The sequence below is a fragment of the Arachis hypogaea genome, chromosome 7, assembly GCF_003086295.3.
Source record: "Arachis hypogaea cultivar Tifrunner chromosome 7, arahy.Tifrunner.gnm2.J5K5, whole genome shotgun sequence".
NCBI lineage: Eukaryota > Viridiplantae > Streptophyta > Magnoliopsida > Fabales > Fabaceae > Arachis > Arachis hypogaea.
In genome coordinates this window covers 27,049,012-27,183,380 of record NC_092042.1, presented here as the reverse complement: position 1 = coordinate 27,183,380, position 134,369 = coordinate 27,049,012, and the positions used below count along the sequence as shown (strand labels likewise).

The following is a 134,369-nucleotide window of genomic DNA, read 5'->3' as shown; positions in this document are numbered from 1 at the left end:
TGTGCCTGGGCTGTTTTTGGATTTAAACGTCAGGTTGTAACCTGTTTCTGGTGTTCAACTCCAACTTGTAACATGTTTCTGCCGTTCAACGCCAGAATGCAACATGGAACTGGCGTTAAACGCCATTTTACGTCATTTATCTTCGCGCAAAGTATGAACTATTATATATCGCTGGAAAGCCCTGTATGTCTACTTTCCAACCCAATTGAGAGCGTGCCAATTGAACTCATGTAGCTCCAAAAAAATCCATTCCAAGTGCAAGGAGGTCAGAATCCAACAACATCAGCAGTCTTTTTTCAGCCTTAATCAGATTTTTGCTCAGCTCCCTCAATTTCAGCCAGAAAATACCTGAAATCACAGAAAAATACACAAACTCATAGTAAAGTCCAAAAATATGAATTTTGCCTAAAAATTAATAAAAATATACTAAAAACTAACTAAAACATACTAAAAACTATATGAAATTACCCCCAAAAAACATATAAAACATCCGCTCATCACAACACCAAACTTAAACTGTTGCTTGTCCTCAAGCAACTAGATAAATAAAATAGGATAAAAAGAAATCAAAAAGAAATAGTATCTCAGAGTTTTAAGTGAAGCTCAGATTCTAATTAGATGAGCGGGACTAGTAGCTTTTTGCTTCCGAACAGTTTTGGCATCTCACTTTATCCTTTGAAATTCAGAATGATTGGCATCCATAGGAACTCAGAATTCAGATAGTATTATTGATTCTCCTAGTTTAGTATGTTGATTCTTGAACACAGCTACTTTATGAGTCTTGGCCGTGGCCCTAAGCACTTTGTTTTCCAGTATTACCACCGGATACATAAATGCCACAGACACATAACTGAGTGAACCTTTTTAGATTGTGACTTAGCTTTGCTCAAGTCCCCAATTAGAGGTGTCAAGAGTTCTTAAGCACACTCTTTTGCTTTGGATCATGACTTTAACCACTCAGTCTCAAACTTTTCACTTGGACCTGCATGCCACAAGCACATGGTTAGGGACAGCTTGATCTAGCCGCTTAGGCCTGGATTTACTTCCTTGGGCCCTCCTATCCATTGATTCTCAAAGCCTTGGATCCTTTTCACCCTTGCCTTTTGGTTTAAAGGGCTATTGGCTTTTTCTACCTCTTTTGCTTTTTTTTTTCACTACTTTTTCTTGCTTCAAGAATCAATTTCATGATTTTTCAGATCAGCAATAATATTTCTCTTGTTCATTATTCTTTTAGGAGCCAAAAATTTTAACATTCATAAAATTCAATATAAAAAATATGCACTATTCAGGCATTCATTCAGAAGATAAAAAATATTGCCACCACATATAAATAATTAGAATTTTCCTTATTAAGAACTCGAAAAAAATATTGCCTCTTTATTCTAAAAATCTACTATTTTATTCATGTTTGATGATGATGAGAAAAATAAATTATAGCTTAATTGGAGATAAAATCAAAATAGATATACTAATTACTACTACTCATATATAATTTCTAAGGTAAATTCCTATAAGAACAACTATCACAAAGTTAAAGCTAAGATTAGGACTCAACAACCTTTATTTTGGGAGGTGGATGCTCCTTTAATCTGTGGGGTGCTTGACCCTTCAAGAGATAGCTTCTGACGCTTCAGTTGCCTCAGTTCGCGCCCTTGCTCCTCTTGTTCCTTAAGCAGTTTGCAAAGCATGCTATTTTGATTTTGCTGTTCTTCCTTTAATTGCTCCATAGCTTCTTGCAACTTGGTGACAGATGCTTCAAGACGCTCCGAGTATTCAATTTGAGGGATTTCCGAGAGAAACTCCTGTGCTCTCCTCTTGATGGGGTCGTCCTGCACCTATTGTCCTTCCATTGATTTTTTGGTGATTGATCGCTCAACTGAGATATACTCGGTTACTCCCATCGTCACCCCAGCATCTTTACATAGCATAGAGATTAAGCTTGGATAAGCCAATTTGGCATCTTTGGAGTTCTTGTTTGTAATTGTGTAAAGTTCACAAGAAATCAGCTCATGAACTTCCACTTCTTTTCCCAACATAATGCAATGGATCATTACTGCTCTTTTGATGGTGACTTCAGAGCGGTTGCTAGTGGACAGTATAGAACGCCCAATGAAGTCCAGCCAGGCTCTGGCGACTGGTTTGAGATCTTCTCTCTTGAGTTGATTTGGAACACCTTTTGTGCTGTTTGTCCACTTGGTTTCAGGGAGGCATATGTCCTCTAGAATTTCGTCCAAGCCCTTATGTGTTCTCATCATTCTCCTATTAAAGGAGTCTGGGTCATCTTTCAGCTGAGGTAGCTTGAAGATCTCCCTGATTTTGTCAGGATGAAGGTGAACAATCTTTCCTCTGACCAGAGTTCGATAGTCATAGAAGGCGGCTCCAGCTAATCTCTGCCTGTCTGTTTGCCACAGATTAGTGTAGAATTTTTGAACCATGTTCCTTCCCACCTTTGTCTCAGGATTAGCTAGGATTTACCAGCTCCTGTTTCGGATTTGCTCTTGGATCTCCGGATATTCGTCTTCTTTCAGATCGAATTTAACTTCCAGGATCACTGACCTTAGACCCATTATTTTGTAGTAATGATCTGAATGTTCTTTGGTTAAGAACTTCCCTTGATTCTAAAGTGGTTTTGGAATATTCTCTTTCTTGCCTCTTGGAGTGGTTTGTTTTCCTTTAGGAGCCATGATCTTAGTGGGTATGGCTTAGTGATCACGGATAAACACACCAAACTTAGAGGTTTGCTTGTCCTCAAGCATAAGAAAGGAAAAGAGATGGATAGAAGGAGAGCCAATTTTGAATGGTGGAAGAGAGAAGGGAGGCCGAATGTGGATTTAAAGGGAGGGAGGGTGGGTTTTCAAAATTTTTGAAAAAGATAAGATAGAAGATATGATTTGTGAAAGATAAGTATGATAGGAAAAAGATGTAATTTAAAATTGGAAAGTTATGAAAGATATTTGAAAAAGATAAATCTAAATTTTTTTTTAAAAAAAAAAGAGATTTGAGATGAATTTGAAAAGATAATTGAGTTTTGAAAAAAATTTGAAAAGAAGTTGGATGGGATTTGAAAAAGATTTGTGTTTATGAATTAAGATACATTTGATATTTTCGAAAAAGGGTTTGAAAAATTAGGATTAAAATTTTTGGAATTGAAAGATGAGAATTTACAACATGTTTATGCAAGAAATCATGAATTGAAACATGAAAAATGGAAAAAATTTGAGTTGAAAATGAATTCACCTCCTCCACACAATCCTGGCATTAAACGCCCAAACACCGCATGTTTTGGGCGTTTAACACCCATTTGTAGCTTCTCCTGGGCATTTAACACCCAGTTGTTGCTTCTGGCTGGCGTTAAACGCCAGGAACTCCTTTGTCACTAGGCGTTTTTTTGAACGCCCAGGACGCTGTAAATCTGGCGTTAAACGCCCATCAGATGCTTCTTTCTGGCATTTAATGCCCAAAAGATGCTTCTTTCTAGAGTTTAACTCCCAGATGGCTATCTTTACTGGCGTTGAACGCCCAGTAGATGCTTATTTTGGGCGTTCAACGCCCAAAACAGCTCTTACTGGCTTTTTCACACCAGTGAGCTTCTTTTTGCTGTTTTATCCTCTGAATCCTTCTGTAACTCTGTATCATTCACTAAAATGTATTATCTAATTTAAAATTAAAATTACAAATAAAATAAACTCATGACTGGGTTGCCTCCTAGAAAGTGCTTCTTTATTGTCTTTAGCTGGACTATTACTGAGCTTTAATCAAATCTCAATTTTGAGCATTCTTGCTCAAAATTGCTTTCAAGATAATGTTTGACTCTCTGTCCATTAACAATGAACTTTTTGTTAGAATCATTATCCTGAAGCTCTACGTAAGCATATGGTGATACACCTGTAATCACATATAGTCCTCTCCACCGGGATTTCAATTTTCCGGGAAATAATCTGAGCCTAGAATTAAACAGCAGAACTTTCTGCCCTGGCTCAAAGACTTTGGATGACAGCTTCTTGTCATGCCATATTTTTGCTTTCTCTTTGTAAATTTTTGCATTTTCGAAAGCATTGAGTCTGAATTCCTCTAGCTCATTTAACTGGAGCAATCGTTTTTCTCTAGTTAACTTGGCAACAAGATTTAGGAATCTGGTTGCCCAGTAGGCCTTATGTTCTAGTTCCACTGGCAAGTGACAGGCTTTTTCATACACAAGCTGGTATGGAGAGGTCCCTATAGGAGTCTTGAATGCTGTTCTGTATGCCCACAGAGCATCATCCAAGCTTCTTGCCCAATCCCTTCTACGGTTAATCACAGTCCATTCCAGGATTCTTTTAAGTTCTCTATTAGAGACTTCAGCTTGCCCATTTGTCTGTGGATGATATGGAGTGGCCACCCTGTGGCTAACTCCATTACGAACCAAAGCAGAGTAAAGCTGTTTATTGCAGAAATGAGTGCCCCCATCACTGATTAGTACTCTAAAGATACCAAATCTGCTGAAGATGTATTTCTGGAGGAATTTCAGCACTGTCTTAGTATCATTAGTGGGTGTTGCAATAGCTTCCACCCATTTGGATACATAATCCAATGCCACCAGAATATAAGTGTTTGAGTATGATGGTGGGAAAGGCCCCATGAAGTCAATACCCCATACATCAAATAACTCAATCTCCAAGATCTCTTGTTGAGGCATGGCATAACTGTAAGGCAAATTGCCAGATCTTTGGCAACTGTCACAATTAAGAACAAACACTCGGGAGTCTTTATAGAGAGTAGGCCAGTAGAAGCCACATTGGAGGACTCTTGTGGCTGTTTGCTCACTTCCAAAATGTCCTCCATACTGTGATCCATGGTAGTGCCAGAGGATCTTCTGTGCTTCTTCTTTAGGCACACATCTACGGATTACTCCGTCTGCACATCTCTTGAAGAGATATGGTTCATCCCAAAGATAGTACTTTGCATCTGTGATCAATTTCTTTGATTGCTGCCTACTGTACTCTTTGGGTATGAATCTCACTGTCTTGTAGTTTGCAATGTCTGCAAACCATGGCACTTCTTGGATGGTAAAGAGTTGCTCATCCAGAAAGTTTTTAGAGATCTCAGTAAGAGGGAGGGACGCCCCTTCTACTAGTTCTATTCGGGACAGGTGATCTGCTACTTGGTTCTCTGTCCCTTTTCTATCTCTTATTTCTATATCAAACTCTTACAGAAGCAACACCCATCTGATAAGTCTGGGTTTTGAATCCTGCTTTGTGAGTAGATATTTAAGAGCAGCATGGTCAGTATACACAATCACTTTTGATCCTACTAAATAAGATCTGAACTTGTCAATGGCGTAAATCACTGCAAGTAACTCTTTTTCTATGGTTGTATAGTTCTTCTGTGCATCATTTAGAACACGACTGGCATAGTAAATGACGTGCAGAAGCTTGTCATGCCTTTGTCCCAACACTGCACCAATGGCATGGTCACTGGCATCACACATCAGTTCAAATGGTAATGTCCAGTCTAGTGTAGAGATGACTGGTGCTGTGACTAGTTTAGCTTTTAGAGTCTCAAACGCCTGTAGACATTCCTTATCAAAGATAAATGGCGTGTCAGCAGCTAGCAAATTACTCAGAGGTTTGGTGATTTTTTGAAAAATCTTTTATAAACCTCCTATAGAATCCTGCATGCCCCAGAAAGCTTCTGATTGCCTTAACATTAGCAGGTGGTGGTAATTTTTCAATTACCTCTACCTTAGCTTGATCCACCTCTATTTTATTGTTCGAAATTTTGTGGCCAAGGACAATTCCTTCAGTCACCATAAAGTGATATTTCTCCCAGTTTAAAACCAGGTTGGTCTCTTGGCACCTCTTTAGAACAAGTGCTAGATGGTCAAGGCAGGAGCTGAATGAGTCTCCAAATACTGAAAAGTCATCCATAAAGACTTCCAAAAATTTTCCACCATATCAGAGAAAATAGAGAGCATGCACCTTTGAAAGGTTGCAGGTGCATTGCACAAACCAAATGGCATCCTTCTGTATGCAAATACTCCGGATGGACATGTGAATGCTGTTTTCTCTTGATCCTGGGGATCTACTACAATTTGATTATAACCTGAATATCTGATGGACGAAATTGTGATCTATTATTTTTCCCATGATGTTGGCAGCTATAATTAAATACCCCAAAGAGATCATGGTATGATGAATTAGGATCTTAATAATCCCTGGTAATGGCACCAACAGCTTAGTGTTATTGTTGGACCAAAAGAGTTACAGGCACTGTTAGAGAATCTCACAACTCCGTTCAACTAACCAGCAAGTGAACTGGGTCGTCCAAGTAATACCTTATGTGAGTAAGGGTCGATCCCACGGAGATTGTTGGTATGAAGCAAGCTATGGTCACCTTGTAAATCTCAGTTAGGCAGATTAAATGGTTTATGATAAGTTCGAAAATAAATAATAAACAGAAAATAAAATAGTAAATAGTTACTCATATAATTCCATGGTGGGAATTTCAGATAGGCATATGGAGATGCTGTGCTCCTCTCGAATCTCTACTTTCTTATTACATTCATCCAATCCTTCTTACTCCTTTCCATGGCAAGCTGTATGTAGGGCATCACCGTTGTCAATGGCTACATCCCATCCTCTCAGTGAAAATGGTCCTATGCTCTATCACAGCACGGCTAATCATCTGTCGGTTCTCAATCAGGTTGGAATAGAATCCCTTGATTCTTTTACGTCTGTCACTAACGCCCAGCCTTCAGGAGTTTGAAGCTCGTCACAGTCATTCAATCCCAGAATCCTACTTGGAATACCACAGACAAGGTTAGACTTTCCGGATTCCCGGAATCCTACTCGGAATACCACAGACAAGGTTAGACTTTCCGAATTCCCATGAATGCCGCCATCTATCTAGCTTATACCACGAAGATTCTGTTGGGGAATCTAAGAGATATGCGTCCGGCCTAAGGTAGAACGGAAATGGTTGTCAGTCACGTGCGTTCATAGGTGAGAATGATGATGAGTGTCACGGATCATCACATTCATCAAGTTGAAGTGCAACGTATATCTTGGAATAAGAATAAGGAGAATTGAATAGAAAGTAGTAGTAATTGCATTGAAACTTGAGGTACAGCAGAGCTCCACACCCTTAATTTATGGTGTGTAGAAACTCCACCGTTGAAAATACATAAGTGAAAGGTTCAGGCATGGCCGAATGGCCAGCTCCCATGATCTGAGAACTAATCGTCCAAAGATGTCTAATACACTAGTAAAAGGTTCTATTTATGATAAACTAGCTACTAGGGTTTACAGAAGTAAGTAATTAATGCATAAATCCACTTCCAGGGCCCACTTGGTGTATGTTTGGGCTGAGCTTGATCTATCCACGAGCTGAGACTTTTATTGGAGTTGAACGCCAAGTTGTAACGTGTTTTAGGCGTTCAACTCCGGGTTGTGACGTGTTTCTGGCGTTTGACTCAAGACAGCAGCATGTACTTGGCGTTGAGCGCCACTTTACGTCGTCAATTCCCAAATAAAGTATGGACTATTATATATTGCGGGAAAGCTCTGGATGTCTACTTCCAACGCCGTTGAGTGCGCGCCATTTGGAGTTCTGTAGCTCCAGAAAATCCATTTCGAGTGCAGGGAGGTCAGAATCCAACAGCATCAGCAATCCTTTTGTCAGCCTCCTATCAGAGTTTTGCTCAAGTCCCTCAATTTCAGCCAGAATTTACCTGAAATCACAGAAAAACACACAAAAACATAGTAAAGTCCAGAAATGTGAATTTAACATAAAAACTAATGAAAACATCCCTAAAAGTAGCTTGAACTTACTAAAAACTACCTAAAAACAATGCCAAAAAGCGTATAAATTATCCGCTCATCACAACACCAAACTTAAATTGTTGCTTGTCCCCAAGCAACTGAAAATCAATTAGGATAAAAAGAAGAGAATATACTATAAATTCCAAAATATCAATGAATATTAATTCTAATTAGATGAGCGGGACTTGTAGCTTTTTGCTTCTGAACAGTTTTGGCATCTCACTTTTTCCTTTGAAGTTCAGAATGATTGGCTTCTCTAGGAACTTAGAATTTCGGATAGTGTTATTGACTTTCCTAGTTAAGTATGTTGATTCTTGAACACAGCTACTTATGAGTCTTGGCCGTGGCCCTAAGCACTTTGTTTTCCAGTATTACCACCGGATACATAAATGCCATAGACACATGACTGGGTGAACCTTTTCAGACTGTGACTTAGCTTTGCTAGAGTCCCCAGTTAGAGGTGTCCAGAGCTCTTAAGCACACTCTTTTTGCTTTGGATCACGACTTTAACCACTCAGTCTCAAGCTTTTCACTTGGACCTGCATGACACAAGCACATGGTTAGGGACAACTTGGTTTAGCCGCTCAGGCCTGGATTTTATTTCCTTGGGCCCTCCTATCCATTGATGCTCAAAGCCTTGGATCCTTTTTACCCTTGCCTTTTGGTTTTAAGGGCTATTGGCTTTTTCTACTTGCTTTTTCTTTTTCTTTCTTTTTTTTTCGCAAGCCTTTGCTTTTTCACTGCTTTTTCTTGCTTCAAGAATCAATTTCATGACTTTTCAAGTTGTCAATAACATTTCTCTTTGTTCATCATTCTTTCAAGATCCAACAATTTTAACATTCATAAACAACAAGATCAAAAATATGCACTGTTTAAGCATTCATTCAGAAAACAAAAAGTATTGTCACCACATCAATATAATTAAATTAAATTCAAGGATAAATTCGAAATTCATGTACTTCTTGTTCCTTTGAATTAAAACATTTTTCTTTTAAGAGAGGTGAAGGATTGATGGATTTTACTCATAGCTTTAAGACATAGTTACTACGTACTAATGATCATGAAGTAGAGACACAAAACATAGATAAACATAACATAAAAACCGAAAAAAAAAGTAGGAAGAAATAAGAACAAGGAATGAATCCACCTTAGTGGCGTCTTCTTCTTGAAGGACCAACAATGTCCTTAAGCTCTTCTATGTCCCTACCTTGCCTTTGTTGCTCCTCCCTCATTGCTCTTTGATCTTCTCTTATTTCATGGAGAATGGTGGAGTGCTCATGATGTTCCACCCTTAATTGTTCCATATTGTAGCTCAAATCTTCTAAGGAAGTGTTGAGTTATTCCCAATAATCGTTGGGAGGAAAGTGCATCCCTTGAGGCATCTCAAGGATTTCTTGATGATGAGCTTCCTCATGCATCTCTTGAGATCCGTGGAGGGTCTCTCTTGCTTGCTCCATCCTCTTCTTGGTGATAGGCTTATCCTCTTCAATGGGGATGTCTCCTTCTATGATAACTCCAGCTGAGTAACATAGATGGCAAATAAGGTGAGAAAAAGCTAGCCTTGCCATGGTGGAGGGCTTTTCGGCTATTTTGTAGATTTCATTGGAGATGACTTCATGAACTTCTACTTCCTCTCCAATCATGATGCTATGAATCATGATGGCCCGATCCACAGTAACTTCAGATCAGTTGCTAGTGGGAATGATGGAGCGTTGAATGAACTCCAACCATCCTCTAGCAACAGGCTTTGAGGTCCAGTCTTCTTAGTTGAACTGGCTTGCCTTTGGAGTCTCTTTTCCATTGAGCTCCTTCCACACATATGTCCATTAGGACTTGGTCCAACCTTTGATTAAAGTTGACCCTTCTAGTGTAGGGGCGTATATTTCCTTGCATCATGGGCAAGTGGAACGCCAACCTCATATTTTCCGGACTAAAATCTAAGTATTTCCCCCGTACCATTGTGAGATAATTCTTTGGACTCGGGTTCATACTTTGATCATGGTTCCTAGTGATCCATGCATTGGCATAGAACTCTTGAACCATTAAGATTCCGACTTGTTGCATGGGGTTGGTTAGGACTTCCCAACCTCTTCTTCGGATTTCATGTCGGATCTCCGGATACTCATTTTTCTTGAGCTTGAAAGGGACCTCAGGGATCACCTTCTTCTTTGCCACAACATCATAGAAGTGGTCTTGATGGCTTTTGGAGGTGAATCTTTCCATCTCCCATGACTCGGAGGTGGAAGCTTTTGTCTTCCCTTTTCCTTTTCTAGAGGATTCTCCGGCCTTAGGTGCCATTGATGATAATGGAAAAACAAAAATCTTATGCTTTTACCACACCAAACTTAAAATATTGCTCACCCTCTAGCAATAGAAGAAAGAAGAGAAGAAAAAGAAGAAGAAAATATGGAGGAGAAGGGGGAGTGTAGGTTTCGGCCAAGGTATAGAAGAGGGGGTTGTGTTGTGTGAAAATGAAGTAGAATGGAAGGGTATATATAGGGAGGGGAGAGGGTGTAGTTTCGGTCATTTAGGGTGGGTTTGGGTGGGAAAGTGTTTTTGAATTTTGAAGGTAGGTGGGGTTTATGGGGAAGAGTGGATGGATGTGAGTGGTGAAGGGGGTAATTGGGAAGAGAGATTGAAGTTGTTGGGAAGTGTGATATGGGGAAGAGTGTTATAAGATTAGGAGGTAAGGTGAGAATATGTTAGGTGGGGATCCTGTGGGGTCCACAGATCCTGAGATGATCCTGTGGGGTCCACAGATCTTGAGGTGTCAAGGATTTACATCCCTGCACCAATTAGGCATGTAGAATGCCTTTGCACACCATTCTGGCGTTTAAACGCCGAGATGATGCACACTCTGGGCGTTCAACGCCCATGTGTAGCATGTTTCTAGCGTTGAACGCCAGTTCCATGCTTGTTACTGGCGTTCAGCACCAGCTTTCCTCAAGGCACATTCCTGGCGTTCAAACGCCAGAATGTTGCTTGTTTCTGGCGTTCAGCGCCAGATTCATGCTCTGTTCTGGCGTTGAATGCCAGCCAGATGCTCCTTACTGGCGTTGAACGCCAGTCTGTTCTGACTCCAGGGTGTGATTTTTCTTCTGCTGTTTTTGATTCTGTTTTTAATTTTTATATTTTTTTTGTGACTTAACATGATCATGTACCTAATAAAACACAAAATAACAATAAAATAAAATTAAAATTAGATAAATAAAAATTGGGTTGCCTCCCATCAAGCGCTCTTTTAATGTCATTAGCTTGACAGTGGGCTCTCATGGAGCCTCAAGGTGATCAGGTCAATGTTGTATAGTCCCAACACCAAACTTAGAGTTTGGATATGGGGTCTTAACACCAAACTTGGTGTTTGGTTGTGGCCTCCCAAAACCAAACTTAGAGTTTGACTGTGGGGGCTCTTCTTGACTCTGAACTGAGAGAAGCTCTTTGTGCTCACTCTCTTTTGTCACAGAGGGATGGCCATGTGCCTTAAACACAAGGTAGTCCCCATTCAATTGAAGGACTAATTCACTTCTGTTGACATCTATCACAGCTTCTGCTGTGGCTAGGAAAGGTCTTCCAAGGATGATACACTCATCCTCTTCCTTCCCAGTGTCTAAGATTATGAAGTCAGCAGGGATGTAAAGGCTTTCAACCTTTACTAACACGTCCTCTACTACTCCATAAGCTTGTCTTAATGACTTGTCTGCCAATTGTAATGAGAACAAGGCAGGTTGTACCTCAATGATCCCCAGCTTCTCCATTACAGATAGTGGCATAAGATTTATCCCTGACCCCAGATCACATAGAGCTTTTTCAAAGGTCATGGTGCCTATGGTACAAGGTATTAAGAACTTGCCAGGATCTTGTCTCTTTTGAGGTAAAATCTGCTGAATCCAGGTATCTAGTTCATTAATGAGCAAGGGAGGTGATGTTTGGATTTTTGACGATTTAGAATTTCACTAATGAAATCTCGTTGTAAAGTATAGTTTCTAAACCAAACAATAATCCTTTCATACAAAAAGTTGTTTGTCACTAGTACAAACCCCTAAAATTTATAAACCGAAGTATTGGACCTCGGGTCGTTCTCCCTAGGAATTGTAATGAAGTGTCTTGTTATTGGTTGTGAGTTATATTTGGGGTTTTTAAGATTTAAGACAAGAAATATAAATGGCAAAAAAAATAAACTAACAACTAGAAAAGCTCTTGGCAAGATATGAGAACTAGAAGTCCTATCCTAGTTATCCTCCTCAATTGTGATGACAAATTGTCCATTGCTCCCACTTAGTTAACCTCTAACCATGGAGGAAAGTCAAGTGGATGAATCAATTTGATTCCTCAAGTCCTAATCAACTCCTAAAGGAAAGACTAGCTTTAGAGGCATTCAAATCAATTAGCAACTTCTAATTATCAATCAACAAAGGAATTAGAAAACTCAAGAGTCACTAGGCACTCTACCAAAGCCAAGAGGAACAAAATCTATGCTAAAATCCAACCAAGCATTTAATCAAACACTTGGAAGGCACAAAAGAAAGCATAGTAAATCAATAACAAGAATGAAATCTAACAACAATTATTGCAAAGAATTAACAACAACAATCAAGGAAATCACAATTGTCATGAATTACCTCAAATTGCATTATTGAAAGAAAATAAAAGGACAACAATCTATCCAAAACAAAATGAAGAATTACAATTATTAAAGCACATAACTAGAAAGAGGAGGAGGAGAAGATTAAGAATTGGTGAATGAAAAGTGAATCAAAACATGAATTAAACCTAGATCTAAGAAGAGAGATTAACCTAAACATAATCCTAATTCTAGAGAGAAGTGAGAGCTTTTCTCTCTAAAACTAACTCTAAACTAATCCTAATTATGCTATATGCTAGATTCATTCCCTCCTATCAGCATTTGGCGCCAAAATGGGTTCAGAAACCCTCTCAAATCGCCATGCATGTGTTGCTTTAATGAGGTCATGTGCGGTCATCGACGCATGCGCGCACGGTACGCGTGCGCGTCCCTGGTCGATTCTGCAACGTGCGTGCGGGCGCCTTGTGCGCGTGCGCGTGTATGGCTGACTTTGCTTCTTTGACTTTTTATGCTTCTCTCCACTTGTATGCTTCCTTCCTTGCTACCTTTGATCCATGCCTAGCCTATTTCAATCCTGGAATTACTAGCAAACACATCAAGGCATCTTATGGAATCAAGGAGAAATTAGAATTCATCAAAATAAGGCTCAAAAAGCATGTTTTTACACTTAAGCATAAATATGGGAGAGATAACAAAACCATGCTAATTCATAGGCTAAATGTGACAAAAGGTTATCAAAATACTCTAAATTCAATACAAGATAAACTGTCAAATTGGGGTTTATCAACCTCCCCACACTTAGACCTTAGCATGTCCTCATGCTAAAATAAGAAGGAACTAAGGGGTGTGACATTTATTGAATGCAACTAAACTACATGAGTCCTATCTAAATGCAATTATCTAAAGCAAGTGGGAATGCTTAGTTCAAACAAATCAATTCCCAAGAGAACATGTGTAAGCACAATAGTTAGGGCAATAGGAGTTAAGTCCAAACCACAATTGTATTGAATTGTCAAAAGAAATTCATGCTTGCAAGAATATAGATAATATGAATGAACACATGTGATTGAACTTTTGAACCCTCACCGGATGTGTATCGGCTCTATTTACTCAAGTGTTTAAGGGTTAATTCACTCAATTCTCTTCTAATCAAGCTTACCGAAATTTGATTTTCTTCTAACAATCAACACTTATTCAATGCATGCATACATTCATCATGAGGTCTTTCATTTAGGTTGTAATGGGGTTAGGGTCAAGGTATGATGCATATATGGTTAAGTGAGCTCGAGATTTGAATCCTTGATAAGCTTAAACTTCCCACCTAACCTATGACATCCTATACAATTAAGTTCTAACCTAACTACCCATTCCTCACTTTTCCACATACTCGTGCATTTCCTTTTCATTTCACAACACTTATGCATTGATCTTTATTGAGCTTCACTTTGCTTTGGGGCATTTTGTCCCCTTGTTATTGCTTTTTCTTTTTTTTCTCTTTTTTTTTATTTTCTATATTTTTTTTGTTTTCCTCATTTTTTCCCTATATACAAGAGCATCAATGCATAAGGTCTTATACATTCAATCAATACATGAATATATTCCCAATTCTAAAATATGAAAGTGTACTACCCCTTTTTATTCCATCTAATGTTCCCAAGCCTCACCAATTTTGAATAATAAAACTCTCACTAGCCTAGGCTAATCAAAGATCCAAACAAGGACTTTCATTGGTTTTCCGCCTTGGGCTTGTAATGTGCTAGAATGAGAATAAGTTGGTTAAGCATAGGCTCAAAATTGGCTAACAATGGAGAGTAAAAGGTGGGCTATTTGGGTAAGTGGGCTAATGAAATAGTGGCCTCAATCATACAAATGCATGAATACACGAAATAGATGGACATATAGAATCAAATAAATCAAGGATCACAATCATAGATAGAGAACAATTTCACACAAGAATGGAAAATAAGTGGTTATAAAATGTAACCACATCAATAGGCTCAAGTCTCACAAGCTTGTGTTCTTAGTTCAATACATGCTTCACAAAGTATGAATTCAAGCAAGTTTCACCAAGAATTTTCTTCAATCAATTGGGTTGGTGCCCTATAATTAAATTTCTTGAAAAATCTCAATATTTGACTAAGCATTATTGTGATTGAGAAATTTCAAAAATTTCCTTAGTTTACCCTTTTCCTTTTCCGCTTAAAACCAATTTCTTATGCAAAAAGGGTGACTAAGTTTTTTGCAATTCAAAGTATGATTTCTAATCACAACCCAAACTAAAAAGAAAAATATGCAAAAAATGTATAAAGACAAATCCAACTAAAAGTATGGAATCTATCATCCAAAACATCTAAAAATATCCAAAAGCATCAAAATATCTAAAATCCAAAATAAGCAGTAAAGGTATCCAAAACGAACCAAAATAGCAAGAGTATCTAAAATGAGCTCAAAATGCATCAAATATATACAAAAAGGTATGCAAAATAAGATAACTAGGAGAGTGGCCAAAATTTTCACCGGTCCTCTAATGATGGTGCTACCGGTGACCTCCCCACACTTAAGATCAAGCATCGTCCTCGATGCTAAACCGAAGGGTCAGTGGAAGGTACAACGGTAGGCTCTGGCTCTGGCTGTGGGACCGGCTCCTCATGGGTCTGTGGTGTCTCTGTGGTGTCTGGGGCAGCTGGAGGGGCATCCTGCTGAGTCGGCGCCTCCGCATCCTCCTCCTGATGATCCTGCTCATCGGAGGCCAGAGAGTCTGGAAGCGGAGGTAACTCAGCACCAAGAGAGATGAGCGCCTGGTCCATCCAATCCAATCGGCGTCTGACATGGAGCCTCTCGCGCTCTAAAAACCAAAATAGACGCTGGACCAGTAAGTAAGTAGGCTCAGGTACTGAAGGTGGAGCTGTCGATGAAGATGGAGCTCCTGCTGTAGAAGAGGATGTGGCTGCTGTCGAGGCTGAAGGTCCGGCTGCCCCTACCACCGCTCTAGCTCTAGATCGGCGTCTAGCCGGGGGTCTCTCAGTCACCCAAGTGCCCCAAGGAATAGTGACCTCCTTAGCACCGTCCTCTGGCGGCGGTGGTATCACATCATCATCATGGCTAGGAACATCCGCCAGTGATGCCATGCTGGTAATCAGGACAGGAAAAGGCAGGAGGCCACGAATATGGGCTCGCCACATGCTCTGTCAGATCAATCGGGGAAAATAAACTTCCTTTCCCTCCATAACACAACCAATCAAGAGTAGCATCTCCATAGGGATCTCAAAAAAGTGAGTGGTGGGCAAGACGTAGTGAGCGAAGATCATCTGCCAAGTCTTGGCCTCCTTGTTCAAGTGTGCAAAGAGCATCCCTTTGGGCTTTGTGTTTCCTGAGTCCATGACCCAAGTGGCATCTGGTAACCCAATCACGCGCCTCAGCGCCTCATAGTCAAAGGTCATGGTATGGATAGCCATCTTTGCCTGCTGATGGGCACACATGTCATCAGTAATGTGCCAACACTGTAATGCCTCCTCTATAGTAGTCTCAGTGATCATAACCTCTCTACCCCTCACCTGAACTGAATCCAAAGTAGGACGGAAGAAGTTGCAATAGAATTCCTTAACCCAAGAAATGTTGATATCTCCCAAATCTCTATCAACAAAGTCCATACCCAACTCTAGGATGCGACTAGTAAAGGCTCGCCTCACATCATTAGGTAGTTGTAATTTCTTCTCAGTATTCAGCTTCGTTGTTCGATATTTTTGGAAGCGAAGCTCACAGTAAAGATTGGGAAACTTGGTTGGATTGGTAGAAGGTAACAACTGATTTTCCTTTTCTTCATCATTTAACGGATTCTTAGCATAATTCTTGTAAATGGAGGGAATAGAGGGTGTAGAATGTTTTCTTTTCTTGGAGGTAGTGGCTATAGCTTTTCCTTTATCCGACATCCTGAAAAAGACAATTATGATAGCAATTAAACATGTAGCATATAGCAATTAAAAGCAACTTCAAGATGCAAGAGGAATGACAAGCAAACATAATGTGTATTGAAAACTTGGTGTGCAAAGAAGCATAAGTGGAAGCATAAACCAAAAAAAATCAATACATCCAACAATGTACACAATTCTTAAAGAATAGGCATATTCATCATCACAACTCAAAAGAATGGTTAATGAGCTAAGTAAAGAAAACTGAAGTCAGTAGGTTAAACAAGTTAGCAAGTAAGAGATGAGATTGATACTTAGTGTTATGATGAAAGAAAGCTTGCCTAACAAAAGGATTCACAAAATGCATACAATGAGGTGTAATTATTGATGATGAAAATGAAATTGCAACGGGGTGCAATGAATTGAAAGGAAATCATCAATGTTATGGTCACTAAAGTCAACAACTCTTACTCATTAAGCAATAAAATCATCATACCTTTGAAAGAATGGTTAAAGAGGGTTAAATGTGAGTAAATGTCAAATGGTTAAAGAAATTAGTAAGTTAGAAAAGTGGATTAGTGGCATGATGATATTTAGGCTCAAAGAAAAGACAAGTTGCGGTTCATGTTCACAATGATTGATGCAAATCCGGGAAGTTGAAAGGAAACGGAAATTAGCCCAAATTACAATAGAGACTCAAATGAAAATAGATTTCTTGAAAATTGGGCAGCATTCCGGCTTAAAATTGGACGTTCCTGGATAGCAAAGTAGCGAAAACAGTAGGATTACAACATCAATTAAGCACAGCAGTAGTGGTGTAGCATGCAGGCAACACAATTTGCACAAAATATCAACCCAAAATCAACATACAGTACCCAAGGAAACAAACAGCAAATATGCACATACGGAGCACTTATCAGGCCTAAAATCCTCTATCCAATCCTAGCTACCTAACCGTAAATATTTCTAACTAACCTAACATGCAACATTTGAATTCAAACTAACTAACAGAAAGTTACAGAAGCTAACAAAATTGAACAATTAAAAACAAATAGAGTATGAACAGGAACCTGGGAGCGGGGGAACAACGGAGAATGGGAAGGGAATTATGAGAGGGGCAGCAGAATCAGAAGTTGCGCCGCCATGGACGGTGGCGTGTAGGATGACGGTGACTGCAGCGGCGTGTGGGTTGTGCGAGAGAGTAGAGAGCAGAGTGAGTGGACAAGAGAGAGAGAGGGGGCGAGAGGGGTTGATGGTGAGAGAAGGAGGTTGGCCGTGCGGTGGCAGCGATGGCGCCGCTGTGACGGCAGTTGAGGTGAGAAGAAGAAGATGGAAATGGTGAGGGAAAAAGGAGTGCACGACTGTGCAACACTCTCTGCGTCTTAGGGTTATCCCTTTTTTTTGAATCGACGCGAGCGCGCACCTTGCGCGTCCGCGTACATTGAGAAAACTTGGGACCCACGCGTGAGCGTGCAGTGCGCTCAAGCGTGGATTGGCAGATTATGCAACGGCGCGTGCGCGTACAGCGCGCGTACGCGTACATGTGGTTGGGCCTGAGGCTTAGAGTGGGCTTGACGCATGCCCAACTCTCTGGGCAAAGGCCTGGAGCGGTATCATATAAGGGACGCGCGCGCGGCAAGCGCGCGTCCGCGTATATTGAGAATTTGTCGAAAGGCGTGCTAGCGCGATGTGTTCGCTCGCGTCTATTCCTCCTTTAGGCATATGGGCGCGCACGCGGCGTGTGCGCGTCCGCGCAGATTGAGTTGGGCTAGGGGCTTAAAGTTGGCCCAGATCCAGCATAACTCTCTGGGGATTGGCTCAAAATTTTGCAGCAGCAGATCGACGCGGACGCGGCAGGTGCGCGTCCGCGTACATGTCCTTTTTCGCATGATCGGCGCGCACGCACGTAGTGCGCGTCAGCGTGGATTGTGTTGGGCTCAGGGCATAGTGTTTTCCCAAGAGAGGCCCAACTCTCTGGAATGTGGGTGATGATGCATCCGCTTAGGGACGCTTGCGCATACATCGTGCGCGCGCGTCCACCCCCTCTCTGCTTTTTTTTTATATCAGAAAAATTATGCTGGGTGCTCCCCATACTGCTCACAACATCTTTATTCAATTAACCATCATACAATTCACAAAAATGCAATTTGATATTATTCATCTACTACTAAACACAACATACACGCGACTAAGCTAACAATTAAGTTGTACAAACAAATTTATATGAAACATCTACCTACAATGGTAACTCAAATCACTTATTAAGCAAATTTAAAAGAGAGTGGAAAGAGTTTACCATGGTGGGGTGTCTCCCACCTAGCACTTTTAGTTTAAGTCCTTAAGTTGGACATTTTGAGGCGCTTATTGTCATGGTGGCTTATGTTTGTACTCATCCTTAAATCTCCAAGGATCCTTGCCTCTCAATTGGTTGACAGAATTTCCAACCATTTCCATCAAGCTTGGGCAAAGTTCTCCCCAAGATATGAATCCCCATAGTTGGTCTTCACATAGCGAACCGGGATCCCGTATCTTATCTTCACACCCATCCGTTAGTTGAGTTTCATGATTTTTCTGTACGGGTGGTTGGCATGCTTGTAGTTGGCATATAGAATTCTCTTTATTCCACCAATGCTTCCTTCTAAACCCATATACGGTGATTCTTGTCCCATCATAATCCCTATACCTTGAAGCTTTAACCTTAGTGAGTTTTATACCCAATTTCCAACCACTACACAATTCTCTTTTTCCTTTAAGTCCACAAAGAGCTCTAAGTTGTCCATCATTTTCAATCAAACCATGTTCAAGTGAAAAATTAAAGCTTATAGATAAGAATTCTACCCACTTGAATGTTGTGTTGGATGGTGACTCGGGAAGGGAGACCTCCCCACACTTAGACAATGCAAGGTCCACTTCTTTAGGCTCTTCTTTAGTTGTTTCCACCTCTTCGCAAGCTTCTTCAATTTCAACCTTTCCCCTTTCATCATTTGGCTTGGTGTTGTCTTCAAGAACTTCATCTTGTCTAATGGGAGGTGATTCAATTTTGGATAGGAATTCATTGATGAATGAATTCATCTCTTGATCAACCTCTTCATTTTCTTCAATTTCAATATACACCATGCCATTTTCGTTTTCCTTGGGAGGTTGTGCATACTCTTTTATAATTTCAACTTCATGTCCAATGGGAGAGGATTCCATTGTAGAGAGAAATTCATCCATGATTGAATCTATCTCTTGATAAACCTCTTCTAAGTCTTCAACTATGACATGCCTTGGAGGTTGCGCACCCTCTTCAACATCAATTTCAAGCTTCTTGGAAGAGTTCTCCATGATGCTACATTCCCATGGACTTCCAATATCTCCTAAATCTTCAACCGCTTCTTCCTTTTCTTCAATAATCATGGCTTCTTCTAGTTGCTCCAATACAAAATGGCATCCCTCATCCCCCACCGAATTTTTTAATTTCTCCTTCATGCTTTGCTCTTTTTTTGACCTTTCACATGTGGTCACGGAATTACCTTGAGTCTTCAAACATTGGTGGGCTAAAGTATGCACCACCTTGGTCAAATTGGTCACAAACTCAAGTGTATCCCGCTTCATGGCTTCTTATCCTTGAAGTAACAAAGTGAGAGGATCGTCTATTGGGGTTTGGGGTGAGTAAGAAGGTTCATTATTTTGGAGAGAGGGTTCATGGTAGGAAGGTGGTTCTTCTTGGTAAGGGTATAGAGATTGTGTGTATTGAGGTGGTTCTTGGGAGTAATCTTGATAGGGTTGTGGTGGTTCTATAGGTTCTTGCTCATAATGATCACAAGGATGTGGTATGGGTGATTGGTTATATGATGGATAAGGGTCATAGGAAGGTGCTTGATGTGGAAAGGCTTGTGAGTATGGTTGAGGTCCATGTTGAGGATAAGATTCATAGGCATATGATGGTGGTTGTTGAGTGTCACAAAAAGAGTCATCATAGCCGTTAAATTGACATGCATTAGGATGGAAATTATACCTATAAGTATCCGGAGGTTGTTGCCAATAGGAGTGATCAATTCCTTGAGGCTCCTCCCATCTTTGATGGTTCCATCCATGGTACATGTTGCCATTTAAGTCCACATTTCCTACAACACAATTAGAACCAAACTCAAAGCCAAAGTGAGAATTCATAGCGAGAGAACAAAATAAAACTAACAAAAATTATGAAACAAACAAAAGATAAACCTATTCACAATATTCACATATGTACAATAACCAATAACATAACACCATTGCAAATCCCCGGCAACGGCGCCATTTTGATGATTGGATTTTTGACGGTTTAGAATTTCACTAATGAAATCTCGTTGTAAAGTATAGTTTCTAAACCAAACAATAATCCTTTCATACAAAAAGTTGTTTGTCACTAGTACAAACCCCTAAAATTTATAAACCGAAGTATTGGACCTCGGGTCGTTCTCCCTAGGAATTGTAATGAAGTGTCTTGTTATTGGTTGTGAGTTATATTTGGGGTTTTTAAGATTTTAGACAAGAAATATAAATGGCAAAGAAAATAAACTAACAACTAGAAAAGCTCTTGGCAAGATATGAGAACTAGAAGTCCTATCCTAGTTATCCTCCTCAATTGTGATGACAAATTGTCCATTGCTCCCACTTAGTTAACCTCTAACCATGGAGGAAAGTCAAGTGGATGAATCAATTTGATTTCTCAAGTCCTAATCAACTCCTAAAGGAAAGACTAGCTTTAGAGGCATTCAAATCAATTAGCAACTTCTAATTATCAATCAACAAAGGAATTAGAAAACTTAAGAGTCACTAGTCACTCTACCAAAGCCAAGAGGAACAAAATCTATACTAAAATCCAACCAAGCATTTCATCAAACACTTGGAAGGCACAAAAGAAAGCATAGTAAATCAATAACAAGAATGAAATCTAACAACAATTATTGCAAAGAATTAACAACAATAATCAAGGAAATCATAAATATCATGAATTACCTCAAATTGCATTATTGAAAGAAAATAAAAGGACAACAATCTATCCAAAACAAAATGAAGAATTACAATTATTAAAGCACATAACTAGAAAGAGGAGGAGGAGAAGATTAAGAATTGGTGAATGAAAAGTGAATCAAAGCATGAATTAAACCTAGATCTAAGAAGAGAGATTAACCTAAACCTAATCCTAATTCTAGAGAGAGGTGAGAGCTTCTTTCTCTAAAACTAACTCTAAACTAATCCTAATTATGCTATATGCTAGATTCATTCCCTCGTATCAGCATTTGGCGCCAAAATAGGTTCAGAAACCCTCTCAAATCGCCATGCACGTGTTGCTTTAATGAGGTCATGTGCGGTCATCGACGCGTGCGCGCATGGTACGCATGCGCGTCCCTGGTCGATTCTGCAATGTGCGCGCGGGCGCGTGTATGGCTGACCTTGCTTCTTTGACTTTTTATGCTTCTCTCCACTTGTATGCTTCCTTCCTTGCTACCTTTGATCCATGCCTAGCCTATTTCAATCCTGGAATTATTAGCAAATACATCAAGGCATCTTATGGAATCAAGGAGAAATTAGAATTCATCAAAATAAGGCTCAAAAAATATGTTTTTACACTTAAGCATAAATATGGGAGAGAGAACAAAACCATGCTAATTCATAGGCTAAATGTGACAAAAGGTTATCAAAATCCTCTAAATTCAATACAAGATAAACCGTCAAATTGGGGTTTATCAAGAGGTTCACTTTCCCAAGTCTCATTACCAAACAACTTGGCATTCAGCTTCATGATAGCTCCTAAATATTGAGCAACTTGCTTTCTAGTCACATCTTCATCCTCTTCAGAGGAAGAATAGTATTCAGAGCTCATGAATGGCAGAAGGAGATTTAATGGAATCTCTATGGTCTCTATATGAGCCTCAGATTCCTTTGGATCCTTAATAGGAAACTCCTTCTTGCTTGAGAGACGTCCCAGGAGGTCTTCCTCACTAGGATTTTCGTCCTTCTCCTCCCTTGTGCATTCGGCCATATTGATCACATCAATGGCCTTGCACTCTCCTTTTGGATTCTCTTTAGTATTTCTTGGGAGAATACTGGGAGGAGTTTTAATGACTTTCTTACTCAGCTAGCCCACTTGTGCCTCCAGATTTCTGATGGAGGATCTTGTTTAACTCATGAAACTGAAAGTGGCTTTTGACAGATCAGAGACTAGATTGGCTAAATTTGAAGTGCTTTGTTCAGAATTCTCTATCTGTTGCTGAGAAGATGATGGAAAAGGCTTGTTATTGCTCAGCCTATTGCGTCCACTATTGTTAAAGCCTTGTTGAGGCTTTTGTTGATCCTTCCATGAGAAATTTGGATGATTTCTCCATGATGAATTATAGGTGTTTCCATAAGGTTCACCCATGTAATTAACCTCTGCCATTGCAAGGTTCTCAAGATCATAAGCTTCTTTAAAAGCTGCCTCTTTAGTACTGTTGGATGCATTTTGCCATCCATTCAGACTTTGAGAGATCATGTTGACTTGCTGAGTCAACACTTTGTTCTGAGCCAATATGGCATTCAAAGCATCAATTTCAAGAACTCCCTTCCTCTGAGGCATCCCATTATTCACGGAATTCCTCTCAGAAGTGTACATGAATTGATTATTTGCAACCATGTCAATAAGTTCTTGAGTCTCTTCAGGCGTTTTCTTTAGGTGAATAGATCCATCTGCAGAATGGTCCAATGACATTTTCGAAAACTCAGATAGACCATAATAGAATATATCTAATATGGTCCATTCTGAAAACATGTCAGATGGACATCTTTTGGTCAACTGCTTGTATCTTTCCCAAGCTTCATAGAGGGATTCACCATCTTTTTGTTTGAAGGTCTGAACATCCACTCTAAGCTTGCTCAGCTTTTGAGGAGGAAAAAATTTATCCAAGAAAGCCATGACCAGCTTATCCCAGGAGTCCAGGCTATCTTTAGGTTGTGAGTCCAACCATATTCTAGCCATGTCTCTTACAACAAAAGGGAAAAGCATGAGCCTGTAGACTTCAGGATCTACTCCATTTGTCTTAACAGTCTCACAAATCTGCAAGAACTCAGTTAAAAACTAGTAAGGATCTTTAGATGGAAGTCCATAAAACTTGCAGTTCTGTTGCATTAAAGTAACTAGTTGAGGCTTAAACTCAAAATTGTTGGCTCCAATGGCAGGAATGGAGATGCTTCTTCCATCAAATTTGGACGTTGGTTTTGTGAAGTCACCAAGCATTCTCCTTGCATTATTGTTGTTGGGTTCGGCTGGCATCTCCTTCTCTTGTTCGAAAATTTCTAAAAGGTTGTTTCTGGATTGTTGTAATTTAGCTTCTCTTAATTTCCTCTTCAGAGTCCTTTCAGGTTCTGGATCAATTTCAACAAGAGTGCCTTTTTCCTTGTTCCTACTCATATGAAAGAGAAGAAAACAAGAAAAAAAGAGGAATCCTCTATGTCACAGTATAGAGATTCCTTTATGTTAGTTGAAGAAGAAAGGGGAGAAGAGTGAAGAAGAATGGGTTCGGATTTTTAGATGAAGAGAGGTGAAGAGAAGTGTTAGTAAATAAATAATTAAATAGAAGAAGAGGAGAGATAGAGGATTTCGAAAATAATTTTGAAAAAGTAGTTAGTGATTTTCGAAAATTAAAGATAAGATATAATTAAAATTAAAATTTAAAAAATTAATTAATTAAAAAGAATTTTTGAAAAAGGGATGAGATATTTTCGAAAATTAGAGAGGGAAAAGTAGTTAGGTGGTTTTGAAAAAGATAAGAAACAAACAAAAAGTTAATTAGTTGGTTGAAAAAGATATTAAAGTCAAATTGAAAAGATAAGAAGATAGGAAGTTAGATAAGATATTTTGAAATCAAATTTTTGAAAAAGATAATATTTTGAAAGAGATATGATAAAAAGATAAGATAAAAAGATGTGATAAAAAGATATGTTTGAAAAAGATTTAATTTTTAAAATTAAAATTAATTACTTAACTAACAAGTAACTACAAGATATGATTCTAGAATTTAAAGATTGAACCTTTCTTAACAAGAAAGTAACAAACTTCAAATTTTTGAATCAATCACATTAATTGTTAGCTAATTTTTGAAAATTTGATATAAAGATAAGAAAAAGATTTTGAAAATATTTTGAAAAAGATTTTTGAAATTTTCGAAAAAGAGGAAAAATTGGAAAAGATATGATTTTTGAAAAAGATTTTTAAAAAGATAAGATTTTTAAATTTTTGAAAATTTGACTTGACTTGTAAGAAATAACTAATTTTAAAAAATTTTGACTAAGTCAACTCAAATTTTCGAAAATTATGAGAAAAATAAGGAAAAGATATTTTTTTATTTTTGAATATTTTAATTATGATAAAGAAAAACACAAAAATGACCCAAAACATAAAAATTTTGGATCAAACACATAATGCATGCAAGAACACTATGAATGTCAAGATGAACACCAAGAACACTTTGAAGATCATGATGAACATCAAGAACATATTTTTGAAAAAAATTTTATGCAAAGAAAACATGCAAGACACCAAACTTAGAAATCTTTAATGCATGGATTCTAACAAACGAAAAATGCATATGAAAAACAACAACCAACACAAAACAAGAAAATATTAAGATCAAACAAGAAGACTTGTCAAGAACAACTTGAAGATCATGAAGAACACTGTGAATGCATGAATTTTTGAAAAATGCAAGAAAAAATTTTTAAAGCATGCAATTGACACCAAACTTAAAAATTGACTCAAGATTCAAACAAGAAACACAAAATATTTTTTATTTTTATGGTTTTATGATTTTTTTGGATTTTTATTAATTTTTTCGAAAATATTTTTGGAAAAACGAAAAAGAAAAGAAAATTTTGAAAAAGATTTTTGAAAAATTTTTGAAAAGAAAATTACCTAATCTGAGTAACAAGATGAACCGTCAGTTGTCCATACTCGAACAATCCCTGCCAACGGCGCCAAAAACTTGGTGGACGAAATTGTGATCTATTATTTTTCCCATGATGTTGGCAGCTATAATTAAATACCCCAAAGAGATCATGGTATGATGAATTGGGATCTTAATAATCCCTGGTAATGGCACCAACAACTTAGTGTTATTGTTGGACCAAAAGAGTTACAGGCACTGTTAGAGAATCTCACAACTCCGTTCAACTAACCAGCAAGTGCACTGGGTCGTCCAAGTAATACCTTACGTGAGTAAGGGTCGATCCCACGGAGATTGTTGGTATGAAGCAAGCTATGGTCACCTTGTAAATCTCAGTTAGGCAGATTAAATGGTTTATGATAAGTTCGAAAATAAATAATAAACAGAAAATAAAATAGCAAATAGTTACTTATATAATTCCATGGTGGGAATTTCAGATAGGCATATGGAGATGCTGTGCTCCTCTCGAATCTCTACTTTCTTATTACATTCATCCAATCCTTCTTACTCCTTTCCATGGCAAGCTGTATGTAGGGCATCACCGTTGTCAATGGCTACATCCCATCCTCTCAGTGAAAATGGTCCTATGCTCTGTCACAGCACGGCTAATCATCTGTCGGTTCTCAATCAGGTTGGAATAGAATCCCTTGATTCTTTTGCGTCTGTCACTAACGCCCAGCCTTCAGGAGTTTGAAGCTTGTCACAGTCATTCAATCCCAGAATCCTACTCGGAATACCACAGACAAGGTTACACTTTCCGGATTCTCGGAATCCTACTCGGAATACCACAGACAAGGTTAGACTTTCGGATTCCCATGAATGCCGCCATCTATCTAGCTTATACCACGAAGATTCTGTTGGGGAATCTAAGAGATATGCGCCCGGCCTAAGGTAGAACGGAAGTGGTTGTCAGTCACTCGCGTTCATAGGTGAGAATGATGATGAGTATCATGGATCATCACATTCATCAAGTTGAAGTGCAACGTATATCTTGGAATAAGAATAAGGAGAATTGAATAGAAAGTAGTAGTAATTGCATTGAAACTTGAGGTACAGCAAAGCTCCACACCCTTAATCTATAGTGTGTAGAAACTCCACCGTTGAAAATACATAAGTGAAAGGTTCAGGCATGGCCAAATGGCCAGCCCCCATGATCTGAGAACTAATCGTCCAAAGATGTCTAATACACTGGTAAAAGGTTCTATTTATGATAAACTAGCTACTAGGGTTTACAGAAGTAAGTAATTGATGCATAAATCCACTTCCAGGGCCCACTTGGTGTATGTTTGGGCTGAGCTTGATCTATCCACGAGCTGAGGCTTTTATTGGAGTTGAACGCCAAGTTGTAACGTGTTTTGGGCGTTCAACTCCGGGTTGTGACGTGTTTCTGGCGTTTGACTCCAGACAGCAGCATGTACTTGGCGTTGAGCGCCACTTTACGTCGTCAATTCCCAAATAAAGTATGAACTATTATATATTTCTGGAAAGATCTGGATGTCTACTTTCTAACGCCATTGAGAGCGCGCCATTTGGAGTTCTGTAGCTCCAGAAAATCCATTTCGAGTGCAGGGAGGTCAGAATCCAACAGCATCAGCAGTCCTTTTGTCAGCCTCCTATCAGAGTTTTGCTCAAGTCCCTCAATTTCAGCCAGAATTTACCTGAAATCACAGAAAAACACACAAACACATATTAAAGTCCAGAAATGTGAATTTAACATAAAAACTAATGAAAACATCCCTAAAAGTAGCTTGAACTTACTAAAAACTACCTAAAAATAATGCCAAAAAGCGTATAAATTATCCGCTCATCAATATCCATCCAGGAAGCAGTAGTATTCATGACCTGCCAGTCTTTCTAGCATCTGGTCTATGAATGGTAAAGGAAAATGATCCTTTCTGGTAGTTGTATTGAGCCTTCTATAATCAATACACATACGCCATCCTGTAACTTTTCTTGTAGGAACCAGTTCATTTTTTTCATTATGAACCACTGTCATGCCACCCTTCTTAGGGACGACTTGGACAGGACTTACCCAGGGGCTATCAGAAATAGGATAAATAATCCCAGCTTCTAGTAATTTAGTGACCTCCTTCTGCACCACCTCCTTCATGACTGGATTCAGCCGCCTCTATGGTTAAACCACTGGATTAGCGTCACCCTCCAACAGGATCTTGTGCATATATCTGGCTGGGCTAATGCCCTTAAGATCACTGATGGACCACCCCCAAGAGCTATCTTGTGTGTCCTTAGCACTTGAATTAGTGCTTCCTCTTCCTGTGGCTCTAAGCTAGAGCTTATGATTACAGGAAAGGTATCACCTTCTCCCAGAAATGCATATTTCAGGGATGGTGGTAATGGTTTGAGCTCGGGTTTGGGAGGTTTCTCCTTTTCTGAGGGATTCTCAGAGGTTCTATTATTCTCTCTGGTTCCTCCAGATCAGGCTGAGCATCTTTAAAGATATTTTCTAGCTCTGATTCGAGACTCTCAGTCATATTGACTTCTTTTACCAGGGAGTCAATAATATCAATACTCATGCAGTCGTTTGGGGTGTCTGGATGCTGCATAGCTTTGACAACATTCAACTTAAACTCGTCCTCATTGACTCTTAGGGTTACTTCCCCTTTTTGGACGTCGATGAGGGTTCGTCCAGTTGCTAGAAAAGTCTTCTTAGAATGAGAGTTACACTCTTGTGCTCCTCCATTTCCAGCACCACAAAGTCAGTGGGAAAGGCAAAGGCCCAACCTTGACAATCATGTCTTCAATCATGCCTGATGGGTATTTAATGGAGCCATCAGCAAGTTGGAGACATATCCAGGTTGGTTTGACTTCTTCAGTCAAACCAAGCTTTCTGATAGTAGATATAGGTATTAGGTTGATACTTGTCCCAAGATCACATAGAGCTTGCTTGGTACTAGTACCCTCTAATATGCATGGTATCATAAAGCTTCCGGGATTTTTAAGCTTTTCTGGTAAGCTTTTCAGAATGACTGCATTGCATTCTTCAGTGAGGTAAATTTTTTCAGTTTCTCTCCAATCCTTCTTATGACTTAAGATTTCTTTCATGAACTTAGCATAAGAGGGAATTTGCTCAAGTGCCTCTGCAAATGGAATCTTTATTTCAAAAGTCCTGAGATAGTGTGCAAAGCGGGCAAATTGCTTATCCTGTTCTGCTTGGCGAAGTTTCTGAGGATAAGGCATTTTGGCTTTGTATTCCTCAACCTTAGTTGCTGCAGGTTTATTGCCTACAGATGTGGGTTGAGAAGCCTTCTTAGAGGGGTTGCTATCAGCACTTGTATGTGTCTGATCCCCCACTGGCGTTTGAATGCCAGGGGTGAAAGCTGGAGTGGCGTTAGACACCAACTCCTTACCTGTTTCTGGCGTCTGAATGCCAGAACTAAGCTTCTTTTGGGCATTCAACGCCAACTTCTTGCCTGTTTCTGGCGTTTGAACGCCAGAATTGATCATGGGTTGGGCGTTTAACGCCAGCCCTTCACCCCTTTTTGGCGTTTGAATGCCAGAACTGTTCCTCTCTGGGCTCTTACTGTCCTCAAAGGGATTTTGGGTAGCAGTTTGTTCATTTCTTGGCTTCCTGCTGCCTTGAAGTGAGGTATTTAATGTTCTCCCACTTCTTAATTGAACTGCTTGGCACTCTTCTGTTATTTGTTTTGATAACTGCTATTCTGTTTGCTTCAACTGCACTTCCGTATTCATATTAGTCATTCTTGTTTCTTGCAATATCTCCTTGAATTCGGCTAGCTGTTTTGTTAGAAAATCTAATTGCTTATTGAATTCAGTAACGTGTTCTGCAGGACTGAGTTCATCAGTTACTATTTTAGCCTCTTCTTTCATGGAAGATTCACTGCTTAGGTACAGATGCTTATTTCTGGCAACTGTATCAATGAGCTCTTGAGCTTCTTCAATTGTCTTTCTCATATGTATAGATCCACCAGCTGAGTGGTCTAGAGAAATCTGAGCTTTCTCTGTAAGCCCATAATAGAAGATGTCTAACTGCACCCATTCTGAAAACATTTCAGAAGGGCATTTTCTTAGCATCTCTATGTATCTCTCCTAGGCATCATAAAGAGATTTATTATCTCCTTGTTTAAAGTCTTGGATGTTTAGCCTTAGCTGTGTCATCCGTTTTGGAGGGAAGTATTGATTTAGGAATTTTTCTGACAACTGTTTTCATGTCCTTATGCTAGCCTTAGGTTGGTTATTTAACCACCTCTTAGCTTGGTCTTTTATAGCAAATGAAAACAGTAATAATCTGTAGACATTCTAATCTACTTCTTTATCATGTACTGTGTCAACAATTTGTAAAAATTGTGCCAGAAACTCTGTAGGTTCTTCCTGTGGAAGACCGAAATACTGGCAACTTTGTTGCACCATGATAATGAGCTGAAGATTCAACTCAAAGCTACTAACTCCAATGGAGGGTATACAGATACTACTCCCATATGAAGCAGTAGTGGGGTTAGCATACGACCCCAGAGTCCTTCTGGACTGTTCACTTCCACTTAGGTCCATGATGGAGAAAGGGAGATGATATGGATTTATTTTATTTATTTTATTATATAAGAAAAATAATTTTCGAAATAATAAAATAAAATAAAATAAAAACTAAAAATACAAAAAATACAAATAAAATTTAAAAAAATATATATTTTAAAATTTTTCGAAAAAGTGAGGAGAGAGAGAGAGTGGTTAGGATATTTTTTTGAAAAAGATATAATTTTTTTAAAAAAAAAATAAAAGGATAAGATTTGAAAAAATTTGAAATTGAAATTTGAATTTTTGTGAAAAGTTTCAAAAAAATTGTTTAAAAATAGTTAGAAAAAAATATTTTTTATTTTTGAATTTTATTATGAAAGAGAAAAACACACAAAAGATACAAGACTTAAAATTTTTAAATCCAATGCTCCTTGTTTTCAAAAATTTTGGAGGGAAAACACCAAGGCACACCAAACTTAAAAATTTTAAGATCAAAACACAAAGAAGACTCAAGAACACCTTGAAGACTCACAAGAACAACAAGAACAAAAGAAAGAACACCAAACTTAAAGTTTGGCACAAGATTTAATCAAAGAAAAATTTTTTTTGAAAAAGATTTAAAAAAAAAGATACCAAATTACCAAGAACACAAACTAACGCTCTAGCCAATTGAGCTATAAATGTAATGTGTTTTAAAGATGTATTTTTAATAAATAAAAATATTTTTTGAAAACTAATATTTTGAAAAAGCACAAGAAAAATAAGAAAAGACACAAAACAAGACAAACCAAGGATCAAACAAGAAAAATTGACAAGAATAATTGAAGATCAAGGAAGAACAAAGAACATGCAATTCGAAAATTGAAGGACAAAGAAAAGCATGCAATTGACACCAAACTTAAAATATGAAACTAAACTCAAACAAAAGATTCCAAGAAAAATTAAAAACTGATAAAGAAAAATAATATTTTTGAAAGATTTTTAAAAAAGGAATAATAGAAGATGTAATCCTAGTGATTCTAAACAAAAAGACAAATTTTTCCTAATCTAAGTAACAAGATTCACCGTCAGTTGTTCAAACTCAAACAATCCCCGGCAACGGCGCCAAAAACTTGTTGCACGAAAATTATACTCACACTATGTAATTCCGCACAACTAACCAGCAAGTGCACTGGGTCGTCCAAGTAATATCTTACGTGAGTAAGGGTCGAATCCCACGGAGATTGTTGGCTTGAAGCAAGCTATGGTTATCTTATTATTCTTAGTCAGGATACCAATAGGGTTCTTTAGTTTCAATTGTAAAAAGTGAAAGGGCATAAAATAAGTAATTGTTACTCAATAATAGAGAATATGTTGGAGTTTTGGAGATGCCTTGTCTTCTGAATCCCTGCAACATAATACTTTCTTACTTTCAAACATGCAAGGCTCCTTCCATGGCAAGCTGTATGCAGGGCGTCACCGTTGTCAATGGCTACTTCCCATCCTCTCAGTGAAAATGGTCCAAATGCTTTGTCACAGCACGGCTAATCATCTGTCGGTTCTCGATCATGTCGGAATAGGATCCATTGATCCTTTTGTGTCTGTCACTACGCCCAACACTCACGAGTTTGAAGTTCGTCACAGTAATCCAATCCCTGAATCCTACTCGGAATACCACAGACAAGGTTTAGACTTTCCAGATTCTCAAGGATGCTGCCAATGGATTCTAGCTTATACCACGAAGACTTTGATTAAAGAATCCAAGAGATATTCATTCAATCGAAGGTAAAATGGAGGTGGTTGTCAAGCACGCGTTCATAGGTTGAGAATGGTGATGAGTGTCACGGATCATCACCTTCTTCATATTGAAGTGCGAATGAACATCTTAAATAGGAACAAGCGTGTTTGAATAGAAAACAGAAATAATTGCATTAATTCATCGAGACGCTGCAGAGCTCCTCACCCACAAAAATGGAGTTTAGAGACTCATGCCATCAATGAGTACAAAGTTCAGATCTAAAATGTCATGAGATGTAAAATAAATCTAAAGTTGTTTAAATACTAAGCTAGTAACCTATGTTTACAGAAAATGAGTAAACTAAGATGGATAGTGCAAAAATCCACTTCTGGGGCTCACTTGGTGTGTGCTGGGGCTGAGACTTGAGCTTCTCACATGCCTGGACTGTTTCTAGAGTTAAACATCAGGTTGTAACCAGTTTCTGGCGTTCAACTCTAACTCGTAACCTGTTTCTAGCGTTCAACGCCAGAATGCAACATGAAACTGGCGTTAAACGCCAGTTTACATCATTTATCTTCGCGCAAAGTATAGACTATTATATATTGCTGGAAAGCCCTGGATGTCTACTTTCCAACCCAATTGAGAGCGCACCAACTGGACTCTTGTAGCTCCAAAAAATCTATTACGAGTGCAAGGAGGTCAAAATCCAATAGCATCAGTAGTCCTTTTTCAGCCTGAATCGGATTTTTGCTCAACTCCCTCAATTTCAGCCAGAAAATACTTGAAATCACAGAAAAACACACAAACTCATAGTAAAGTCCAGAAATATAAATTTTACCTAAAAACTAATAAAAATATACTAAAAACTAACTAAAACATACTAAAAACTATATGAAATTACCCCCAAAAAGCGTATAAAATATCCGCTCATCACTTACCTTGCATTTATTCCTTGAAATTGCATGCTTTTGTGAATTTTTTCATAATTATGCTTAATTATTAAAAACATACTTTTATGTTTTAAATTACCAAATTTAATTCACTTTTATCACATTCGATGCCTTGATATGTTTGTTTGAGTGATTCAAAGGTTAGAAGGCAAGAATGGCTTGGAAGGATGAAGAAAAAGCATGCAAAAATGAAGAATTCATGAAGAAATGAAGATGGGACATTTTTAGGTTGTGCGTATGCATGTCTTATGCGTATGCACGACTCGCAGCACATGATTCACTTAAGTTAACGCATGACTCACGATTTCAAACCCATTTTGAATCCAATCCAACTCATTTGTGAAACATTTAAAGCAAAAATTCAAAGGAGATCAAGCAAGTAGTGTAGAAGAAGTGTAGAGTAGTTTAATCTGATGCTTTACTCCAACTTCTCTCTAGAATTTAGGTTTTCTTAGTTTAATTTCTCTTTATATTTAGGTTTTGATTTTGTTTTAGTATAGTTTTCTTTACATTTTTATGTTCTAGTATCCTAATTCATTTATTTTTTTCTTGTTAGTTTCTCTATTTTTAGAAAATTTGATATAAATACTTGTTGAATTCTAATTTTTTTAATGCAATTTGATGTTTTTATATTTAATGATGCTTGCTTAAGTTGTTATTATTGCCTTCTTGTATTGGGTAGCTGTAGATTTTATTACTTCTTGCAATTTGTCATGTTTTACTTTTATGCACACCTAGTGTTTGATAAAATATTTGGACTAGTTATAGAGTAGATTTTTCTCTTTGCTTGGAATTGAGAACTTAGGTGTGATCTTGAGTCATTGATGTCCGATATTGATAGGTGATTTAGGGTTGTTAGTTGATTTTATTTCCACTGACGTTATCCTTTCACTAAGTCTAATTAGTGAGTTAGTTAGAATTTGTGGATTAAGATCAATTATGCATATTTGACTTTTTTCTGATGTTTAGGAGATGATAAAGTGGAATTAACTCTTCACAATTGTCATGTTCGTGGTTAATGACAAGGATAGGAACCCTTGACTCTCAACCTTTTCCAAAATCTTTTTTTGCACTTGAATTTCCTTTTCTTTGCCTTAATTGTTTTAGTTTAATTTCTTGCATGCTTCTTTACTTTTTTGTCATTTAAATTCTTGTTTAATGCTATCAAAATCTAAATCTCTCATAGCCAATGACTTGTACACCCGATTGCAATTCCGTGGAAGAACAACCCGAGATTTAAAACTCCCGACTATTTAATTTGTAACTTTTGACATCTTTTAAACTTTGATATAGTTATTTGTTGGTTTATGATTATGCTTACAATGAATTCGAATTTTTACCTTGTGAAATTTTAAATCGGTATCTAGCCTTCATCAGCGACTTTGTAGAATTTTAACTTGAACTAATACACTTCTTAATGCCTAACAAACTTTTGTGCAGGAAATACTATCCCTCGTTGATAACAAAAAGGAGAATGAGTTTGAAAAATAAATTGTTAAGATGTTTAATTCATGAACAATTAGTACTGCTGTTTTTAGCATAAATTATTTGAGAATTATTTGATACTAATTGGTTGAGACTGCTGTTTTAAAAATATTAATTGATTGCACCTCTATTTTTTTAATTAATACTTGATTTATGATTGGTTGATGCTGAATGGCGATTAATAGCTTGTAAAATTTTTTGAAAAACAAGCTATCAGGCTGGTTCAAAAGATATGGCAGGTTGGATTGTTTTAATAATTAATATTACTTGTAAGTATATTTTTTGCATTGAAATTGCTTAAATAATTATCACATGTTGAAGCAAAACTCACATTTAGGGGAGCAAATAGAATGAAAGAAAGAGAGTTCAAATTGAAAATTGAATCAACAAAGGGAAGTTCATTAAACTCTTCTCATTTTTTTATTTACAATTCATTTTTTAATGTTCGTCATCGAAAGGGAGATTATTGAGTTTAAAAAATAATAACAAATTAGCTCCATCTACTCATAAACCGCAACAACCAACAGCGGATTCAAGAGACTGGATTTTGTTGAGTGTAAACCGCAAAAGGTGTAAAGATTTATGCTTTAGGAGAGTTTGAACATAAACTGTCGGCAAATATGTAGCGGTTTGCATAGATACATAATTGCACATAGATGTAATAGATTTTTAATTGTTGTATTCATGTAATTTTAAGATCTATTTGTTTTATTTATGTAAATTGCCTAAGAAAAAAAATTAACCCCAATCAACTACTCATATAAAGATATAATCATGTTACGTGTATATTAAAAATTAGATATTAAATCAGTTATTGATATAAATATATGTTACAATATAAAATATATATTAAAAATAAGCTAAACAAAATATATATTTAAAGAAATAGTATAGCGATACATATATAAATATAGAACGACTATATATTCACTTTTGACTTCAAGCTAAGCCTCAAAGTGGTCCCTAAAGTTACACTCGTGTCTCATAGTAGTCTCTGAACTTAATAGTTACTCATATTCGTCCCTGAAGTTGCACTTCGGAACTCAGACTCGTCCTTCGGGCATATTCTGCACATCTGGCGCAATCGAAAAGTTCATCTGGACTAGAGGGTGACACGCTGGCGAAACTAAAACGACATAGTATTAGTGGTGGCACGTAAATGCCATAAAACGACGTCGTTTCACTCTAAAATTTCTTTTGAAGAATCCTCCCTCAAACTTCAGGGACCATTTTGTTTGAACTTTGGAAGGCGAGTGTAATGGTGCGAGGGGGAATAAAAAATCGCAAGATGAGGAAGGAAGACACATTGAAGTTTATTAGCACTGAGGGGTTTCAAATTCGTTGTTTATAAGGAAGCTGCTATGGTTTCACAGACCATACACAACATGCTTACCTCTCCAGGTTGCTCTTATTTCCATCCTGGTTAATAATTCTTCCATTTGCGCTGTAAAATTAGGGTTCTGCTCATTTCACTCTTCTGATCGTATTGATAGGGAGTTTCGCTGAGAAGCAGCACGGCGAGGTTACCTTCCCTGAGATCAGCACCACCATTCTCGAGAAGATTTGCCAGTATTTTTACTGGCATCTCTAATTCGTGAGGTATTTACTCCTTTTTTGAGAGGCATGTGTTCAAGACTTCATGAAATCTAATGTGAATTCTATTGTATGAGAGGTTTTCGTGAATTTTGTGGTTGTGTATCCGAAGCTACCTATATTCGAAAATTTTGTATATGCTATGGATTTTTAAATCTGTGATCCTTGGTTTTATCGTTGAAAAATGTCAACGCAGGGTTTTGAGGGAGGGGGATTTATGTTATTAGGGAATTCAAATTATTAACACTCCCTTTACATGACCAGCTAAACTGTGATTTTGTTATCTTGGTTCTAGTAGGGAATTTGATTTTTTCTTGGTGCCTATCACTGTGTGATCCTTCTGTTAAGTAGGATGGATTCTTGACGAGCAAGGAGGTTTTTATTATGTTTAACTATTTGATTCTTTTAAGCGGCCATTTGAGTTTCATTTCTACTTCTTGGGTTTCAGATTGGATTCTTCATGTGTTAAAGTCTGGGGTTTCGCTGAATTCAGTGCTCCATCAAAGAGAGATTTTTTTACATGGTTTTATGTATCATGTGGTTGCACTTTTCATTGTGTGCCCTTCTTTTATCATTTTACTTTCTCTTGTCATCTGTTTCAAATGACAAGAGAAAACTACTGGACAACTTGAAAATTTGAGATACTACTGAAAAATTGCATTACTAATTGAGTTGGCCCCTTTTTTCTAACTGATATTTTGGCCTCCTGCCCCCCTTTCTCTACTCTAACGAGCATCATTGTTAGTCTTTCTTATGTGTTGCAATGTAAGCTATACTTTCCTTTAGGAAGTAATTGAAAGCTCTGTAGCTTTGATCCGAAATCTCTTACTTCATGCGATGTTATTTTCATCAAAATAGTTCTATTAACTTGAATAGTGAAAATCTTGCTGTTGTTAGTAAGAAAGAGACAGAGTTTCTTATTGAATCTGAATTAACTTTGGAGCTAATGATGGCTGCCAATTACCTCCATACATGAGCATTTTCTAAGGGCAGTTGCTCTCCATTCTCATTGTAAGCCTTCATTATTCTCTTGAATTTAACAAGTTTATTATCGATAGTGGTTATTTTTGTTGACGTAGCGCTTGTTTTTGGTGTTTTATATCCACTGTGTCATTCATGCAGATGGAGCTTTCTCGGAAGAGCTGTTTTTGCTACCATTGGAGACAGTATCTTTGCAGGAACTATAGTATGTATGTAATATGTGTAATCTAATGGTCATAAGACTCAACTTGAAAAAGTTGCATATGAGTGGCTGTTAGATGCTTAATGTCAATGATGCCATACACTGTGTACATGAACTTATTCAAAGAAAATGTTAATTCAAAGTGAGCATTACTATCTCCAAATAATAGAAAAAAGTGAGCATTACTATCAACAAGCACACCAGCTGCCACCACCCAACCAGCCAACACCCCATCTGCAAGCACATCATCTACAAGTACTCTACCAGCAAGCACTAATCCACCTAATCGAATATAAGATGCAACACAGGAACTGTAGACTTGCAAGCATAATGAGATTTGTGCCTAATCTTGGATTCAAGCCACCTAGAACCAAGAATTAATAACTTAGATTATTATGTTTAAGGACATATGGTGTCTTTGTTTATCTGTTTAGGTGAAGTAATTTACTTTGTATGCTTTCTTAATTAGGATCATAGTGTTGGAAACTTATGAGGTATATATTTTAACAACTCTAATATACTTGGTGACTATTATTCTGACTCTATAATACCTTCTTTGGATGTATTTTTTACATTATGAATATGAATTATGACTTTCTTGAATTTATCTGTGTCAGATTTTGGGTTTTATTTTACCAGATACAATTGACCAAATTGTCTATCCAATTTTAAGAGAAGAATAGCTACTGTAATTAGCAGCATAAATACAAACACCAAAATTTCACCTACTTTTAGAACCCTAGCTTCAGACTCTAATCTTTCAAGTTTTCAAACAATCTTCATCTTCCATTTTTCATTGTCAACTGAAGGGTTTGTTCTACTATCACATGTTATCACATCTTCTTTCAAAATTTTATCTACCCACAGAAACAACCATACCACCTTTTACCTACAGTCTGCACCCAAGAAAGTGAATCAGCCAAGTTTATATCCAGAAATACAGCAAACAACAACCACTTACATTGTAGTTTGGGCAACCGAAGAACGGTCTCTCTGGATTAGAATCCGTCCCTGACCATCGCAAAACTGGTCTCGTCCCGCACCCACACTATTCTGGCAAACGCGAATCTTTGTTTTTGGTCATTCTCCTCATAATGCTTCCAAAATATCGTAGGTTGTTCGAGCTCCCAGTTGCATTGCTCGTGATATCCATTACCGTCTGGCTTTGAAGATGCTGAAGCCAACATAAGAGAATCCAAGGGAAGAGACGAGAAGATAAGAGAGTGGGCACTGCAGACTAATCTTTAAATTTGGGAATTAGGGTTTTTAACTTCAATTTAGGGACCAAATTGAATCAACAAAGTTTACTCATCTACGTCAGCTAGCCTTTAGCTTCGCTAGCGTATCACCCTCTAGTCCAGATCAGCATTCCGGCGGCGTCAGATGGGCAGAATGTGTCGAAAGGATGAGTCTGAGTCCCGGAATGCAACTTCAAGGACAAATATGGGTAACTATTAAGTTCAATGAGTACTATGAAGCACGAGTGTAACTTTAGAGACCACTTTGAGACTTAGCTCTCTAACTTCTGTACTCAAACTTTATATACAATATAGTCAAAATACAACCGGATTTAATTCTCACTAAGTAAGGATTGGATATTTCTTACTATTCACAAAAAATGCCATTATTTGGAGTTAAAAACAATCTATATATCTCAAGAAGTGAATGATTTAGAATTTGTTTTGTTATTTATTTTTTGTTTGATCTACGAGATATGTTGTTAAAATGGACAAAAATAATATTTATTCGACTTTTTAAATAAGTATGAGAAGATTATATTATTTAAACTATAATTTGTTGACATATTTACCCTTAATATATATTATGAATCCTTACAGAAAAAATAACATAATATAAACACAAATTAAGATAGATATAAAATTAAGATCAATTAATTGAATTTTAAACTAACATTTAACATATTAAAATCTTAACAATATTAAAGTCCAGTTTAAATAAATAATTTAATTAAATTATTTTTAAACAATAAATATTTATATTAAAAATAATTTATATGACTATTTATTTCTCTCACGGTCACTAGTCCATTTTATAAGGCGCGTAACATGAGAATAAAGTTGTTTCAATCAATTTGATTCCACCGTTAAATCAATTTAATCAAAAGTGAATATTAAGAAAAACAAATTGTTCGGTAATATCGAAAATCCGTTACTGGGTCATGTGTCTTATTAAAACCAAAAAAAAAAAAAAACCAATTTGTTCGGTAATATCGAAAATCCGTTACTGGGTCATGTGTCTTATTAAAACCAAAAAAAAAAAAAAAAACCAGTGAACGAGTTCGTTTCAGTGGTTTCTGGAAACCTAATCCCTCTCATCCATAGACTCACACTCAACATCTCTCTCTCGAACTCACGCGTGCCGGCGTCTCGCCGTGGTTCGCGTGTCGCTGCCTTCCCTTGGCTCGTCGTCGCCGGCGGCAGAAGCACCAACCAGCAGCTAGCCCTCGCCATCTTCTTCCTTCGTTGCCCTCCCTGGGCTCGTCCTCGCTCGTCATCTTTTGGCTTCGGGGCCTCTCCGTCGCTTCCTTCTCGCCGGTCTCGTCGCCGAGTCTCCGTGGACCGTGGTGGCTGGTGAGTCCTCTTAACCCCTGTTCTCTCTTTTCCAGTTTCCCCTATTCTAATTGGATCAGTAAAATACATTTTTTCTTTTTCTAAATCCTATGTTTATGTTTTTTGCTTTGAAGGGAGTTAGATTTTGTTATCTATGAGGCTAGGAAATATGGTACAAAGCTGATACTGAATACATATAGGCTGATTTCTAAATTCAACAAATTAGTTGAGTTTATAAATTGTTGCTATTTTGATGGACTGTTCTCTTATATTAGTTGAATTTATGTAAACTCAGCGATATTAGGAGTCCTTGTTTTGAACAAAGAGATTCTAGATGTTTACTCTGCAATCTTTTATATTAATTTTTTAATGGTGAATTACTGATGGTGCTGACTTGGATGTCTAAATCTGAGTCTTGCTCTACCTTTAAAAGGAGAAGCTGTAGTCTTATTTTTGAACAATTTTTTTCCCTTTTGGTCACGTATGGGATATTGCCTCCATTTTGATCGCAAATCACATTCGAAGAAATTTATAAATTTCATGTATGTGAAACATGTCCCCAGGCATCAAAAGACAACAGAAAATATAATGGATAATGACTTGGGATTAAAAAGATCAGAACAGATAAGGTTAATATAGCATATATAACGAGATTTATAAATTAGTTGAATTTATGTTTTGCTATAGTTGATTTTAGTACTGGATTGTTTCAATTAGTTTGTTAATTTTTTCTAGAGTTGTTAATCAAGATGAAGACAATGTTGGTTAGGCTCCAAATTTGTCCGATAAAGATATAGATGTTGACTTTGAGATTGCCTCTTGGACTTGATTTATCGATTGTGCTATCTTTTGTTCTCTAGTTCATTTAAATTGGAAAAAAAAATTTACTAGTAACTAGTTTATTATCTATTTTTGTATCATTAGTTATGTCTAAAAATTGATATTTGATTGTTATTAATGTGTTTATAAAGGCATGCATTTTAACTTTTAATTTTAATTTTATTTTTTATAATTTTATATTTTTATTTAAATGTGGCTGGTTCAACTTGTGAACTATTAGTTGAACCAGTAACTGGTGACCCAGTTATATGACCAGTTCAATTCTGATAACTATGCTTAACTTTATAAAGAGTTGCAAACTCCAGTACACAACACATTTGGCAGAGACACGATTAACAGTGTTTCATTCCCGTTTGTCGAAATCTCAGCTTCTAAATGGTTCGGAAGCGATTTCAGGCACAGGAACCCAAAACAGGTAGCTTTTCTAGCAACACAAATTGTATAACTAGATCTCTCATATTCTTGAACCATTTCAATTTCGGTTGACCATTTATCATAGTATCGAACCTTGCACACAAGTTGTTCGATGAAATGTTTCACACAAGAATCTTAGAGCTTTCTGTTATTTTCTTTTAATTTACAATTACATCACCAATAACTAGAATACATTTAAGACTAGTTAATCTAGTTTGAGCAAATCAGTTTATTATTTAGTTTTTTAATTTATTATTTGTATGACTTACCCAACCACTTGAATCAGTCTAGAAAGAGCTTTCTTTCATCTTTTTATTGAAGTTTGATTGCGTTTCTTTACTGTTTTAAATGCAGGTCTATACTATGCTCAGAACTTCCTAAAGAAAATTGGGTTAGGAAAAGAGAACTATTACTTCTGGAAACAAATCGGTAAGGCTTTGCTTTGCACCTACGCAATTGCAGGCGCAGTGTGGCTATACAACGAGACATCGCCACTAGGGTGGTGGACGCTGAAGCCGCGACCAAAAGAAGAGTGGGAACTAGCTCACTTGTATGAGTACCGACAGTTCCCATACCCTGGAGATGAGGAAGCAATGCAGGAGTTCATTGCAAATGGTGGAATGATTGGAACAACCATTGGTCCTAAAGGGACTATTGAGACTGATAAGGATGCATTAAATTACCAGAAACAGTTACAGGACAAGAAGTTTGAGCAAGAAGCTCTGAAAATGTGGATGAGGATGAGGAATGAGGTCATTGGTGAGCTTCAGGAACAAGGCTTTGATTTAGAATGACTCTAGTAAAACTTGATAATTAGATAATATGAACTTTTTGTGTGGCTAAAGAACACAATGTTGGAAAAACACCTTCATGGTAGTAAATAGATTTTGCATTATTAAAGGATTGCAGTTTTATAATCTCAAAAAATAGACTTGGTATAAGTGTGAAAGGCTAATCATTCAGTTCTTTGATGATGAGTAACGTGTCTTCCCCTGCAATTTACCTTCTTGTATAGGGCATCCTTTTTGTTTATAAGTTCTTTTTTACAATGTTCATGCAGTAGAAATGCAATAGAATAATCAAATGGATAATTGCGGCTTTTGTAAAGCTTTTATCTTTCAAAATAATAATAAGCAAAAACAAAACGAACATTCTAAAATGTGATTAGGAAATACAAATGGTGGGACTCAACCTATAGTTTTTTTATGTGCTGTTGGATTCACCAGTGACTTCTATTCCTGCCCCTATACCGTAAATGTGAATGCTATGGTACCTAAAACATGATATCTAACTTATTAAAAAATGAAAAAATAATATTTAATAAACCTTAAATATTTTATTTTTATTTTATATATTTTATTTTTTACTTATAAAAGTAAGTTAGATAATTTAGGCATAACAATAAAAGGCATCATAGAATTTACCTACGGTAAATGCTGTATAATTGGTAGAGTAAAGAAGAAGCAATTGGTATGCAAATTCATAGTGAAGCAATATTACTAGCCGTGTATGGATGACTTAAACGGTTAAACCAAATAGAAAAAAGGTACACTTGGTTGTTATGAACGTTTTTCTTGAAAGATCGAGTGAATTTATAGTAAAATATTCACTTACTTTTACTCCACTTGCCTCCACTACCCATTATAAATATCAAGTGTTTGATTGAAGGTAAGCAGGATGCACAATTTCATTTATAATTTTACACATCAAAACCAAACATGTCCTAAGTGCTGGATGTTTCCATTAATCTGAATAATTGTGATAAACTTACAAGTTACAGACTTACAGCCTTTTAGCTCATACATCAGCAAGTTATAAACATTATGAAGTGAAATATCATTGCAGTATTTGAGGTATCCTATTACCAGTTCATACAATTTCATACAACAAAATATAACATTTATTTTGTTTCTGTTACCAAAATCATTAGTAAATTTGCAACTGAATCATTGTAATCATTGTAGTTCATCTCTTGACAACAATAATTACATCTATATATTTTTCTACAACCAGATACACATCCAAACAATACAACTTTAGAATACACTTCTGGATATTTGTTGCAAATCCTTGAGGCTACTACTCTTGCCAGACTTGCTTCTTCTATAGCTCTTCAAAGGTGTCAAATAGAACCTTAACAAGCCATTGTCAAGATTATTCGGTGACGGCGAGTGCCGAACACTGCGGTTCCTCTGAACCATAAAATCTTGTCTTCCATTCAACACATTTATGTTCCCTTTAGTCTCGGTACCCCACAAGCTGCTAATCACACCAGCCATGCTACATTGGCTTCTACAACTTACACTATAGCTTCGAGTAAGCTTCTGGCTAACACTCTCACTACCTTGCACATTAAGTTTCACCTTGTCTTCTTCCCTCCTCTGCACGATTGAGCCGAACTTGCTCCACACTCGACGCCACTTGTGGTCCTTCTTGGAACCCTTATGATTGCCAGTGCCAGCCCCATCGACATCATTATTAAGGTCATCATCCTTGGATGCAGAACCCATCACACATTCACCTTTAAAGTCACTCAAGGATTTCACATTTTCATTCCCCAAATCCAAATCTTTCTTCTCACTGATGAGTAACTTGGCACCATAGAACAACTCATTGGTGGCAAGGGATACCTTGGCATTAGATACCATTCTCAATTCATTAACCTCTGCCGTTGATTGTCTCCTACGAGAGCTCGACCTATCGAAACTCCTCCTACCCTTGTAGTAACCCTTGGCCTCAGATGACCCACCGGGAGTAGGAGCAGGACTGGAACCAGCAATGCCGTTCCCTTCAATTAGAACCCTGTCCACTGGGGAAAGCCTCTCACATTGTTTTCCATCCCAAGATGCATCAAACTTCGCTTGCAAATCACTATCCACTGAGATTCGGCCCGTGTCAACCAATAACCTTCTGTAGGCATCTGGAAACTGTGAATTATTATCCACTGAGATTCTACCTTCGTCAACATATAACCTCGAATCGCACGAGAGCCGAGGATAATTATCCACTGACATTCGGCCTGCATCAATAGAGAACCTTGGATCAGTGTCACAAGATCTTCTCCCCGAACAGTATTCTCCGATTTCAGATTGAGTTTCCCTATATTTCCTCCCTTTAGGCTCCTGAACAAACCGCATAACATTAAAATCAACAACACCATTTCCATTTCCATTTCTGTTTCTGTTACCGTTACCGCCAAAACTGCGTCGTCTCTTCAACTTGTGCTTCCATTTCCACTTCCTTAGTTTCTCACTGAAGGCAGAAGCAGCTTCCCAGAAACTCTTCAAGTCTCTGGCTCCGTTCTTCTTGTTCCGAATCTCGAGATCTATGAACTCCTTCATCGTCTTCGTTTCTTCGGGTTTTTCGTTGTCCCTTGGGTCGCAAACCCGAACCGCTTCTTCTCCATTGTGTTCCTCTTTTCGTATTTCAAAACCTAAATACTCCGAATCGAGGTAAGTCTTCTGAACCAGCTTCCCCTTGCCGCCATCGACGGTGAAGAGATCCGAGAGTGTGCTCCGGGCGCGGACCTCGCAGGAGCGGCGGCGGGGCTGGAGAGAGGCGGATATGGAAGTGTGGTGACGGTTGGCGGAGAAGGACTTGGTACGGCGGAGGTGGGGCGGAGGATGGGAATGTGGAGAAGGGGAGGAGGAGGGGGATTGGATTCCTTTGAGGCGTTCGCGGAGGCAGGAGGCGCAGAAGCTATTGACGGGAATGGTAGGGTGACGGTGACAAGAGGAAAGGCGGTGAGGTTTGGAAGTCATGTTTTGAGTGCCAACATGTTATGTTAGAGTTGAATCTTGAAAGGGTATGACTATGGGAGTGAGTGAGAGTGAGCACTGAGAAATGTGTGAATTGAGTGAGCTCCAAGTAGCAGTAGTAGACACTTGATAGAAGTACCAGCTAGCTACTTCAGACACACGGTAGCACCACGTGTGGGGAACAGAAATGTTGGTGCCCCTTTTTTCGCTTTTCGTTTTTTATTTTCCTTTTTCTTTTCTTGATACTATCCTTAAAACTTAAATTTAGAATATTTATTTATTTTCATCCTCAAAAAATTTTGGGTTAGGCATTTTAATTTTTAATTAAAATTAATTATTCGATTAGTCTTTAATAATTAATTCTATCAGTCACTTAAGTTTTTGACTCCGTCAACTCTAACCAAAGACAAAATAGTCCCTAACAATTCTAATAAGAAACAAAATGATCATTGACAACTCTAACAGAGAACAAAATGATCCCTAATCCCTTTGTTCGAAAATAACACTGTTCTTCTCTAATTTTTTTCATATCTCGCATAATTCTAACATTCATACTCTCCTTCATCTTCACATTCTTCTTTTTCATCTTTTCCTTCCTCCTCTTCAACTCCAAGATCAAGTCATGGTGTAACTACTACGCATTTCGCACCTATCTCAACATGTCATGGACCACACACTTCTTAAATCTCTGTGACTGATATATCTACCTCCTCTGTATTTAATGGACCCCAAGTGCTTCATTCCTTCTTTCCCGGAGTCCAAGTTGGCAGACAGTTTCGACCTCGCATCCAATCAGTACATCGAGCAATGTCGTCGCTGCCGCTCTTATGGAAATTGAAGCGAAAACTGAATATTGGTTCGGAGAAGAAGTTGAAGGAAGCGATCGAAGTGGTGGACAATGTGGTCATGGAGACGATAGGTCAGAGGAGGAAGGAGATGGCGACGACGACGACAGGTCTAACAAATCAGACTTGCTATCTAGATTCAATCGGATTCATCGAAGACGACAAGTACTTGAGAGACATAGTCATTAGTTTTCTAAGTATGTGACAAACCCCATTTTGAGGGTTTATCTTGTGCTAATTTCAAAGGGTTTATCAATGATTTAACACATTTTCTGCATGAAAATATAAGGATTTGCATTCTTTTCCTAGTTTTGCCTCATAAAGGAAAACATGCTTATTTTGCACTAAATTAGACACACTTCTAATCTCTCCTTGATGCCATTCGATGCCGTGACTCGTGTGCTAAGTGGTTTCAGGACATAGACTAGGAATGGACAGGAAAAGATAAGGAAGAAGGGTGCAAGGAAAGGAAGCATGAGAATTGAAGCTTTGGGAATCTCTGCATGGGCGCGTGCGCGCACCTGACGCGCCCGCGCGGATGAGCGCAATGTGAAGCCGAAGCTAAGAGCCAAGCCACGAGCCGACTAGCGTAGCGGCTAAGCCAGAATCTTCATGGACGCGTACGCGTACACTCCGCTTCCGCGCATACTCCAGAGCCGCATCAAGGGCGCGCACGCGTATCTTGCGCGTGCGCGCCGATGTTCGAAAATGATTTTTTTTTAAAGTCACGTGACTTAGGCGTGGAGTTGGTTGGAGATCCCAACTTTTGAGGAGTGCTTTGGCGGGAAAAGACTTAAGAGGACCAGGGGAGCAAGTGTGAAAGACACTTAGTTCATTTTTTAGTTTTTGAGATATTTTTGGGAGTTAGTTACATTGTTAGAGAGAGAAACTCCAACTTCTCTCTAGATTCATCCACTTCTCTCAAGCTTCCACTAGGGTTCTTCCTCATCACAATTTTGGATTTTCATCCATTCTTTGGTGAGATCCATTACAACTTTCATTTCACTTTGTTGATGTAATAGATTTTCTCTCCCAATTCCAAATTGTAGTTGTAATTGTTGACATTCCTTGGATCTAGGATTCAATTCTATGATTTTTGGATTCCATTGATATTTTGAGATTTTGATTCTCATTGTTGTTCCTTGATACTTGTTGTTAGTTTCTAGTGTTGCAATATTTCTAATTTTACTTTTCTCTTCATTTCACTATGACTTTCCTTTTTGCTCATCACATGTTTGATAAAATGTCAATGTTAGCCATGGAGTAGAACTTTTATACTTGGCATGGGGTTTGGTCATTGGAATGAATTGAATAGTTATATCAAGGGTTGATTTGGAGTTAGAGCTTGCCAATTGCCTTGGAGTACACTAAAACTAGATTCCCATGAGGTGAAGCTAGAACTTGTGACTCAAGTTAATTGTTTTCATTTGACTTTTCTCTATACTTAGGGGATGACTAAATGAAGTAAGTCCTAATTGTTGTCAACCTTGAGTAAACTATAATGATAAAGATTTCTAATGCCAACCCTAAGTCAAGTCCTTTTGATAATTGATTGTTTGTTTCTCATTACTTGCTAAATTCTTCCAAGAACTCAACAAGGCTTACTAAAACAATAAGATGCATACTTTGGCAATTCCAAGGGAGAACGACTCGGGAGATTTATACTCTCGGATATAAATTGTAATTTTGTTTGATGATGGATTTCGCGTTGGTTTAGACTATACTACGATTGATCACTTGATAAATTCTACACCAACAAAAATTCATTTGTCAAAATGGCGCCGTTGCCGGGGAATTTTGCTTTGTGTGCCATGTTATTGTTTGGATTAAGCATGTATAGATGTACATAGTTGCATTCCATTGTGAATAATTCAAGTGACTAACCCCTCATTCATTACAATGAATTCCATTTTCCCTTCATTGCATGACGCGTGCACAACCAAATCCGAGCTTAGTCCCTTTTGATCCGGAAATAGAACGAACTTTGCTTCATATTAGACAAGCTCGGAGGCGGCTTGAGTTTGAAAAAGGGGAAGAAGTTTTCACCACCTCAACCACCTTACTAGAAGTGAACATTGAACCGTCATTCAAGGAAGGTACTAATTCTACTCCCATCAATCTCACTAATAATTCTTCTTTTGTTTTAGGTACTAATACCATGGATGCTCCGAGGAGAGTTACCATCAAGGAAGCGGGTGCACCGGATTATGTCCTTCAACCCCTTCACGTAACTCACCCCAATTTGAATGCTAACTTTGAATTGAAGACCGCTTTGATCAACCTCCTACCTAAGTTTCATGGGCTTCCCGCACAAGACCCTATTCGACATCTCAAGGACTTCCATCGCATATGTTCAACTACTAGACGGGAAGGGTCCGATGAAGTTGCTATATGGTTGTTTGCTTTCCCTTTCTCTCTTGAGGACAAGGCTAAAGAATGGTTCTACACCCTCTCTAGTGAAGTTACCTCCGATTGGGACTTGCTTAGAAGGGGATTCTTGGATAAATTCCTACCTCCGGAAAAGATGGATAGGCTAAGGAAGGAAATGTCTTGTATTGTGCAAGGTGAGACGGAACCACTCTATGAGTATTGGGAACGGTTTCGCAAACTACTAGATGCATGCCCCAATCACATGCTTGACACTCAAGTATTGCTTGGATACATATGTCAAGGGATGCGAGAGCAAGATAGAACCCTCTTGGACACTTCTAGCAATGGTTCTTTGTCCAAGTATAAAACTGCGGAGGAGGCATGGCAACTTATTATTGACTTAGCCGAATCCAATCAACATATGAGGCGAAGAGTCAACCGTCCAAGGACCGTGAATGAGGTATCAACTAGTAGTGAAACCACCGCTCTAACTCAATCCTTGAATGAGATGACATCCATCTTGAAGCAACTCCAATTGAACCAACATCAACCACAACCTCAATCATACCAACAACAACACCCTCCACCACCCCAACAACACAACCAACAATTGGTTCCTCAAAGAGTATGTGGTATTTGCTCTTGCTACTCTCACTACACGGATGAGTGCCCAAGCCTTCAAGAAGACAATACCTTGGCGGCTACCCACAATTTCTATGATCGCCCCAATCAAGGATACTACCAAGGCGGTAATCCTAACCAAGGGTACTCTTATCAAGAGGGAGGAAGCCACAACCAAGGAAGTGGACACAATAACCAAAATTGGAGAGACAACCATCAACAAGGGAATAGGGACAACAACAACAATGGAGGAGGTCAAAGATGGGGTAACAATTCACAAAACTTTTCACAAAACCGACCATACAACTCACAAAACCAATCATACAACCAACAAAACCCACAAAGAAACTACCAAACATACCAACCACCACATCAAAGACCACCACCCAACCAATCACAAGCTCCTCAACTCACATACGCAACCACTCCCTCCAACCAAGATGAAACACTCCGAACCATTATCCAAGGCCAAAAGGAACTACAAAACACACTTGCTTCCGGCCTCACCGGTCTCACCTCTACACTACAAGCTCTTCTTGCACGCATGGATACACCATCAACTTCCACACCTCAACCCCCAATCCAAAGTGTCATTCCTTCTCAACCTCAACCAAATCCAAAGGGGGGCATCAATGCCATCACCCTTAGATCCGGTACGCAACTAAAAGGGAAGGAAGCAAAGGATTCAAGCCCTATTACAACCGCTTAAGAAGAGGAGAGAGTAAATATAGAAGAAGAAGTGGAAGAGGAAGCACCACAAGCCATAGTTGAGGATGAGGTCCAACCAACAAGAGAGACAACCAAGGCCAAAAGAACCTTGGAAGAGGAAGTTGCTCAACCACTTCCATTCCCAACACTTGCAAAAAAGGCTAAAAAGCGCATAGAACTTGACCCCAAAATGGTGGAAGTATTCAAGAAAGTTGAGGTAACCATCCCCTTCTTTGATGCTATCCATCAAGTTCCTAGATATGCTAAATTCCTCAAAGACTTATGCATACATAAGGATACAATTCTTGAATTGGAAACCATTCCATTGGGGAGCTCTATTTCCGCTTTAATGGGGACACTACCCGAGAAGTGTGATGATCCGGGTCCTTGTATGGTTACTTGCACAATCAATGGAGTTCACTTTAAAGATTGCATGTGTGACCTTGGAGCATGTGTTAGCATCATGCCACTATCCGTCTACCGGTTATTGAACTTGCCACAACTAAAAAGGTCGACGGCAAGGTTTGTCTTAACGGATAAGAGCATAATAACCGTAGCGGGCGTTGCGGAAGATGTATTGGTGAATATAAAAGGGTTGATATTCCCCATTGACTTCTATGTTCTTGAAATGCCATCAAGCGAAACCGAGAGAGCATCGTCTATCCTACTTGGAAGACCATTCTTGAGAACTTCTAGATTTAAACTTGATGCTTACTCGGGGAATTACTCATTTGAAATAGATGGGAGAATTGTAAGCTTTAGCCTAGAGGAAGCAATGAGGCATCCACCGGAGAACCATTCTTTATTCCGGTGTGACCCAATCGACAACATAGTGGCCGAAGTGCATCTAGCAAAGTTAGATGAGAAGCATATGGGTGAAGAGACAAATGAAAAGTCAAGCGAACTAAACACCACACATCATGCAACTCATCCGGAAACTCAAACTTCTAAGAAAAACAAAAAGATGGAATTGAAGCCACTACCACCTCATTTAAGGTACTCATACCTTGATGAAGCCCAAGAGCTACCCGTGATAATTGCCCAAGAGCTAACCCCTCAACAAGAAGAGAAATTGCTGAATGTATTGAGAAAAAACAAAAGGGCAATTGGGTGGAGTTTGGCGGACCTAGTGGGAATAAGCCCCAAAGTATGCGAGCACCGTATATTCCTTGAAGAAGGAGCAAGACCGGTCCGACAACCTCAAAGGAGACTCAATCCTACCATCCTTGAAGTGGTAAAGAAAGAAGTCACCAAGCTACTTGAAGCAGACATCATCTATCCTATCTCGGATAGCGAATGGGTAAGCCCGGTCCAAGTAGTGCCCAAAAAGTCCGGAGTGACAACAATCAAAAATGAAAGTGGTGAACTCATAGCAACAAGAGTGCAAAATTCTTGGAGAGTATGCATAGATTACCGGAGATTGAATGCGGCCACAAGAAAAGATCATTTTCCACTACCATTTATTGATCAAATGCTTGATCGATTAGCCGGTAAATCATATTATTGTTTTCTTGATGGCTACTCCGGATACTTCCAAATCCATATTGCTCTAGAAGACCAAGAAAAAACCACATTTACTTGCCCTTTCGGAACGTATGCCTACAAGCGTATGCCATTTGGCCTATGCAATGCACCGGCAACGTTCCAAAGATGCATGATGAGCTTATTTGCGGATTTTCTAGAGCAATCAATGGAAGTTTTCATGGATGATTTTAGTGTGTATGGTGATTCATTTGAGCATTGTCTAGGTAACCTTGAAAAAGTCTTGGAGAGATGCACCAAAACAAACCTTGTTTTAAATTTTGAAAAATGTCATTTCATGGTCAAACAAGGAATTGTTTTGGGACACATAGTATCAAAGGAAGGCATCTCCGTAGATCCGGCAAAGATAAATGTCATATCTAGTTTACCTTACCCCTCCTCCGAGAGGGAAGTCCGTTCTTTTCTTGGACATGCAGGATTTTACCGGAGATTCATCAAGGACTTTAGCAAGGTAGCCTTACCTCTCTCTCGATTACTCCAAAAAGATGTCGAATTTGAGCTAAGCAAGGAATGTATGGAAGCATATGACAAACTCAAAGTAGCATTGACACAAGCTCCTATAGTACGAGGCCCCAATTGGACTCAACCTTTTGAAATCATGTGTGATGCTTCAAACTATGCGATTGGAGCCGCGTTAGCACAACGCGAGGGTAAGATTCCCTATGTCATAGCTTATGCTTCCAAAACATTAGATGGAGCCCAATCCAACTACACTACTACCGAAAAGGAATTATTAGCTATTGTTTTTGCTTTGGACAAGTTCCGAGCTTATCTTCTTGGTTCCAAGGTTGTAGTGTACTCGGATCATGCGGCACTAAAGTACTTGTTGGCCAAAAAGGAATCAAAACCGAGATTAATTCGTTGGGTGCTTTTGTTACAAGAATTTGATTTGGAGATCAAAGATAGGAGTGGTTCCCAAAATCTAGTGGCGGACCATTTAAGCCGCCTTGAACACACAAAGGGCGACACCACTCCCATCAATGACTCCTTTCCTTTAGATACCTTGCACGCAATCTCGGAAGTGGTTCCTTGGTATGCCCCAATCGCAAACTATTTGGTTTCACGCACCTTCCCTCCTAATCTTGACAAACACAAGAAGGATAAGCTAAAAAGCGAATCCAAATACTATATTTGGGATGATCCCTATTTGTGGAGATGTGGAGCAGACCAAATAGTGCGACGGTGCATACCCCAAACCGAATTCCAAGCAATCTTGGACGCTTGCCATGCTTCCGAAGGAGGTGGTCACTATGGGCCCCAAAGAACAGCAAGAAAGGTCCTTGATTGCGGATTTTGGTGGCCAACCCTTCTCAAGGATGCTTCTCTCTATTGCAAATCTTGTCCCCAATGTATGAGGTTTGGAGATATTTCCAAGAAGGACGAAATCCCCCAACAAAATATGCTTTTTTGTGAAATTTTTGATGTATGGGGAATCGACTTCATGGGACCATTCCCAAACTCCAATGGCTTTCTCTACATCTTGTTAGCCGTCGATTATGTGTCAAAATGGGTCGAGGCAATCCCCACCCGAACGGATGACGCTAATGTGGTGTATTCTTTTGTGAGGAATAATATCATTTGCCGTTTTGGAGCCCCAAGAGCAATCATAAGTGACCAAGGATCACACTTTTGCAACAAGAAAATAGACGGCCTCATGAGGAAATATGGCATCATCCACAAAGTCGCCACGGCCTACCACCCTCAAACAAACGGCCAAGCCGAAGTCTCAAACCGGGAAATCAAGCATGTTTTGGAAAGGGTTGTGAAGCCGAATAGGAAAGATTGGAGCACTAAACTCTCCGATGCACTTTGGGCGTATCGAACGGCTTACAAGACACCGATCGGCATGAGCCCCTTCCGGCTTGTATATGGTAAAGCATGCCACTTACCGGTGGAGATTGAACACAAAGCATATTGGGCCGTAAAGGAGTGTAATATGAACTTGGGTGGAGCCGGCATAGAAAGAAAGCTTCAATTGGCGGAATTGGAATGCTTGAGACAAGAAGCCTACGACAATGCTAGACTCTACAAGGAAAAATTGAAAGCCATCCATGACAAAAACATTAGGAGGAAAGAGTTCCAACCCGGTGACTTAGTGCTTCTCTACAACTCAAGGTTGAGACTACTACCCGGAAAGCTAAGATCAAGGTGGGATGGACCTTACCAAGTGGAGAAAGTAGAACCTTATGGGGTCTACCACCTGCGCCACCCAACAAGCCCGGATATCTTCAAGGTAAACGGATACCGTCTCAAATTGTATCATGGTGAGCAAAGAAAGAACTCCAAGGAGATTGAAGTGTTCCTCTTGAGGGATGCAACTCTTGAACAAGCACAATGAGCCACTGAAAGTCCAACTTAAGGACGTTAAACAAAAGTGCTAGGTGGGAGACACCCCACCATGGTAAGATCTTCCTTTGAACTTTGTACATAGACACTTGACTTCATGTTTGTTAGATAGATTTTATTTTCAATTTTCCATCATTTGTTCAATTCACCGCTGATTTGCCAAGTCAAATGCCCTGTTATAGCGCTTAGGCAGCTGTGTGGAAAGGGGTAGTTGTAATGTCAAAAGTGGTATAGATACATGCACAATTAGGAAAAGCAACCCCCTCGACGCGTGCGCGCACCTAGCGCGTACGCGTCCTTAAAGCATTCAATGGTCACCCACGCAGACGCGCACCTTGCGCGGACGCGTGGATCGCAAAACATAGCCCTCCATACATTTACCCGAGAGTTATGCCCACACCATGCCAGGACCAAGCCTCAAGCACAAAAAAATCTCGCGCGCCCGCGCGCATGGCGCGTCCGCGCACTTGGGCAAAGTCTGTTGAAGGACGCGCAAGCGTACTGTGCGCGTCCGCGCCGATTGCCCTGCCGCAATCCTGGTACATGTTCCAGAGAGTTAGGCCGCTCTCGGGCCTCTATCAAGCCACAAGCCCAAAACCTTGACCGCGTGCGCGTACTGGACGCGCACGCGCCCATACACTGCGAGCACAATACGCGCGCGCGTGCCATAGCCGCGCACGCGCCTTTTGCTCCTGCACTCCTCTCTGGGCCATTTCACAGAGAGTTGAGCCCCCTCTAAGCCCCTCTCATGCCTGGGGCGCAACCACGTTGACGCGTGCGCGCACTGGACGCGCACGCGCCAATAGTCCTGCAGCAACTTCTGGTACATATACCAGAGAGTTGTGCCAACCCTGTGCCTCCCTTGTGCCTCCAGCCCAAACACATGGGCGCCCCCGCGCAGGGCGCGCCCGCGCAAGGCGCGCGCGCGTCCCTCTCCACCACGCCTCACTGCGCGAGCGCGCACTGTGCGCGCACGCGCGGATGCTCGGCGCCAAACAAAAAGAGGCACACTCACCCCTTCACTTTCACTTCACATTTTCCCCCCCTCCTCATACCTTCTACTGCACCTCCAACTTCAAAGAGGGGCACACTCTCTCTTCACCTCCATTCCCTCTTCTACACTACTTTCTACCACTCACTACCTTCTCTACTACTCCCCCTCAACCCACACCACAACCTCCTCTCTCATTCTCTTCATCTCACAAGGTACCATCCTAAGCTACCATCTCTTGTGTTGTTATTCCTTTAATTTCACATTCAATTAGTTATCTTCTTTCTTCTTTTCTTTTAGTTACTTCTTTAGGAGGTTATTGTTCTTGTCTTCTTCTCTCTTTTCCTCTCATTTATACTAACTCTTCATGGGCATTTAGGTCTCTACTTCACTTGCATCTGTAGATGAGTTGTGTTGTTTGCTTTTCTTGCACTCACTGTGTACTATAATCATTAATAGTGGATTGTGACTTACTACATTGCTTTCACCATTTTCAAATCACACACTACAACTGGATGCACACCAAGTGTTCGATGAAAGGCATACTTGATTTTTGCACCAAATTTGACTAAATTGCCTCTCATCTTATCACTTTAGGCGCATCCCCATTTCCCCCAATCCATCCACTCACATTTTCTTAACTTGCTTTCCATGTGTGGCCCTTAAGGGTATATGCTTCTCATGCTCCCTACCTGCATGCATAAATCACCCTTACACCATATGAAAATGATTTGCCTTGCTCTTTTCATGTTATCTTAGTCACATGTTGCAGCTGTCATGTGACAACGATACCCATATTCTATGGCTTAACTTTTCATCGCATAAACACATTTACTTTCACCTACTTGGATTTTGATGTTTTCCCTTCTTTACTCTCATAGGATGGTTATCAAGAAGAACAAAGGGAAAGCTCCCAAGAAGCCAACTCCCAACAAAGCGCACCAAGAGCAAACGGCCAAGCCACTCTTGAAGAAGACTAAGGGCCCCATTGATGTTCTCGAGAAGGATAACCCTCCTAAGGATTCAAACAAGTTCCCCAATCACTACTGCGAACTTGTTTACACAAGAATGATCGAGAGGAACTATCATCTGGAACCACTCCTAGTCCTACCGGCTCACCTTCATCCGATTGTGATGACACATGTTGAGCGACGACAATGGAGGTTCCTATTGCGGAAACCAAAGGAGGCTAACCTTTCATGGGTAGTAGAATTCTACTCCAACTTCCACTCCCCCCTTCTCACATCAATCTTTGTGCGCCGAAAGCAAGTGTCGGTCACAGTGAAAACTATCCAAGAAGTCCTTGGGATTGAACAATCAACGGATGCATATGACGCCTATGAGGAAGTCTTGGCTACATGCAATGACCGCGCATTCGATTGGAGCGCAATCCTCCGTGTCATTGCTCTACCCGACGCCTATTGGATTCGGGGGACTATCAAGCAAAGACCAAAAGGTTTAGATGTCCGCCACCTCACTCAAGAAGCCACGGCATGGGCCCAAATTCTAGCTCACTATGTGCTCCCAAGTACACATGGGTCCTCCATTACCGCCGAGTTGGCCCTATTGATTTGGTGCATCTTAACCGAGAAACCGGTCAACGTTTCGCATGTCATCCGCCAATCCATGGGGCGCATTCATGCCAAGGGAAATCTTCCATTCCCCGGTTTGGTGACGGAATTGGTTGCAAAAGCCGGCGTCAACCGGGAGGCTAAAGATAGGAGAGCATCAATTCCGGTCGATGGTGATATAATTCCGACCAAGAGATGCCTCAAGCCTCCGGAAGCTACCAAGGACAGCGGATTAACCACACCAACTCACAAAGCTACCACCTCATCTACATCACAAAAATCGGCCGCCCAACGCCTTGAGGACCTTCACAAGAAACTGGACCGTTATGAACGGCGTAACCAACGCCGATATGCTCATGTGAAGAAGCTCCTAAGCGTAGTCACACCACCTATGGAGGAACCCGATATCTCAACATCCACCGCAACTTCAAGCGGAGAGAGCGATAACATTGGAGATATGGGACAGTCGGCACTCGATCAACCACTGCGCCTTACCTACAGCACGGAGGACCGTGCTAAGTTTTAAGTGTGGGGAGGTCGACCGACCGATCTCCGTAGGTAAAAGTTGAATAAATTAGGATAGGTTGCATGAGTAGGTTTTAGTTGACACCATCTGCATGATAAATTTACTTGGTTGGAACAATGAATTCTTTCTTAAAGAAACCAACACTTTGGGGACAATCATGGGGCACTGCAAAATTTTAAATGCTTTGATGCCAAATTGCATGAAGAATTATATTTTGGAACATAGTTTTGAGCTAAGAACACAAGCAAGTGAGATTTGAGCCCAATGGTGTGGTTACATCTTATAACCACTTATTTTTCCTTCTTGTGTGCATTATTCTCCTTCTATGATTGCAATCTTTGCTTTGTTTCACTCTTTATGTCCATTATTTTGTGTAGTCATGCATTTATGTGATTGAGGCCATCGTTTCATTAGCCCACTTACCCAAATAGCCTACCTTTTGTCTTCCATTGTTAACCAATTTGAGCCTACGATTAACCTACTTGTTCTTTAATTTAGCACATTACAAGCCGTAAAGCGCAAAACAATGAAAGTCCTTAATTTGGATCTTTGATTGGCTTAGGCTAGCGTATGTGAGTATCATTCAAGTGCAGGAATTTTGGGACATTGGGTGGACAAAAGGGTAGTTTTGCTTTGTTATTGGAAATATTAAAGAATTGGGTACATACTCATGTATTGATCAAATGTAAAACCTTATGCATTGAGGTTCTTGTATATAGAAAGAAATAAAAATGAGAAAAACAAAAGAAAAAGAAAGAAAAAAAATAGTATGGAAAAGAAAAAAAATAAAATAAAATAAATATAGAAAAAGAAAAAAATATAAAAAAAAGAAAAGCAATAAAAAGGGGACAAAATGCCCCAAAGCAAAGTGTAGCTCAATAAAATCAATGCATAAGTGTTGTGAAATGAAAAGGAATACATGAGTATGTGAAAAAGTGAGGAATGGGTAGTTAGATTAGCACTTAATTGTATAGGTCATTATGTAGGTTAGGTGGGAAGGTTTAAGTTCATCAAAGATCCAAGTTTTAAGCCCACTAGCCATATATGATCCTACCTTGACCCTAACCCCATTACAACCTAAGGAGAAGACCTCATGATAGATGTATGCATACATGAAATACATGTTGATTGTTAGAAGAAGAACAAATCTTAGAAAGCATGATTAGGGGAGAATTGAGAGAGTCAACCCTAAACACTTGAGCGACTAGAGTGCAAATACTTCCGGTAAGGGTTCGACGCTCAATCCTTTGATTCCCGGCTCTCGCGAGCATTCCTCATGCAAGGTTGCATAAATTGCATTTGATGCTTAGAATTTGGCAAGATCTATGCATTAGCCACCATTGTACCCCATGAGCTTGCACATGTCATAAGGAAGTTGATTGTTCCCAACCAAGTAGATAACCGCACTAGTCGTAGCTGCATGCGTATGAGTAGGTTGCATTCCATGAGTCCCATACGTTTGTGACCCTCGGTCTTCTATGTTTCCTTGCATTTTCCTAAGCATGAGGACATGCTAGAATCTAAGTGTGGGGAGGTTGACAAACCCCATTTTGAGGGTTTATCTTGTGCTAATTTCAAAGGGTTTATCAATGATTTCACACATTTTCTGCATGAAAATATAAGGATTTGCATTCTTTTCCTAGTTTTGCCTCATAAAGGAAAACATGCTTATTTTGCACTAAATTAGACACACTTCTAATCTCTCCTTGATGCCATTCGATGCCGTGACTCGTGTGCTAAGTGGTTTCAGGACATAGACTAGGAATGGACAGGAAAAGATAAGGAAGAAGGGTGCAAGGAAAGGAAGCATGAGAATTGAAGCTTTGGGAATCTCTGCATGGGCGCGTGCGCGCACCTGACGCGCCCGCGCGGATGAGCGCAATGTGAAGCCGAAGCTAAGAGCCAAGCCACGAGCCGACTAGCGTAGCGGCTAAGCCAGAATCTTCATGGACGCGTACGCGTACACTCCGCTTCCGCGCATACTCCAGAGCCGCATCAAGGGCGCGCACGCGTATCTTGCGCGTGCGCGCCGATGTTCGAAAATGATTTTTTTTTAAAGTCACGTGACTTAGGCGTGGAGTTGGTTGGAGATCCCAACTTTTGAGGAGTGCTTTGGCGGGAAAAGACTTAAGAGGACCAGGGGAGCAAGTGTGAAAGACACTTAGTTCATTTTTTAGTTTTTGAGATATTTTTGGGAGTTAGTTACATTGTTAGAGAGAGAAACTCCAACTTCTCTCTAGATTCATCCACTTCTCTCAAGCTTCCACTAGGGTTCTTCCTCATCACAATTTTGGATTTTCATCCATTCTTTGGTGAGATCCATTACAACTTTCATTTCACTTTGTTGATGTAATAGATTTTCTCTCCCAATTCCAAATTGTAGTTGTAATTGTTGACATTCCTTGGATCTAGGATTCAATTCTATGATTTTTGGATTCCATTGATATTTTGAGATTTTGATTCTCATTGTTGTTCCTTGATACTTGTTGTTAGTTTCTAGTGTTGCAATATTTCTAATTTTACTTTTCTCTTCATTTCACTATGACTTTCCTTTTTGCTCATCACATGTTTGATAAAATGTCAATGTTAGCCATGGAGTAGAACTTTTATACTTGGCATGGGGTTTGGTCATTGGAATGAATTGAATAGTTATATCAAGGGTTGATTTGGAGTTAGAGCTTGCCAATTGCCTTGGAGTACACTAAAACTAGATTCCCATGCACTACAAGAAAATGGAACATTTGTAACAAAAAATTTGTATCAAATTTAAAATTGTTACAAATTATGGTTTTTTGGCAACAATAATTAGTTATTGTTACAAAATAAGAATATTTTGTAACAACAAAAAAATTTGTTACAAAACATTTCAATATTTTGTAACAACGTGATTTCTTTTGTTACAAATAATGTTGGTTTTCGTATCGAATTGTTGTTTTGTCGCAAAATATTATAATGTTTTGTAACAAAAGATTATATAGTTGCAAAAATTTAAAATATTTTGTAACAAAATATCTATTTGTTTCAAAAGGTCTAAATATTTTGTAACAAAAAATTAATTTGTCACAAAATACAATATTTTTGTAACAAGTTATTTATTTGTCACAAAATTCAAAGATTTTTTTGTAATTAATAAAAAATTTTATTTTAACATATTAAATGTAAGACTTTGAATTTTTGAAAATTAACATAATGAGTTATTTATGATTTATTATTTTATTTAAGATTTTATATTCAAAAATTTATTTTACTAAAAATATTTAAGTCAAATTAATGATATTTTAAATTTAAAATTCTTTTAAAAATTAAATAATAAGTCATTTAAACAGAATAATTTTTTAGTTATAATTTAAAGTTTTAGTAGTTAAAAAAATATAAAAAATTTATATGATTTAATTTAAATATTTGAGATTTTTAAATTCAATACTTTAAATTTTATTAAAAAAAATTAATTTAAGTATCTCCAATTTTATTTTAATTAGTGTTTATTTAAAAATAATTTATAAATTAATAATAAAATAATATTTGTTAAAAATAATATTCTTACATAATTATTATTATTAAAGATATTATTATAAATTATTTTTAATTTATTTATTCATTAAAAATTTTATTTTTATAAACTATTTTATTAAAAGTAACTAAACTAAAATTTGATAATTAAACTAAAAATTTTATTTAAGTTTAAAATTATTGATATTTTAAATTAGAATGCTTAATTAAGAGCCAACTAGTAAATTAATAAATAATAATATTCTTAAAAGCAATTTTTTAAAATTTATTTAGATTTCAAATAAATATTCTATCCCCAAATCAAAAATCTTAACCCTAATTCCCAATTTGATTTTACCCTAAATTCCTAAATCATTTTTAAACAAACAAATCCTAACCCCTTTAACCTAACCCTAACAGCCTTGTAACCTCTCCCCAAACCTCAACACTATCCTCACCTTTCCTCTTCAGCAGCACAGCACACACACTCTGAAACAGAAAGAAAGAAGAAATGAAAATAAGGAAATGAATGAGAGCAGAGGGGGATCCGAGAGAGAGGAAGAGAGCGTCGGGGGAGGAACTGTCCGCACCGCCATCACGCGTCGCCGCCGCCTAGCCTTGTCGCCGTCGCCACTGGGGCCGCCGAGCCTCGTCACGCCACTGGGGCCACCGAGCCGTCACCGTCACTATTAGGTCGTCATCGCGTCAGTTCCACCGAGAGGAGAGTTCGCGCGAGAGGGGGGTGACGTCGAGAGAGAGAGAGCTGCGTGAGGAAGGGGAGTTCTGTCCAACCGTCGCCGCCACTGTCGCGAGTTGGGGGTTGTGCCGCCGAAGCTCCGTCGCCATCCATGGAGCGCAGGTGTGCATCGCCATCGAGAGGAAGAGCGCCACGCCGAGGGAGAGCCAACTGGAGAGAGGAAGAGGCGTCGCATCTGCTGCGAGCCTGCCATCGTCACCCTCATCACGACTTGTCACCGCCGCTGTGAGCCTCTTCTCCTGCCATTCAAGGAGCTGTGCTCCGTCGCCGTTTTGCCACCATTGGAGCCCCTTGGTAAGCTTTAGCCCTGTTCTGGTTTTTTTCTCATCGTCGGTCAAAATCCTGGTTACTATAAGAGTTGTTGTTGAGATTGTTTGTGCCAGGGATTGTTTATCGTGAGTTGCTCCATCATACGCCACCGTCGGAGCCATCATTTCACTGCTGCCCCCTTGCTCTGAGCCGTTCCAATGTTGCAACAAGTGTTGTTATTGTGGCTGCTCGATTTAGTCTCACCTCTTTGGTATGGTAAGCTATTCCTTGATTCAGTTTCAAACTTTAGTATGGTAAGCTATTTGATGGATTGGTGTTGGTTGTTGACTTGTTTATTTCATTGTTGCTGCCTTGCTGGTTGTTCTGTTGAATTACTGAAACTGCTTCTATTTTGTTTTGTTTTGTTTTGTTTTGTTCTGTTGAATTACTGAAACTGCTTCTGCTTGTTCTGCTCCTCTGGTCCCTGGTCCTCTGCCTCTACTAGTCTAGTTCATTTTGGCTGTTCTTCCTCCCTGGTAGTTCTCGGCGTTGTGGTTCCCTAGTTGCTGTGCATCGCTTGGTTGCTGGTTTCTGGTTCATCTCGGCTGTTCTTCCTCTATAGCTGTTCTTTTTTCTTGTTTTAATTCGTCTTATGTTTTTCCTATAGCAGCTTTTTCATAGTGTTAGAAATAGTTAGAGCATAGCATCCATTGTTGGAAGCAAACAAAGAATTGGTGGAAGTGCACCCAGCTTAAGAAAAATCTGCGCCTGACTTACCATGCAAAAAGGAGCCAACGCCAAGTAAGGTTTTCCCTGTCTTTTTGTGAGCCTGTGTTTTATTTTTTCCCACTGTTGGTGAACTGATCATTGGAGAACTGATTTAATTGGCTATCTTTATATGCTTGACAGTTGAGTAGTTGCTTCCTTATATATATGAAAGATGATAGTATAGAGGGAATATATGGTACTTTGAAGGAGTGTGCTGTCATTAGCAAATCAGCAGGGGGAATTGGTGTTTCTGTTCACAATATATGTGCCACTGGCAGCTACATACGTGGAACAAATGGGACATCCAATTGTATTGATCAAAGAGGAGGCAAGAGGAAAGGTAATAGTTTATCCATGTTTTATAACTTCCATTTCTAACTGTGTTAATAATGTTACGTTTGTATGAAGAGCATCGTGCGAAAGATCTACTTTATGCACTTTGGGTGCCTGATCTCTTTATGGAAACAAATACAACTATTGTTTTTATGAATAGAATGTTTCAATGAGGTATAGGTTTGAATTTGTGTCCCCTTTGTCTGCAAAAGATAAGGACTGAATCTTATCTCTAAATTTTTAAATGTTTTCTGCTGCTTATTTTGTTTGTTTACATCAAGGTTTCTTGTGGTGGACTGGATGAGTCTATTTTACTAATTAAGAGCTGTCAACAATTCTCACATTATCCTTGTTACAACTTACACGACGAGATGTTTCAAAAGTTCAATTTTAATACGGAATGGGCTGTCAGACTTATATCAAAGATTACAAATGAGAGGATATCCCAATTAAGGGTGATGCCATTGTGAAGCAGGTTATAATCTACTTATTAACATTATCATTCATTAGGATATATTTGATTTTGGAAAGAGGGAAGATGTCTGAACCTGTGCTTTTTTACTCATCTTCTCATATAATGACAATTCTTCTTTCATGATACACAGTGGAATCATCACATATGTACAACTCTTGGGGTTGCAAATCAATGCAGAAAAATTTCTTCTTCAGCGTAAGAAAGAGCCTAGTTGAATTTGATGAAGTATTGGAGGTATGTTATGAGGAGACATTTTAAAGACATAGTTGGTTAAGTAATTACTTTGTAGCTTGTTGTCATAATATTCTTGGTTGATTCAAATTGTGTTTGTTGGAACCGTGGACGGTGGAAATATCCAAATTTTAAGGGAGGTTCTGCCGAAATTTTTCTAAACTTTTTGGATAAAACTTAGTGGAAAAATTATAATTAGTTTGGATAAAACTTAGTAGAAAAATTATAATTAGTGTTATATCTTGTTTCTAACTTCTTTTTTTCGGTTTTTCTTATTTACAGGAGTGCTGAAATGGTGACCATATGCTACTTTGAGCGCTCAACAATGTTTTGATGCATAGAGACACTAATCTATGTTAGAACTTTTATGTTTTGGTTGAACTTTGTATGTTAGAACTTTTATGTTTTGGTTGAACTAATCAATGTACTCACTAGCTAATGTTATTTTGTTTCAAGACAATTTTAGCTAAAAAGATCTTGTTTGACTTATGTATGTTTTTGCATATTATATACATGTGAACTTGCTTATTATCATTGTTAATATATTAGTTAATTTAAAAAATAATTTAGTAAATTATGCATGTAATTTGTAATAAAAAAAAGTTGTTACAAAATAATTAATTTGCTTTCGTAACTAAAGAAAAATATGTTACAAAATCATGTTACATTTTGTAACAAAATTTTTTGATAGGAAAAAAATTGACTGTCACGAAAAATACCTTCAAGATCAAAAATTGTTACCACTTTTGTAACGGCTTTTGGTTTTTTGTATCAAAAAAAATTGTTACAAAATATGGTTTTGAATTGTAACAGTTTCATTTTTCGTTACAAAAACTTTTTGTAACGGGACTTACTGCAATGGACCCTTTTTTTGTTACAAAAAACTTTTGTTTCAAAATTTCGACGTTTTGTAACAATATTTTTTGTTACAAACGCGCCTTTTTCTTGTAGTGATGAGGTGAAGCTAGAACTTGTGACTCAAGTTAATTGTTTTCATTTGACTTTTCTCTATACTTAGGGGATGACTAAATGAAGTAAGTCCTAATTATTGTCAACCTTGAGTAAACTATAATGATAAAGATTTCTAATGCCAACCCTAAGTCAAGTCCTTTTGATAATTGATTGTTTGTTTCTCATTACTTGCTAAATTCTTCCAAGAACTCAACAAGGCTTACTAAAACAATAAGATGCATACTTTGGCAATTCCAAGGGAGAACGACTCGGGAGATTTATACTCTCGGATATAAATTGTAATTTTGTTTGATGATGGATTTCGCGTTGGTTTAGACTATACTACGATTGATCACTTGATAAATTCTACACCAACAAAAATTCATTTGTCAGTATGAATTAGTTGAAAACAAGCTGAGAATTTTTCTTTTTGTAAACATTGAAATTGCAGAGTGTGTATTGTGTAGCTTGAAGTTACAGTATTAAATTGTTAGTGTTATGCGAGATATGATGGAAATTGGGAGAGAACAGTATCGTTTCCGAACAGAGGAGGTCGGGGACTATTTTGGCCCCTGTTAGAGTTGGCATGGACTATCTTGTCCTCTGTTAGAGTCAACGGAGCAAAGAACCTAAGTGACTGATAGAGTTAATTGTTAGGGACCAATCGAATAATTAATTTTAGTTGAGGACTAAAGTGTCTGGTCCGAAATTCTTTGAAAACAAAAATGGGTAAATGCTAAAGATTCTTTTTTACACGTAGTTTCAAACCATGTCAGAAAAGCCTCATATGAGGCCTTCCAACCACAAAAAATATTCTTGAATGCTTTTTACTTAGCCAATCATGCTTCACGGTAGCTCATCATGTAATTAAACTTTGTCTAAACATATGCAATAAAAAATCGCACCTTCAGAGATGTATCAACTTCCATTAATGGCTTTATCGCTTCTGCAATTGTCTAAGTCCAACTTGTAATAATCTGAGAAATGGTAGATCTAGTGCAGGTGTGGCTATCGTTATAACATCTTATTTGTCAACAATATTTCTTTCGAATCAAACTAACTCTAATAAGCCAATCATAGTTGTTTTCATATTGTACATATTTAACGTAAAATATCGTTAGTTTAGACTCGTAGACCCAGTAATGAACTTCTCTATGAATGGTATAGTGTTGATGGCCGGGATCACAATCTCTCTAGAACTGAATTCTATCCCAACAAAAAATTCATCGTATGCAATAACAGGTGGGTTTGCACAAAAGTATAGAAAATATAATCATCATCATCATTATCTTATAGTATAAAAAATATATATCTACCTTGTTAATATCATATTCACATACCAGCATTTACATACTCAGAAGAAAATTCTGGTGCATTCAAAGTCAGAAAGTCCAAAGCGTGAATAAAAGATGGCTTTCTGAACGGATGTTGTCTTGCAACTGCGTTTGCCACTTCTTCTACATTTGCCTTAATAGTGCAATCAACATCGTCTCTATCTCCGTTTGGATAATCTATTTTATTGTTTCCTTCAAAGGCATCTTCGCTTTTACTATTGTAGCCTTCCCAATTCATATTTTCATCGGCTTCTTCAACTCTATGAGGCAAGTGTTCGAACTTAACATATAATTCGATGACGAACTCTTGTAATCGACTTTCGTGATATATTAAAAATATTTCTTGCATCATTGTTTTATTCTAACATACTTCATCTTGAAATGTATGAACCCACTAAATACTAATACACGATACCTATACACAACACTAGTCACTCTTTTCAGTATTTAAGTATCTATCATTTCACAAATTATATCCTTTAGTTTCTCAAATAATATTATAAAAAAATAACAATATCACATAAATTTTTACAGACAAATCTTACGCCTTCAATTATTTGAAATAACATTTGACCATTATAATATATTCTCAAACTAACTCTATCATTCATTTTTTTTTCAAAATAAAATAGAAGAACAAAAGAATACTAACTCTATCATTCATTATTTTTTTTTCAAAATAAAATAGAAGAACAAAAGAATACAAAAAAACCCAGAATAAAAAAGAGAATAAAAGGAGAAACCACAGAATAAAAATAAATCCGCATCGCCTAACTCATTATTTATATCAGCTCAAAATCCAATTTTTTTATTTTTTCTCACAAATTACTCCCACAATATGTTCACTCCTCCTTTTTTCTATTTTTTTTGTCTTCTTATTGTAATGTTCAAATTGTTAGCGATGAATTCTTTATGCCTCTAATATTCTAGTAAAATACACGGTTATTGTAGTGACTTTCAGTTTTAAAAATAGAAATATAAATAAGTTATAATTTATTTCATAAATTAGAATTTTCTATTTTTAAAAATTATTTTATTATCAGTAATTGAACTAATTTTATATCTATTTGAATTCAATCAAATTCATATTATATATATATATATATATATATATATATATATATATATATTTTATGATAAAATATTTTACATAATTAAAATTATAATTCTAGTCATTTATAAGAAATGAAACTTATATGTATATCTTAATTTGAGTAATTGATATTTTAATTTAGAAATAGAGTTTAATTAATAATATTATTATCGAGTTCGATATCTGCCAATATAAGTAAATATCGGTATTTTTGTTGAGCTTAGTTTTGCTAATGCTTCATCAAATATCTTTCACTCTTAAGTTATTAATGTCATTTAGATTAGTAACTCATATATTATTAACTTTATATATACAAAATTATTATTATTATTATTATTATTATTATTATTATTATTATTATTATTTGATTTGCCTACTTTTGATTATCTAGTCTATGCTTTCATTTATATATATATATATATATATATATATATATATATATATATATATGATTATTACTATCCACTAAAGACTATGCATATAATGTACCTCAATGATTAATTCATTGTATATAAATATATCCAGTAAAGATTATCATTATCGTTATATATATTATATTAATGTACTTCAGATATTATAATTATAATAATAATATTATTCTTCTAGTAATGATTATACTTGTACGCTAAGGATTATATAAAGCAGCAAGGATGAGAACGGAAAAAAGAAGAAGGAAGGAGCGTAACCGAGAGAAAAAGAGAGAGAATGTAAACCTCCACCAAATTTCCGGCTTCGATTTTTTACAATTCGTAACTCCAATAAAAAATCTAATCCGGTGAAAGTATTCGTAACCTCCTCTTCTACACGTTGGTACCGTTTTTGATTAGTGAAAGTTGACAATGACGTAGCTCCTCTTTCTTTTGAATTTGGCCAACGGGAGTTTTAGGAGGCAAAGACGATTCTGGACGTTTTCTTCTTCTTCGATAGCTCGGTCAGAAAGCTTCTCTAGAGCTTTCAATATTTTGATTCCGTACAAAGGTATGATTTTGGTTTCTCGTAGTTAATGTTTAATGTCACGTGAAAACTTAGGCTAAAAGACCTTAAGATAGGAATGAAATGAATGAATAAGTGATGGATTGTGTATATGGTATAAAATGTGAGGTTTAGCTGTTGTCAATAATTTGCTGTGAAGTTGGTCGGTTTGGAAAAAGATTTAATATTGGTATTTGTTTGATTATGAAATAATTTGTTATTGGAAATTATTTGAGTGACTGAGAGGTGTTTGGTTTGATAGTTGGGACCCTTGAAGGGTGGCAGAAATTTGAGTTTTAGAAGAGATATTGCCAAAATTTCTTTAAGAATTGGAGTTTTGATTTGAGGTAATATTTTGAAAGGGAAAGAGATTATTATGTGGCTTGTATATTTGAGATTATTTGTTGACTCTCTGTCGCAAGATGTGACCAGGCACTTTAACTCCTCGGATTCCCCCATGGGCATGCATATAAATATGAATATTGAATATTATTGAGCTTGGAGTTTAACTCCATCGAATACTATATTATTGAGCTTGGAGTTTAACTCCATGGAATACTATATTATTGAGCTTGGAGTGTGACTCCATGGAATATTATATTTGAGCTTGGAGGTTGACTCCATGGAATATTATTGAGCTTGGGGATGCGCGCACAGAGGGACTGTCCAATGGTTAACTACTAGGACTTGTCGGGTTGGCTGTATAACCGACAGATGAGACTCATCAGCCATAGGACAGGCATACATCATATGCATTTGTTTGCTTTGTTTGGGTGTGCATTGCTTTAGTTTGTTTAACTGTTAAATTCTGCTTATCTGCTACTTGTTTTACTTGCTGTAAATGCTTCTCTATTTGTGTTTTCCTTGTCTGTAATGTTTGTCTATGTAATTAAGAGGCCCCTTGTCTGGCAAAGGAATGACAAGGGTTGTTCCACCAGTGATTCAGAGGATTTGAAGTGACAGAAAGTAGAATATTGGGTTAAAGTTAGATTCAGAACTAGAATACCTTAGACAATTTACCTAACTTCCGGTTTAGTTGAATTCTTAAGCTGAAATCTGAGTGTCGAAGTTCTAGGAATGTCTCTGGCTTTCCCGATACCTTTTATATTAACTATGTGGGCACCTTTACCATACTGAGAACCTCCGGTTCTCATCCCATACTATGTTGTTATTTTTCAGATGCAGATCGAGAGACACCTCGTTGAGCGTCTGGGTATTCTCCTTATAAGCGAAGAACTACCTTTTTGACTGTCATATTTTGATTTTGGGCTATGTATACATGTTTATAGAATCTCCATATGTACCTTTTGTGTTTTGTCCCTCCTAGAGGTCGACTTGGAGATACAGGGGTTTACTTTGTGGTTTGACTTTTATTTTGGGTTGTATATATATAATCATATACTCTGGCCGGCCTTAGCTTCGCAGGTCGAGTCTGGAGCTTGCTATCTAAGTTTTGGAACTCTGATATGTATATATGTTTTCAGCTTCCTTTTGAGTTTTCCTGTCTGTTTTACAAATATCCATGCGAGTGTGACACGATTTCCTGTTTATCGTTTTGATTAGCTTATCCTTCAAGGCTCCTAGATATGACTTCATCCAACTATATCTATGTACATATCCTTTTCTTTTAGAAGTCGTAATACCTTGCCACCTCTGCTTTACGACTTACGTGTAAGGCCCTGTGTGGTAGGGTGTTACATTATGGTATCAGAGCAGTTCATTCCTATAGAGCCTGAGGGATGGACTGATTATGCTTCTGGGCATACTCTGGGTGTGTGTATGTGCTATTAGGATATCTGATTGATATATGTGGCATAAACGTTCATGAGCATGCATTTGGAACTTGAAGCATTAGACTTGCGATATTGAGACTGATCAACTTAATATCACTTGTTTGGTGTGTGAAGGGACCAGATGTCGACTCACGGACGCGGTCGCAGCCGAGGTAGAGGTAGGATAGGCACTGTTACTCCTGACCCGGCAGGGAATGATCCAGTAGACTTCATGGCTGCCCTGGGAAATATGGCTGCGGCTATGCAGGCGGCAGCCAAGGCACTGGGTAATCAGATAAACCAGGGTAATCACGGAAACAATAATGATGAGGACGGTCCCATGACACTTGCTACATTTCTGAAAGTTCACCCTCCGACCTTTAGGGGAACCTCAAATCCCACAAATGCAGATAATTGGATTCAAGCTATGGAACGGGCACTGCAGGCTCAGCAGGTTCCTGAGGAGCAATGGGTTGAGTTTGGAACTTATCAGCTGCAGGGTGAGGCTCAGCATTGGTGGCAGGGGACACGACGTATCCTGCAGCTAGATGGCGCTGTGATTCCTTGGGAGGTTTTCCGAACAGAGTTCTATAAGAAATACTTTCCTAATTCAGCCAGAAATGCCAAAGAACTTGAATTGATGCAGTTAAAGCAGGGACAGATGACTGTTGCTGAGTATACTAGAAGGTGTTGAGGAGTTATGTCGCTTTTCTCGTATTTGTCAAGGTGCGCCTGATGATTTTGCTGAGTGGAAATGTATTAAGTATGAGGGAGGTCTTCGAAGTGATATTCTGAGCTTCGTTGCACCAATGGAGATCAGAGTATTTTTAGAACTGGTAAACAAAAGTAGAGTTGCTGAGGATTGTCTGAGAAAGGCGACATCAGATAAGAGTGATCAGCGAATTTTTGTTAGGAGAGATCAGAGAAGGAACTTCGCCCCTAGAGGACAATATTTTAAGCGAGGCGGTTACACCCCACAACCACATTTGGGTCAGAATAACTTCCAGAGATTCAGTAATAATAACAGCCAGGGAAGAGGCAAAGGAAAGCAAGCTCAGACCCCACCGAATGATTTAACTTGTAGGAGGTGTGGAAAGTACCACCCGATTACTCCGTGCAGGGCTGGTTTAGGTGTATGCTATTACTGTGGTGAAGCTGGGCATTTGTCTTGGAATTGTCCAGAAAAGAAGAAGAATCAAGAAGCTGGAAAGGCACAACATCAGGGACGCATGTTCACTATGACAGCGGATGGTGCTGGAACCGCAGATACTCCGATTAGAGGTAATCACGCACTGATAATCGAAATTTCTGACTGCCTTGCGTAGTAAATAGCACGTAGCATTCATTGTAGTACATTACCGAGTTGTGAGCCTTGTGATTTTCAATTGAGTGATCGACTAAAAACCTCCGAATGGTGAGATAGAACGATAGTTAGTCAGCCTAGAAAAGTGACTAAATTCTTGGAGAATAATAATAAGAGTGGCGCAGCAGTAGTGGGTTGAATTATTTTGAGTATACAACTTAAGTTATACATAAAGAACCGGAAATGTTGAGAGTTGTGCGGGACAGTTACCTGAAACCCAGAGATGGTAAGTTATGAGGAAGAGACATGACATAGGTTGAACCCGTAATTGATAATCGGTTATGTGTCAAGAGAAAGAGTAAGTTGTGATAGATTTAGTGTCAGAGGCTGAACCAGTTTCGATTGAATTACGAAAGGTGACACCATTAGAATCAGCAGAACCTGGGAGCCAGATGAAGCGAGTATTAGAAGCGATAAACCCATCGTTCCAATACCAACCTGCCTTATAACCTTTCTGCGTCGAGTTTATCTTGTATCTTCCGCTTTGCGTAGACTTTTAAGCCATTAGAATATCCTGGATTTGCAAACTAAACATGTCAAATCTTTCTGTTTTTCTTTGACATGTTTAAAAAGGGGAGTTAGTATGAATCTCTTCCATCTTATATCAATTTTCGAGGGCAAAAATTTTTGTGAGGTGGGTAGAATGTAGTGACTTTCAGTTTTAAAAATAGAAATATAAATAAGTTATAATTTATTTCATAAATTAGAATTTTCTATTTTTAGAAATTATTTTATTATCAGTAATTGAACTAATTTTATAACTATTTGAATTCAATCAAATTCATATTATTATATATATATTTTATGATAAAATATTTTACATAATTAAAATTATAATTCTAGTCATTTATAAGAAATGAAACTTATATGTATATCTTAATTTGAGTAATTGATATTTTAATTTAGAAATAGAGTTTAGTTATTAATATTATTATCGAGTTCGATATCTGCCAATATAAATAAATATCGGTATTTTTGTTGAGCTTAGTTTTGCTAATGCTTCATCAAATATCTTTCACTCTTAAGTTATTAATGTCATTTAGATTAGTAACTCATATATTATTAACTTTATATATATAAAATTATTATTATTATTATTATTATTATTATTATTATTATTATAACTATTTGATTTGCCTACTTTTGATTATATAGTCTATACTTTCATTTATTTATATATATATATATATATATATATATATATATATATATATATATATATATATATATATATATGTATGATTATTACTATCCACTAAAGACTATGCATATAATGTACTTCAATCATTAATTCATTGTATATAAATATATCCAGTAAAGGTTATCATTATCGTTATATATATTATATTAATGTACTCCAGATATTATAATTATAATAATAATATCATTCTTCTAGTAATGATTATACTTGTACGCTATGGATTATATAAAGTAGTAAGGATGAGAACGAAAAAAAAAAGAAGGAAGGAGCGTAATCGAGAGAAAAAGAGAGAGAACGTAAACCTCCATCAAACTTCCGGCTTCGATTTCTTACAATTCGTAACTTCAATAAAAAATCTAATCCGGTGAAAGTATTCGTAATCTCCTCCTCTACACGTTGGTACCATTTTTAATTAGTGGAAGTTGACAATGACGTAGCTCCTCTTTCTTTTGAATTTGGCCAACGGGAGTTTTAGGAGGCAAAGACGATTCTAGACGTTTTCTTCTTCTTTGATAGCTCGGTCAGAAAACTTCTCTAGAGCTTTCAATATTTTGATTCCGTACAAAGGTATGGTTTTGGTTTCTCGTAGTTAATGTTTAATGTCACGTGAAAACTTAGGCTAGAAGACCTTAAGATAGGAATGAAATGAATGAATAAGTGATGGATTGTGTATATGGTATAAAATGTGAGATTTAGCTATTGTCAATAATTTGCTGTGAAGTTGGTCGGTTTGGAAAAAGATTTAATATTGGTATTTGTTTGATTATGAAATAATTTGTTATTGGAAATTATTTGAGTGACTGAGAGGTGTTTGGTTTGATAGTTGGGACCCTTGAAGGGTGGCAGAAATTTGAGTCTTAGAGGAGATATTGCCAAAATTTCTTTAAGAATTGGAGTTTTGATTTGAGGTAATATTTTGAAAGGGAAAGAGATTATTATGTGGCTTGTATATTTGGGACTATTTGTTGACCCTCTGTCGCAAGATGTGACCGGGCACTTTAACTCCCCGGATTCCCCCATGGGCATGCATATAAATATGAATATTGAATATTATTGAGCTTGGAGTTTAACTCCATGGAATACTATATTATTGAGCTTGGAGTTTAACTCCATGGAATACTATATTATTGAGCTTGGAGTGTGACTCCATGGAATATTATATTTGAGCTTGGAGTTTGACTCCATGGAATATTATTGAGCTTGGGGATGCGCGCACAGAGGGACTGTCCAATGGTTAACTACTAGGACTTGTCGGGTTGGCTGTATAACCGACAGATGAGACTCATCAGCCATAGGACAGGCATACATCGTATGCATTTGTTTGCTTTGTTTGGGTGTGCATTGCTTTAGTTTGTTTAACTGTTAAATTATGCTTATCTGCTACTTGTTCTACTTACTGTAAATGCTTCTCTATTTGTGTTTTCCTTGTCTGTAATGTTTGTCTATGTAATTAAGAGGCCCCTTGTCTGGCGAAGAAATGACGAGGGTTGTTCCACCAGTGATTCAGAGGATTAGAAGTGACAGAAAGTAGAATATTGGGTTAAAGTTAGATTCAGAACTAGAATACCTTAGACAATTTACCTAACTTCTGGTTTAGTTAAATTCTTAAGCTGAAATCTGAGTGTCGAAGTTCTAGGAATGCCTCTGGCTTTCCCGAGACCTTTTATATTAACTATGTGGGCACCTTTACTATACTGAGAACCTCCGGTTCTCATCCCATACTATGTTGTTGTTTTTCAGATGCAGATCGAGAGACACCTCGTTGAGCGTCTGGGTATTCTCCTTACAAGCGAAGAACTACCTTTTTGACTATCATATTTTGATTTTGGACTATGTATACATGTTTATAGAATCTCCATATGTACCTTTTATGTTTTGTCCCTCCTAGAGGTCGACTTGGAGATACAGGGGTTTACTTTGTGGTTTGACTTTTATTTTGGGTTGTATATATATAATCATATACTCTGGCCGGCCTTAGCTTCGCAGGTCGAGTCTGGAGCTTGCTATCTAAGTTTTGGAACTCTGATATGTATATATGTTTTCAGCTTCCTTTTGATTTTTCCTGTCCGTTTTACAAATATTCATGTGAGTGTGACACGATTTCCTGTTTATCGTTTTGATTAGCTTATCCTTCAAGGCTCCTAGATATGACTTCATCCAACTATATCTATGTACATATCCTTTTCTTTTAGAAGTCGTAATACCTTGCCACCTCTGCTTTACGACTTAAGCGTAAGGCCCCGTGTGGTAGGGTGTTACAGTTATATTATAATCCCACATCACACTAAGTATCAACAAATATTTAAAAAATGTGCTGAGTTTATTTTCTATTGTACAATTATAAAAATATGAAAAAAAATATAAATATATGGAGTGAATGTGATTTGATGTATGAAATGATGTGAATCATGAAAGAAAGACAAGGATGAAAAGAAAAATTGGAACCTTCAGAAAATCTTTCTTTTTTTTTATTTCGCCTTTATTCTTTAGACTAACTTTTTTAGTTATGAAGATTTAAGATGTGTTATGCACATATGTAAAGAAGAGTAAGTATATTTTATATGGATATAGAGATGATTTTTGTAGAGTCTGCTACACATACAAGTCTTTTTGACTTACAAGTCTTACAAGTTGCTACACATACGGGCCTTTTAATGCGTTATTCAACCGTTTCCTGTTTTCAAATAAAGCGCTGCACTCACCATGTATTATGAACAACTCTTCTTCTTCTTCTTCTTCTTCTTCTTCTTCTCCCTCTCCCTCTCCCTCTCCCTCTTCCTCCTCCTCCTCCTCCTCATCATTATCATCATCATCTTCTTCTTCTTCTTCGTTTTTTTTTCGATTTTCATGGTTTCTAAAATCAAGCTTTGAAATCATTTTGAAGATAATAAAATTTCAGAAATACACCCAAACGATTACAGAAATACACCCAAATAATTACAGAAATTCACCCAAACGATTATAGAAATACATAAAAAAGATTACAGAAATACACCCAAAAGATTACAAAACTACACCCAAAGGATTTAAGAAATACACCAAAAATTCGTTGAAGTACACCTTATGCATAATTCAGAACTCTTTCTCTTTCTCCTTTTCATCTTCTGCTGCTTCTTCTTCAAAAACGATTTCAGAGTTTGATGTCAAAAAACAATGGAAATCGAGAATAACGAAGAAAGAAAACAGAGAGAAAAGCACGTAAATGAAGAAGAAGAAGAGAAAGACGAGGAAGAAGAACGTGCAGCAAGAAGAAGAAGAAGGAGAAAGAGAAGGTAAGAAACGAAAGAAAAGGAGAAGAAGAAGAATAAGAGGAAGAAAAACGTGCAGCAAGAAGAAGAAGAAGGAGGAGAAAGAGAAGGTAAGAAACGAACGAAAAGAAGAAGAAGACGAAGAGGAAGAAGAACGGTTCGAAGCGCGTTTTGAGCGTTAGTTTTAATTGGACTTGTAAGGCTTACAAGCCTTAATCGCTTGTATGCGAAGAATTTCTCTTAAAATTTATAAATCAGAGGTTTAGATTTATTTAAGATACAAAATTTAAGGTTCGAATTGTGGTAAAAAAAAAAAAGAATTGATTTGTAGGTAGAAATAATTTTTTTTTTGTTATAAAACAAATCAAAGGATCCGATTAACATATTTAAAATTTTTTTAATATTAATACACAAATCTAAAGGTTAGGTTTGTATATTTACAAATTTTTAAAATAAAAAACTAAATCTGACTTTTAAATTTGCATGTTAAAAAAAACTATAAATTTGATTTCAGATTTATAATATTCACACAAAAAAATAAACACTAAATTTTTACATTGTTAAAAAACATTACTAAAATCACAACACTAAAATTAAAATGCGTTTTCTTTATTCCAATATCTACCCTAAGACGACTATGAGATTGAGATGTGACCGAGATTAAATACATTTTTCTGTTTTAAAAGAATAAAAAAAAGAACTTTATGCGAAAAATAATACATTTACTTATTTATTTTTCTTTGTTGATATGTGAGTGATCAACATACTTGCAAAGTAAATTAATTACTAAGACATCAATTTCAAGTAAGAAGTCAAGCACTAGAGAAACTTTTTATTATTCATAAAAAATTATTGTTTTTTTACTACTTTAAAAACGTGATAAAATAACAAAAAGATAAATGATAAAACGAACTTTTTATTTAGCAAATGATTTATATATTTGATTTGAATTTTTATAAAATTATTTAGAATATATATAACAGAGCCAAAGTAAAATTTGATCTCTAATTTTTTTTATTTTAAACAATTTTTTATTATTCATAAAAAATTATTTGACGTAAAATTACTAAATTTTAAAAATAAAAAGTCTTATATTTTTAATAATATTTGCAAAAGCTTTTGATTATTCATAAAAAATTATTTGACGTAAAATTATTAAATTTTAAAAATAAAAAGTCTTATATTTTTAATAATATTTGCAAAAGTTTTGTATTAAAATTTGATCTCTAAAATATTTTTATAATGATCAAATTTCTCTAAATTTTAAAGTTTAAATTAAAAAATTGATAAAATTAAATAAAAAATAAGAACCTAATTACTTTTAAATTAATATTATGAAACTCATGTATTATAGAAATTACAAATTTAATAATAATTAAATTCTTATTTATTAATTACTTTATAAATTTTTCTTTTAAAAATATTTTTTAAAAATATATTTAATATATTATTATTTTTATTATATTTTTAAATATTTTAAAAACTTATTATTCGTAATTCAAAAGAAATGTGTGCTGGATTTCAAATACTATATTTTGGTAGTTTTCTTACACATAAGATTCCTTACTTAGGTGGACATCATTAGCTCCATGGCTGCCTCGGGTTCTTGTGTTCCTTGAAGAGATGGCCGAATAGATTCAATCAAGAAACCAACAAAATAACATTACAAAACAAAACAAAGAGGCCAACGATGCTGCTAATAATGTCCGCCATATAGAAAAAAGTCACTAAAACATCATTAAACTCTATATTCTACACAGTAGATACGAATGTTAAAAGTAAAACTGTAAAACCCTTTCTCGCGAATTAATGTAAAACGAAACAAAAAAGTATAAATAAGTTTTTGACATTTTGGTTCATGAACATTTAAATATTAGATATGAATGTTAAAAGTTAAATTGTAAAATTCTTTATCGTGAATTAATGAAAAACAAAATAGAAAAGGATATTAAATATCAGAGGATTTAAAAATATATTTAAATTTTTTAATCTTGTTAAAATTTGAACATATCAATTTTGTAGTTTAATTTGTTCTATTTTAAAAATTCTTCTACGTGCATATCTGTATATTGGTTAAGTCAATATAATCGAAATTATGTTTGATTTTTTCGTTAGGTCTAATGAACAAAAAAAAAATTAATTTGTCTAGATTTTGAGAATATTATAAATTTAAATACATTTTTTAATTTTTAAAAATTTAAATATCTGAAAAGATTAAAATTATTTATTTTTATTTTAAATCGAAAAATGAAGTTGACCCTTGAAGTCAAACGCAAGTCAATCCAACAGAAGAGGCTGGGCTGGCATGGACATGGTAAATCTACGAGGTGGTGCATTTCCCAAGTACCTCTACCACTGCCACTTTTGTAAAGAAAAGATTTTAATTGGGAAGAGAGCGCCAAAAGGGTCCAAGTTAACTGTTTGTTTTTGTAACCGCACGTGCTTCACTCCTTCGAATTCTTCCCTGTTTTAACTTTGGAGATGGCAACTCCAAATCAAGTCGACAACAAAAGAGGAAAAACAATTTAGGGTTTGTATCTAAATAAATAAATAATTGAGACTCCAAATCAAGTTGACAACTAAAGAGGAAAAACAATTTAGGGTTTGTATCTAAATAAATAAATAATTGAGACTCCAAATCAAGTTAACAACTAAATGATGGAGACATGCTCCAAAGAGTATTTTTTAATTTAATTATTTTGATTCATTCAATACAATTTATTACTATAATTTAATTATATCAATTAATTGATTTGATTAGATATTTAAATATTAATATAATTTATTATAATATATATCACTTAATTAATTTTACTACATTAATTGTAATTTGTTATATTAGTTAATTAATTTATTCATTTATAAAGTCTGAAATAAAATAAATAATTTATTGTTTATTCTAATTGAATTCATTAAATTTAATTATACATTATATACGAATTAATAATAATTTATAAATCACTCTAATTTATAATATTCAATAAAATAATTTGTAAATCACTTTATATTATATATGTATTAACAAAATATTATATATGTCTTAATGTGTTAATTAAATATTATATACGCACAGAAAAATAAATACAAAGATAATTTATATAATATTGATAATATTATATTGGCATGGTGATTTTTTTTGTTTTGATATCATATAGTATTGATAATGATAATATTATTATATAGTATTATATAAACTTTCTAATATTAGTATAGAAAATTAGAAAATTATTCCTTATGGCAATCATTCTTAGTGAAAAAGTGTATCTCTTATATAATATTGATAATTATTCCTTAATTTAAAGTAATTGTATGTTGGTATCTTAAATTTATTTTTCAATAATGACCTAAATAGATAAATCTAATTGAATTGAATGATTATATAAAATATTTTATATTATTAATATAATAAAATTAAATTCATTTTTTGGTACAGAATTTTATAGATAAATTTTATACAAGATTAAGTTATTTTTTATTTTTTATTTGTTTTGTCTGCGTTACTTTATTTAATTTTAAGTAGCGTCATATTTACAATTACCGCCAGTATGATATTTTATAAAATATGAAAATCAATTTTTTTTATAATTTAAATATCAATGTTTGAGTTAATTTTAATTTAACTTTTTTAATTTAACGTTATCTTTCATTTAGATCTTAATTAATTTAAAATACAAAAATATTAATATATTTACTGTCTCTTTAAATAATAATAACTTTAATTTATTTACTGTCTTTTTTTTTTCTTTTTATATTTTGTTTAGCAAAGATAATATATGGATTAGGATGGAGTTGAAAAATACTCTATGTGATGCATGTTTGGCACTGATAAATTCATATGAAATAGAAGAGAAGAAAATAGAAAGCTAAAGAATACTGAGTTGAATGATGTAAATAGATTCATTGAAGCCAAGTGTCTGTATATTCTTATGTCTCATATCATTTTTCAAAGTTCAAATACATTTTAAATGTATGAATTTTAATTATATTTGTTTTTTCCCTCTTGAATAAATACTACAATCTCTTCCTATTTTTATTATAGGTTTGTCTTTTATTTAAAAAAATACACAAAAATATATAAAAAGAAAAATCAAAGAAATTAAAACTGTTATTATATTTTAAAAAATTAAATGCTCTTTTAATTAAATATCTATGTAATTCTTATCTAGATATATAAATTATATTTTAATATATTGAGTGGTAAACATATATATATATATAATAGATAAGTTAAAATAACGAATAATGAGATATCTATCTATTCTATTTATTCTATTATATAAAAAAAATTAGATTTTTGCACTTAATGATAAAATTGACGTGACATGTTCTTAGAATGTTTCCTGATTTATTTCTTTTAATTCATTAAATACAATTCATTATGGTGAATTAATTATATCAACTAATTGAGATATTTAAGTATCACACTATTTAATATTATGTATATCAATTAATTGAATATAATTGTTAGAGTATAATTCGGATCAATTAGATCAATTAGCATTATTTAACATTTAACATATCTAAATATTTATTATAGGATATTACGTCTTTATTATTTCGATTCTCTTAGCACCTATAAATACCCTTCTATATTGTATCATTTTGCACAACTTGAATACACACAAACCTTTTTTCTGTTGCTCTCTCTTACCATTTCTAATAATAATAAGTATAGTTTAATTTAGTTAGAAGTTCATTATTTTATAGTCTTCTATAAAATAATCTTTTTATCACTTTGGATATTTTAACTCTTTTTTTTTCTCTTTACATGTAATTTTGTTGTGCATTAACTTTGTTTATTTAATGATGAAATATACTCATGTTAATTCTATCATATAATAGTTTATTTTTCTCCTATGTATTTTGATTTGTATAATTACTATTGATCTCACTGTTTTCGATCTTGCTGTTTTCGTTTTCTTGAATTGTTCTTTATTTTTTTATGACTTGATAATTAAAAAAAAGAAGAAGCAAAGAACAGAAAAAAAGATAGCCAAAAACAAAGGTTAAAAGCCTAAAACAGCAACATTATTCATCAGCATTATTATTATTAATATGAACTTTATTATTTCTTTTCTAACATTCTTTAATACAAGCTTCTTTCTTTTTCTTAATTATTATTAATACTTTTATTCTTTTCTTCTCTAATTATAAATCACCTTATAATAATTTTTTGATCGGATATTTTTTTGGTCTAATAAATTAATTTGTTTTCTCTATTTTTTGTCAAAAATAATTTATATTAGAAAAAAAAAGATAAAAGTAAATTTTAAGATTGAAATTTAAATAAGATGTGCAAAGGATAACTATTGAATTCATTTGGTCGATTTAAACACTTTTTATTATCGTCATTAAAAATTTCAAATACTATTATAAAATTTTAGATATTTTTATTTTATTGTTCTTAAATTATATATTATATCGTGTATTTGAAGAGCTTCATCTTTTTAAAAATAAGTGTGACATTATATACTTTTTTAGATACAATAAATGAATAATAAAGTTGAAGTGAGTAAACAAAATTAATTATATAATAAGATACAAATTTTTAGAATTTCTAGCACAATTAACAAATTTTTAGTTTCAAAATAAATGTTTACTCTATTTTTATCTTTTATTTGATTTTTTATCATTTTTATTTTTTTAATTAATTATGATTGTAATAATTCATCATAAATTTGTGTTTTGTATAAAAAAATTATCAATCATAAAATACAGAAGACTTAACCAAAAAATTTTAAAAATATTAATTAATCACAAAATAAAAAATTATAAATTGTGCTTTAATTATGTTGTAAAATATAAATTAGGATTATTTAAAATTAATTTTTTACCATTAATAATGTTAGTAAAAAATAAAAATTGTATATAATAATTTAATTTTATTATTTATACTACCAACATTATTCTTTAATGTATTATATCCTATTTATTTTTATTCATTGATAATATTTAGTTCTCTATTTTCAATAAAAATTTGAATTGATTAAATAGATTATTTTTCAATTAGTAATATAATTATTATAATATTTACTTTGTTCAGTAATATTTTTTTAATTTATTTAATATGATTAATCATCTATTTTTTATTTTATGCTAATTTAACTAATTAAAGTTAATAAATTTTATTTATTTTAATTTTTACAACTTTTTATTATAATAATGTATTTCTATTAATGTATTAATATAATTTTAATATTTATATGTCATTAATAATAATAATCTCATTTTAAAGTGATGTTTTATTCTCAATATATATATAATATGTCTAATTATAAAAAATTTACTATTTTTTATACGATTATATTAGATATATTTATATTCAATTTATTTGATTATTTAATTAAAATTAATTATATTAAAAAATTATATTAAGATTATGATAAACTAATTATATTATTATTAATTAATTATATTAAAAGATTAAGATTATGATAGATTATCATTATTTTTTATTTTTTGATATTAATTCAGATGTTTAGCTTTTTTTATTATCATTTTTTATTCTCTTATTCTATGTGTTCATTTTATAAATCTTGCTAAATTAAATAAAGTACTGTATATTTTCTTTTTATTCTTCTTTTATATACACATAAAATTTATTAAATTATTTCTCTTTCATCTAATAATTTTATTTCTCTTCTATTTATATTTCTTTCCTTCTATATTTTATTGGTTCTTATTTTTCTAAATTTTATTTTAATTTATGTATTTTTTTCTTACTATACCTAATTTTTTATTTATGTGTAATATACATTCTTATATATGTTATAGAAATATGATTTGATTCCATTAACTTGCCAAATTTTTTTGAAAAATCTAAAGCTAAAGCATAAAAATATATTTATAGATATTTTACTTTAATTTTTTAACTAAAAGATATAATTTTTTTGTCATATTTATTGGAATTCTAAGTTAAATATGAATATTAATTTTTGAAATAGAATAAATATATTTTAAATTTTTTGCATCTAAGAATAATATTCTATCAATGTTAGAATTATTTAGATGGATAAGTAATAGTGAATATAGAATTATTTAGGATGAATAGAACTAAGTACATCTTTTTATTAAAAATACGAATATAGAAATATTATATTCAATTCTCAATAGTCAACCTCTCGAACCATTGTATTTTTAAAAGATTTTTGAAAAAATCAAATAGTTTTAGGTGTATAATTTTTGTAAAATTTAATTAATTTATGATATTTATGATCGTTGATTAAAAAAGTAAATTGAAATGACAATTTAATATTTCTATACTCTTAAAATATTATTTATTTATTTTTCTAACATTCTTTATCATCCAATGATCACATTAATATAATTTAATTCAATAAAATTATTTATTATTATTTGATTGAATAAAATTTTTATTTTAGCTAAAAATTTTAAGATTTCTCAACCTCAAGACTATCCATAAAGTCATTAAAAAATATAACTAAGAGCATCTCCAACGGAAAGAAAATTGGAGCCCGATTACTGTTGTGTCAGAGAGAAAGAAGAATTGGAGCGTTGGAGTGGGTTGAAAGTGAGTTCCCTTACTAATTTCAAGAAGAGAGAGTCCCTCTAAATAGGGACGCCAATCAACACTTGCCATTTGGCAAGTTATGTAAAAAATAAATAATTATATAAAATGTTAATTAATTAAATAGTTATGTTAATTAATTAAATAGTTATATTAAATAATTAAATAAAAAATAATTCAATAATAATGATAATAATTAATTATATGAAATAATTGATATTTTTATTTAATTAATAATTTATATTAATTATTTAACAATGTTTATCGTCAATTATAGAGCTTAATTATGTTTTTCTTTGTATTAAGTAATTTTACAATTTAGTGTAATTCCGAATTATATATTTTGTATTATTGTTATATATGAAATTATTTGATATTAATATCTTTTAATAGTGAATTATTTTTAAATTTATAAATGCAATTTATATAATTGAAAAAAATTAATTACATTAATTTTAAGTATTTTAATTAATTAATTAAGTGAGACCATAATAGGGACTAAAGTTAGTTCCTCATGACAGAGAAGAGAGAGATGATTTGAGTTCTTATTTACAGTTATGACGCAAAAGCTGATGTGGAGTTACTTTTTATGACAGGTAGGCCATAAATAGGAATTGGGATGAGTTTCCTATTGGAGATGGTCTAAGAGCGCGGAAGCATCTCTTCATTCGAGAGTATGATTGAGATCAGAGAGCTTGGCTCTTGTGGTTCTTTGATCTTCGTCAACCAAAACCTTCTTTATTTTTTTATAGGGCTGAATCACAATTTTATTGTGGGAAAAGAGCTATGAAGGTGAGTTTGATGTGTTGGAGACCAAAATTCTAAAGTCATTATTTATATTTGAGTGTGACACTCATTAAACCCTAAAACTCAAATAAAATAGTATTTATGATTTTAATCTCATTTATCTAAATCAAAAGTAATAATGACTTATTTAATTCAACATTTATGACAATAAATGAGATCACCGTTATATAAGTCATTTAATGTGAAATTACTTAATTTACGATTATAATTAATATATGTATTATCCATAAATATATTAAGAAATAATAAATTCCTAACAATCTTCTTCTTGGTTATAAATATATATTTTCCTAAGATAACCTCTTATAAATTTTACGCGCAAATCTGAATGTTATTTCTCTTATTACTTTAATAATCTGGTCTATCTCATATATTAGTTATGAAATTACCGAAATTTTTATCACATTAGTGTCATAACAAAACCACGATGATCCCATACTAAAATACTCAACCATATAGATTAAATTTGGATGAGAAAATTCAGAAATTATATGCAAAAATGATCTTATGCATGTCTATTTTTAACTTGAATAAAAATTCTATTTTATTCGGTGACAGACTCAGATGAAACTGCAACAGTAACGTCCGGGCTCATAGCGAAGGCAACTAAGTGATGAGTCTGTGGAAGAAGAAGAGAAGAATTTAACAGACTCACAATGAGAGAGAGAGAGAGAGAGAGGGAAATTTACCTAGAGAAAAGGGACTCGGCAGGAGAAAGGTGACGACGGGCTTAACAACGATGGTAATGGGATGAGTAGCGATGATGACATAAGCTGTGAACAGTGACGGATCTAGAAAAATTTAGTAATGGGGACAGAAATATAATAAAATTTAGGTATAGATATTTTTTTTGCTTCCCACGATACTCAACAAGTTAAGGACTAATTCGTCAAAAATTTGAATTTCATTTAAGAATCTACAATTGGTCGGCAACGAGTTGCTATACATACGAGACAAAATTCGAACCCTCAATACTTACTTAAGCGGACGACTAAGTTGATCACTTGACCAATCTAAATTGGTTTAGATATATTCAAAATTTAAAATTAGAACTATCTAATACATATTGATAAGAACTAGAAATATACACACAATCATTATTATAATATTTAAAATAATAAAAATATAATTTCATACATATAGTATAATATTTAAAATAACAAAAAAATATTTATAAGGACTTGTTTTTATTTTTAACATGACTAAATATTATTTTTTTATATATATTTTTAAACAATTATTTTACTTTTTATTATCTCATATTTAATTGTCAAATCTACTTATTATAATTTTTATAGTATAAATAATTTTTTTAACCAAAATAATTACAGTATATTAATACATAAATAATATATTTTTTATCTTAAACAATTTTTAAAAATCACTAATAATTTAAGTTGTATTTAATTAGAAAACTAAGTTTTAATTTAATTATTAATTAATTAACTAATATAATATAATTAATTATCACTATTTTTTGAGTGTATTTATTTATTTTTCATACTAAATCAAATTTAACAATATAATTATTATTATGTGTTAAGTTTAACAAAATATTTTTTAACATAAAATACAAAATAACTATTTATATTTTATTTTGAGACAAATATAATATAATAAGTATTAATTTTTTTAAAAAAAAATTGTGGGGGCAAATGCCCCTCTATATTAAACGTGGGTCCGTCCCTGGCTATGAAGAAAGATGGAAATTGTGAATAGGTAGGCGGCGATGGACTCAGCAACTACATGACGGAAGCTATGCGGTTTTTTTTTTTGTGAAGAAGTCGAGAAGAAGAAGATTTTGGGTAAGGATGACTGAGTTTATCTTGCATGGCTACAGAGTATAGACTGAAGCTATGAATCATCTGTGATGTGAAACAAATCCTAATTCCTAAAAAATGTTTATATGTATATATTCGGGGCGGGTACATCCTAAACCTGACCATACCTTGTCTTGAGCAAAATCTATCCCAACTCGAGTCAAGTTATTACCCTTTCCATCCGGATATGGACGGGTCAGGTACCCGCGTATTCGGAAACTCCTGCCAAGTCTAACCACGTATTGATACTCCATTTATTAAGGGTTTATCGCTAGCCAATAGATTGCTATATACACAAGGCGATATTCTAACTCCTAATAGTTGTTTAAGTGGACGAGTGAGATGATCACTTAACAAACTCAAATTGATTAAGATAAATACTAATTATTTTTAATATTTTAATATTACAAATTTTGAGAGTTTGATTTTAATTATAACTTTGTAAAATATTAATAATAATAATTACTATATATATTATTTAATTTTTTAATAAAATTTTTAATATAATTTTATGTATTATTCCGTACAAGGTACAAAAACATATACTAGTTCATAAATAAATAATTGAGACTCCAAATTAAGTACAACAAACAGTCCTCATCACTTCTTTCCCGAGTAATAGATAGATATAGAATTTGTTTGGATGAATTGTTAATTAAAAAAAGTTTAAGTGATTTTTTAAAGATTTTTTAATAAATTTAATATAATTTTATATTTAAATATTTTATTTAAAAATATTTATTTATTTATTAATTATATTTAAATATAATAATATAAAATTATTTTTTATTTATTATGTTAAATTTTTTTTATGTAAAAATTTAAAAAAAAAAGTACATTGTAGTGTTTAAAAATATATATTTTTTAGTATTATTTTTACTATAAAAGTTTGCTAACACTAAATAATAAAGTATAGAGACCATGTTGAAAAAATTCATATTGTGTTGAATACTTCAATCGATTGGGTTACACGACCAACCAATTGATTGAATAAAAAAAATCACATTCTAAGCGTAAATCAATCAATTGTGTTATACTTCTAATGGATTGAATTCGGAAAAAATTCATACTGTCTTATGATATTCAGTCGGTTATATTGTATATCCAATCAATTGAATTGCCAACAAATACGATTTCACAAATGTAACGAGGATAAAATTCTAATTGATTATGATTGTCAAAATATTTATTACGATCAAGAAAAGATCTATTTTGTTGTTTTTTTATTTTTAATTGTTAATAAATATGATAGAAGAATAATAAAATAATAATTTATAAAATAGACAATAAATTTTATAATTAAATAATATATAAAGAATTATGTTGTAATTAAATTTAAATAAAAACTATTTAGTAATTATTAAAAAACTTAAAAAATATGTTTTGTTATTAGACTATTTAATGGTCAAAACGTTCTAGAACCATCGAATTTTATGTCTCGTTAAAATGATCATATATTTATACATGCAGTTTTAAAACATAGGGATGCTTTTGAAAGCACATAGAATGTAAATTTTTACAGTTAATTTATACTTATAAAAATTAAAAAATTTAATATAACTGAATACTAAATTAACTTCCAAATTTAATTTACATTTATGTCAATTAAAAATTTTCTTTTAATTTTAAAAACTCTTTTACCAATACAATTATTGTTGTTTATGCTTATTAAAACTACTTTTATTTAATTTATCAAACATAAATATTATAACTTTTATAAAATTATATTTTAAAAGCTAGTTTTTATTAAGTTACTTTTGAAAAGTAGAAATATTATCAAACTAAATCGCAAAGTAGTTTAGATCGATTTTGAAAATAATAATAATAATTTGATCCAAAAGATATAATTTGTTGGGCTAATTTGTTGTTGGGGTTAAATTAGTTTGACTTTATTTTTATATCCAGTTCAAATCAATTCAAACTATTGTGGTTTGAATTTAATTAGTTTATTCGATTTTAAAAAAATAAAATTTTATTATTTTATTATTAAAAATAGAAGTAAATTTAAGTTGGTAACATGATAAAATTTACATACACAAATTGTTTACTAAATAATAATATATAAATAAAATAAAAATATATAATAAATTAAATATATTATAAGTAAAATATTAAATTATTGTACAATTTGAATTATATTTGATCAATTTTAAAAGATAAATACTAAATATGATCTAACAGAAGTAATTTGTTAAAAATAAAATTGATCAAATGCAAATCAATGTGGTTTTAATCGGTTTTTAATTTGAATTATATTAAATAAATGATTTTATTTAAATATGAACACACCCTAATAATAAGTAATTGATCACTTTAATTGTTGAAAGGTGGTGGTTGTATTATATGTTTTTAATTGGTCTTGTCTGCTTTGTTATGCCATAATATCTTGAATTTAGTTTTCTTCAAAATTCGGATACATTGAGATTTTCTCTTCTAAAAATTATATTATAATACCTCAAATTTTTTTCCTGATGAAATGTGATAAATATAAAAATATATATTTAAAAAAATGTATTAAATATTAGGTAAAAATAACAAAACAAACTGAATTCATGCGAATTGATTCGTTGAACTTGTAAAAAAATGAGACGAACTAGAATTTAAAATTCGCTAAATAAAAAAAGCTCGCCAAGCTTACATCACTAAATTTGCGGGTTTTGACAAGGTATGACAAGTCTGTCGGGTCAAAGTTATTTTTAATAAAAAGTGATTAATGCTATAAAAACTAACTATTATATAATTTTTAGATTTAATTACTTTATCGTATAGTTTACTGAATTTTCAATTAAGTCTCTATATTTTTTTTAATTAAGCTTTTATATCATATCAAATTTTATAATTATGTCCCTATACTTTTTTTTTCTTTTTATTCTTCTTTTAGTTATTGATTTTGTTTATTTTATTTTACACTTTTATATATATTCAAATTATGTAATTTGTTTCTCAAAATAAAGACGATTCTATTGACAAATATTATTTTAAACAATTCTATTAAAATTAAAAATTTAAAAAATAATAAAAAATTATGTTATAATTTGACTTTTTTTTAATTTAATTTTTAATTGTTATTTTTTTAAGATTAACTATAACTATTTTTTTTAAAATGTTAAACGAACTAATTTGCTAACTCACCAATCAACCATAAAGTGAGATAATGGCTAGCATTTTAAATTTTAAATTACACTAAATATTTATTTTACTTGGCAATCCACTCTAGTTTTGGGACAAGTTTTGATAGGGAGAAACAAACTATCTCCTTTGTCACTTCTAGTATTAAGTAATCTATATTTTTTCTTAATCTTAAACTTGAGCCAACATCAACTAACTCTCTATTTTTATCTCTAATATTTCTATTTGTTTATAACATTATTAGATTAAATTACAATCATTCTTAAATCGTAGACGGTGATCACACAAAAAAGTTGAAAAATTTCTTTTAAGAAAAAGTTTTCAAAGGTCACCTTGTCACAATATAATCAAGAACAAGGTGGGGAGAGAAAGTATACTTACGGTGTGTGTTAATTAATTAGCTCTTCCAAAACACTATATTCATATTTCACTTTATAATAAAACCTTGGAATAACCGCAAATGCTATTTCAAAACTAAGACTAGGCTTGTGGCTATTATTTCGTATTTCTCATATTTCGAAATGTATTTTTCTTTTAGAATGAGTTCGTCGCACCCCTGTCGAATTTTTATAATTTTATAGAGTTTGCTGTATTCTCGGTTAACTTTATCTAAATTCTCCTTAGAATAAACTATCATTTCTATCCATGAAAGTTGAGAACGCTAACAAATCTACCTACGGAAAAAAAATACCTAATATACCTATCAATAATAACATCCGTGGGACAAAACTAACCAATTGTTATTCCGGCGTTGATTTCATTAGTGACGCTCCCTACGTAGCACATCACGGCGTTACGTGGCCTGGGGGGCTTCATACGTGGCATGCTGAGCTGTTTAACTGTTATAATGAACCCTAAACCCCAAAATTTTCCAAATTCAAAACTTCTCTCATCCCAAACATGAACCCTAGCCTTATATTAACAAAATTCTTCGAAAATATACCAATGTCGAGGCGAAGACTCTTTACTCCACCTTCGAATGGGAGCTATAGTGTATCTGGAAGCTCAATTTCAAAGTGGGTGCATGATAAGAAGTTTAATGGCAGGTGCTTCTGTGGTTTGGGGGTGACACTGTTGCAGTCGGGGTCGGTGATGAATTTTGGGAGGTGGTTCATCCATTTTTCCAATCGGAAGGTAAACCAGTTGTACACTCTATTCTATGCGAGGTAAATGTGTGTCTGATTTAATTTTTCTTTGCCATTAATAGACCTCGGACTGCAGCTTCTTTGTATGGGTAGACGAAATTGAAGGTCAATGGGAGGGTTTGAGGAGAGGACTGATAGAAAGAAAGATGTACGAAGATGTTCTTGAGGCTGAGACTGAAGTGAAGATGCTCATGAAGTTAGGGAGAATTGAAGCTGAAGTTAATAGACTTAGATTGTGGCTTGTGATTTTATCAATGATGGTGGTGTATAACCTTGTGTGCTTTGTGTATTTGATTTTCAGAAGGTTTTAAGTCTGAGTAATTGTTAATCTATGATCATGACAAAAATATCCATGCTCAATTCAGAGTCTGACATTTGTGCACATGACAAATCTAAGAAATGTCAAATGTAGTCTTACAAAATATATAACTTACAAAAAATATCCATTACTAATTGGTATTTTTGTTTAGTTTTTATAGTAATCCAAAATAACATGAAAGAGAGGCAAAATAACGTGCTATGTACGTAGTAACTGAGTTACTAAAACATTCAACTTATAAGTATGAGTATCAACTATGATTATTGGTGCACGAATTTGTAATTCGCACAACTAACCAGCAAGTGCACTGGGTCGTCCAAGTAATACCTTACGTGAGTAAGGGTCGATCCCACAGAGATTATTGGTTTGAAGCAATCAATGTTTATTTTATTAATCTTAGTCAGGAGGCCAATAAGATTATTTGGATTTAATTGTAAGAAGTCAAAGTATTTAAAATTATTAGAAAAATAAGAGAGAATCAAATCGTTTCTTGGTGTGCAATAATGGAGAATATGTTGGAGTTTTGGAGATGCGTTGTCCTTTGAATTTCTACTTTTCCTTGAAATCCTTTTCCCACACGCAAGGTCCCTTCCATGGCAAGCTCTATGTAGGGTGTCACCGTTGTCAATGGCTACTTCCCATCCTCTCAGTGAAAACGTTCCTATGCTCTGTCACAGCACGGCTAATCATCTGTCGGTTCTCAATCAGGTTGGAATAGAATCCATTGATTCTTTTGCGTCTGTCACTAACGCCCAGCCCTCAGGAGTTTGAAGCTCGTCACAGTCATTCAATCCCAGAATCCTACTCGAAATACCACAGACAAGGTTTAGACTTTCCGGATTCTCATGAATGCCGCCATCAATCCGGCTTATACCACGAAGATTCTGATTAAGGAATCTAAGAGATACTCATTCAATCTGATGTAGAACGGAGGTGGTTGTCAGACACACGTTCATGGATTGAGGAAGGTGATGAGTGTCACGGATCATCACCTCCTCCATAATTAAGCGCGAATGAACATCTTAGATAAGAACAAGCGTGTTTGAATGGAAAACAAAGGAATTGTATTAAATCATCGAGACGCTGCAGAGCTCCTCACCCCCAACAATGGAGTTTAGAGACTCATGCCGTCAAAAAGTATGTAATTCAGATCTGAAAATGTCATGAGGTACATGATAAATCTCTAAAAGTTGTTTAAATAGTAAACTAGTAGCCTAGGTTTACAGAATGTGAGTAAACTAAGACAATTGGTGCAGAAATTCACTTCTGGGGCCCACTTGGTGTGTGCTGGGGCTGAGACTAAAGCTATCCACGAGTTGAGGCCTTTCTTGGAGTTGAACTCCAAGTTATAACGTGTTTTGGGCGTTCAACTCCGGATCATGACGTTTTTCTGGCGTTTAACTCCAGACAGCAGCATGTACTTGGCGTTCAACGCCAAGTTACGTCATCTTTCTTCGCGCAAAGTATGGACTATTATATATTTCTGGAAAGCCCTGGATGTCTACTTTTCAACCCCGTTGAGAGCGCGCTAATTGGACTCCTATAGCTCCAAAAAATCCATTCCGAGTGCAGGGAGGTCAGGATCCAACAGCATCAGCAGTCCTTTTTCAGCCTAACTCAGATTTTTGCTCAGCTCCCTCAATTTCAGCCAGAAAATACCTGAAATCACAGAAAAACACACAAACTCATAGTAAAGTCCAGAAATATGATTTTTGCCTAAAAACTAATAATATTCTACTAAAAACTAATTAAAACATACTAAAATCTACATGAAATTACTCCCAAAAAGCGTATAAAATATCCGCTCATCACAACACCAAACTTAAACTGTTGCTTGTCCTCAAGCAACTAGATAAATAAAATAGGTTTTAACAGAAATTAAGAAGTAATAATATTTTAGAGTTTTAAATGAAGCTCAGATTCTTATTAGATGAGTGGGGCTTGTAGCTTTTTGTTTCTGAACAGTTTTGGCATCTCCCTTTATCCTTTGAATTTCAGAATGATTGGCATCCATAGGAACTCAGAATTCAGATAGTATTATTGATTCTCCTAGTATAGTATGTTGATTCTTGAACACAGTTATTTTATGAGTCTTGGCCGTGGCCCTAAGCACTTTGTTTTCCAGTATTACCACCAGATATATAAATGCCACAGACACATGACTAGGTGAACCTTTTCAGATTGTGACTCAGCTTTGCTAGAGTCCCTAGTCAGAGGTGTCCAGAGCTCTTGAGCACACTCTTTTTGCCTTGGATCACGACTTTAACCACTCAGTCTCAAGTTTGTAACTTGGACCTGCATGCCACAAGCACATGGTTAGGGACAGCTTGGTTTAGCCGCTTAGGCCTGGAACTATTTTCTTAGACCCTCCTATCCACTGATGCTCAAAGCCTTGGATCCTTTTCACCCTTGCCTTTTGGTTTTAAGGGCTGTTTGGCTTTTATTCCTTTTGATTCAAAAATTTTTTTTTGACTGCTTTCTCTTGCTTCAAGAATCAATGCTCATGATTTTTCAGATCATCAATAATATTTTTCGTGTTCCTCATTCTTTCAGGAGCCAATATTCATCAAATTCAAAGTACAAGTTATGCACTGTTCAAGCATTCATTCAGAGAACAAAAAGTATTGCCACCACACATAATTAATTATAATTTTTATTATTAAGAACTCGAGAAATATAGATTACTTCTTTATTCTAAAAAAAATTCTACTACTTTATTCATGCCTGATGATGATGAGAAAAATAAATTATAGCTTAATTGGAAATAAAATCAAAATAGATATACTAACTACTACTACTATATATCTCCTAAGGTAAATTTCTATAATAACACTATCACTAAGTTAAAGCAGAAAAATTGGAACTCAATAACTGATGAGCGGATAATTTGTACGCTTTTTGGCATTGTTTTTAGTATGTTTTTGGTATGATCTAGTTAGTTTTTAGTATATTTTTATTATTTTTTAGCTAAAATTCACTTTTCTGGACTTTACTATGAGTTTGTGTGTTTTTCTGTGATTTCAGGTATTTTCTGGCTGAAATTGAGGGACCTGAGCAAAAATCTGATCCAGAGTCTAAAAAGGACTGCAGATGCTATTGGATTCTGACCTTCCTGCACTCGAAGTGGATTTTCTGGAGCTACAGAAGCCCAATTGGCGCATTCTCAACGGCGTTGGAAAGTAGACATCCTGGGCTTTCCAGCAATATATGATAGTCCATACTTTGCCCAAGATTTGATGGCCCAAACCGGCGTTCAAAGTCACCCTCAAGATTTCCAGCGTTAAACGCCAGAACTGGCACCAAAATGGGAGTTAAACGCCCAAACTGGCATAAAAGCTGGCGTTTAACTCCAAGAAGAGTCTCTGCACGAAATTGCTTCATTGCTCAGCCCAAGTACACACCAAGTGGGCCTGGAAGTGGATTTTTATGTCATTTACTCATTTCTGTAAACCTTAGGCTACTAGTTTTCTATAAGTAGGACCCTTTACTATTGTATTTTCATCTTTTAATCATGTTTTTATGATTAAACCCTCTTTGGGAGGCTGGCCTCACGGCCATGCCTAGACCTTGTTCTTATGTATTTTCAACGGTGGAGCTTCTACACACCATAGATTAAGGTGTGGAGCTCTGCTGTACCTCGAGTATTAATGCAATTACTATTGTTCTTCCATTCAATTCCGCTTGTTCTTGTTCTAAGATATCACTTGTTCTTCAACTTGATGAATGTGATGATCCGTGACACTCATCATCATTCTCACCTATGAACGTGTGACTGACAACCACCTCCGTTCTACCTTCGATTGGGTGAATATCTCTTGGATTCCTGATTGCACGATGCATGGTTGATCGCCTGACAACCGAGTGCTCGCCTGACAACCGAGCCAACCATTCCGTGAGATCAGAGTCTTTGTGGTATAGGCTAGAACTGATGGCGGCATTCAAGAGAATCCGGAAGGTCTAACCTTGTCTATGGTATTCTGAGTAGGATTCGATGATTGAATGACTGTGACGTGCTTCAAACTCCTAGCAGGCGGGGCGTTAGTGACAGACGCAAAAGAATCGCTGGATTCTATTCCGGCCTGACCGAGAACCGACAGATGATTAGCCATGCTGTGACAGAGCATAGGAACATTTTCACTGAGAGGATGGGAGGTAGCCACTGACAACGGTGAAACCCTACATAAGCTTGCCATGGAAAGGAGTAAGAAGGATTGGATGAAGACAGTAGGAAAGCAGAGAGAGACGGGAGGGAAGGCATCTTCGTGCGCTTATCTGAAGTTCCTACCAATGAATTACATAAGTATCTCTATCTTTATCTTCATGTTTTATGCGTTCATCATCATATCCATTTGAGTTTGCCTGACTAAGATTTACAAGATGACCATAGCTTGCTTCATACTAACAATCTCTGTGGGATCGACCCTTACTCACGTAAGGTTTATTACTTGGACGACCCAGTGCACTTGCTGGTTAGTTGTGCGAAGTTGTGTTAATGCCATGGTATTGAACACCAAGTTTTTGGGGTTCATGACCGGGGATTATGAGAGTTGTGAAAAGTATTGTTCACAATTTCGCGCACCAATAACCTTGTGTTTTGAGGAGTAGCTGTTCCTCTAATCTGTGGGGTGTTGTTCAAGGATTAATTTTTGGCGTTTCAGCTCCCTTAGATCACGCCCTTGCTCTTCTTGTTCCTTGAGCAGTTTGCAAAGCATGCTGCTTTGATTGTTCTGTTCTTCCTTTATTTGGTCCATAGCTTCCTGCAATTTGGAAATAGAAGCCTCAAGATGTCCCCAATATTCGAATTGAGGCAGTTCTGGGAGGGCTTTCTGTGCTCTTCTCTTGGCTGAATCATCTTGTTGCTGTTGTCTGACCATTGATATTCCAGTAATTGGCCTCTCAACTGGGATATACTCTGTTATTCCCATCTTCACTCCAGCATTTTTGCAGAGCATAGAAATTAAGCTTGGATAGGCCAATCTGGCGTCCTTGGAATTCCTGTTTGCTATTTTGTATAGCTCACATGAGATCAGTTGATGGACTTCTACTTCTTTTCCCAACATGATGCAGTGAATCATTACTGCTCTTTTAATAGTAACTTTAGAACGGTTGCTGGTGGGCAATATGGAACGCCCTATGAAATCTAGCCAACATCTGGCTACTGGTTTTAGATATTCTCTTTTGAGTTGAACTGGGACGCCAGTCGTGCTGGTGGTCCACTTGGCTTCAGGGATGCATATATCCTCCAGAATCTTGTCCAGACCTTTATTTACCCTCATCATTCTCCTATTAAAGGAGTCTGTGTCATCTTTCAGTTGGGGAAGCTTAAATATCTCCCTGATCATGTCAGGATGGGTATGAATAATCTTTCCTCTGACTAAGGTCCGATGGTCATAGAGAGCAGCTCCAATTATTCTTTGCCTGTCTGTCTGCCATAGATTAGCATAGAACTCCTGAACCATGTTCCTTCCCACTTTCGTTTCAGGATTGGCCAGAATTTCCCAGTTCCTGTTTCGAATTTGCTCTTGGATCTCCGGATATTCATCTTCTTTCAGATCAAATTTGACTTCCGGGATCACTGATCTGTGACTCATTATTTTGTAATAATGGTCTGAGTGTTCTTTAGTTAAGAACTTCCCTTGATTCCAAAGTGGCTTTGGAGTGCTTTCTTTCTTGCCTCTTGGGGTGAGTTGCTTTCCTTTAGGAGCCATGATCTTTAATGAGTATGTTTTTGTGATCACGGATAAACACACCAAACTTAGTGCTTTGCTTGTCCTCAAGCAAAAGAGAAGAAAGAAGAGGGATAGGAGGAGAGCAAGTGTGGTATGGTGAGGATGAGAGGGGCGCCGAATTCAATATATAGAGGGAGGGTGGGTGGGAATTTTCGAAAATAAGAAAAAGATAGGATAGAAGATATGATTTGTAAAAAATAGATATGATAAGAAAAAGATATAGTTTAAAAAGAGAAAGATTTGAATAATAATTAAAAAATAGATCTAAATTTTTAATTTTGAAAAAGATTTTAAAAAGATAATTGAGTTTTTGAAAACAAACTTAAAAGAGTTGGATTGGAAAACAATTTGGCTTTATGGATTAAGATATATTTGAAATTTTTGCAACATGGATTTTTAGAAAACTAATTTGATATGAGGGATGACAATTTGAAACATGTTTATGTAAGAAATCATGAATTGAAACATAAAAATTTAGAAAAATTAAAATTAAAAACGAATTTTTACCTCCTCCCACCATCCTGGCGTTAAACGCCCAAATGATGCATGTTTTGGGCGTTTAACGCCCAAATGCTGCTTCTCCTGGGCGTTCAACGCCCAGCTGATGCTTCTTTCTGGCGTTGAACGCCAGGAAGTCCTTTGTCACTGGGCGTTTTTCTGAACGCCCAGGATGCTAACAATCTGGCGTTAAACGCCCAGAAGATGCTTCTTTCTGGCGTTCAACGCCCAGAAGATGCTCCCTTCTGGCGTTTAACGCCCAGATGGCTACCCTTACTGGTGTTGAACGCCCAGTGGGTGCTTCTTTTGGGCGTTCAACGCCCAAAATGTTTCTTACTGGCTTTTTCACGCCAGTGAGTTTCCAAATTTCCTTGTAACTTTGTGACTTCAATCAATTGCTATTTCACCTTTTGAAGATACTCTGGCATCTACCTGTAAAACTTAATTAATTTAGAAAAATTACATTTTGTGAATGGCTGGGTTGCCTCCCAGCAAGCGCTTCTTTAATGTCATTAGCTGGACTATTACTGAGCTTTTAATCAAGCCTCAGTTTTGAGCATTCTTGCTCAAAATTGCCTTCAAGATAATGTTTAACTCTCTGTCCATTAACAATGAACTTTTTGTTAGATTCATTATCCTGAAGCTCTACGTATCCATATGGTGATACACTTGTAATTACATATGGACCTCTCCACCGGAATTTTAATTTCCCAGGGAATAATTTGAGCCTAGAATTAAATAGCAAAACTTTCTGCCCCGGCTCAAAGACTCTGGATGACAATTTCTTATCATGCCATCTTTTTGCTTTCTCCTTGTAAATTTTTGCATTTTCGAAAGCATTGAGTCTAAATTCCTCTAGCTCATTTAATTGGAGCAATCGTTTTTCTCCAGCTAACTTGGCATCAAGGTTTAGGAATCTGGTTGCCCAGTAGGCTTTGTGTTCCAGTTCCACTGGCAAGTGACATGCCTTTCCATACACAAGCTGGTATGGAGAGGTCCCTATAGGGGTCTTGAATGCTGTTCTGTATGTCCACAGAGCATCATCCAAGCTTCTTGCCCAATCCCTTCTACGGTTAATTACAGTCCGTTCCAGGATTCTTTTGAGTTCTCTATTTGAGACTTCAGCTTGCCCATTAGTTTGTGGGTGATATGGAGTAGCTACCCTATGGCTAACTCCATAACGTACCAGAGCAGAGTACAGCTGTTTATTGCAGAAATGAGTGCCCCCATCACTGATTAATACTCTAGGGATACCAAATCTACTGAAGATGTGTTTCTGGAGGAATTTTAACACTGTTTTAGTGTCATTAGTGGGTGTTGCAATAGCCTCCACCCATTTGGATACATAATCCACTGCCACCAGAATATAAGTGTTTGAGTATGATGGTGGGAAAGGTCCCATGAAGTCAATGCCCCATACATCAAACAACTCAATCTCCAAGATCCCTTGTTGAGGCATGGCATAACTGTGAGGTAGGTTGCCTGATCTTTGGCAACTGTCACAATTAAGCACAAACGCTCGGGAATCTTTATAAAGGGTAGGCCAGTAGAAGCCACTTTGGAGGACTCTTGTGGCTGTTCTCTCACTTCCGAAATGTCCTTCATACTGTGATCCATGGCAGTGCCATAAAATCTTTTGTGCTTCTTCCTTAGGCACACATCTATGGATTACTCCATCTGCACATCTCTTGAAGAGATATGGTTCATCCCAAAGATAGTACTTCGCATATGTGATCAATTTCTTTGATTGCAGCCTACTGTACTCTTTGGGTATGAATCTCACTGCCTTGTAGTTTGCAATATCTGCAAACCATGGCACTTCCTGGATGGCAAACAGTTGCTCATCCGGGAAGGTTTCAGAGATCTCAGTGAGAGGGAGGGACGCCCCTTCCACTGGTTCTATTCGGGACAGGTGATCTGCTACTTGATTCTCTGTCCCTTTTCTGTCTCTTATTTCTATATCAAACTCTTGCAGAAGCAACACCCATCTTATGAGTCTGGGTTTTGAATCCTGCTTTGTGAGTAGATATTTAAGAGCAGCATGATCAGTGTACACAATCACTTTTGATCCTACTAAATAGGATCTGAATTTATCAATGGCGTAAACCACTGCAAGTAGCTCTTTTTCTGTGGTTGTGTAATTCTTCTGTGCATCATTTAGAACACGGCTGGCATAATAAATGACGTGCAGAAGCTTGTCATGCCTTTGTCCCAACACTGCACCAATGGCATGGTCACTGGCATCACACATCAATTCAAATGGTAATGTCCAGTCTGGTGCAGAGATGATTGGTGCTGTAACTAATTTAACTTTCAGAGTCTCAAATGCCTGCAGACACTCTTTATCAAAGATGAATGGCGTGTCAGCAGCTAGCAGGTTGCTCAGAGGTTTGGCGATTTTTGAAAAATCCTTTATAAACCTCCTATAGAATCCTGCATGCCCCAGAAAGCTTCTGATTGCCTTAACATTGGCATGTGGTGGTAATTTTTCAATTACCTCTACCTTAGCTTGATCCACCTCTATCCCCTTGTTCGAGATTTTGTGCCCAAGGACAATTCCTTTAGTCACCATAAAGTGACACTTCTCCCAGTTTAAAACTAGGTTAGTCTCTTAGCATCTCTTTAGAACAAGTGCTAAATGGTTAAGGCAAGAGCTGAATGAGTCTCCAAACACTGAAAAGTCATCCATGAAGACTTCCAGAAATTTTTCCACCATATCAGAGAAAATTGAGAGCATGCACCTCTGAAAGGTTGCAGGTGCATTGCACAGGCCAAATGGCATCCTTCTGTATGCAAATACTCAAGAAGGGCATGTGAATGCTGTTTTCTCCTGATCCTGGGGGTCTACTGCGATTTGATTATAACCTGAATATCCATCCAGGAAGCAGTAGTATTCATGACCTGCTAGTCTTTCTAGCATCTGGTCTATGAATGGTAAAGGAAAATGATCCTTTCTGGTGGCTGTATTGAGCCTTCTATAATCAATATACATACGCCACCCTGTAACTGTTCTTGTAGGAACCAGTTCATTTTTTCATTGTGAACCACTGTCATGCCTCCCTTTTTAGGGACGACTTGGACAGGGCTTACCCAGGGGCTATCAGAAATAGGATAAATAATCCCAGCCTCTAGTAATTTAGTGACCTCCTTTTGCACCACTTCCTTCATGGCTGGGTTCAGCCGCCTTTGTGGTTGGACCACAGGCTTGGCGTCACCTTCCAATAGGATCTTGTGCATGCATCTGGTTGGGCTAATGCCCTTAAGATCACTGATGGACCACCCAAGAGCTGTCTTGTGTGTCCTTAGCACTTGAATTAGTGCTTCCTCTTCTTGTGGCTCTAAGGTAGAGCTTATAATTACAGGAAAGGTATCACCTTCTCCCAGAAATGCATATTTCAGGGATGGTGGTAATGGTTTGAGCTCGGGTTTAGGAGGCTTCTCCTCTTCCTGAGGGATTTTCAAAGGTTCTACTATTCTCTCTGATTCCTCCAGGTCAGGCTGAACATCCTTAAATATGTCCTCTAGCTCTAATTCGAGACTCTCAGCCATATTGACCTCTCTTACCAGAGAGTCAATAATATCAACACTCATACAGTCATTTGGAGTGTCTGGATGTTGCATGGCTTTGACAACATTCAACTTGAACTCCTCCTCATTGACTCTCAAGTTTACTTCCCCTTTTTGGACATCAATGAGGGTTCGACCAGTTGCTAGGAAAGGTCTTCCTAGAATGAGAGTTGCACTCTTGTGCTCCTCCATTTCTAGCACCACAAAGTCAGTAGGAAAGGCGAATGGCCCAACCTTGACAATCATGTCTTCAATCACTCCTGATGGATATTTAATGGAGCCATCAGCAAGTTGAAGACATATCCTGGTTGGTTTGATTTCTTCAGTTAAACCAAGCTTTCTGATAGTAGATGCAGGTATTAGGTTGATACTTGCCCCAAGATCACATAAAGCTTGCTTGGTACAAGTACCCTCTAATGTGCATGGTATCATAAAGCTCCCAGGATCTTTAAGCTTCTCAGGTAAGCTTTTCAGAATGACTGCACTGCATTCTTCAGTGAGGTAAACTTTTTCAGTCTCCCTCCAATCCTTCTTATGACTTAAGATCTCTTTCATGAACTTAGCATAAGAGGGTATTTGCTCAAGTGCTTCTGCAAACGGGATCTTTATTTCAAGAGTCCTTAGATAGTTTGCAAAGCGGGCAAATTGCTTATCCTGTTCCGCTTGGCGGAGTTTTTGAGGATAAGGCATTTTGGCTTTGTATTCTGATGAGCGGATAATTTGTACGCTTTTTGGCATTGTTTTTAGTATTTTTTAGTATGATCTAGTTAGTTTTTAGTATATTTTTATTAGTTTTTAGTTAAAAATCACTTTTCTGGACTTTACTATGAGTTTGTGTGTTTTTTTGTGATTTCAGGTATTTTCTGGCTGAAATTGAGGGACCTGAGCAAAAATCTGATTCAGAGACTGAAAAGGACTGCAGATGCTGTTGGATTCTGACCTCGCTGGACTCGAAGTGGATATTCTGGAGCTACAGAAGCCCAATTGGCGCGCTCTCAACGGCGTTGGAAAGTAGACATTCTGGGCTTTCCAGCAATATATGATAGTCTATACTTTGCCCAAGATTTGATGGCCCAAACCGGCGTTCAAAGTCACCCTCAAGATTTCCAGCGTTAAACGCCGGAACTGGCACAAGAATGGGAGTTAAACGCCCAAACTGGCACCAAAGCTGGCGTTTAACTCCAAGAAGAGTCTCTACACGAAAATGTTTCATTGCTCAGCCCAAGCACACACCAAGTGGGCCCGGAAGTGGATTTTTATGTCATTTACTCATCTCTGTAAACCTTAGGCTACTAGTTCTCTATATATAGGACCTTTTACTATTGTATTTTCATCTTTGGATCTTTGGATTATTTTTAGATCCTTTGATCATCTTTGGACATCTAGTTCTTAGATCATTGGGAGGCTGGCCTCACGGCCATGCCTAGACCTTGTTCTTATGTATTTTCAACGGTGGAGTTTCTGCACACCATAGATTAAGGTGTGGAGCTCTGCTGTACCTCGAGTATTAATGCAATTACTATTGTTCTTCTATTCAATTCCGCTTGTTCTTGTTCTAAGATATCACTTGTTCTTCAACCTGATGAATGTGACGATCCGTGACACTCATCATCATTCTCACCTATGAACGTGTGACTGACAACCACCTCCGTTCTACCTTCGATTGGGTGAATATCTCTTGGATTCCTGATACACGATGCATGGTTGATCGCCTGACAAACGAGTGCTCGCCTGACAACTGAGCCACCCATTCTGTGAGATCAGAGTCTTCGTGGTATAGGCTAGAACTGATGGCGGCATTCAAGAGAATCCGGAAGGTCTAACCTTGTCTGTGGTATTCTGAGTAGGATTCAATGATTGAATGACTGTGACGTGCTTCAAACTCCTGAAGGCGGGGCGTTAGTGACAGACGCAAAAGAATCACTGGATTCTATTCCGGCCCGATCGAGAACCGACAGATGGATAGCCGTGCCGTGACAGGGTGCGTTGAACATTTCCACTGAGAGGATGGGAGGTAGCCACTGACAACGGTGAAACCCTTGCTTAAGCTTGCCATGGAAAGGAGTAAGAAGGATTGGATGAAGACAGTAGGAAAGCAGAGAGACGAAGGGACACAGCATCTTCTATACGCTTATCTGAAATTCCCACCAATGAATTACATAAGTATCTCTATCTTTACCTTTATGTTTATTTCGTTTATCACCCATATCCATTTGAGTTTGCCTGACTAAGATTTACAAGATGACCATAGCTTGCTTCATACCAACAATCTCCGTGGGATCGACCCTTACTCGCGTAAGGTTTATTACTTGGACGACCCAGTGCACTTGCTGGTTAGTTGTGCGAAGTTGTGTTTATGCCATGGTATTGAACACCACGTTTTTGGGGTTCATTACCGGGGATTATGAGAGTTGTGAAAAGTATTGTTCACAATTTCGCGCACTAAGTTTTTGGCGCTGTTGCCGGGGATTGTTCGAGTTTTCGGCAAGCTTTTGGTCCGGTAACATCAGTGCCAAATTTCTGATCCGGCAACAGCACCAAGTTTTTGGCGCCGTTGCCGGGGATTGTTGAGTTTGGACAACTGACGGTTCATCTTGTTGCTTAGATTAGGTATTTTTTTTCCTTCAAGAGTTCTTAAGAATGAATTCTAGTGTTTCAAGGTGATGTTCTTATCATCACCAAAGCTGATTGATCTTCATCAATTTAGCTCTTGAATGCAGTGTCCTGCTGAAGCTTGGCTAGCCATGTCTAATTTCTTTAGACTGAAGCTTTAGACTAACATTGCATGATTCCTGGAATTCTCATTAAGAATTTTGATATCTTTTTCCACTTAATTTTCGAAAATCCAAAAAAAAATTACAAAATCATAAAATACAAAAATATTTCTTGTTCGAGTTTAGAGTCTCATCTTAAGTTTGGTGTCAATAGCATGCATTCATTCATGTGTCCTAAGTGATTTTCAAGTTATTCTTGATGATTTACTTTCTCTGATCTTTGAAACTCTCTTGACTTGAGTGTTTTTGTGTGTCTCATATGCATTCTCATTTTGTTAGTGTCAATAGTATACAAACTGCTAAGTTTGGTGTCTTGCATGCATTGTTATTTGATTTTAGTTGCATTTTGATTATTCCTTATTATTAAAAATCCAAAAATATTTTTAAATTTGTGTCTTTTCAAGTCAATAATACAGGGAATTGAAGATTTAGAACATACAGCAGAGGAACTACACAGAAAAAGCTGGGCGTTCAAAACGCCCAGTGAAGAAGACAGACTGGCGTTTAAACGCCAGCCAGGGTACCTGGCTGGGCGTTTAACGCCCAAAAGGGTAGAATTTTGGGCGTTAAACGCCAGAATGTGCACCATTCTGGGCGTTTAACGCCAGGATGGCACAAGAGGGAAGATTTGTTTTCAAATCAATTTTCTTTTAAGTTTTCAAAATCTTTTCAAAATCAAATCTTTTTCAAATCATATCTTTTCAATCAAATCTTTTTCAAAATCAATTTCTTTCCATTTTCAAAGATATTTGCTATCAATTAATGATTTGATTCAACATATCAAGTATGTTGCCTTTTCTGTTGAGAAAGGTTTAATGTTTGAATCATATCTTTTCTTGTTAGCCAAGTTATTAATTTTTTTTTTAAAATCAAATCTTTTTAAAATGTTTTTCAAATCATATCTTCTCAATCACATCTTTTTAAAACCAATCACATCTTCTTAACCACATCTTTTTCAAAATAGTTTTCAATGATATGTTTTTAATTTCTAATTTCAAAATCTTTTTCAAAAATCACTTGATTTCTTTCCCATTTTTTTTCGAAAATCAATTAGTGTTTTTCAAAATGTTTTCAAAATCTATTACTCAATTTTCGAAAATTACTTCCCTTCTTCTCACATCCTTCTACTTATGGACTAACACTACTCTTTAATACACAATTCGAACTCCATCTTCCTTGATAAGTTCGAATTTTCTACCTCTGTCTTCCATTTTTCTTTTCCTCTGACACCTTAAGGAATCTCTATACTGTGACATAGAGGATTCCACATTTTCTTGTTCTCTTCTCTTTCATATGAGCAGGAGCAAGGACAAAAGCATTCTTGTTGAGGCTGATCCCGAACTTGAAAGGACCTTGAAGAGAAAGCTAAGAGAAGCCAAGGCACAACTCTCTGTAGAGGACCTAACAGAAATCTTCAAAGAAGAAGAACCCATGGCAGCCAAAAACAACAACAATGCCAACAATGCAAGGAAGGTGCTGGGTGACTTTACTGCACCTACTCCCGACTTCTATGGGAGAAGCATCTCTATCCCTGCCATTGGAGCCAACAACTTTGAGCTTAAGCCTCAATTAGTTTCTCTAATGCAACAGAATTGCAAGTTCCATGGACTTCCATTGGAAGATCCTCATCAGTTCTTAGCTGAATTCTTGCAAATCTGTGACACTGTCAAGACTAATGGGGTTGACCCTGAGGTCTACAGACTTATGCTATTCCCTTTTGCTGTAAGAGACAGAGCTAGAATATGGTTGGACTCACAACCTAAAGAAAGCCTGGACTCTTGGGAAAAGCTAGTCAATGCCTTCTTGGCAAAGTTCTTTCCACCTCAAAAATTGAGTAAGCTTAGAGTGGAAGTCCAAACCTTCAGACAGAAGGAAGGAGAATCCCTCTATGAAGCTTGGGAAAGATACAAACAATTAATCAGAAAGTGTCCCTCTGACATGCTTTCTGAATGGAGCATCATAGGTATTTTCTATGATGGTCTCTCTGAACTATCCAAGATGTCTTTGGATAGCTCTGCTGGAGGATCTCTTCATCTAAAGAAGATGCCTACAGAGGCTCAAGAGCTGATTGAAATGGTTGCAAATAACCAATTCATGTACACTTCTGAAAGGAATCCTGTGAACAATGGGACTAGTCAAAAGAAAGGAGTTCTTGAGATTGACACTCTGAATGCCATATTGGCTCAGAACAAAATATTGACTCAACAAGTCAATATGATTTCTCAAAGTCTGTCTGGAATGCAAAATGCACCAAGCAGTACTAAGGAAGCTTCATCTGAAGAAGAAGCTTATGATCCTGAGAACCCTTCAATGGAAGAGGTGAATTACATGGGAGAACCCTATGGAAACACCTATAATCCTTCATGGAGAAATCATCCAAATCTTTCATGGAAGGATCAACAGAGACCTCAACAAGGTTTCAACAATAATAATGGTGGAAGAAACAAGTTTAGCAATGGCAAGCCTTTTCCATCATCTTCTCAGCAACAGACAGAGAGTTCTAAGCAGAATACCTCTGACTTAGCAACCATGGTCTCTGATCTAATCAAAGCCACTCAAAGTTTCATGACTGAAACAAGGTCCTCCATTAGAAACTTGGAGGCACAAGTGGGTCAGCTGAGCAAGAAAATTACTGAACTCCCTCCTAGTACTCTTCCAAGCAATACAGAAGAAAATCCAAAAGGAGAGGCAGTGAACGCCACTGAGGAAGACCTCAATAGACGTCCACTGGCCTCCAATGAGTTCCCCAATGAAGAACCATGGGAATCTGAGGCTCAAAATGAGACCATAGAGATTCCATTGGACTTACTTCTGCCATTCATGAGCTCTGATGAGTATTCCTCCTCTGAAGAGGATGAGTATGTCACTGAAGAGCAAGTTGCTAAATACCTTGGAGCAATCATGAAGCTAAATGACAAGTTATTTGGAAATGAGACTTGGGAGGATGAACCCCCTTTGCTCACCAAAGAACTAGATGACTTGTCTAGGCAGAAATTACCTCAAAAGAGACAAGATCCTGGGAAGTTTTCAATACCTTGTACCATAGGCACCATGACCTTCAAGAAGGCCTTGTGTGACCTAGGGTCAAGTGTAAACCTCATGCCTCTCTCTGTAATGGAGAAGCTAGGGATCTTTGAGGTGCAAGCTGCAAAAATCTCACTAGAGATGGCAGACAACTCAAGAAAACAAGCCTATGGACTTGTAGAGGATGTTCTGGTAAAGGTTGAAGACCATTACGTCCCTGTTGATTTCATAGTCCTAGAGACTGGGAAGTGCATGGATGAATCCATCATCCTTGGCAGACCCTTCCTAGCCACAGCAAAGGCTGTGATTGATGTTGATAGAGGAGAGTTGATCATTCAAATGAATGAAGAATCCTTGGTGTTTAAGGCCCAAGGATATCCCTCTGTCACCATGGAGAGGAAGCATGAAGAGCTCCTCTCAAAACAGAGCCAAACAGAGCCCCCACAGTCAAACTCTAAGTTTGGTGTTGGGAGGTTCCAACATTGCTCTGAGCATCTGTGAGGCTCCATGAGAGCCCTCTGTCAAGCTACTGACATTAAAGAAGCGCTTGTTGGGAGGCAACCCAATGTTATATTTTATATATTTTTCTTTGTTATTTTATATTTTTTGTAGGTTGATGATCATGAGAAGTCACAAAATCAATGAAAAAAGCAAAAACAGAAAGAAAAACAGGAAGAAAAACAGCACACCCTGGAGGAAAGCGTGCTGGCATTTAAACGCCAGTAAGGCTAGCTGTTGGGCGTTTAACGCCCAGTCTGGCACCATTCTGGGCGTTTAACGCCAGAAAGGGGCACCAGACTGGCGTTAAACGCCAGAAAAGGGCAAACACTTGGCATTAAACGCCAGAAATGGGCACCAGCCCGGTGTTTAACGCCAGAATTGGCTAAAAACGCAATTTTGCATGCCATTTGGTGCAGGGATGACTTTTCCTTGACACCTCAGGATCTGTGGACCCCACAGGATCCCCACCTACCCCACCACTCTCTCTCTTCTTCACCAATCACCTCAACACCTTTTCCCCAAAAACCCTTCACCTATCAAATCCCATCTTTCTCTTCACCACTCACATCCATCCTTCATAAAACCCCACCTACCTCACCCTTCAAATTCAAACCACTTTCCCTCCCAAACCCACCCATACATGACCGAACCATGAGCCCCCCTCTCCTATATAAACCCTTCTTCACTCCTTCATTTTAACACAACCTAAACACCACTTCTTCCCCTTTTTGGCCGAACACAAAGCCATTCCCTTCTTCCTCATTTCTTCTTCTTCTACTCTCTTCTTTCTTCGTTTGCTCGAGGACGAGCAAACCTTTTAAGTTTGGTGTGGTAAAAGCATTGCTTTTTGTTTTTCCATAACCATTTATGGCATCCAAGGCCGGAGAAACCTCTAGAAAGAGGAAAGGGAAGGCAAAAGCTTCCACCTCCGAGTCATGGGAGATGGAGAGATTCATCTCAAGGGTGCATCAAGACCACTTCTATGAAGTTGTGGCCTTGAAGAAGGTGATCCCCGAGGTCCCTTTTCACTCAAAAAGAGTGAATATCCGGAAATCCGACATGAGATCCGAAGAAGAGGTTGGGAAGTTCTTACCAACCCCATTCAACAAGTCGGAATCTTAATGGTTCAAGAGTTCTATGCCAATGCATGGATCACCAAGAACCATGATCAAAGTGTGAACCCGGATCCAAAGAATTGGCTCACTATGGTTCGGGGGAAATACTTGGATTTTAGTCCGAAAAATGTAAGGTTGGCATTCAACTTGCCCATGATGCAAGGAGATGAACATCCTTACACTAGAAGGGTCAACTTTGATCAAAGGTTGGACCAAGTCCTTACAGTCATATGTGAAGAGGGCGCCCAATGGAAGATAGATTCAAGAGGGAAGCCAGTTCAATTGAGAAGGCATGACCTCAAGCCCGTGGGTAGGGGATGGTTGGAGTTTATCCAACGCTCAATCATTCCCACTAGCAACCGGTCCGAAGTTACTATAGACCGGGCTGTCATGATTCATAGCATCATGATTGGAGAAGAAATAGAAGTTCATGAGGTTATAGCCCAAGAACTTTATAAGGTGGCAGACAAGTCCTCTACCTTGGCAAGGTTAGCCTTTCCTCAGCTCATTTGTCACCTCTGTTATTCAGTTGGAGTTGACATAGAGGGAGACATCCCCATTGATGAGGACAAGCCCATCACTAAGAAGAGGATGGAGCACACAAGAGACCTCACTCATCATGAGAACCCTGAGAATCCGGAAGGTCTAACCTTGTCTGTGGTATTCTGAGTAGGATTCAATGATTGAATGACTGTGACGTGCTTCAAACTCCTGAAGGCGGGGCGTTAGTGACAGACGCAAAAGAATCACTGGATTCTATTCCGGCCTGATCGAGAACCGACAGATGGATAGCCGTCCCGTGACAGGGTGCGTTGAACATTTCCACTGAGAGGATGGGAGGTAGCCACTGACAACGGTGAAACCCTTGCTTAAGCTTGCCATGGAAAGGAGTAAGAAGGATTGGATGAAGATAGTAGGAAAGCAGAGAGACGAAGGGACACAGCATCTTCATACGCTTATCTGAAATTCCCACCAATGAATTACATAAGTATCTCTATCTTTACCTTTATGTTTATTTCGTTTATCACCCATATCCATTTGAGTTTGCCTGACTAAGATTTACAAGATGACCATAGCTTGCTTCATACCAACAATCTCCGTGGGATCGACCCTTACTCGCGTAAGGTTTATTACTTGGACGACCCAGTGCACTTGCTGGTTAGTTGTGCGAAGTTGTGTTTATGCCATGGTATTGAACACCACGTTTTTGGGGTTCATTACCGGGGATTATGAGAGTTGTGAAAAGTATTGTTCACAATTTCGTGCACCATATTCCTCAACCTTAGTTGCTGTAGGTTTATTACCTACAGGAGTGGGTTGGGAAGCCTTTTTAGAAGGGTTGTCATCAGCACTTGTATGTGACTGATCCCCCACTGGCATTTGAATACCAGGGGTGGAAGCTGGAGTGGCGTTAGATGCCACCTCCTTGCTTGTTACTGGCGTTTGAACGCCAGGACCATGTTCCCTTTGGGCGTTCAACGCCGGATCCATGCTTGTTTCTGGCGTTGAACGCCAGGAATGAGCATGGTCTGGGCGTTCAGCGCCAGCTTTATTCCTCTCTGGGCTCTGGTTATCCTCAGAAGGATTTTGAGTAGCCAATTGTTCAATTCTTGGTTTCCTGCTGCTTTGAAGTGAGGTATTTAATATTTTCCCACTTCTTAATTGAACTGCTTGACATTCTTCTGCTATTTGTTTTGACAGTTGCTTTTCTGTCTGCTTTAATTGTACTTCCATATTCCTGTTAGCCATTCTTGTTTCCTGTAATATTTCCTTGAATTCAGCTAGCTGCTGAGTTAGAAAGTCTAATTGCTGATTGAATTCATTGGCCTGATCCACCGGACTGAGCTCAGCAGTTACTGTTTTAGCTTCTTCTTTCATGGAAGATTCAGTGCTTAGGTACAGATGTTGATTCCTGGCAACTGTATCAATAAGCTCTTGAGCTTCTTCAATTGTTTTTCTCATATGTATAGATCCATCAGCTGAGTGGTCTAGAGAAATCTGAGCTTTTTCTGTAAGCCCATAGTAGAAGATGTCTAATTGCACCAATTCTGAAAACATCTCAGAGGGGCATTTTCTTAGCATCTCTCTATATCTCTCCCAGGCATCATAAAGGGATTCATTATCTCCTTGTTTGAAGCCTTGGATGCTTAGCCTTAGCTGTGTCATCCGTTTTGGAGGGAAATAGTGATCCAGGAATTTTTCTGACAGCTGTTTCCATGTTTTTATGCTGTTCTTAGGCTGGTTATTTAACCATCTCTTAGCTTGATCTTTTACAGCAAATGGAAACAGTAATAATCTGTAGACATCCTGATCTACTTCCTTATCATGTACTGTGTCAGCAATTTGTAAAAATTGTGCCAGAAACTCTGTAGGTTCTTCATGTGAAAGACCAGAATACTGACAGTTTTGCTGCACCATGATAATGAGCTGAGGATTCAACTCAAAGCTACTAACTCCAATGGAGGGTATACAGATACTACTCCCATATGAAGCAGTAGTGGGGTTAGCATATGACCCCAAAGTCCTCTTGGACTGTTCATTCCTACTTGCTTCCATGATGGAATACAAGAGATAATTTATATGTTGATTTTTTTTTAAATTAAAATAAAAAAAAACGAAATAAATAAAAGAAATTGGAAATATTTTGAAATTGAAATTTGAATTTTTATAGAAAATTTTCAAAAAATGAAGTTCAAAATTAGTTAGAAAATAAAATTTTTTTTTGAATTTTGAATTTTATGATGAAAGAGAAAAACACACAAAAGGCACAGGACTTAAAATTTTTTAGATCTAATGCTCCTTATTTTCGAAAATTTTTGGAGGAAAAACACCAAGGAACACCAAACTTAAAAATTTTAAGATCAAGACACAAGAAAAACTCAAGAACACCTCGAAGATTCACAAGAACACCAAGAACAAAAGGAAGAACACCAAACTTAAAATTTTTAGAAAACTTTAATAAAATTTTCGAAAATTATAAAAAGATTAACAAGAAAACACCAAACTTAAAGTTTGGCACAAGATTAAATCAAAGAGAAATTATTTTTGAAAAAGATTTTCAAAAGTATTGGTGCTCCCTCATCAAGAATATAAACCAATATTCTAGCCAAATGGGCAGAAAAGGTAACAATTATTCTGAATGGGTATATTCCTTTTAGAAGACTAATGCTTTGGATTAGTATAAGAAAAACAAGAAAAGACACAGAACAAGAAAAATTAAAGATCAATCAAGAAAAATGAACAAGAACAACCTGAAGATCAAGGAAGAACCAAGAACACTAACACGAAAATTTTAAAGAAAATATAAAATATGCAATTAACACCAAACTTAGAATAAGACACTAAACTCACGAAAAATTAACAATTAATTAAGAAAAATAATATTTTTGAAAAGAAACTATCCTATCAAAATTTAATGACTCTATAACAACAAAAATAAATTATTCCTAATCTAAGAAATAAAATAAGCCTTCAATTGTTCAGACTCAACAATCCCCGGCAACGGCGCCAAAAACTTGGTGCACGAATTTGTAATTCGCACAACTAACCAGCAAGTGCACTGGGTCGTCCAAGTAATACCTTACGTGAGTAAGGGTCGATCCCACGGAGATTATTGGTTTGAAGCAATCAATGTTTATTTTATTAATCTTAGTCAGGAGGCCAATAAGATTATTTGGATTTAATTGTAAGAAGTCAAAGTATTTAAAATTATTAGAAAAATAAGAGAGAATCAAATCGTTACTTGGTGTGCAATAATGGAGAATATGTTGGAGTTTTGGAGATGCGTTGTCCTTTGAATTTCTACTTTTCCTTGAAATCCTTTTCCCACACGCAAGGTCCCTTCCATGGCAAGCTCTATGTAGGGTGTCACCGTTGTCAATGGCTACTTCCCATCCTCTCAGTGAAAACGTTCCTATGCTCTGTCACAACACGGCTAATCATCTGTCGATTCTCAATCAGGTTGGAATAGAATCCATTGATTCTTTTGTGTCTGTCACTAACGCCCAGCCCTCAGGAGTTTGAAGTTCGTCACAGTCATTCAATCCCAGAATCCTACTCGGAATACCACAGATAAGGTTTAAACTTTCCGGATTCTCATGAATGCCGCCATCAATCCGGCTTATACCACGAAGATTCTGATTAAGGAATCTAAGAGATACTCATTCAATCTGATGTAGAACGGAGGTGGTTGTCAGGTACACGTTCATGGATTGAGGAAGGTGATGAGTGTCACGGATCATCACCTCCTCCATAATTAAGCGCGAATGAACATCTTAGATAAGAACAAGCGTGTTTGAATGGAAAACAAAGGAATTGTATTAAATCATCGAGACGCTGCAGAGCTCCTCACCCCCAACAATGGAGTTTAGAGACTCATGCCGTCAAAAAGTATGTAATTCAGATCTGAAAATGTCATGAGGTACATGATAAATCTCTAAAAGTTGTTTAAATAGTAAACTAGTAGCCTAGGTTTACAGAATGTGAGTAAACTAAGATAATTGGTGCAGAAATCCACTTCTGGGGCCCACTTGGTGTGTGCTGGGGCTGAGACTAAAGCTATCCACGAGTTGAGGCCTTTTTTGGAGTTGAACTCCAAGTTATAACGTGTTTTGGGCATTCAACTCCGGATCATGACGTTTTTCTGGCGTTTAACTCCAGACAGAAGCATGTACTTGGCGTTCAACGCCAAGTTACGTCGTCTTTCTTCGCGTAAAGTATAGACTATTATATATTGCTGGAAAGCCCTGGATGTCTACTTTCCAACCCCGTTGAGAGCGCGCCAATTGGACTCCTGTAGCTCCAAAAAATCCATTCCGAGTGCAGGGAGGTCAGGATCCAACAACATCAGCAGTCCTTTTTCAGCCTAACTCAGATTTTTGCTCAGCTCCCTCAATTTCAGCCAGAAAATACCTGAAATCACAGAAAAACACACAAACTCATAGTAAAGTCCAGAAATATGATTTTTGCCTAAAAACTAATAATATTCTACTAAAAACTAATTAAAACATACTAAAATCTACATGAAATTACCCCCAAAAAGCGTATAAAATATCCGCTCATCAATTATGAATCCATACCAAAAACTAAAACATAAGCAAAATAGAGTAAAGTATGTGACATATCCAACAATTATAACATAAACTACAGATCCAATAAAATAACATAATATAAACACACTTGCTTCATGGATTTGGAGTAGAGTTGCTGCTTCTGCTTGCTCCTTCTTTTAAGTGTGCAGTTGTTGACCCTTTTTTTGCTGGTGGATGGAAGACTGGATGCAGCCACCTAGTTGAGCTTGATCCTCTAATGGCGGGAGTTGACATAAAGTCCATGAACCTTGAAGTAGTGCTCTAAGAGGCAGCTTGCATGATTTGAGGTGTCACAAAGTGGGTGTACATGAGAAGTTGGAGGTGATGGACTAACTGATGATGGCACATTTGGTGTTGGTGTCCTGACAATAGTCTGAGCACATGGTGGTTGCTGAGTAGTTGGTGGTGGTCTTTTCAGATTCTTCCTCTTCTTGGAGAGTTTTTTTATAGTTGGTGGCCTAACTGAAAGAGGCATTACTGGATCGGGAACAGGTTGAGAAACTGGAGGAGTTTCCTGCCACAATTGGTATATATGAGTATCATAATTAAAAATAACTTATAAAATAAAGTTGTAAAAGATATTACTAGACTCACTGTTGGGGAGGGGTTGAGATGCTGCTGCTTCAACATCTTCTAGTGTTTTCTCTCAGAACATCTCCTCCAGTCTTGTTGTCTCTTCTTTATCATCCACAGTAGCCCCACCAGTAGAAGGGTGTTGACTTGAAGTTTGTTCTCCAGCACTCCCAGCCATTGTCTCATTCTTCTTGGAACAGCTACGACTGTTGTGTCTAGTCTGCAATACAGATGGCATGAAAATAAACATGGACATTCAACATACAAATAATGTAAGGGTGTGAAGTATGGTATACCTTTAGACAATACTTGCAGATGATGGGGCCATATTTTTTGGGAGCCCTATGAAGATTTGGGGTGGATTCTTTTGGTCTGTCGTTCTTTTTGTCTCTTTTCAACTTTGGTCTCCCAATTTGCTTCTTGTATATTGGGGGTAATATAGGAGGTAGATCAATATGCTGCCAGTATTCTTGACTTAGAACAGGGTGGATAACAAACTGGTATTTGCTATTATATGCCCCCATAGAGAGCCAGTTATGTGAATGTTCCTCTGGTTTCCTATTCTGGTATGAAAGGGCAACACATGCATGCCTGCAGGACAACCCAGTCAGTTGCCAAAATATGCAACTATAAGTCCTCTTTTCAATATCCACCAAAATCTTGTGTGACAAGCACTGTACTTCATATATATGTCCAGGATAATCTCTAGTGGAAAATGACCTCCACTTGTTGCTCTCCCTCTTCTCTTTCTCCAGCCTACTCTGCTACACAGGAGTGATGACTCTGTTACATCCCACCAAGGCCTTCTTGTTTCTAGCAATGATGCTCATCATATAACACATCACCTCTTCTAGCATAGTTATAATAGGCTTTTTCTCTCATTTTCTTGATCCTAGAATTGAATGATTCGCAATTGTTGTTCGTGTAATTGTCAGATTTTGGGTATTTGCTAAAACCAGACCTACTCTATTGATTCGGGGGGATCCTGTTCAGATACTCCCAAGCATGGGGATTAATCAATGTTATCCTATCAATGACAATAGTGAACTCTTGAGAGGTTGTGGCCATGGCACATCTCCACATTGCCATTTTCAGTTCTGTATCCTCCAATATTTTCTAAAATTTTGCCATATGTGCATAGCACAAAATCTGTGATGTGCTTCTGAAGAATAAGAAGTCACTAATTACCTTATGCATGTTTGATATGAAGTTGAATCTATTGATTGCTGCGTCACCTAGGTCTTCTTGGAGGAGTTCCAGAAACCACTTCCAACTATCCTTGCATTCGCATTCTACAACTGCATATGATATAGGGTATATATGATTGTTGGCATCGTGGCCGATAGCAGTCAACAACTGTCCAGGATAGTAACCTTTAGAAAAGTACCATCTAACCCTATGAAAGGCCGGCAGTCAACCGAAAATCCCTTTTTACAACCTTCTAAACATATGTATATCCTTTTGAATTTATGTCCAGTCCCTTCAACATAATCAGTGCTGACCCTTACAATAGAACCAGGGTTGGTCCTTATAACTTCATTGGAATAGTCCCTAAGAAGTGCATAATAAGCTATTTCTGACCCTTTAATTCTTTCTTTTGCCTTTACCATAGCCCTGTATATCTTCCTTTCATTGACTATTACATCATACTCTTTCATGGAAAAGTCTTGTGCTTGCCTTTGGCTCATGTCTGAATGATCACAAATCTTATCCTCAAACTCCTCAACAACCTACTTTGCATCTGCAGATTTATTCTTATTAACTCTGCTGCATGTATGTTCATTGACAAACATCTTCATTTGAAAGCTTAATGGATACCACATTTTTGTACAGTATATCTACCATGGACAATCGTCATTATAATATATGGCCTTACACCTGGTTGAATCCACTCTTGGAAAGAATATGCTTCGGCCTATGTTGATGTTGAACTTCCTAACTACCTTCTTGAAATGTTTTAGATTTTCAAACCCTATGCCTAGCTCCAATCTTACTTTCCTAACTGGAGCATCTACATTCGCTTAAGGAAATGATGCTTACTGACTATTTTCATTATCACTTGCAACAGAATCCAACTCTTCCAACTCATAACAGTGCATGCCTGCACATGCCTCCGACATATCTTCACCCTCCACAGGTATACAAATTGAAGGATTCTTATTTGGATCCTGCTTAAGTATGAAGGTTTTTCCTGATGGAGGAGGCCTCAATGTTGACCGTCTCTTCCTTTTCTTTTGACTCCTACCACCAAGTTCTGGGTTTATATCTAGTTTGGGCTATGAACTGCTGGGTTGACCTCCTTCACCGGGTGTTTCCTCCTCATTTTGGATGCTATGCTCTTGAGAGTCCGGTTCATTACAAAGCTGTTGGAATGTATTGTATAAAAACCTCAACAAATTCTACATTGTTTTTATCAAGTATGGGAGTAACTGACTCTATAGAAATTGGATTTTGGTGTCTAGTTTCTTCACTTGCAACTGGTATATGTGATGGTTGAGGGTATGGAGGAGTCTTCTCTAATGGTTGTGACGGTATAGAGGGGGTTGATATGTAGGTAAATTGGGTTGGGTGGGTGCATTTGGGGGTTGAATGGTGCTTGGTGGCTCTTGGAAGGTTACTTTTGGTAATTGCATTGGTACATTTGGTTGATCACTGGTTACTTCTGGTTATTGTGTACTTTTTGTGGTAGGTTGGAGATCTTTGTCCAGCACATCATCTTGTGTTTGGCATCCAGTCTAGGCATGCCAGGGTCATTGTTGTGAAAATTACCTCCTTCTATTTCACTTAACTTCAATAGTCTATTTCCCTTCTTCTTTGGGGTTGGGGTTTTTCTAGTACAGTGTTTGGGTCTGTGCTTAACTGGGGTCCTAGTAATAGTTAAAATCTCAACATCTGGTTCAAGATTATTGTTTTCTTCTGTGAACTCAGGAAGGTTAACTGGATACTCAGTGAACACATCGATTCTCCTCCCATTAGCAATGTCTGCTTCATACATGTCACCACATCCATGTCAAGTCTAAAAAACTTCAACCCACCATCCAACTCCTTTCCAGGATCCAGCCAGTAAAACTCGCTCACATCAGTGTACCTTATATCCTTTACTAAGTCATTTATAAAGAACTTATTTAAGGTATCCACATTCACTCGTTCAATCTTAATTTTTTCACCCCCAATGTATGCCAGTTTGCCATCATCACCTTTTTCAAATTTTTTTCTGTGACTAATAACCAACGTAATGTAGATGGTAGCCATCTGTAAATAGACATGCACAGAAAACAAAATCAATTCACAACCACATCATAGCCAATACAAACAAACCCTAATCAAAATCCCATATCCACAACCATGCATCCAAAATCTAAAAATTGATAACAGGGAGATAAAAGATTATTACTTACCTATGGATGACACCACGCACTTCCAATAGGTGAGATGTTTCATACCAACAAGCACCTTATCTTCAATACAGAGATTATCGTCAGTAGCTAACCCACACACAAATGGGACGGAACGTTTTCTTCGAGTGAAGAAGAAGAACAGTTTGCTTCTCCTAGGGCTCTGACCTCTGTTTTGTGAGACGCGCGAACAAGTATACGTATGCTAACTCTTGATTTCTAATTTTTTTTTTTTTAAAAATTAACTATCAATTATATTTTAAAACAAAATAAATTACAATATCCACGTATGAAGCCCCCAGGCCACATAATGCTGTGATGTGTGCCACGTAAGGAGCGTCACTAACGGAGTCAACACCGGAATAACATTTGGTTAGTTTCATCCCACGGATGTCATTTTTGATGGTACATTAGATAATTTCTTTTTTTCGTGGGTAGATTTGTCAGCAGCTCAACTTTTATGGGTAGAAATGGTAGTTTACTCTTCTCTTTAAAAACTGGCTAAGAACAAAACTCAAATTGCTACGTCATTATCATCATTTCTAAGAGTACATGAGAGTACATAAAGGTACACATATAACAAGCACGACTTCTACAACATCGCCAGCATCAATGGCAACCATTATCATGGTCTCCAGAAATACATAGGTACACATGACTAAATTATATTTAACAAGAATTTTTTTCTGTTATAAATTAAAAAAAATCATTATTTCCAAAAAAATACGACTTATTCCTGTGTATTTTTATATACTTCTATGTACTCTAAAGACAATGATAATAGTTGCTATTATTTTTTCTCACCCAGTCTAATATTTATGAAACGGCTAGTGAAATTCGTCAAGATTGCCAAATCTTACAAAAATAATAAGGTTTGCTAGAAGCGTGATGAAATTAGTTGAAATTCCAAAAAACAAAACATATTCCGGAATTTAAACCCCGAATAATTTATTTGGCGAAATTTTTTTATTTTATTATAAAAAAATGAGTTAAGTCTCAAAGTGGTCCCTGAAGTTGCATTCGAGTTTCAAAGTGATCCTAAAATTAATAATTACTTAAATTCGTCCCCAAACTTATACTCTGAGACTCATAGTAGTCTCTAAAATAATTTTCGTCCATCCTTATCATCGGAAAGACTGAAACGACATCGTTTTATATTTATACTTAAAAAAATAAATCCTAAACTCCAACTCGACGTCGTTTTGTATTTATATATAAAAAATATAATCCCCAATTATCTTCACCGATTTTCTTCTTCACCCTTTTATTCTTCTTCTTCTTCAAATTCACAGTAACAACAACAACATCATTATTACAAACAATAATTAAACTATCAAATTCATATTAGTTTATGTAGACATCCGATAATCATGCTCAAGCCAATAATTTAATTTAAATAACAAAAATTTTTATAAATCATAGCAGTTGCAATAATAAATATGCAACAACATCACATCGATCAACAACAAAAATTAAAATATAAGTACCCAAAAAAAGAATAAATGGGAGAAGAAGACGCAGAGCAGATCGGCGGAGTAGAAGGAAGAAGCAGGCCACCGGAACAGAGGAAAGCAGAAGCACATGCACGAGAGGAGGTGCCACAGTGGCCCAAAAATAAATTAACGAAAGGTGGAGACGGCGGCAAGAGAGGTAACGTCCGCAGGAAGTTTGCCTTCTGTAATTCTTTTCATCTTCTATTATCTCTCTCTGTGAATTAACAAATTATTATTTTGTTTCTTTTGAGTTACTTAAACAGTTACAAAATACTGTTTCTTATTGACAGTTATTAGGAAAAGAGAAAGAAAAAAAAAAGAAAAATTGGGGATGAATTGGGTAAAGAGAAGGAGAGCGTGAAAGAAAAAGAGAGAAAAAATTAGAAAAGAAAAAAGGAACCATAGAAAGAAATGGAGAAGGAAAACTAGGATTAAGGAAGGGGAAGGGGAAGGGAAAAGGGTAGGGGTAGAAAAAGAGGAAGGAGAACTGAGAGGGGTGGGGAAGGAAAAAGAAAGTGTGAAAGGGAAAGGAAGAAGGGAACTGAAAATGGAAAGGAAAAGGAAAAGTGAAAAATGATTGGGAAAAGGAAGGGAAAGGAAAAGGGAAAAAGGATTGGGGAAGAGGAAAGGAAAAAGGAAATCGGGAGAGGGGAGAGGGTTGTATTTTTTTTTTTAAATATAAAACGACGTCGTTTTATTCCTTTCTAATTCTAAGGATGGACGAAAATTTTTTTAGGGACTATTATGAGTCCCGGATAACAATTTCAAAGACAAAAAAATTATTTTAACGACTATTATAAATCTTGGAGTATAAATTTAAAGACGAATTTAAGTAATTATTAATTTTAGAGATCACTTTGAGAAATATAAGTTTAGGAACCACTTTGAGACTAAACTATAAAAAAATTCCTAAAATAAAGGGTTCAATTTATGAATTAAACCAGTTAATTCCAATCTTATTTGAAAAACATACATCTACAAAGTATCCGTTTGCAAATTAATTAATTGGATATGTCAATGTCAACGTGTTAACATTAATAAGCATTAAAAATTTATAAGCATCTTAATCATAACTAATATAAAACTCAACTCTCTAAATCACGATATAATTATTTTAGATAAAATGATAAATAAAAATTTAAACATAAATAAAATTGCTTGATTTATGTATAAAATTTTATTATTGTTATACTATTTGAGCTAAATTATAACAAAAAATTTGAGGCTACAAAAAATATAGCTATATTATTTATTGTTAGAAGAGTATAAAATACTAAATAAAGATACTAAATTTGGATTTTTTTTAAATAAAATAAAAAATTTATTATTTTTTAAAAATCTATTTTATAATTTTAATTTTTTAAATACAATTTTATTTAATATTCAAAAAAAGTTGTTAACTCAAACTTTTAAGTTTTACAATAAACAATGACAACTATTATCATCGTCTCAAGTGTACATAGAAATACACAAGAATACACAAGAATAATAACTTAAAAATTTGAATTTGGTGGGTTTTGAAAAAAATTGAAGTGCAATTCGCTAGGGATAGAGTTCGCCGGCAATTAAGCGAATTCTATAAAAAAAACATAGAGTTTACCGGGTGCGGCGACTCGCCCTAAATAAAAAAAATCGTATTTGAAAAATTAAAGTTAAAAAATAGAATTTTAGAAAATAATAAATTTTTTTATTTTATTTTAATAAAAAAATCTTACCAAATTCTATCAATCGATGGATCCATTTAAAAGTCGCATTATTTCAGAGGAATTAAATCCAAAATCAGTTGCACGCCGCTACACCAGTTATGGGAGGGAATTAGGGGGCTGAATCGGAGCATTCTCTTCACCATTCACTGAATTTTGAACTCTAGAATCAACTGAATTATGAATCTGAACAGTGCTTGACGTGGCTAAGGTACCATTGCTAGAAGAACCAATTTGCATACCAGGTGTGTGTCCATTGTTCCTACCACCATTATTCAAATCATGATTCCCGTTTTGATGCTGCTGTTGTTGCTGCAATTGATCTTCACCATGATCACCAATTCTAGGTTTCTTGGGAAATTTGGCCAAGCTCTCGATAGGTCCAATCTTATTCCGTATGCTGAAATCAATCACGTCTTTCATCAAGTTCCCAACTTCTGCTAATTGAAGGCACCTAACATAGCTCTTAGCAAACCCCGAATAATCATCAAGCATTGGAACTTCCAATTTCTTAGCCAATTCTTGTGTTACTGCAACCAACTTATTGCTACTTTCTTGAAACTCCTCAGCAGTAACATTATTGTTGTCATTATTATTGGCTGCGAAATTCTGGAACTTTGATATGGCATCACCAATTTGATTCACATTAGGAACCAAATGGCTTCTGCTAATGAACACTTCGTGGTGCGTCACGCAGAATTCCCAAGAACATATCTTGATGTAAGGGGAGAAGACTATTCGAATGGAACCTTCGTGGACGACGCGAAACTTGTCGAACAAGCTTTCTCTTCTTGCTTTCTTACAGACCAGAACAATGTAGCCAGAAGGGTCTCTGAATTCGCCGGGAATGTCGGTAAAAAGCCTCTCTTCCAATAGTCCACTTTCATATTTCACCTTTAAAAGCCTTGGAAGAACATCAAAACACGCTTCATAGCCATTAACAGGATTCTTCTTGCATATATCACATTTTTTCATACTACCAAGGGAAAAATTGGCTCTGATTTTTGTTCCTGGATACAAGGAGAAACAGAAGCTCTTCTTACCATTTGGAGCGAAAAGCTCGGCCACAAATCTCTTCCAGAAGATAATGTTGTTGTCGGCCGGCCGGCGCTGCTGGCAATGGACAAATTGTTGCATCTTCTTTGCACAAACTCCGGATTGATAGATTGGAAGAATGTTTCTTTGTTGTTGGAATTGCACTGGAATTTGTGGTACTGGCGGTTGTTGTTGTTGAGGCATACCCCTCAAGCATTGTTGTTGATGGTTCAACATGTTGAAATTTGCAGCAGTTGAAGCTACTTCTTTAGAGGGTTGCATCGAGATTATTTTCTTCTTGTTGCTGATAAAAGAAACAAATTTATAGTGAGAACAATGGGTGATTTGTTTGTGTTCATGTTTTCTGAATTGTATTCTGGGAGAGATCTTTATCTTTTTCTTGTTTTGATTCTAAATTTTATATTAAAAAATATTTAAATTGGAGTTGATTTAATTTGTATAAAAACATTGTTTTTGGAACTTCCAAAAAGATATGATATATCGGACTGAATAAATTTGCTAGCATTTAGCGGTAATTGCTTTCATCTTTTATTAAAATTTTAATTAAATCAAATTATCTTAAAGTTTTAAAATAACTCTAAAGTCAAATTTATCCAATGTGTTTGTAGTTTTGTTTTAAAAACAATCTAATGATAAGATCAAATATTACGTTATTTTAAATATCAGAAATTAATTTTTGATTTCAGATTTTTTGGGATTTGCTTCCTTTATTTATTTAAATCCTATCAAAATATAAGTTCTCATAAGAATTGATTTAATATCATGTGAAAGATAAAAATTGATTTCATTTATTTTTATAAACCAACTCAACACTCCCTTTCTTTTTATTCGGTTCAATTTTTTTTTAATTCAAATCCATCCATCCTGAACACTCTTAAGTCTTAAATTATATGTCATATCATAATTATATTTTGTACGTGCTAGCTTATGTGAGTGTGTCAAACTCTAAAACTAACGAAAAAAAAAAGATATAATATAAAGAAAAAAAAACTTACTATTCTATTGACTTTTGATAGAGATTTCTTTTATTCTTTTGGATGTTTGAAAATTACTTTTCTTAAAATATTGTCTTGGCCTCCTTTTTTACAATCATTGTTAATGAAAGATGGAAAAGTTTTTGCTTGATTTGCCTAAGTCATAGTGCTATTAAAGTGACAAGTAGTGCATCACAGTGACAATTTGGTTTCAATGGTTTTATTGATTGATATACTAAACAACCATGAGAATGCATGCGAGTATATCTATATTGAATCAACATAAAACAACTCTGATGATTAGAATTCAAATTCTATCTTTCTATCATTACAATAAAGAAAGATATCGATTTTGACAAGGTCAATTTGCAGTTTCGTTTAAATTAATTTAGCATAAAACACTTCATATATTTTTAAATTTCATTGTTTTCTTTTTAAAAACAAATAGAGATGACGGACAATCTATATCTATCCGACTCAATTGGGACGAATAATTATTCGACCCGTACAAAAATAAATTTTAATTGAGATAAATTTATGTTTAGAAGGAGATGAGATTGAGGTATAGATATATCTATTTAAGTATTCATATTCGTTCAGTATATATATATAAGTTAATAAAAAAATATTAATTTAAAAGGTTACAGGACAGGGCAGGTATATTATTGGTAGGATTAGGGTGAAGTTCTTTTATTATTTCAAGATAATAATAAAAGAGTCTATATAAAATAAAATAAGATGGGATGAAGTCACGAAGTCACATAGTGTGAAAATTCACTCTTATCTTAACATGGATTTAAATTTTTTAAATTTTAAATTTTATTTTAAACAATAAAGTGTAATCTTTCATCTTTCGATAGTTTTTTTATATTTTTTCTTAATTTTATCTATGAAATAAATAATAAAAGATCATACTTTACTTTCTAAAATAAAAATTTAAAATTTAAAAGATCCAAAGTTCTTAACATAGATTCTATTATCAATTCTTGTTCTTTCAAAAATTATACTACTTTATAAAAGAAAAAAGGTAGACTTCTAAAATTTACATTTCAGAATTATATTTTTTTATTTTTAATTTTGCTTAAATTAATACATCATGAGATAATAAATATAGGAAAAACTACCAAAAGTACCCATGAAATTTACGAACGCTAACAAAAGTACCCATAAATTGTTGGGAATAATACACTACTTTTCCTTGAGAAAATACCTTTTACAAAGAAATAAAATAAACACAATCACAACACAAGAATTTAACGTGGAAACTCTAATTACTGGAGAAAAAAACCACGGCCGTTACCAAATGACAACCAGAGAATATCACTATGTGAAAATTGTTACAACACATAGACTTCTTTCTCTCTAACACCGGCATCCCAGTACACCCACACTCTCAAAGCAAATATTTAACTACACCTCACAACACTCTCTAATCAAAAGGTATAGAGGAAAAGAAAAGTCAGATACAAGCTTTAAGTGTTTTCGACTGGTACAAAAAAATATAGAGAACTTAGCCTCATATTTATAGCCTATGCCACCCACTCCATTTGCTATCCTAAGCAACGTGGGACTAATTCAACCAAATTCTAATAATCTCCACCTTGATTGAAATAGTCACACATCTTCAGCTTCCATAGTCAACACCGACAATTCTTTGCTGCCATTATCTATACCGACTATCATAGTTCAGAGAACTATCATACTCCACCATGAAAGTATACACACTTGGAATTAGACCACTCCAAGCATTTTGCCTTGGTACAGATCGAAATCTTGCTGAAAATGCATGGTGCAACTTCCAAATTGGCTTTTCCTAAAAGTTCTTTAGTCATCGACCTAACTCCGTCACACACCTTGCATCTCAATGCCAACCAATGCCCGTGTGCAATTGTGGACCCGATTTCCACAACTTATCCTTATCCATGGCAGTGCGGCAATACCATGAGGATACTTCTTATCTTCAACGCCTTGTGCAAACCTGATTGTATCAACACATCCTTGACTTGTATTTGTCACAAGCCAAAATTGATTCTTCCATCAAATTTTTCTATTTCAAGCTTTACATCACTTAAATATCCTAACATTGTTGCAACCGTATAATGGAATAGTATAACTCAACTGTAGACCGTGCACTAGGAAGGGTCCCCAGGAAAGAGAGGTGGGTCACAATAGACACACTTAAATACCAAGTCTTTTCTTAGCCAGAACCTTTCCAAACTGCACTCTCACAGTGTCACACTGCTTTCCAGCAACAACAACAGCAACCAAAGATCAACCTGAAGCTACAGGACAAAATTCTTTTCTGATGTAGAAGGTCAGACTAGGATACAACCACAGAGCATACTAAGAATAAATCACACCGAACCGAAGCTCTAATACCACTTGTTGGGAATAATACACCGTTTCCCCTTGAGAAAATACCTTTCACAGAGAAATAAAATAGACACAATCACAACACAAGAATTTAACGTGAAAACTCCAATTACTGGAGAAAAAAACCACGGCCGTTGCCAAATGACAACCAGAGAATATCACTATGTGAAAATTGTTACAACACATAGACTTCTTTCTCTTTAACATCGGCACCCCAGTACACCCACACTCTCAAAGCAAATATTTAACTACACCTCACAACACTCTCTAATCAAAAGGTATAGAGGAAAAGAAAAGTCAGATACAAGCTTTAAGTGTTTCCGACTGGTGCAAAAAAAATGGAGAACTTAGCCTCATATTTATAGCCTAAGCCACCCACTCCATTTGCTATCCTAAGCAATGTGGGACTAATTCAACCAAATTCTAACATAAACTAAGGAAATTAATGATGTACCCATGGAAGATGAGTTCCGTATGACAAAAGTATTCAAATCCCAATTTTTTGTTTATTTTTTTAATAAAATTCCTAAACTATCCCCACCCTCAACCTCAACTCACTTTTTAAATCTTCCATAACTCAACATGCACCTTTAAAACTTGTCATGGAGTCCAAAACTACTCCTACAACAGATGAAATGAACCTTTTATGGTGAAAATTTTGGATAATAACGCAACAGAGAATTGCAGCGTCGAGATTAACAAAAGAATCAATCAATACCGATGAAGAATCAGAGAAAGAATCATAAAGGAACATTTTTAATCGTTTCATTTGTTTTTTCCTTTTTTTCTTAATTTGAGGGCTTTCTTTGTGTGAAGGGATTGGCGAAAAAAATGGAAAAGAGCTCACCATACTAAATTTATCTGCTAGGAATCGGTCGAAGTCCTCTACCACCATCACCACCATTGATTTTGGCCTGGTCTATTATAGGAGTAGTTTTAAACTCCATGACAAAGGTTTTAAAGGTACAAGTTGGGTTATGAAAAGTTGAAAAAGTGAGTTGAGGTTGAGAGTGAGGTTAGTTTGAAAATTTTAGTAAAAAATTAACAAAAAATTAGGGTTTAGATACTTTTGTCATACAAAATTTACCTTCCATAGGTACATCATTAATTTCCTTAGTTTATAGATACTTTTAATTTATGGATACTTTGTTCAGCGTTCGTAAACTTTATAGATACTTTTGGTAGTTTTTCATAAATATATATTCTTTGTCATTATTTTTGAATAAAATATTAGCCTATAAATATTAATTCTTCTCATGAACTATATTAACCTATAAAATTTATTAAGTCAAACCAACAATTCAATTATTGATGCAATTTTGGTATTTTCTAAAAGGAATAAACCAGCGTCAAAAAGATGTTGAAACTAATGAAATGAATTTTAAAAAAATAAATTCTTAATAGATATTGAAGGATTCTAAAGAGTTATGGTTATGATTTTTTTTTTATACTTATTATGGTTATGATTTATATTATATTTTCTTCAAGCATTCATAATATTTTAAAAATATGGAAATTTTTGGATTGCATTTGAAAGAGAGATTGATGCTGAAAAATAAAGATATAAATTAAATTAAATTTCTATATTGAATTTAGTATAAAATATATAGCACTAAATTATATTTCAGTGTCTAATTTGATTTAAGAATTAAGATAAATACAAATATCGAAATAGATAAAATTACTTAGATATCTCTTTTACTTTGTATGGTTTTCTTTTTTATGATATTTTTCGGTGGCAGAGACAAAAATGTTACATTGTTTCAATGACTATAAGTTGAACCGAGACATTTTATCATGGTCACTTTAATCCTTTCTTTCTATTGTACCTTTACTTTTCATCTTTGTATTTTTCTGTAAAAGAAAACCGCTTTCTATTGTTAATTATTTGTTTTAATTTTTTTTCTTTGTCTTTGGTAATTTATTTGTATTTTCGAAAATAATTTTTTGTTTCTTAATGCTTCAGATTTGCAAGAAATCTTCTGCCTTCCTTCCTCTGTTGATATATAGTCAAGTTGTGGGGTTGTCACTATGATGAATTTCAGAAGATATTCAGGAATAATAAAAAAAAAATTATTTGGAATATGTCAGAACACTATATAACCATCTCAGTTAGAAGAACTAGCTGAGAACGATTCTCTAACAACGAGGATCGGAGAAAAGGGTGTGGGGCTTCATTGGAGGGAGAGGGATGTAGGCGGAGGTGGAGGCTACAAATGTGGTAGTTTCAGTGCCGAAATTTGTGCTACACTTGATGTCAATGGTGGTTGTGGTGGTGGTTCTGGAGGTGAAGTTGGATGATCGAAGGTCATTGGTGAGATCATCTTGTCATGGCGAAGATGCTGGTGGTGGCGGTGGGATGCAGGAGAAGGAGGCATCGTTTAAATAAAAAAAAAGGATATGTGGATTAAACTTTGAATTTGAAAAGTTGGATAAATATATTTTTGAAAATAAATGTTATTAAAATTTTAGTTTTCGTCTTTAAAATTTTCAATTTCTTATGGAGGTACTATATGAACATAAATTTAATGTTTTAAGACTAAAAATTTAGTTCCAATCTTTAAATCTCAATCTCCCTCCCTCCTACCAAAAATATTGTTTTAGTATTTTAAAATCTATTTTATTAATATCAGAACTTTCATATACATGAGTAATTTGTTCTATTAAAAAAAAGAGAATGAAAAAATTGTTTACTTTAGTTGCTATTTTGATGGAAGTTTCTATTCTTTCAATATTTGATTTTTAAATTTAGAGTAATTACTCAAATCAGTTTTTAAAAATTTTAAAATTGGATATTTTAGTTCCCAAAAATAAATTAATACACATATCAGTTTCCAGTTCATTTTTCGGCGGAATAATTATCCAGATCAGTCCCCAAAAATTTTAAAAACGGACATTTTAATCTTCAAGAAAACTAATATACAAATCAATCCCAACGTTTTTCTCTATTAGACATAATAGTCCTCCGTCCAAAAATAAAATAAAATAAAATAATTATTATTATTATTAATTGCATAATAATATTGCACTATATCTTTTGTATTTTTTGGACCAAAATAATGATAAATTTATTCATTAAATTTATATATATATATATTCAATAATAATAATAATAATAATAATAATAATAATAATAATAATAATAATAATAATAATAATAATAATAAAATTATTAGAGATTATTTTACAAGAAATTCAAAATTAAAACTATTTAATATTTTTGTATTTAATGTAATCATAAGATGTCCTATGTAAAAAAATGTTTGTATTAAAAAATATGTATTAAAAAAAAAGATTATATATATATATATATATATATATATATATATATAGTCACTCAATAATAATAATAATAATAATAATAATAATAATAAAATTATTAGAGATTATTTTATAAAAAAATTAAGATTAAAATTATTTAATATTTTTGTATTTAATATAATCAAAAGATGTACTATTTTAAAAAATATGTTTGCATTAAAAAAATATGTATTTAATATAAATCCAAATTAAAATATTTTCTTTTAATACATATTTTTTAATACAAACATATATATTTTTTATATAAGACATCTTTTGATTATATTAAATACAAAAATATTAAATAATTTTATCCTTGAATTTTTTGTAAAATAATCTCTAATAATTTTATTATATATATATATATATATATATATATATATATATATATATAAGAATTTAATGAATAAATTTATTATTATTTTTGTCCAAAACATACAAAAATATAGTACAATATTATTGTGCAATTAATAATAATTATTTTATTTTATTTTATTTTTGGACGGAGGACTATTATGTCTAATAGAAAAAAACGTTGGAAATTGATTTGTACATTAGTTTTTTTTTTGACTAAAATGTCTATTTTTAAAATTTTTGAGAACTGATCTAGGTAATTACTCTGCCGAAAAATAAACTGAGGACTAATTTATCTATCAGAATAAAACTTTAGAAATTGATATGTGTATTAATTTTTTCTGAAAACTAAAATGTCCGATTCTAAAATCCTTGGGACTGATTTAGTTAATTACTCTTAAATTTAATAGCTGATTTTGGACCATTACTATTAACTTGATACTCTTTATTACTACTAAACATACATAACAGAGAAAATAGTAATTAAGTTTGTTTTCTTAATTCATGATGCTATATATTACAGAGTAAGGGGTATCACCATAGCAATTTGGTTATAATGATTTCATTTTTTTATATAAAAAATATCTAACTTGTATTTAAATAGATATTGTGATCTAATCTCTTGATCTTGTGATCTAATCTAAAAGATCATAAAACTGTAAGTAAAGAAATGCTTTCAAAACTTGAACTTAATTCGTTCTCTTTTAAGTCTTTAGTTTACTTGTGTTTACGCCACCCAAGCAAATTTCATCACCATAATAAATAATGGTAGAAATATATTGATATATACAACACAAAGTAATTCTGAACGGAACGAAACTCTATATTTACATCTATCAATATCATATTTAAAGAAAAAAAATGATATATATATCATCTTTGTGTATATAACATATTATTTGTATTAAAACTAATTGATAAAAAAGGATAATTTTTTTTTTGTTTAGGGCCCAATTAAGTTTTGTCCCAATGCAAAAATATAGAGATAGAAATAAAAAAATAAAGACAAAAATATATTTAGAAGTAGAAATAGAGGCAAAAATATAAAATTATTGCTTTTTCTATTCAAATTATATATATATATATATATATATATATATATATATTTGTCTTCCTCAAAAGTAAGAATAAAAAATATAATATATTAGAGAGAAATATATTTAATAAAATTTATTCCCACTTTATCAAATTTTGTTATTCTAAAATTAACTGTTATTGTTTGTCTTAATTTAAATTTTTTTAAAAAATATATATAAAAAGTTTGGTAGAAATAGTTTTTTCTAGATAATAGATTTTGAAATTTTTAATTGAATTTTTAACTTTTAGTTTCATCTAGACGTACAAATGCATATATATTTCATGAGAAAAATAATATTTTTATATTTCTTTGTATTTATTTTTAAAAATTATATTATTTTTTTAAATCAATGATATTGTTATCCAATTATCATATATCTATATCGATATTAGATAAATAATTTTTTAAAAATACTATATATACACTAAAATTAATCATTAAAATCAGTCATCATGTATTTATATATAAATATGTATATTATTTAACTATTTTAATATATATATTTTGTATTTAAATATTATTTTATACTAATAATTGTTTTTTTAGTAGTTAATTTTAATATAAACCTAATATAGTTGATAATTTTTTAATAGAACCCTACCAATCTAAAAATAAAAGAAGAAAATACATGAATCTGATCATTTATTTATTTTTTTATAATTGACTTTCTACAATAAAAATATGAATGAACTAATATATTAAGCAAGTAACTCAGTTTTAATTAGAGGAAATAGATTTTTTAACTTTTTTTAATTGTTATTATAAAGTGTGATCTCTTAACATAAATTTTTTAAGTAAAATTAAAAAAAATATATAAAAAATATATTAAATAATGAAAAAATACATGACAAAATAATTAAAAAAATAATTGAAAAGATCTATTCCTATTAATTAGATTAAAATACTATTAAATTATATGTTGAATTGCAATTACAGGAAAAAGAGAAAATTAATTTTAAAATTTCTCCATTAATTAGAAGACGTATTGATTCAATTCATCCTATTGAATTACTGAAATTATAAATTAATATATCTATCCGTTCCTATATGGGATAATATACAAAAATATATAAAAAAGTTTTTAAATATTTCAAATGAAACAATATAGTGAGATAATTAATATATATTACTTTATGAAAGAAGAAGGGTAGACTTCCGAAATTTACATTTCAGAATTAGGATTTTTTTACTTTTAATATCACTTAAATTAATATATCATGAGATAATTAATATACGTTCTTTGTCGTTCATTTTTGAATAAGATATTATTAATTCTTCTTATGAACTAGCCTATAAAATTTATTAATTCAAGCCAACAATTTCAAATTATTGATGCAATTTTAATATTTTTTAAGAGGAACAAATTACAGTATCAAAAGATTTTGAAACTAATAAAATGAATTTTGAAAGAATAAAATATTAATAAATATTAAAAAATTCTGAAGAGTTATAGTTGTGATTTATATTATATTTTTTTCAAGCATTCATAACATTTTGAAAATTATGAAAATTTTTGGATGCATTTAAAAAAGAAATTGTGATTGAAAAACAGAGATTAAAAAATAAAAACTAAATTAAGTCTTTATATTATTTTTAGTATAAAATGTATAAAATTAAATTATGTTTTAGTATTTTATTTAATTTAAGATAAATATAAAAATTAAAATAAATAAAATTATTTGAATATCCTTTAATTTGGTATGGTCTTCTTCCTATAATATTTGGCAGTGGAAGAGGTAAAAATATTACATTGTTCCAACGACTATAAGCTAAGCCGACATATTTCATCATAGTTGCTTTAACCCTTTCTTTTTTATTATGTCTTTACTCTCTATCTTCGTATTTTTCTGGAGAAGCAAACTGTTCCCTATTGTTAATTACTTGTTTTAATTTTTTTCCTTTGTTTTTGGTAATTTATTTGTGTTTTTAGGGATAGTTTTATGTTTTTTAATACTTTATATTTGCAAAAAATCTTCCATCTTCTCTCCTCTTTTAATGTGTAGTCAAATTGTGTGGTTATCATTATCATGGATTCCAGAAGATATTTATTGGTAATAAAAAAAATATTTGGAGTATGTTAGAATAGAACTTTTTCTTTTTAATATTGTATTACTAGAGGTGAAATCCTTTATCATGAACCAAATTGTGTGTTGAACACAACTATGGCCATTTACAAAACGTCAATGACGTTTTGTGTTTCTTCAATTAAAATAATATTTTTCTAACAAAACGTCAGCGACGTTTTGTGTTTTAATAATTAAAATAATATTTTTTTTATTACAAAACGTCAGTGACGTTTTGTTCTTTGATGATTAAAAAAATTTTTTTATTACAAAACGTTAGTAACGTTTTGTGCTACTACCACAACCCTGTAGAACACCAAAATCATCAAATATTTTTGTATTTCACATTAAAATTATCCATATATAAAAATTTTAGCCGTTAGAATACTGTGCGACTATTTTAGTTAGAAGAATTAGCTAAGAACGATCCTCTACCAAAATTTGTACTGCAAATGATGTCAGCAGTGGTTATTATTGGAAACTCAACACAGATTTAAATTAAAAATCTGTTTAACAACAGAAATATCAAAAATAATTTTTTCATAACTTGTCCAATTAAATGGGCAATATAAAAAATATTCTAAATAATAAATATAATGACAGAAATTAAATAATCAGACATAAAAATTTTAATGTGGAAAAATCTCTAAAAAGAGAGACAAAAAACTTACGGGACCTAGTTCAGAAAAATCTTCTACTATCAGAATAATGGGTACATAAACAGTCTTTTTAGTGACACTAGGGCATCTCAACAATCAACAAAATTCATCACCAAAACTGGTGGAATCAACATAAACCCTCCACAAAAGTGGGTATCTCAAATCAGACAAAAGAGAAGGCAATACAACAAATAAGTTATATCCTAATGTTCATCTCTACACCAGAAATAACATACTAAAATTTCATAAGAAATGGAGCAAATTTACCAAGTCAATGTGATCAAAATAGCCATGCTCTTTTCCCCCAAATTTTTCCTTCTCCCTCGACGCCGTTTTTCCTTTTCATTCAAAATGAAGCTTCGTACTTCCTGTCTCTCTCTCTCTCTCTCGTGGCTTATAGCCATTCTTTATTTTCTTTTCTTTTTTTTAAATATGTGGGCCCCACTTAATTGGGAACCCACCAACAAATCTCTCCCACCAACTCAAGTGGGGACAGGCTGCTCCACTAAATCCGTCTTCTCTTTGCAGGAATCAAACTTCACTGCAGGTAAACTCTTAGTCATCATATCTGAACCATTATCATTAGTATGGATCTTCTCAAGTGCATATGACTTCATCTCAAGCGCTTGACGTATCCAATGATACCTCACCTCTATGTGCTTCGATCGGGAATGAAACGTCGGATTCTTGCTGAGATGGATAGCACTCTGACTGTCACAAAATAACACAAACTTCTCTTGATTGATGCCTAACTCTTGTAGGAATTTTTCATCCACAAGAGTTTCTTAGAAGGTTCAACAACAACAATGTATTCTGCCTCTATAGTAGATAAAGCAACACATTTCTGAAGTTGAGATTGCTACGACACAGCTCCCCCTGCAAAAGTCATCATATATCCAAAAGTAGACTTCCTTGAATCAAGATCCCTAGCCATATTTGCATCTGTGTAACCATCCAACACAGGTGGGCCACTCTCAAAGCATAAACAAACTCTAGAAGTACCATTAAGGTATCTGAGAATCCACTTCACTACTTGCCAGTGTTCCTTGCTAGGATTAGAGAGAAATCGACTAACAACTCCAACGGCATGAGCAATATTTGGCCTAGTGCAAACCATAGCATATATCAAACTGCCAACTGCAGATGCATATGGAATCTTCTTCATTTTCGCTTTCTCTTTCTCACTTGTAGGACATTGCTGTGAACTCAACTTGAAATGACTAGCAAGTGGAATACTATCAGGTTTAGAATTACTCATGCTAAACCTCTCTAAAACCTTCTCAATGTACTTCTGCTGCGACAACCACAGTTTCCCATTCTTCCTATCATGAGTGATACTCATGCCAAGGATTTTCTTTGCAGGACCCAACTTCTTCATAGCAAAGGATCTGTTCAAGTCTTTCTTAAGACTTTCAATCTTCTTTGTGTCATGACCAACAATCAACATGTCATCAACATAAAGCAAGAGAATTATAAAATCACCATCAGAGAATTTCTTAACATATACACAATGATCAGAAGAAGTCTTACTGTACCCATGACCTTCCATGAAGGAATCAAACTTCGTGTACCACAGCCTTGGCGCTTGCTTCAACCCATATAAGCTCTTCTTCAACTTTCATACAAGGTGCTCTTTTCCTTTAACCTCGAAACCCTCTGGTTGTTCCATCTAAATTTCTTTATCTATGTCACCGTGAAGGAATACAGTCTTCACATCAAGCTGCTCAACCTCTAAATTCAAACTAGCCGCCAATCCAAGCACAACTCGAATAGAGGACATCTTCACAACTGGAGAGAAAATCTCCTCAAAATCAATACCTTTCTTTTTCTCAAAGCCTTTCACAACTAATCGAGCTTTGTACCTTGGTCGTGAGACATTTTCATATGCTTTCAACTTGAACACCCATTTATTCTTGAATGCTCTCTTACCCTTCGGTAACTTCACCAATTCAAAAGTATAATTCTCATGCAAGGATTTCATTTTTTCTTGCATGGCCTTCAATCAATCTTCCTTATGCTCATCAGATATAGCTTCCTGGTAGCTCTCTGGCTCCCCAGTCTCAGTGTTCATCACATACTCATGAGGAGAGTATTTCTGAGAAGGATGACGCTCTCTAGTAGATCTTCTCAATTTAGGCTCAACTGGTAGTTCAGGTGGAACTTCAACATCTGGCACCTCAGGTTGAGGTGTAGGTTCATCATGTAAATCATCACCAATATTATCAACTTGTACATCTCTCCCATCAACAGAAGGTCTAGTGGAAGGACCAGGTTCATCATCAACAGAATGTCTAACAGTTACTATTGGCTTGTCTGTCTTCTCAAGATCTTCAATAGTTTGGTCTTCAAGAAAAATCACATCTCGGCTTCTAATTATCTTCTTGCTCACCGGATCCCATAATCTGTAACCAAAGTCTTCGTGACCATAACCCATGAAGATACACTGCTTTGACTTCCCATCAAGTTTAGACCTTTCATCTCTTAGAATGTGAACAAAAGTTCTGCAGCCGAACACTCGCAAGTGACTATAGGAGACATCTTTCCCTCTCTAAACTTTCTCTGGAACATCACCATTTAGTGGAATAGAATGAGAAAGGTTGATTAAATCTACTGCAATCCTCATCGCTTCACCCCAAAAGGATTTAGGCAACTTTGCATGAGAGAGCATACACCTGACTCTATCATTGATAGTGCGATTCATTCTCTCTGCAACTCCATTATGTTGAGGAGTCTTAGGAACCGTCTTCTCAAGCTTGATCCCATGTCCTTTACAATACTCTTCAAACGGACCCCCTGTATTCACCACCATTATCTGCTCGAACACATTTCAATTTCCTTCCTGTTTCTCTTTCAACACTTGCATGAAAGTGTTTGAAGATACCGAGCACCTGGTCTTTAGATTTCAAAACAAAAGCCCACACTTTTTGAGAATAATCATCAATAAAAGTAACAAAATATGATGCACCACCTAGTGTCTTAGCATCCATAGTGCAAACATCAGTGTGAACTAAATCTAGAACATGTGATCTCCTATGAGGTCCAGAATTATGAAATGATACTCTAGCATGCTTTCCAACAAAACAATGAGTGCAAGTATTTAAAGTTGTACCTTTCACTGGAAGTGAGTGCTTCTTGGCCAAGACGCTTAGTCCTTTCTCGCTCAAGTGACCAAGACGTATATGCCACAAATCAGAAGAGGAATCATCAGCTATATTCACATCTTCTTTGCACAACTTTGCTTGCAACCGGTAGAGAGTAGTGAGACTATTGTCTTCTCTAGCAACAATGAGAGCTCCTTTGGTAACCTTGCATTTTTCACTACCAAAGGAAGTGCAATACCCCTCTTGATCCAATGCCTTCACTGAAATGAGATTGAACCGCATATCTAGCGCATGCCTAACATTCTTCAACTGCAACTTGCATCCTATGTTAGTTTCAAGCCACATATCATCCATACCAATGATATCACACACTCCTTTATCTCCCAATTTGATCTTGCCAAAATTTCTAGCAGTATAGGAAGTGAAAAATTCACGCCTCGGAGTGACATGACATGAGGCACCAGAGTCCATAATCCAAGTGGAATCATCACAGACAAGATTCACATAATTTTTATCATATGTGATAAGAACATCTTCATAAACAATAGCAGCAGTTTCTTTATCACTATCTTTACCTTTGTCTTCGTTTCTTCCCCTTGATTGTTCTCTTTTCAAGAACCTACAATACCTCTTCATATGCCCCGACTTGCCACAATAGTGACAAATGAACTCTTTTCTTGGCTTGTACTTTCCTCTTGACTTGCTTCAACTCTCTGACCTGTCAGAACTGTGGGGTTTTCTACTTTGATTCTCCCCCGTGACTCTAAAACAAGTGCTTCTGACTGGGAGGAGGCATTAGTCAAACCTCGCTATCTTTAACCATTGCTAACGTCAACTTTCTTTTTGGAGCTGAGTTAGTCAGTGTCACAACCAGAACTTCCTAACTATTAGGCAAAGAGCTCAACAACAACAAGGCTTGCAACTCATCATTCAAAGTGATTTCATTATTTGTCAGTTGGTTCACCGTTTCTTAAAAGATGCTCAAGTGCTCCGGCATTGATTTACCTTCAGCATACTTCATATTGACAAGCTTCCTAATCAAGAATGCTTTGTTTTGCATATTCTTCCTCTCATATAACTCCTTTAATTTCTTCTATATCTTCTCTGCATTCATTTCAGTGTCAACATGTGGATAGACGCTAAGATCAAGCCATTGCCTAATCAAAGCAACTGCCTTCCGATTCAGCTTCTTCCATTCAGCATTGGATTT

The 134,369-nt window shown here is 35.5% G+C and overlaps 3 protein-coding genes, 1 long non-coding RNA gene, 1 other non-coding gene and 1 pseudogene across 7 annotated transcripts; 4 read left to right on the top strand and 2 right to left on the bottom strand.

Moving 5' to 3' along the window:
- The first annotated feature begins 23,062 nt into the window (after window positions 1–23,062).
- LOC112704400 (small nucleolar RNA R71) lies at window positions 23,063–23,166 on the top strand. Its single transcript, XR_003155026.1, has one exon. It is a non-coding gene; the product is annotated as a small nucleolar RNA R71 (small nucleolar RNA).
- An 11,999-nt stretch (window positions 23,167–35,165) lies between these two features.
- Window positions 35,166–36,446, top strand: LOC112704047 (uncharacterized; annotated as a pseudogene).
- A 2,423-nt stretch (window positions 36,447–38,869) lies between these two features.
- Window positions 38,870–41,404, top strand: LOC112702867 (uncharacterized). 3 transcript variants are annotated; one of them, XM_072199321.1, is made up of 3 exons: window positions 38,870–39,244; window positions 39,358–40,478; window positions 40,832–41,404. In XM_072199321.1, the coding sequence occupies exons 2-3, from the start codon at window positions 40,439–40,441 to the stop codon at window positions 41,269–41,271; spliced, it is 480 nt and encodes a 159-aa protein (XP_072055422.1). In that variant the 5' UTR covers window positions 38,870–39,244; window positions 39,358–40,438; the 3' UTR covers window positions 41,272–41,404. The 3 variants fall into 3 exon arrangements, with proteins under 3 accessions (XP_072055422.1, XP_025609860.1, XP_025609859.1); XM_025754075.2 differs by having other exon boundaries at window positions 38,873–39,244; window positions 40,432–40,478; XM_025754074.2 differs by having other exon boundaries at window positions 38,873–39,244; window positions 40,354–40,478.
- Window positions 41,405–42,354: 950 nt separating this feature from the next.
- LOC112702865 (protein OCTOPUS-like) lies at window positions 42,355–44,585 on the bottom strand. Its single transcript, XM_025754073.3, has one exon. It carries the CDS (start codon window positions 44,236–44,238, stop codon window positions 42,514–42,516), a length of 1,725 nt encoding a protein of 574 aa, XP_025609858.1. The 5' UTR covers window positions 44,239–44,585; the 3' UTR covers window positions 42,355–42,513.
- A 16,225-nt stretch (window positions 44,586–60,810) lies between these two features.
- LOC140174216 (uncharacterized) lies at window positions 60,811–62,058 on the top strand. Its single transcript, XR_011863457.1, has 3 exons — window positions 60,811–61,051; window positions 61,160–61,358; window positions 61,957–62,058. It is a non-coding gene; the product is annotated as an uncharacterized lncRNA (long non-coding RNA).
- Window positions 62,059–118,300: 56,242 nt separating this feature from the next.
- Window positions 118,301–119,518, bottom strand: LOC112701321 (transcriptional corepressor SEUSS-like). Its single transcript, XM_025752095.1, has one exon. It carries the CDS (start codon window positions 119,516–119,518, stop codon window positions 118,301–118,303), a length of 1,218 nt encoding a protein of 405 aa, XP_025607880.1.
- Window positions 119,519–134,369: the final 14,851 nt, after the last annotated feature.

Bases quoted from the DNA above. Each gene is read 5' to 3' on its own strand.
- LOC112702867 (XM_072199321.1), top strand. From the start codon at position 40,439: ATGGTTCGGAAGCGATTTCAGGCACAGGAACCCAAAACAG. The intron at 40,479-40,831 runs GTAGCTTTTCTA...TTTTAAATGCAG, and splicing joins GGCACAGGAACCCAAAACAG to GTCTATACTATGCTCAGAAC.
- LOC112701321 (XM_025752095.1), bottom strand. From the start codon at position 119,518: ATGCAACCCTCTAAAGAAGTAGCTTCAACTGCTGCAAATTTCAACATG.
- LOC112702865 (XM_025754073.3), bottom strand. From the start codon at position 44,238: ATGACTTCCAAACCTCACCGCCTTTCCTCTTGTCACCGTCACCCTACC.